This window comes from Meles meles, chromosome 3 (genome assembly GCF_922984935.1).
Source record: "Meles meles chromosome 3, mMelMel3.1 paternal haplotype, whole genome shotgun sequence".
NCBI classification, from domain to species: domain Eukaryota; kingdom Metazoa; phylum Chordata; class Mammalia; order Carnivora; family Mustelidae; genus Meles; species Meles meles.
In genome coordinates this window covers 25,343,745-25,476,360 of record NC_060068.1, presented here as the reverse complement: position 1 = coordinate 25,476,360, position 132,616 = coordinate 25,343,745, and the positions used below count along the sequence as shown (strand labels likewise).

At 37.8% G+C, this 132,616-nt stretch overlaps 2 protein-coding genes and 1 pseudogene across 2 annotated transcripts; 1 reads left to right on the top strand and 2 right to left on the bottom strand.

The window, feature by feature from the left end:
- Positions 1-24,180: 24,180 nt before the first annotated feature.
- LOC123939171 lies at positions 24,181-24,762 on the bottom strand (annotated as a pseudogene).
- Positions 24,763-38,509: 13,747 nt separating this feature from the next.
- GCSAML (germinal center associated signaling and motility like) lies at positions 38,510-94,037 on the bottom strand. Its single transcript, XM_046000665.1, has 5 exons — positions 93,918-94,037; positions 78,677-78,736; positions 68,737-68,786; positions 39,715-39,743; positions 38,510-38,791 (listed from the first exon to the last, which is right to left on the bottom strand). Exons 1-5 carry the CDS (start codon positions 93,944-93,946, stop codon positions 38,555-38,557), a joined length of 405 nt encoding a protein of 134 aa, XP_045856621.1. The 5' UTR covers positions 93,947-94,037; the 3' UTR covers positions 38,510-38,554.
- Positions 94,038-111,293: 17,256 nt separating this feature from the next.
- Positions 111,294-112,255, top strand: LOC123939170 (olfactory receptor 2C3-like). Its single transcript, XM_046001115.1, is given in 2 exon segments — positions 111,294-111,504; positions 111,507-112,255. Coding segments are annotated over 2 exon segments (960 nt in total).
- The last annotated feature ends 20,361 nt before the right edge of the window (positions 112,256-132,616 follow it).

Sequence of the window (132,616 nt, the reverse complement as noted above, 5' to 3'; positions counted from 1 at the left end):
AGTGGTGCAGGCCTGGAGTGTTTCAGGGTGCTTTGCATATTTGTCACCTTGGCAAAAGGGCTGGAGCTGTAGTAGGACCTGACCAAGTGTGTCCCTGTGTGCACTATGCTAAGGATGGCTGGGGCTGGTGTGGGGTAGTAGTCTGAGGCTTACTGAGGTTGTAGGTGAAATATAGCATCTGGACCCTGCTCCCATCCATGCTATCGAAATCATAGAAGAATGTAAATCCTACCACTCACTGGTTCCTCTGACCCAGAGTGAGTTCCAGCTGCTCCCCGGCCATTTGTCAGAGTTTGGGGCTAGTTCCTTCATAGTGTAGTTTTTCTTTTAATCCATGGCTTTTTCTTTCTGTCTTCCAAAGCATCTGAGGCTGCTATTGTCTAGAAGCCTAGAGTTTGCTTACATGACATGCTGCCCATAGCATCCAGATCCTGCTCCTGCCTGCACTGTCAGTATGGAAGGGGAACATAAACGATCATGCTCACCAGCTTCTCTGACCCAGAGAGAGTTTAAGGAGCTCCTCTACCATTTGGCAGAATTCTGGAGCTGGGTCTTTTTGTTGTTGTTGTTCAATTGTTCTTTTAAACCATGGCTCTTTTCTGTGTCTCAGGGGAGATGAATCTGCTCCTATTCTATCAGTACTATCATTCCCCACTGTAGTTTGCAGCAGGAGTGAGCATTCCCTTTGTTCCTGTGTCTCCATCTCTCCTCCTATTCCTTATGCAGTCTTTCTTTCTTTTGTTGAGCAGAAGAAGTTCAGTTGATTGGTTCTTCTTCAGGAGAAATTGTTCTATAACTAGGTGTATATTTGATGTTTCCACAGAGGATGTAAATTCCTACATCCCCACCTTGGACCAGGATATTTGGTTGTTTTGTTTTTTGTTTTTGTTTCTTTCAATCAAAGTAAAGAGTTTAGGGGCACCTGCATGGCTCAATGGGTTAAGCCCTCTGCCTTCAGCTCGGGTCATGATATCAGGATGCTGGGATCGAGTCCCACATCAGGATCTCTGCTCAGCAGGGAGCCTGCTTCCCCCTCTCTCTGCCTTCCTCTCTGCCTACTTGTGATCTCTGTCTGTCAAATAAATAAATAAATATTTTTTTTAAAAAAGTGCATAGTTTATAATATCATTTACTCTTGGTGTTGAATTTTGACAAATATATAATAACATTCATCACCACTATAATATTCTGCATAATAGTTTGCAATCCCCCAAAATCCCATGTTTCACTTACACATCCACCTGTCTCCTTACCCCTGGAAACTACTGATATTTCATTGCCTTAATATTTTTCCATAATATCATGAAATTAGAATCACAGTAGTGTAGCCATTACAGACTGGCTTCTTTATGTTGTAATACATATTTAAAATTCATCCATGTTTTTCATGATTTGATAGTCATCTAATTTTAGCACTGAATAATATGCTACTGTCTAGATAAACCACAGTTTAAATATCTTTTCACTTACTTGAGGACATGTTGGTTATTTCCATATTTGCACTACTAAGAACAAAGTGGTTATAAACATTTCTGTGAAGGTTATTCTGAGGACATGTTTTCAACTCCTTGGGTAAATATTAAGCAGCTGGGCTGTATGGTAAGAGTGTGTTTACTCTTGTAAGAAACTGCCAAACTGTCTCTCAAAGTGGGTATGTCATTTTGAACTATCATCAGCAACAAATCAGAGTTCCTGTTATTCTACATATTCTCACAAGCATATTGTATCATCCATATTTTGGATTTTGCCATTCTAATAAGTTTGTAGTGGTACTCATTGGTGTTTTAATTTGCAGTTATCTAATAATACATATAATGATGTTGAGCATCTATCCCTGTATTTTCTATCGACATGCATGTATTTTTTTAAAGATTTTATTTATTTATTCCAGATAGAGAGTAAGAGAAATAGAGAACACGAGTGGTAGGGGAAAGGGCAGAAAGAGCAGCAGACTCCTTGCTAAGTAGAGTCTCGATCCCAGGAATCTGGGATCATGACCTTGATTGGGAAAAACTGTACTCTAAGATGGCTAACCAAATGAGCAAGGGAATTCCAGTCCCTGTCTCAAAGCCCTTCCAGGTTCTTCTTTCCTACCCCATTTCCCTGCATGTGCCAAAAGTACCAAGTATGCAGAAGTAGAAGGGTATAAATCCCCTTCTCTGCTTATGCTCAGGGTTCAGACCTTTGAAGAACAACCTAGTCTGAGACTACTGGTGTCAAATAAACCACCGATCCTCCAATCCTCCAAAGTCTCCAATTACCACTTGGTTCTTCTGCCAGGATCCAGTCCAGGTTCTGTGACAACCTGAGCCAAAGACAGACACTTAACTGACTAACCCACCCAGGCACCCCTATCTACATGCATGTCTTCTCTAGTGAAATGTTTGTTCAGATCTTTTACTCACTTTTTTTATTTGTCCAAGTTTTTATTTTAATTCCAGTTAGTTAACATACAGTGTAATATTAATTTCAGTTGTAGAATCCAGTAATTTAACACTTTCATACAACACCTGGTGCTCATCACAAGTGCACTCCTTAATCCCCATCTCCTATTTAACCTATTCTGTCATCCCCCTCACCTCTGGCAACCTTTAGTTTGTTCTCTATACTTGAGACTGTTTCTTAATTTATCTCTTTTTTCCATGTTCATTTGCTGTTTCTTAAATTCCACATATGAATGAAATCCTATGGTATTTGTCTTTGTCTGTTTGACTTATTTCACTTAGTATAATATTCTCTCACTCATTCACATCATTGCAAATGGCAAGATTTCATTTTTTATGACTAATATTCCATTGTATATGCCACATCTTTATCCATTCATCAGTCAATGAACGCTTGGGTTCTTTCCATAATTTGCTATTGTTTAGATTGCTGCTATAAACACTAGGGTACTGCTTATTATTATTTTTTATTAGGTTGTTTGTTGTTTTATTTTGAAAGTTAATGGGATGCCTTGGTGGATCAGTTAGTTAAGCATCTGCTTTGCTCAAGTAATGAACCCAGGATTCTGGGATCAAGCCCTGCATCAAGCTCTCTGCTCAGTATGGGGCCTGCTTCTCTCCCTATTTCTGCCTGTCACTCTCCTGATTGTGCTCTCTCACACAATCTCTCTCTCTCAAATAAATAAATCTTTTAAAAAAAGAATGGAAGTTAAGAATTGTGTGTGTGTGTGTGTGTGTGTGTGTGTGTGTGCTCACGCATGTGTGTTTTAGAAAGCAGTGCTTTCTTTACCAGATTTGTATTTTGGAATACTTAGAATATTGGTCTCTGGCTTATGCCCCCATACTCTTGAAATTATCTTTTACAGAAGACAAGTTTTTAGCTGAAAAGCTAATCATTTCCTTTTTTCTTTCATAAATCATGACTTGTTATTTTACCTAAAATGTCATGGATAACCCAAAGTCATCTAAATTTTTTGCCATGTTAACCTCAAGGAGTTTTATACTTCTGCATTTAATATTTAGATCTATGATCTGTTTTGAGTTAATTTTTATAACAAGTATGTCAGTCTACAATATTTTTTTTATGTATAGATGACCAGTTTTTCCAGCACTATTTGTGGAAAAGACTATCAGTTTCCATTGATTTAGCTATATTTGTAGGGGTCTATTTCTGAACTATTTTCTGCTCAATTTATCTATTTTACCTATTCTTTAATCAACACCCAACACTACACCATAACTCTTTATTACTATAACTCTATATATGTCTTAAAGTTTTATATATTGAGTCTGCCAGCTTTGTCTTTTTCCTTCAAAATTTGTGACCTTCCTGGGTCTTTTGCTTCTCAATATCAACTTTAATCAGTTTGTTGATATCCATAAAACAATGTAGTGAGATTTTTATTTAGGTTGCACTTAATATATATACCAATTTGGTAAGAACTGACATCTTGATGGGCTGGTTCAGCCTTTTAAAAATCAACTAATACAATGCATCATATCAAGAAAAAGAGTAAAAAAATCATATAAATTGATGCAGGAAATAAAAACACACTTGACAAAGCCAAATACACATTCCTAATAAAAACTCCCAGTATACAAGGGATACAGGAAAAGTTTCAAGACTTTATAAATAATATCTATGGATTAAGAGTCTCTTAATCTCAGGAAACATATTGAAGGTTGCTGGAGGGGACGGAGATGGGAGGCATAGGGAGGCTGGGACATTGGGGAGGGTATGTGCTATGGTGAGGGCTGTGAATTGTGTAAGACTGATGATTCACAGACCTGTACCACTGAAACAAATAATACAGTATATGTTAATTAAAAATAAAAAGAACATATATGGAAAATCTACAGCTAACAGTCTACTTAATAGGTAGAAACAAGAAACTTTTCTACTAAGATCGGGAACAAAACTCTGTTTTAACATTGTACTGGCAATCCTAGGTGATGCAATAAGAAAAGAAAGGGAAATAAGAGATGTAAGCTTGGAAAGGAAGAAATAAAACTGTCTTTGTTTGTAAATGACTTAACATCTACATAAAAAAATCCAAACAGGGGCGCCTGGGTGGCTCAGTGGTTTAAGCCGCTGCCTTCGGCTCAGGTCATGATCTCAGGGTCCTGGGATCGAGTCCCGCATTGGGCTCTCTGCTTGGCAGGGAGCCTGCTTCCCTCTCACTCTCTCTGCCTGCCTCTCTGTCTACTTGTGATCTCTCTCTGTCAAATAAATAAATAAAATCTTAAAAAAAAAATCCAAACAAATTAACAATAAGAAAAAAATTCAAAAAGAAAAAAAGATCCCCCTGAACAAATAAGTGAGTACAGCAATGTTATAATATGCAGGCTAATATACAAGTCAAACACTTTCCCCTAAACTAGCAGTGAACAAATATAATTTAAAATTCAAAAGACAATCTCATTTATATTAATACCCCAAATATGAAATACTTCAGTATAAATATAAGAAAATATATACAAGATTTATATTTGGAAAAGTTCATTAATACAATTTGTTTTAAGTATATTAAAAATGTAAATGGGGGTGCCTGGTTGGTGCAGTTGGTTAAATGTCTGACTGTTGGTTTCTGCTCAAGTCATGATCTCAGGGTCATTAGATTGAGCCCTGCATAGGACTCCATTTAGCACAGTCTAAGTTTCTCTCCCTCTCCCTCTGACCCTATCCCCACTCTCTTTCTCTCTAAGATAAAAATAAATAAACCTTTTAAAATGTAAATATAAGATCTAAAACCATAAAACTACTCAAAGAAAACATGGGGAGGAATTTCCTTGATATCAATCTTAACAATTATTTTTTGGATATGGCTCCAAAAGCACAAGCAAGAAAAACAAATTCAACAAGTGAGACAATGCCAAACTTCTACAGCTTCTACACAGCAAAAGAAACAATTAACAAAATTAAAAGGCAGCCTACAGAATTGGGGAAAAATTTGCAAACCATGTATCTTATAAGTGGTTAATATCAAAATGTATAAGGAAATCATAGAACTACATAATGAAATAAAGAACTCATTTAAATAATGGTCAAAGGATCTGAATAGACAGTTTTTTTTAAGATTTTATTTATTTATTTGACAGACAGAGATTACAGGTAGGCAGAGAGGCAGGCAGAGAGAGAGGAGGAAGCAGGCTCCCCGCAGAGCAGAGAGCCCAATTTGGGGCTCGATCCCAGGACCCTGGTATCATGAACTGAGCTGAAGGCAGAGGCTTTAATCCACTGAGCCACTCAGGCGCCCCAGAATAGACAGTTTTGTTTTTTTTTTTTTAATTTACAAAGAAGTCATCCAAATGGCCTATAGGTATATGAAAATTTGCTCAACATAATTAATCATCAGGGAAATCGTATCAAAATCATGAGATATGACCTGACACCTGTTAGTATTTCCTATAATCATAAAGAATAGAGATAAATGTTGACAAGAATGTGGAGAAAAAGGAAACTTGATGTCCTCTCAGTGGAAATGTAAACTTGTGCAGTCACTATGGAAAGCAGTATGGATATTGTTTAAAAAAAAATTAGAACTACCTATGATCCAGCAATCCTATGTCTAGGTATTTATCCAGAAGAAATCAAATCATTATCTCAAAGAGTTCTTTACACTCCTACCAAATAGAACAAAGAGTTCTGTACACTCCTAACAAATGATCTTTTACACACACACACACACACACACACACACACACACACACACCATGCATTGGATATATACAATGGAATAGTATTTCACCATGAGGAAAAAGGACATCATGCCATTTGTGACAATATGGATGAACCTTTAGGGCATTATGCCAAATAAGTCAGAGAAAGAGGAATACTACATGATCTCACTTTGTGGAATTTGAAAAATCTGATTTCAGAGTCTCAGTTTAGATATTTCACTAAATCAATACAGAGAGGAACTTGGGAACTTGAGTAGGAGGACCCTGAGCTCAACCTGTCCCACATTTATAAGTAGATAGCCATATCCAAGTCAAGGAACCAGAAAGTAATCTGAAGACTGGAAGTACAAACTCCACAACTAAATATAAAGAAGAAGCTGCATTTAAAAGGTAAGGAAAATCAGGGAGCCTAGGTGGCTCAGTCAGTTAAGTGTCTGCCTTCTGCTCAGGTCATGACCCTAGAGTCCTGAGATCAAGTCCTGCATTGGGATCCCTGCAGAGGGAGCCTACTTCTCCCTCTGCTCTCTCTCTCTTTCTGTCTCTCAGAAATAAATAAATAACATCTTAAAAAAAGGTTAGGAAGGTCAGAAAGACAAAGGGAGAATGCCTGAAGGAGGGAGAGAGCTGCATGCATGGAAAGGGCAGAGACATGGGCCCTCACACCAGGGAGCTCACTTGGAGAGGACTAATTCCAAAACATATGACTTTGAAAACCAGAGGGGCTGACTTCCATGATTTTGTATATCCAGGGGGACATGGAGCCTGGAGCTTTCAGTGTCAGCTGACTCAGCAGTGGGCAAGCAGAGAGGGTGAATGAGAGCTAAGTTATCATTCTTAAAAAGATAGCAGCCCACACAAGGAGGTAATGTGCAAACAGCAATTTACGCACTATTGGGAGCAAATGAGAGACAAATCTGTCTTACTGATTTTAGAGCTTGTTGAGGTCTGCTCCAAAAATGAGGGAGAAATAAGGCATCATTTTGCTTCCCTGCCCCCAACCTAAACACAGGACCATAAGTAGTAAATGGTACTGGACAGAATCTTGCTACCTATCCTGCTAGCACTGTGTCACCTCCACAAGTGTTCCTAGGAACTCAAATACTCCAAACTTGATAGCCTTGGCCCTGGGCTGAGAACAAATTTGGTTAAAGATATGCATACAGCCCAGCTGCCAGGTACACAGCTGTCACAACATGCCACAAGACTCCTGTGCCAGGCCACTTAGTGTTTAGCTCCCAGTCACTGCAGCACCTCAGGGGATCCAGCATAGGACTGATGCCCTAACACAAATTTTGTTAACATTGAAGACCTTCTTCAAAGTTCCCCAGGGAGCACACCCCCCAAGAGCAGACATAATTGGGTCGTATTAACATCACAAAGGGCAAACAGAGACTGAAACAAGCAAAGAATCAGTGCAGATTACTGCTCTGAAAGAAAAAAAAATTACTCAGACACAGCAGCAGGGTGTAAACAACACACATAGCATACTTTTCTGAAGAGCTAGTTTCTGATAAACAGGAGACACTGCACTATAAAACACTTAATGACTTCTTCTGCATAAAATCTGATCTTTCAAGAGCAGAATACACAGTTGAATTTCTTAACACAATGACACAGAGAGGCAGATAAAATAAGGAGACAAATTTATCTTAAATGAAAGAATAAGACAAGGCCATGAGAGATCTAAGCAAAACAGATATATGTAATAAGACTGATAGAGAATTTAAACCAATGGTCATCAGGATACTCAAAGGACTTGAGAAAAGTGGAGGACATGAGTGAGACCCTTACCACAAAGATAAGGAATAATGTAACAGAGATAAAGGACTCAGTAAACAAACTGAGAAATAAGCTTGATGGAATGAATAGGAGGCTGGAAGAAGCAGAGGAATGAATTTGTGGTCTAGAATACAGAGCAATGGATAGTAATCAAGCTGAAAACAAGAAAGAAAGAGGAAAATATTATGTAAAACAAAAATAGAGAACTCAGTGACTCCACCAAGTATAATAACATCCATACTATAGGAGTCCCAGAAGAAGAGAGAGAAAGGGATGCAGAACATTTATTTAAATAAATGTTTCATGAAAACTTCCATAATCTGGAGAAGAAACTGATATCTAGATCCAGGAGCCACAGAGAACTCCTACCAAAATCAACAAAAGCATATTCACACAAAGATATATTACAATGGCAAAATGTAGCAATAAAGAAAAAGTTTTAAAGCAGCAAGACAAAAGAAGATAGTAACTTACAAGGGAAAACCCATAAGGTTAGCTGGAGGTTTCTCAACACAAGCTTTGAATGCCAGAAGGGAGTGGCATGATGCATTCAAAATGCTGAATGGGAAAAATTTCCATCCAAGAATATTCTATCCAATGAGCACATAATTCAAAACAGAAGGCAAGATAAAGAGTTTCTCAGCAAATAGAAACCAAAGGAGTTCATGATCACTAGACAAGTCCAGCAAGAAATATTAAAGTGGAGTCTTTGAATAGAAAGGAGAGTCCAAAAATGACAGAATAAAATTAGGAAACACAAAAGAAGTAAAAATAAATACTCTGTAAAAAAATCAGTCAAGGAACTTATGAAATAAAAGGACATAAAAATAAATGTAAATTAAAATCTTTTAAAAATTATAAAATATAACAACACATAAAATGTGAGAGGAAGAGTAAAGAATGGGTTCCAACTTAAATGGCTATCAACTTAGTATAGACTAATAAAGGCAGAAAAGTTTATGTACAAACCTAATGGTTACCATATATTAAAAACTACTCATAAAATACAAAGAATAAAGAGAAAAAAAATCAAAATATATCACTGAAGGAAATAGCCCAATATGAAAGATAGAAAGACAAGAAAAAAATCAGATAAAATCTTCAAAGGAACCACAAAACAAATAAGAAAATGACAATAAATACATATCTATAATAATAAATACATATCTATCAATAATTACTTTTAATGTAAATTGATAAATACTCCAATCAAAAGAAATAAGGTGGCAGAATAGATGAAGAAGAAGAAGAAGAAGAAGAAGAAGAAGAAGAAGAAGAAGAAGAAGAAGAAGAAGAAGAAACAAACAATGCCCATCTCTATGTTGCTTACAAGAGACTCATTTTAGACCTAAAGACATCTGGATATTGAAAAGGAGGAGATGGAGATATATTTATCACAAAAATGTACTTAAAAAGAAAGCCAGAATAGAAATACTTCTTTGAACAAAATAGACTTTAAAACAAAGACTTTAACAAGAGAAAAGAAGGGGGGGAGTCAAGATGGCGGAGAAGTAGCAGGCTGAGACTACATCGGGTAGCAAGAGGGGGGAGTGGCCGGCTCCCGGCAAGCAGCGGAGCAACGGAGCACAAAATCAGGACTTTTAAAAGTCTGTTCCACTGAGGGACATTGCTCCATAGGCTAAACTGGGGTGAAGCCCACACGGGATCAGCGTGGCCCCAGGTCCCGCAGGGTCACAGGAGGATAGGGGGTGTGGGAGTGTCACAGAGCTTGCAGGTATTAGAACAGGGAAGCTGGCTACAGAGACAGAGCCAAGGACTGAGCTCTCAGCTCGGGGTAACCTTGAGCTGGTGGCAGGCTGGGTGAACTCAGAGCGTGGCTGGAAACCGGGGATACGGGAGTGATTGGGCACTGTTTTCTGGGGGCGCACTGAGGAGAGGGGCCCCAGGCTCTCGGCTCCTCCGGGCCAAAGATTGGGAGACTGCCATTTCCATTCCCGTCCTCCGGAACTCTATGGAAAGCATTCAGGGAACAAAAGCTCCCGAAAGCGAACCCGAGCAGATTACTTAGTCCAGCCCCCAGTAAGGGCGGTGCAATTCTGCCTTGGGCAAAGACACTTGAGAGTCACTACAACAGGCCCCTCCTCCAGAAGATCAACAAAAAATCCAGCCAGGACGAAGTTCATCTACCAAGGAAAGCAGGTTCAATACCAATGAAAGCAGCGGAATTCCAGAGGAGGAGAAAGGAAAGCACGAAACTCATGGCTTTCTCCCCGTGATTCTTTAGTCTTGAGGCTATTTTTTATTTAATTGTTTTTTCTTTAAATATTTTAAACTTTTACCCTTTTTTAACGTTTTTAAACTAGTTTATCTAATATATATATATTTTCTTTCTTTTTTATATTTATTCTTTAATTGTTTTATTTTTTAAATTTTTTTCTTTTTTTTTCTGAACCTCTTTTTATCCCCTTCCCCCCCCCCCACAATTTGGGGTCTCTTCTGATTTGGTTACAGTGCATTTTTCTGGGGTCTTTGCCACACTTTTAGTATTTTATTTGATCCTTCATATCCTCTTAGCTGGACAAAATGACAAGGCGGAAAAAATCACCACAAACAAAAGAACAAGAGACAGTACCAAAGGCTAGGGACCTAATCAACACAGACATTGGTAATATGTCAGATCAAGAGTTCAGAAAGACAATTCTGAACGTTCTAGCCGGGCTCGAAAAAGGCATGGAAGATATTAGAGAAACCCTCTCTGGAGATATAAAAGCCCTTTCTGGAGAAATTAAAGAACTAAAATCTAACCAAGTAGAAATCAAAAAAGCTATTAATGAGGTGCAATCAAAAATGGAGGCTATCACTGCTAGGATAAAAGAGACAGAAGAAAGAATTAGTGATATAGAAGACCAAATGACAGAGAATAAAGAAGCCTAGCAAAAGAGGGACAAACAGCTATTGGACCACGAGGGGAAAATTCGAGACATAAGTGACACCATAAGACGAAACAACATTAGAATAATTGGGATTCCAGAAAAAGAAGAAACAGAAAGGATAGCAGAAGGTCTATTGGAGAGAATTATTGGAGACAATTTCCCTAGTATGACAAAGGGAACAAGCATCAAAATCCAGGAGGTGCAGAGAACCCCCCTCAAAGTCAACAAGAATAGGTCCACACCCCGTCACCTAATAGTAAAATTTACAAGTCTTAGTGACAAAGAGAAAATCCTGAAAGCAGCCCGAGAAAAGAAGTCTATAACATACAATGGTAAAAATATTAGATTGGCAGCAGACTTATTCACAGAGATCTGGCAGGCCAGAAAGAGCTGGCATGATATATTCAGAACACTAAATGAGAAAAACATGCAGCCAAGAATACTATATCCAACCAGGCTATCATTCAAAATAGAAGGAGAGATTAAAAACTTCCAGGACAAACAAAAACTGAAAGAATTTGCAAACACCAAACCAGCTCTACAGGAAATCTTGAAAGGGGTCCTCTAAGCAAAGAGAGAGCCTAAAAGTAGTAGATCAGAAAGGAACAGAGACAATAAACAGTAAAAGTCACCTTACAGGCAATACAGTGGCACTAAACTCATATCTCTCAAAAGTTACCCTGAATGTTAATGGGCTAAATGTCCCAATCAAAAGACACAGGGTATCAGAATGGATAAGAAAAGAAAACCCATCTATATGTTGCCTACAAGGAACTCATCTTAGACGCGAAGACACCTCCAGATTTAAAGGGAGGGGGTGGAAAACAATTTACTATGCTAATGGGCATCAGAAGAAAGCTGGGGTGGCAATCCTTATATCAGATCAATTCGATTTTAAGCCAAAGACTATAATAAGAGATGAGGAAGGACACTATATCCTACTCAAAGGGTCTGTCCAACAAGATCTAACAATTTTAAATATCTATGCCCCTAACGTGGGAGAAGCCAACTATGTCAACCAATTAATAACAAAATCAAAGAAACACATCAATAATAATACAATAATAGTAGGGGACTTGAACACTCCCCTCACTGAAATGGACAGATCATCCAAGCAAAAGTTCAACAAGGAAATAAAGGCCTTAAATGACACGCTGGACCAGATGGAAATCACAGATCTATTCAGAACATTTCATCCCAAAGCAACAGAATACACATTCTTCTCTAGTGCACATGGAACCTTCTCCAGCATAGATCACATCCTGGGTCCTAAATCAGGTCTCAACTGGTATCAAATGATTGGGATCAATCCCTGCATATTTTCAGACCACAACGCTCTGAAGCTAGAACTCAATCACAAGAGGAAAGCTGGAAAGAACCCAAATACATGGAGACTAAACAGCATCCTTCTAAAGAATGAATGGGTCAACCAGGAAATTAAAGAAGAATTGAAAAAATTCATGGAAACAAATGATAATGAAAATACAACAGTTCAAAATCTGTGGGACACAGCAAAGGCAGTCCTGAGAGGAAAATATATAGTGGTACAAGCCTTTCTCAAGAAAGAGGAAAGGTCTCAAATACACAACCTAACCCTACACCTAAAGGAGCTGGAGAAAGAACAAGAAAGAAACCCTAAACCCAGCAGGAGAAGAGAAATTATAAAGATCAGAGCAGAAATCAATGAAATAGAAACCAAAAAAACAATCAAACAAATCAATGAAACTAGGAGCTGGGTCTTTGAAAGAATCAATAAGATTGATAAACCCCTTGCCAGACTTATCCAAAAGAAAAGAGAAAGGACCCAAATAAATAAAATCATGAATGAAAGAGGAGAGATCACAACTAACACCAAAGAAATACAGACAATTATAAGAACATACTATGAGCAACTCTACGCCAACAAATTGGACAATCTGGAAGAAATGGATGCATTCCTACAGACATAGAAACTACCACAACTAAACCAGGAAGAAATAGAAAACCTGAACAGGCCCATAACCAGTAAGGAGATTGAAACAGTCATCCAAAATCTCCAAACAAACAAAAGCCCAGGGCCAGACGGCTTCCCAGGGGAGTTCTACCAAACATTTAAAGAAGAACTAATTCCTATTCTCCTGAAACTGTTCCAAAAAATAGAAATGGAAGGAAAACTTCCAAACTCATTTGATGAGGCCAGCATCACCTTGATCCCAAAACCAGACAAGTATCCTACCAAAAAAGAGAACTACAGACCAATATTTTTGATGAACACAGATGCAAAAATTCTCATAAAAATACTAGCCAATTGGATTCAACAGTACATTACAAGGATTATTCACCATGACCAAGTGGGATTTATTCCAGGGCTGCAGGGTTGGTTCAACATCCGCAAATCAATCAATGTGATACAACACATTAATAAAAGAAAGAACAAGAACCATATGATACTCTCAATAGATGCTGAAAAAGCATTTGACAAAGTACAGCATCCCTTCCTGATTAAAACTCTTCAAAGTGTAGGGATAGAGGGCACATACCTCAATATTATCAAAGCCATCTATGATAAACCCACCGCAAATATCATTCTCAATGGAGAAAAACTGAAAGCTTTTCCGCTAAGGTCAGGAACACGGCAGGGATGTCCATTATCACCACTGCTACTCAACATAGTACTCGAAGTTCTAGCCTCAGCAATCAGACAACAAAAGGGAATTAAAGGCATCCAAATTGGCAACAAAGAAGTCAAACTATCACTCTTCACAGATGATATGATACTCTAGTTGGAAAACCCAAAAGACTGCACTCCAAAACTGCTAGAACTTGTACAGGAATTCGGTAAAGTATCAGGATGTAAAATCAATGCACAGAAATCAGTTGCATTTCTCTACACCAACAACAAGACAGAAGAAAGAGAAATTAAGGAGTCAATCCCATTTACATTTGCACCCAAAACCAGAAGAAACCTAGGAATAAACCTAACCAAAGAGGCTAAGAATCTGTATGCAGAAAACTATAAAGTACTCATGAAAGAAATTGAGAAAGACACAAAGAAATGGAAAAATATTCTATGCTCCTGGATTGGAAGAATAAATATTGTGAAAATGTCTATGCTACCTAAAGCAATCTACACATTTAATGCAATCCCTATCAAAATAATATCCATTTTTTTTTCAAAGAAATTGAACAAATAATTCTAAAATTTATATGGAACCAGAAAAGACCTCGAATAGCCAAAGGAATATTGAAAAAGAAAGCCAAAGTGGGTGTCATCACAATTGCGTACTTCAAGCTCTATTACAAAGCTGTCATCCTCAAGACAGCATGGTACTGGCACAAAAACAGACACATAGATCAATGGAACAGAATAGAGAGCCCAGAAATCGACCCTCAACTCTATGGTCAACTAATCTTCAACAAAGCAGGAAAGAATGTGCAATGGAAAAAAGATAGCCTCTTCCATAAATGGTGCTTGGGAAATTGGACAGCCACATGCAGAAAAATGAAATTGGACCACTTCCTAACACCACACACGAAAATAGACTCCAAATGGATGAAGGACCTCAATGTGAGAAAGGAATCCATCAAAATCCTTGAGGAGAATGCAGGCAGCAACCTCTTCGACCTCAGTCACAAGCAACATCTTCCTAGGAACATCACCAAAGGCAAGGGAAGCAAGGGGGAAAATGAACTGTGGGGATTTCATCAAGATCAAAAGCTTTTGCACAGCAAAGGAAACAGTTAACAAAACCAAAAGACAACTGACAGAATGGGAGAACATATTTGCAAACAATGTTCAGATAAAGGGCTAGTGTCCAAAATCTATAAGGATTTTATCAAACTCAACACCCAAAGAACAAACAATCCAATCAAGAAATGGGCAGAGGACATGAACAGACATTTCTGCAAAGAAGACATACAGATGGCCAACAGACACATGAAAAAGTCCTCCATGTCACTCGGCATCAGGGAAATACAAATCAAAACCACAATGAGATATCACCTCACGCCAGTCAGAATGGCTAAAATTAACAAGTCAGGAAATGACAGATGCTGGCGAGGATGCGGAGAAAGGGGAACCCTCCTCCACTGTTGGCGGAAATGCAAGCTGGTGCAACCACTCTGGAAAACAGCATGGAGGTTCCTCAAAATGTTGAAAATAGAACTACCCTATGACCCAACAATTGCACTACTGGGTATTTACCCTAAAGATACAAACATAGTGATCTGAAGGAGCACGTGCACCCGAATGTTTATAGCAGCAATGTCTACAATAGCCAAACTATGGAAAGAACCTAGATGTCCATCAACAGATGAATGGATAAAGAGGAGGTTGTGTATATACACAAGGGAATACTATGCAGCCATCAAAAGAAATGAAATCTTGCCATTTTCGACAACGTGGATTGACCTAGAGGGTATCATTCTTAGTGAAATAAATCAATCGGAGAAAGACAGCTATCATATAATCTCCCTGATATGAGGACATGGAGATGCAACGTGTGGAGTTAGGGGGATAGGAGAAGAATAAATGAAAGAAGATGGGATTGGGAGGGAGAGGGAGACAAACCATAAGTGACTCTTAATCTCACAAAATAAACTGAGGGTTGCTGGGGGGACAGGGGTTTGGAAGAGGGGAAGTTGGGTTATGGACATTGGGGAGAGTGTCTGCTATGGTGAGTGCTGTGAAGTGTGTAAACCTGGCGATTCACAGACCTGTACCCCTGCGGATAAAAATACATTATATTTTTATAAAAAAAATAAGAAATATATAAAAATTTTTAAAGAAGTGAAAAGAATGACACTATAAAATAATAAAGGGGACAATCAAACACGAAGATATAGCAATTGTTAATATTCACACACCCAACATAAGAGCACCCAAATATGTAAAACTTTTAATAACAAACATAAAGGAACTAACCAACAGAGTGTTAGGGATTTCAACATCTCACTTACACTGATATACAGATCATCTAAATATAAAATCAACAATGAAACATTGGCTTTGCATAACCAACTAGACAAAATGGACTTAACATATGTATTTGGAACATTCCATCCTAAAGCAGCAGAATACACATTATTTTCAAGTGCACACAGAACATTCTCCAGAATAGATCACAAATTAGCCTGAAAAACCAGCCTCAACAAATTCAAAATCAAAGTCATCTCATGAATCTTTTCTGCTCATAACACATTGAAACTAGAAGAAAAACCACAAGAAAAATTCTGGAAGAACAATAAATAAATGGAGGTTAAGTATCATACTACTAAACAATGAATGAGTCAACCAGGTTATAAAAGAAAACGTTAAAAAGCACAATGGTCCCCAAACTTTGGATGCAACAAAAGTGGCTCTAAGAGGGAAGTACATAGCAATATCAGTCTACCTTGAGACGGAAGAAAAATCACGTGTAACAATCTAATCTTGTACCTAAAGCAGCTAGAAAAATATTAACAAACAAAACCCAAAACCAGAATAAGGAAGGAAATAATAAAGAGTAGAGCAGAAATAAATGATACAGAACCTTTTTTTAAAAATCAACAAAACCAGGAAGTGGTCCTTTTGAAAAATTAATAAAATTGATAAGCCTGTAGCAAGATGTATCAAGAAAATAATGAGAAAGAATTTGATTACACATGACAATATGCCAACAAATTGGACAACTTAAAAGAAATGGATAAACTCCTAGGAATGTATAAACTACAAAAACTGAAAAAGGAAGAAATAGAAAACTTGAACAGATCAATAACTAGCAAAGAAAATGAATGAGTACTCAAAAATCTCCCCAACAAAAACAAAAATCCAGAACCAGATATCTTCACAGGAGAATTCTATCAAACATTTAAAGAAGAGTTAATACCTATTGTTCTCAAACTTTTCCAAAGAATAGAAAAGGAAGGAAAACCTCCAAATTTATTCTATGGGCCAGCATTACCCTGATACCAAAACTGACAAAGACTCCACAAAACAAACAGCAAACAAACAAAAACTACAGGCTGATAATCCTGATGAACATGGATACAAAATTTCTCAACAAAAAACTGGCAAATCAAGCCCAACAATACACTAAAATATCATTCACAAGGATCAAGTGGCATTTATTCCTGGATTGCAGAGGTGGTTCAATATTTACAAATCAATCAATGTAATATATCACATCAGTAAGAGAAAGGTAAGAACCATCTGATCATTTCTATAGAGTAGAAAAAGCACTTGACAAAGTATATCATCCATTTATGATTAAAAAAACTCAACAAAGTAGATTTAGAGGAAACATACATCATCATAATAAAGGCCATATGTGAAAACCCACAGCTAATATCCTCAATGTGAAAGGAATGAGAACTTTTCCTCTAAGATCAGGAAAAATATGAAGACGTCCATTCTCACACTTTTATTCAACATAATAGTGGGAAGTTCTAGCTCCAAGAATCAGATAAATACATAAATAAAAGGCATCTAAAACGGTAAGGAAGAAGTAAAACTCTCACTTTTTGCAGATGACATATGATATATGACACTATATAGAAAACCTGAAATTTTCTACCAAAAAATTGCTAGAACTGATTCAAAAATTCAGTAAAGTTGCAGGATATAAAATCAATGTACAGAAATCTGCTGTGTTTCTATACACCAATAATGAAGCAGCAAAAGGAAAAAAGAAGAAAACAATGCTATTTGCCATTCCACCCAAAATAATAAGATACCTAAGAATAAACCTAACCAAAGAGATGAAAGACCTGTACTCTGAAAGGTAAAAAAAACATTGATGAAAGAAATTAAAGATGACACAATGGAAAGACTTTCCACGCTTATAGATTGGAAGAAAAAAAATTTAAAAATTATATATTAACCATAGAAATCTATACATTTAATGCAATCTCTAACAAAATATCATCAGCATTTTTTTCCACAGAACTGGAATAAACAATTCTCTAAGTTGTATGGAACCACAAAAGACTCCAAATAGCCAGAGCAACCTCAAAAAAGAAAAGCAAAGCTGGAGACATCACAATTCTAGACTTAAAGGTATTTACAAACCTGTAGTAATCAAGATAGTATGGTACTGGCACAAAAATAGACACATAGATCAATAGAACAGAATTAAAAAAAATAGAAATAAGCACACAAGTATAAGGTCAATTAATCTTCAACAAAGCAGGAAAGAATAACAAAAAGAAAACAGTCTCTTCAACAAATGGCATTGGGAAAACTGGAAAGCAACCTGCAAAAGGATGAAACTGGACCACTTTCTAATATCATACACAAAAATAAATTCAAAATGAATGAAAGACATAAAACGATTGAAATCCCTGAAGAGAATACCCAGTAACTTCTTTGACATTGGCTGTAGCAACTTCTTTCTAGATATGTCTCCCGACACAAGGGAAGAAAAGAAAATAAAACTATTGAGGCTTCATCAAAATAAAAAGCTTCTGCATAGTGAAGGAAACAACAAAACCTAAAGTCAGCCTATGGAATGGGAGAAGACATTTGCAAATGACTTATCTGAGAAAGGGTCAGTATCCAAAATATAGAAAGAACTTATACAGCTCAATACCCAAAAGCCAAATCACCCAATTTAAAAATGAGCAGCAATATGAACAAACATTTTTCCAAAAACATACAAACACCTGAGAAGATGTTCACCATCACTTTCCATCTGGGAAATGCAAATCAAAACCACAATGAGATAACACTTTATACCTGTCAGAATTATGAGAATCAAAAAGACAAGAAAAAACAAGTGTTGGGGAAGATGGGAAGAAAAAGGAATCCTCATACACTGTTGGTGGAAATGCCAGATTGGTGGGCCACTGTGGAAAATTGTTTTTCCACTTGGCCTTCTGTCAATTATCTACCCTTCTTTAATCTCTCCTCTCTGCTAGGGAAATGCCGCTTCCAGTTGGGGAACGGGAGAAGAATGAGGCACAAAGAAGTCAGCTGCAAGAGAAAGGGAGCTGGGGACAACAGTCGAAAAGACTGTTGCCCCAAGCAACTCCTCAGTCTCGCTTTTATTAGATAGAAACAGTAACCAACAGAAGAGCTGATGAAGGCCAAACATGTCATACGCCTTGTAGACAAACAAGAAGGAGGGCAAAATATGTCTGTACAAGCAGTATAAAGTTTATAGTTGAACAAGCACATTCTAAGGACTTATCTAAGTAGCCACAGGTGCTTTGGGGAGGAGAAAGGGGAGATAACGGAAAAGTGAAGCAGGAGGCATTCCACCCTGAGCAGGCCGGGCATCCCCAGCTGCTCAGCTTCAGGGCCATATATCGTGCTCTCCCCCAAAGGCCTGTTGCCAGTATGTGTTTTTCTTAAGGCTATATTTAAATGTGCTTGGTAACTAGTAAAATTTATCAGGGGTTATATTTTAATTAATACATTGTTCTGAGGGGCAGTTGCAGGAAAGCTGATCCCTATGGACTGCATCTCAGATTTACCTTCTTACTGACTTCTATTTGGAGCTCCTGAATCTAAGCAATTCAAAGCACCAGGAAGACATGAACAAATTTAGAAGGAAAGCCATCAGGATAATTTCTTCCGACTCTGTCTCTGTTTAAATGCATCTCTGAGAGTGGCAACATCCCTACAGCATGCTCAAAGCAGCTCCATACACAATTATCAGTAGCCCTCTACATGGATGACTCTCCTTCCATTTGTATTTTAGACATTATGGACCATGCTTCCTCCTGAGGCTAATTTCTTCATCCCTTACCATCCCTTCTCTATTCCCAGATTCCCTCTCAAAATTGCAGGTATACCTTCATTAGACATTAGATTCATTTTATCTAAACCATCCAGGTTGATTTATCTTATATGTAAACTTCCTCTCCCCTCCATACTTAAATGATTTCTAATGATATCATTGAGCCACCAACCTACCAGACTACTTTTTTTGCCTAAGAAACATAGCCCATCTGACATTTAAGCCGTAATTGCACAGATTTCCTCTTCCTTGCACCAAAACTCACTCCACTGTTCTATACGGGTTTTATATTAAATGCAATTTCCTCTGGGAATAAGTTCCTCTCAATACTGTCAGTTTTGCATTGCCTGTAAACCCCCATTGTAATCTCTATCTCTCTCATTTGAATTGTCTTCAGAAGTAGATTGTTTGATGATATTCTTCACTGATCATCAGAATTGTATTTCAGAATAATAACAAGCACTTATTAACATTGAAAATTTATGAGAACATAAAATATTTATGAATCAAAGTAAACATTTTTAAATTATTATATTATTATCAAATATACAAGCTTTCCAAAGATGAGTCAATCATATTAAATATAAGAATATAAAGCAGGGAAAAGAATCTGGTGGTGTTCAACAGCAATATATGATTTTGTAAAATCTCAGATAACCAAAAATGAAAAGGAAATTCTTGTATCTATTAAGAATTCTATGCCCTTGCTGGATCATAGGGTAGTTCTATTTTCAACATTTTGAGGAACCTCCATGCTGTTTTCCAGAGTGGTTGGACCAGCTTGCATTCCCACCAACAGTGGAGGAGGGTTCCCCTTTCTCCACATCCTCTCCAGCATCTGTCATTTCCTGACTTGTTCATTTTAGCCATTCTGACTGGTGTGAGGTGATATCTCATTGTGGTTTTGATTTGTATTTCCCTGACGCCGAGTGACGTGGAGCACTTTTTCATGTGTCTGTTGGCCATCTGGATGTCTTCTTTGCAGAAATGTCTGTTCATGTCCTCTGCCCATTTCTTGATTGGATTGTTTGTTCTTTGGGTGTTGAGTTTGCTAAGTTCCTTATAGATTTTGGATACTAGCCCTTTATCTGATATGTCGTTTGCAAATATCTTCTCCCATTCTGTCAGTTGTCTTTTGGTTTTGTTAACTGTTTCCTTTGCTGTGCAAAAGCTTTTGATCTTGATGAAATCCCAATAGTTCATTTTTGCCCTTGCTTCCCTTGCCTTTGCCGTTGTTCCTAGGAAGATGTTGCTGCGGCTGAGGTATTTACCCTAAAGATACAAACATAGTGATCCGAAGGGGCACGTGTACCCGAATGTTTATAGCAGCAATGTCTACAATAGCCAGACTATGGAAAGAACCTAGATGTCCATCAACAGATGAATGGATAAAGAAGATGTGGTATATATACACAATGGAATACTATGCAGCCATCAAAAGAAATGAAATCTTGCCATTTGCAACGACGTGGATGGAACTAGAGCGTATCATGCTTAGTGAAATAAGTCAATCGGAGAAAGACAACTATCATATGATCTCCCTGATATGAGGACATGGAGAAGCAACATGGGGGGGTAGGGGGATAGGAGAAGAATAAATGAAACAAGATGGGATTGGGAGGGAGACAAACCATAAATGACTCTTAATCTCACAAAACAAACTGGGGGTTGCTGGGGGGAGGTGGGATTGGGAGAGGGGGAGCGGGCTATGGACATTGGGGAGGGGAGGCGAACCATAAGAGACTATGGACTCTGAAAAACAACCTGAGGGTTTTGAAGGGTCAGGGGTGGGAGGTTGGGGGAACAGGTGGTGGGTAATGGGGAGGGCACGTTTTGCATGGAGCACTGGGTGTTGTGCAAAAAGAATGAATACTGTTACGCTGAAAAAATAAATAAAATGGAAAAAAAAAAGAATTCTATGCCCAAACCAACTTTTTTTTTTCTTTTTTTTAAAATTCCTTTATTTGTTCATTTACAGCATAACAGTGTTCATTGTTTTGGCATCACACCCAGTGCTCCATGCAGTAGGTGCCCTCCCTATTACCCACCACCTGGTTCCTCAACCTCCCACCCCCCCCCACCGCCCCTTCAAAACCCTCTGGTTGTTTTTCAGAGTCCATGGTCTCTCATGGTTCATCTCCCCTTCCAGTTTCCCTCAACTCCCTCTCCTCTCCATCTCCCCATGTCCTCCATGTTATTTCAAACCAACTTTTAATAATATATTTATTGGAAAAAACTTGAATGCATTAGAGACTTAAAAAAAAAATTACCTGCTATTACTGCTCCCTACAAAGGCCCAGGTCAATATAAGATAAGGAAAAACATGGTTAATACACAATTCAAAATTATGAAATAGTTGAGTTTTACCCTTAACTTTTTATTGCTGACATATAAGGAGGAGTATGTTTAACATAGCACTGTTACATACATGATTATTTATGTTTAATATAGCATTGTTACCTAAGCAATTTATTGAAGCTAAACATTATTTATTTGAATCATTCAATTATTCAGCAAGTATTTATACAGCCTATTGTAAGCAAATGACACTCTTTTAAGTTAGACTGGATATGATGGTAAACTAATTTGAGGAGCAATAAGGAGACATATCCATGGATATAATGGTTGATTGGATATGGAAAGTGGGAAAAGAGAGGACTCACAGATAGATGTCTTGTATGTTTCTGGTTGAGGCAGCCAAGCAGAAGAAAACTTTAAGTGTTTTTTCTTGCTTTATTGTATATTTTACAGGGACGTAATATAATGGTTTCTATACTGAGAAAGAATACTTGGTGGGAAAGTGACAAAAGGACTTCAGTAATATGTGTAGTCTTCAGAGTTATGAACAGTTCTGAAAGCACTATTTCTATGGAGTAGGGGTATAATTTATAATGGCCACTGCTTATTCTTAGTGGATGTGTCAGATTACTGTCTGTCAATGATATTACAGCCATTTTATTTTCTACAAAAACAGAGAGGAATGCCTATATGGATTAAGTAGAAAGTAACATAACAGTTTTTAAATCAGGTTGGCTTTTAGTAAAATATATTCATGGGATGTAAAATACAAATTCAGCCTGCCCTACTATGTCCATATAAATCAACTGATCAAAAAGTTGATTTGTTGAAGCAGATTTTTCAAAAATTTTAAATAAATTTAAATATAAATAGCAGGATTGTGAGAAGAGTTAGCATCATGATACCAAAGAAATAGTTTAAATGATTATGCTTTCATTGAAAGAAGTTTTATACCAAGTACAGACAATCCCTGACTTACAATGATTTGACTTATAAATTCTTGAATTTACAATGGTGCAAGAGTGATTCATAGAAAACATATTTCAAAATATTTCATATTTCAAAACCCATGGCCAAGGACACATACAGCTGACCAACATAGCCACCAAAGCTTATTGCTATTTATCAGGATAACAACATGTGGTACATTAGTCTCATGATGCTGGGCAGAACAAGAAGCCAAGGCATAGCCCCCAGTCAGCCTTGTGATCATGAGGGTAAAGAACACTCACAACTCACAACTCTGAGTTACTCACAGAGTGAGTTACTCACAACTGTTCTGTACACTCACAACTGTTGTTCTGAGTGTGCTTAAGGAATGTTAGGCTAAGTTATGATGTCCTATAATATCCAATAGGTTAAATACATAAAGTGCATTTTTTACTTAAAATATTTTCAGTTTATAATGGATTTATTGGGGTGTAATCCCATCATAAATTGAGGAAGATTTATGATGGGATTACACCCCAATAAATCCATTATAAACTGAAAATATTTATTTATTTCATATTTCATATATATTTATTTCATATGTTGAAAATGTTTAGGTAAAGGGAAGATTATACTTTCAAGAGATATTTTTTTCTGGCTTTGCAAGCCAAAGGCCAAATCAATAAGATTGAATTCGTAAAAAGGCAAATATCCAGCTTAATCTAATTTTTAAAAAAAGTTAATGAGCATATATTTCAAACTGAGGGGTATATACTTTGGGATAAAGCAGCTTTTGTGGGAATATTGAAACAAACTTGAATGACTACTACTCAAATGCATTTGACAGGGACTTTTATTCGAGATAAAACCAGATATACTCTAAGGCCCTACCGACTTGAAGATTGTATACTTTTAAATAAACTATCTAAAACTAACAGTAATCCCTCCAAATTTTATGTAAGATAACTTATGTTCTATATTTTCAGGTTATAAAACATTACTTTGTCTAACTCCATCTTCAAAATAGAATCTCAACTCAATAGGATGGGTATTTTCATACCCATTAAAATAATAATGACAATAAAAGAAATTTCAAGTTGAGCATTGTTATGTAGCTAGTAGACATAGAGTGAAGGTAGATGTAGCTAAACTCATTTACCTATTCCTTGTAAATAAGCTGTAAAAATATAACATAAAATGCATTCTGATACCAGAGTTTGGTTACTCAGAAATAAAATAAACTTGATCATTTCTTCAGAATTAAAAACATCTCATGAATCATTTGCATTAAGCAATTCTCCAGCTTCCATCATCTCTTCACACTCTTTTTTAAAAATCTTTCCCTATCATCTTCTTTAGTGCCCCTTTCACATCTTTGTTACGTAATGTGTAGATGAAGGGATTTAGAGTTGGAGTGACAATTCCATAGAGTAAGACCATGAACTCTTCCCGGTTCTAGAAGGTACAAGTGAGTTTGAGGAGAACTGGTACTTCACAGAAGACATGGTCTATGATGTTCCTTCCACAAAGGGGAACCTGTGTGGTGAGCACAGTCTGTACCAGTGAACTAACCAAGGCAGTCAGCCAGGTGGTGGCTGCCAGTTGCCAACAGAGGTGTGGATGCATGAGGACAGTGTAGTGCAAAGGCCGACATACTGCCAATAGTGGTCCACAGCCATGACTGCGAGGAGGATGCATTCTGTGGAACCCTTCGCCAAGGAAACATACAGCTGACCAACACAGCCACCATAGCTTATTGTCTTTTCTGGGCCCTGCAGGTTAAACAGCAGCTGGGGGACTGTGCTGGTGGTATAGCAGAGGTCCATTAAAGACAAGTGGGTGAGGAAAAAATACATTGGGGTGTGGAGCTGGGGATCCAGATGAGCCAGTATAATGATGACCAAGCAGAATCAGAAAGTAGAAAACCACAATGATAGCAAAAAGGGTCATCTCTAGCAGAGGCTGCTCAGAGAAGCCCAACAGGAAAAATCCACCAAAGGAGCTGGCATTAGGAATAACCATTACTTTTCATTGCATCTATGAGACTGAGTAGAAATCTATACCATCATCATCTTTCCCGGGTGCCAACCTAAACATGGAAGGAGAGCACATTCCTTTCTGAACCATAAATAATCACTTAAAATTTAAACCCTCACCCTTCTCTTATGCCTACATTAATATTTTCTTCCAGCCTTCTTTAGAATTTTCACCATTTGCTTATTTAATATATTTCCATTGTCTGGAACTTTGACTACTCCCATTTTTGTTACTTCTACCTTCAAACATGCATATATCTCCCTTATTTTGAAAACTGAGAACAGAAATTTTCATTCTGAACCAAGATGACTTCATACATGTTGTAGCATGCTTGGAGCTTTGTCGGAAGGTTCCATCTGTCAAATCCTTATTGCCAAAGAAATTCCTTAAGCATGATCATAATATAGAATAGGCAGGAGAATGAAAGTGCATTTGGCCACTTTAAAATGGATTGTGTTGGCATACTCACAATGAACATCATCCATATTTTAATTTCCTAAATTTTTTAACTGGCTTATACTTTCTGAAAATTTAATTGAACTATGTGTTGTATGACACATTTTGTCTACATAATAATATTCATATATTGGAAAAGGACAGAATTATTGAAAATATTTACATGAAATTCAAGTAACATTGTTTTCAAGTTAGCACTTCCTCCATGACAGAGAGTGAACAAATTGGTAGTTTTGGATATATGTGCAAATAATTCATTCAATTAACTGACATAAGAAAAACATATATCTGTCTAGTAAGATAATGAAAAATAATCATATTAGCTTCTCTTAAATCTAATTAATAAGAGAAAACTTTGGGCAGACAGGAGTCAAGATGGCGGGGAAGTAGGAGGAGGCACCATTTCAACCTGTACCCTAAAGTGAGCTGATTACCTACCAAAGAACTCTGACCACCCATGAAATCAGCCTGAGATCAGAATTATACACGTCTGGATCTCTACAGGAGCAGAAGATGCCAGTGGCAGGTAAAGCAGAGTGGGAACATCAGACTGATATCCGAAGATAAACAAAAGGGGGAGGGAGCCACCAGAGTTGATACAAGAGTGCCCTGCATCTGGGAACCAACATTAACTTGGAGTCTGGTAGAAAGCACTCAAAAAAAAAAAAAAAAGAGCAAAGGATCACGGGGGAAATAGTGGGAATCGGGGCCCTTAGGACAGGGACCTAAGTCCCCGGACCCAGGACAGCCTCCCCTGGTGCTGAGCCAGAGAGAGTGCAGTGGAGAAATCAGGTCTCGGTCCCTGAGCCATCAGCACTCCTGAGCAGCCAGCACGCCCGAGAACAAGTGGGATCCGGCTCCGTGAGGGGCTGGGAGCCGGGCCAGACGGCAATCCTGAAAAGTGCACCTCCCACACCCTCCCCTGGGAGAGGTGCTCATAGGCGCTAGCCTGGATCTCTGGCATCCAGAAAAACCAGACATTCCCAGCGAGGGACAGCAGGTAAAATCTCAGTGTGCGATCTCTGCTTGGAACCTCTCTGGCGGCCTGGAGCTGCCCAGACAGCCGCCACTGCCCTGGTTATGGGTACAACGAGGAGCTCCTACACCCCCAGGGACCATGACTCAGAACCTACTCTGCTAACACCTCTGCAGAGCATTCTGACGCTTCTCTCTGAGAGGGAAGACGGGGTGCAGTTTGCTCTCCTCTAAACCTCCAAAAACCATCAAAAGTTTTCAAGGCAAGAGAAAACAGATGAAAGAACATAAAAATCCCCAAAGAACAAAAGCCTGAAAAAAACAGTTTCCTCAGAGCCCAACCCCTTGAGGGGAGCAGGAGGAACTACTCAGGGAACATCATTGTCTGAAAACCCACGTGGCAGGCTCCTGCCCCAGAAAACCAACCAGGAAGGAAGAAAAAAAAAAAAAAAAGACTACAAGAGAACAACCACCACTACTTCATAAATACAACTTTTATTTTTAACTCTTTACCAATATTCTGGTTCTTTTTTTTTATACATACAGATAATTTTTTAACCTATTTACCATCACACTGAGATGTCCAGTACATCAAATTCCTTAATAACCTTCTAACCTGAACTTTTTGATACATACACCCGTGTTTTCCTTTTGCTTTTCTATTTTTTTTTAAATTTTAACTTAGTTTAGTCTATTTTATTCTTTTTTCTTTTTTATTTTCTACTATACATATAGAGTTAAACTTCAAGGTAATCCCCTTTCTCCAATCAATGCTACCCCTATAGGCAAACCAGTTTCTAATCCCCCTGTAACTTAGGAAAGTTGAGTCCCTGAACAAAAACATCAAGATACATTCAGGAAGAATCAAAATAATCTTCTGTGCCCACACTGAGAATTTATAACCACTCTCCGAATTTTTCCTTCTGTCAGTGTTTCTGTGAATTTGTGCTTGTCCTGAGAGTATATAAATCTTATACTTGGGGCTCTTTCAGATGAGGTCCTTCCTTTTTTTTTTTGCTTATTTATATATATATATTTATTTCTCTTGTCATATACTTTCATCAGTATTACTGTTTGTTTGTTTTTATTTCTATAATCCATAAATCTTACCTTGGGGAACATTTGGGCTGAGCTTTCTCTTTTATCTTCCATTTTTTTCCCTGTCTCTCTCTCTCTCTCTTTTTCTTTTTTTCCTTTTCCTTTTTTTTTCTTTCTTCTTCTCTATTTCTTTTTCTTTTCTTTTTTTGCTCATTTGGTGGGGGAACCCTGATTGCACAGAAGCATTCCAGGGTGCACCTTGACTGCACCACAATTGATAAGTCCAACTGCATCTGTTCAGTTATCTCTTACCAAAATGACTAGGAGGAGGAATACCCAACAAAAGAAAAATACAGAGGATGGACCTTCTGCAAAAGAGCTAATGGCTATCAACATAGACAATATGTCAGAAAAGGAATTCAGACTAACAATTATCCAGGCAATAGCTAGGTTGGGAAAGCGATGGATGACCAAACAGAATTGATTAGGGCAGAACTGAAAGCCACCAGGGATGATGTTCACAATGTTAAGTGAGAACTGAAAGCCACCTGGCATGATGTTCAAAATGCTCTCAATAAGTTCCAATCTAATCTAAATTCTCTAAAAGCTAGGGTAGCTGAGACAGAAGATAGAATTAGTGATCTGGAAGATAAACTGATAGAGAGAAAGGATCAGGAGAAGCCTGGAACAAACAGCTCAGAAGCCACAAAAACAGAATCAGGGAAATAAATGATGCCATGAAACGTTCCAATGTCAGAATTATTGGAATCTCTGAAGGGGAGGAAAAAGACACTACATAATTCTTAAAGGGACTATCCACCAAGATGATCTAACAATTGTAAATATCTATGCACCCAATATGGGAGCACCCAATTACATAAAAAAACTATTAATCAAGATAAAGAGTCATATTGATATGAATACAATAGTAGTAGCAGATCTTAATATGCCTCTCTCAGAAATAGACAGATCATTGAAGCAGAAAATTAATAAAGAAATAGAGCATTGAATCAAACATTGGACCAGATGGACCTCATAGACATATACAGAACATTCCACCCTAGAAAAACAAAATACTCATTCTTCTCAAGTGCACATGGAACCTTCACCAGAAGAGACCACATATTGGGTCACAAAGCAGGACTCAACCGATACCAAAAGACTGACATTATTCCCTGCATATTCTCAGATCACAATGCTTTGAAACTGGAACTCAATCACAAGGAAAAGATCAGAAGGAACTCAAACACCTGGAAGCTAAAGACCACCTTGCTTAAGAATGCTTGGATCAACCAGGAGATCAAAGATGTATTAAATAACTTAAACAATTCATGGGCACCAATGAGAATGAAGACACTTCGGTCCAAAACCTATGGGATACAGCAAAGGCGGATCTAAGCGGGAAATACATAGCCATGCAAGCCTCCCTCAAAAAAATGGAAAAATCCAGAATACACCAGCTGTCTCTACACCTTAAAGAACTGGAGAATCAACAATTCAAACCAACTCCACAAGCAGGAAGGGAAATAATTAAGATTAGAGCTGAGATCAATGAGGTAGACACCAGAGATACAGTAAAACATATCAATGAAACTAGAAGCTGGTTTTTTGAAGGAATCAATAAGATTGATAAACCTTTGGCCACACTAATCCAAAAGAAAATAGAGAAATCCCAAATTAATAAAATTATGAATGAAAAGTGAGAGATCACAACTAACAACAAGGAAATAGAAACAATCATCAGAAATTATTACCAACAGTTATATGCCAAGAAGCTAAGCAACCTAGATGAAATGGAAGCATTCCTGGAAAACTACAAACTCCCAAAATTGAACCAGGAAGAAATTGACAACCTGAATAGACCGATATCTAGTAATGAGATTGAAGCAGTGATCAAAAACCTCCCAAAAAACAAGAGCCCCGGACCTGTCGGATTCCCTGGGGAATTCTACCAAACTTTAAAAGAAGAAATAACACCCATTCTCCTGAAGCTGTTCCAAAAAATTGAAGCAGAAGGAAAACTTCCAGACTCTTTTTATGAAGCCAGCATTACCCTGATCCCCAAACCAGGCAAAGACCCAACAAAAAGGAGAATTTCAGACCAATATCACTGATGAATATGGATGCAAAGATTCTCAACAAGATCCTAGCAAACAGGATCCAGCAGCACACTAAAAAGATTATCCACCATGACCAGGTGGGATTCATCCCTGGGTTACAAGGATGGTTCAACATTCGCAAATCAATCAATGTGATAGAACAAATTAATCAGAGAAGAGAGAAGAACCACATGGTCCTCTCAATTGATGCAGAAAAAGCATTTGACAAAATCCAGAATCCGTTCCTGATGAAAACGCTTCAAAGTATCGGGATAGAGGGAACATTGCTGAACTTCATAATATCTATCTATGAAAGACCCACAGCAAATATCATCCTCAATGGGAAAAAGCTGGCAGCCTTCCTGTTGAGATCAGGAACACGACAAGGATGCCCACTCTCACCACTCTTGTTCAACATAGTATTAGAAGTTCTAGCAACGGCAATCAGACAACAAAGAGAAATAAGAGGTATCCAAATTGGCAATGAAGAAGTCAAACTCTCTCTCTTCACAGATGACATGATTCTTTATATGGAAAACCCCAAAGACTCCACCCCCAAAGTACTAGAACTCATACAGCAATTCAGTAACGTGGCAGGACACAAAGTCAATGCACAGAAATCAGTGGCTTTCTTATACACTAACAATGAAAATACAGAAAGGGAAATTAGAGAATCGATTCCATTTACTATAGCACCAAGAACCATAAGATACCTGGGAATAAACCAAACCAAAGAGGTAAAGGACCTGTACTCGAGGAACTACAGAACACTCATGAAAGAAATTGAAGAAGACACAAAAAGATGGAAGACTCTTCCATGCTCTTGGATTGCAAGAATAAACATTGTTAAAATGTCTATACTGCCTAGAGCAATCTATACTTTTAATGCCATTCTGATCAAAATTCCACCGATATTTTTCAATGAGCTGGAGCAAATAATCCTAAAATTTGTATGGAATCAGAAGAGACCCCGAATTGCTAAGGAAATGTTGAAAAACAAAAACAAAACTGGGGGCATCACGTTACCCGATTTCAAGCTTTACTACAAAGCTGTGATCACCAAGACAGCATGGTACTGGCATAAAAACAGACACATAGACCAGTGGAACAGAGTAGAGAGCCCAGATATGGACCCTCAACTCTATGGTCAAATAATCTTCGACAAAACAGGAAAAAATATTCAATGGAAAAAAGACAGTCTCTTCAATAAATGGTGCTGGGAAAACTGGACAGCGATATGTAGAAGAACGAAACTCGACCATTCTCTTACACCGTTCACAAAGATAAACTCGAAATGGATAAAAGACCTCAACGTGAGACAGGAATCTATCAGAATCCTAGAGGAGAACATAGGCAGTAACCTCTTTGATATCAGGCACAGAAACTTCTTTCAAGATATGTCTCCAAAGGCCAAGGAAACAAAAGCAAAAATGAACTTTTGGGACTTCATCAAGATCAAAAGCTTCTGCACAGCAAAGGAAACAGTCAACAAAACAAAGAGGCAACCCACGGAATGGGAGAAGATATTTGTAAATGACAGTACAGACAAAAGGTTGATATCCAGGATCTACAAAGAACTTCTCAAACTCAACACACACAAAACAGATAATCCTATCAAAAAATGGGCAGAAGATATGAACAGACACTTCTCCAATGAAGACATACAAATGGCTATCAGACACATGAAAAAATGTTCATCATCACTAGCCATCAGGGAGGTTCAAATTAAAACAACATTGAGATACCACCTAACACCAGTTAGAATGGCCAAAATTAGCAAGACAGGAAACAACGTGTGCTGGAGAGGATGTGAAGAAAGGGGAACCCTCTTACACTGTTGGTGGGAATGCAAGTTAGTGCAGCCACTTTGGAGAACAGTGTGGAGATTCCTGAAGAAATTAAGAATAGAGCTTCCCTATGACCCTGCAATTGCACTGCTGGGTATTTACCCCAAAGATACAGATATAGTGAAAAGAAGGGCCATTTGTACCTCAGTGTTTATTGCAGCAATGGCTACGGTCGCCAAACTGTGGAAAGAACCAAGATGCCCTTCAACGGATGAATGGATAAGGAAGATGTGGTCCATATACACAATGGAGTATTATGCCTCCATCAGAAAGGACGAATACCCAACTTTTGTAGCAACATGGACAGGACTGGAAGAAATTATGCTGAGCGAAATAAGTCAAGCAGAGAGAGTCAAGTATCATATGGTCTCACTTATTTGTGGAGCATAACAAATAACATGGAGGACATGGGGAGATGGAGAGGAGAGGGAGTTGAGGGAAACTGGAAGGGGAGATGAACCATAAGAGACTATGGACTCTGAAAAACAACCAGAGGGTTATGAAGGGGTGGCAGGAGGGGGGGGTGGGAGGTTGAGGAACCAGGTGGTGGGTAATAGGGAGGGCACGTACTGCATGGAGCACTGGGTGTGATGCCAAAACAATGAACACTGTTATGCTGTAAATAAGCAAATAAAAATAAATAAATAAATTTTAAAAAAAAGAATGAAAAAAAAAAGAAGAGACCCTGAATTCCTAATAAATGTTGAAATACAAAAATGAAACTGGCGGCATCACATTACCCGATTTCAAGCTTTACTACAAAGCTGTGATCACCAAGACAGCGTGGTACTGGCATAAAAACAGACACATAGACCAGTGGAACAGAGTAGAGAGCCCAGATATGGACCCTCAACTCTATGGTCATATAACCTTTGACAAAACAGGAAAAAATATACAATGGAAAAAAGACAGTCTCTTCAATATATGGTGCTGGGAAAACTGGACAGCTATATGTAGAAGAATGAAACTTGACCATTCTCTTACACCATACACAAAGATAAACTTGAAATGGATAAATGACCTCAATGTGAGACAGGAATCCATCAGAATCCTAGAGCAGAACATAGGCAGTAACCTCTTCAATATCAGCCACAGCGACTTCTTTCAAGATATGTCTCCAAAGGCAAAGGAACCAAAAGTGAGCATGAACTTTTGGGACTTCATCAAGATCAAAATATTCTTCACAGCAAAGGAAACAGTCAGAAGATACGAACAGACACTTCTCCAATGAAGACATACAAATGGCTATCAGACACATGAAAAAATGTTCATCATCACTAGCCATCAGGGAGATTCAAATTAAAACAACATTGAGATACCACCTCACAATTAGAGTGGCCAAAATTAGCAAGACAGGAAATGTGTGTTGGAGAGGGTGTGGAGAAAGGGAATCCTCTTACACTGTTTGTGGGAATGCAAGTTAGTACAGCACTTTGAAGAACAGTGTGGAGATTCCTCAAGAAATTAAGAAGAGAGCTTCCCTATGACCCTGCAATTGCACTGCTGGGTATTTACCCCAAAGATTCAGATGTAGTAAAAAGAAGGGCCATCTGTACCCCAATGTTTATAGGAGCAATGGCCACGGTCACCAAACTATGGAAAGAACCAAAATGCCCTTCAATGGATGAATGGATAAGGAAGATATGGTACATATACACAATGGAGTATTATGCCTCCATCAGAAAGGATGAATACCCAAGTTCTGTAGCAACATGGATGGGACTGGAAGAGATTATGCTGAGCGAAATAAGTCAAGCAGAGAGAGTCAAGTATCATATGGTCTCACTTATTTGTGTAGCATAACAAAGAACATGCAGGTCATGGGGAGTTGGAGAGGAGAGGGAGTTGAGGTCAACTGGAAGGGGAGATGAACCATGAGAGACTATGAACTCTGAAAAACAACCAGAGGGTTTGGAAGAGGCGGGGGAGTGGGAGGTTGAGGAACCAGGTTGTGGGTAATAGGGAGGGCACGTACTGCATGGAGCACTCATTGGTTGTGGTGCAAAAACAATGAACACTGTTATGCTGAAAATAAACAAATAAAAATAGGAAAAAATAAGAGAAAACTTTATTCAATTATGTATTTATTACAAAAGAGCCATAAAAAATATTGCTTTATATTCCATAGATCCTCTTGTTGCAAGATCAATTGACACATACATATGAAGAGAAATAAGGGCATTGTTACTGACACTGTTACCTGAGGTCAAAAAGCAGACACCAACAAAGAGAAAATGAGTCTACTCCTAGAGTAGGCTCTCCTTTGTCTCTGAAATGAGAATATAAGGAAGTAAGGAAGAGGGATATATAGTATTAATTACTTGGCTCACGTCACAGGGGCAAAAAACCCCAAAGAAGTAATTAAGATATGTGCTCAGTAGTGTATAGTTCATCAGGAAGCACTTGGGGAAAATGATGCCTGTAGGACAGAAATTTTTGCCAGTGTAATCTTACTACTTAGCTATAGATTATTTGCAGTTTTCGGCATCCAAATAAATGACCAACTTATTTCACCAAGCATTATAAATTCTAGAGCTATCCATGTTGTTGCAAATTGCAAGATTTCATTATTTTTATGGATGATTATATATATATATATATATGATATTTATCTATTCATTTATTGATGGATGGATGCTTGGGCTGCTTATATAATTTGGCTATTGAAAGAAATGTGTAATAAACATACGGGTGCATATATCTTTTCAAATTAGTGTTTTTCCACTGGGTAAATACCCAGTAGTGGAATTACTGGATCATTTGGTATTATATTTTTTAGTATTTGAGGAAACTCTATACTGTCTTTCAAACTCGCTGTACCAATTTACATTCCCACTGACAATACATGAGATTTCCTTTTTCTTCACATCCTAGCCAACACTTGATTCCTTTGTGTGTGTATATCTGTGTGTGTGTTTTAGCCATTCTGATAGGTGTGTAGTTTTAATTTACATTTCCCTGATGATGACTGATGTTGATCAGGTTTTCACGATGCCTGTTGACCATCTTCTTTGGAGAAATGTTTTTCATGTCTCTGTCTAACACCCTGTCTGTTAATTGGAGCATTTAGTTCACTTAGATTCAAAGTAATTATCAGTAGATATGTACTTATTGTAATTTATTTCTGGTTTTGTAATTCTTCCCTTTCCTTTATGTTTGCCTTGCTATTGTGTCTTGTAGTTTAATGGCTTTCTTTAGTGATGTGCTTGGAATCCTTTAAATTTTTTATGTATCTGTTATAGGTTTTTTATTTTTGTTTACATTTATGTTCACACATAACATCTTCTGGTGATAGCAGTCTATGTTATATTGATGGTCACTTAAGTTTGGACTCATTTTAAAAGCATTACATTTTTACTCCCTTCCCCATATTTTATGAATATATTCTCATAGTTTATGTTCTTTATTTTGTGCATCCTTGACTGATTTTGTATTTATAATTGATTTTACTGTCTTTGTGTTTTAACCACCTACTGATTTTATAATCATTGGTCTACTACTGTTTTTTATATGTCTGCATTACCTTTTAAATATTTTCCTTTTATAATACTCTTACTCCTGGTTATGGTCTTTTCTTTCTACTTAAATAATCCACATTAATATTTTTTTGTAATTTTGGTTTAGTGGTGATAAACCCCTTTAACTTTTGTTTGTCTGGGGAACTTTATGTCCCCTTCTACTCTCAATAATGACCTTGCTGGGACTTCTTGGATGCAAGTTTTTTCTTTTATTCTTTTCTTTGGGGGGGGCGGCACCTTGAACCTATATGCTACATTCTTTTTGCTATAATTTTTTTGTAAAAATATCAGTTAATAACCTTATGGGCTTTCCCTTGTTTGTAGCTTTTCTCTGTTGCTTTTATAGTTCTCTATCACTACTTTTTAAAAAAAGGTTTTATTTATGTATTTGTTTGTCAGAGACAGAGAGCACAAGCAAGGGGAGTGGCAGGCAGAGGGAGAATCCCAGAGCCCAATGTGGGGCTCAATCCCAGGACTCTAGGATCATGACCTGACCTGAAGGCAGATACTTAACCAACTAGACACCCAGGTGTCCTCTATCACTACTCTTTACTAGTTTAATTGTTACATGTCTTGGTGTGGGCCTCCTTAGGTTGATTTTGTTGGGGACTCTCTGTGCCTCCTGGATGTGGGTATCTGTTTCCTTCTCCAGGTTAGGGAAACTTTCAGCTATTATTTATTTAAATAATTTTTTTTTTGCCCTCATATCTCTGTCTTCTCTTTCTGGGTTGCTAATGTTATTAGGTTTGATGAAGTCACCTAGCTCTCTTAATTTTTATTTTTTTAGTATTTTTTTTCTATTTGCTATTCAGCTTTATTACTTTCCATTACACTGCTTTCCAGATCACTGATTTGCTCTTTTCATTCCTCTAATGTTTTGTTGATTCCCTTTAATGTATTTTTTATTTCAGTTATCATATTCTTCATTTCTAGTTCATTTTCATATATTCTTATTGAATATTTCACTAAGATTCTCCACTCTTAAGTGAGTGAGTGCATTTCTAACCATTACTTTGAATTATTTATCAGGTATATCCTATTTCATTTTGCTCTTTTGCTGAGGCTTTGCCCTGTTCTTTTATTTGAGACATATTCTTGTTTCTTCATTTTGTCTAACTCTCTGTTTGTTTCTATGTATTAGGAAAGTCAGCTATGTTCCAGATCTTGAAAATGGTGGCCTTATAAAGAAGAGATCCTATGGTGCCCTGTCATACAACATCCCCTATTCACCAGACTAACCACTTGAGGTGTGTCTCCTGTGTAGGTTGTATGTGCCTAACTCTTGTGGCTGAGCCATGTTTATTTTCAGTCCAGTTGGCTGCAATGGCCTGACACACTAAACAGTGTATGGTTCCTGTTCTGTTAATGGGCCTGTCTGGAGCCACCATGGGCTTGTAGTTGCCATGTCACTTGTCAGAGCAGATGCCTGCCTCAGCCACTTTGCTGGGACTGCAGTCACACTGAACCGCAGGGCACTCTCACTATGCTGCCCCCAAGAGACTTTTGTTGCTGGGCTAATCTGGCCATTAGACCAGATGCCTACTCCCAGTCCATCTATTGGGACTGCTGTCACACCATGTTGCAGATTGCCTTTCCTGATATTGTGCCCTGAAAGTCTTTCATTGCTGGGTGGGACCAGTCAGACCAGATACCTGCCCTCCGTTCATCCACCAGGGGTACAACTGCACTGATTAGCAGTATGCTCTCTCTGTGCTGCCACCTATAAGATTCAGCTGCTTGGACTGCTGGTGCACTGGTCTGATTATCTTTCCCTCTCCCCAGGGCAGGAGTCCCTTCCAAATTGTGCTGGTGTCTGTTGGGTTGTTCCAGGTTATGTTGTGGCAGTAGTCACTTTGGAGGGAGGCCTACAGAGTGGGGTGGGTTGAACGGAGTGCATCTACAGGGGAAAATGTGGGTAAGGTGCATGGTGTTAACATGGTAGGTGGAGAGCATTCCCATTGATCCTTATAAATGTCTGGTTATCTAGAATATGATGCCTTCTTGTTCTTGGAGAAGTATTTATTTACTGGAGATTAGTAAATAAATCTTCTCTTGTGTATTCCAGGCACTTTTCAAACTGCTGCTTCCATGCTGTATCTCAGCAGGGTTATTTAAGGGTAGAGACTCAGTTTTCTATTGTCCTCTAGCTCTCCTGGAGCTAAGTCTGCTGTTTTTTTTTAAAGTTCCTGGAGTTAAGGACCACTGATTGCAGAAACTCACAAATTTAAGCCCCACTTATAATTAAGGCCCAATATCATGGGGGCTGGTATTAGTGTAGGTCCCCCATACCTGGAATGCCTGGTGTGGAAGTCTTATCTGCTTGTTTTGTTAGGTCTGTAATCAAAAGAGTGAGACTGATATAAAGCAAAGGTCAAGCAAAGCTTTATTTTGCGCCAAGCATTGTGAATCAAATCAACCCGATGGGGCGTCTCTTACAAAGAGGCAACCACTCCCAGCCTCACAGACTAAACTTTTATAGAGCAAAGGCCATGTGGTTGAGCCTGGCCACACACAGGTGGCCAATGAGATTGCAACACACAGAGAAAACTACAGTCATGCTAGGTCACACACGGATGGCCAGTTGAATTTCAATTTACCCTAGTAGATATTTGAACTAGCCTATCACCTTGGTCATAATTGGCACACAAAAGGCAGGGCCCACTCTCCTTGGTAGCTAGGGAGACAGTATGTGTGCCCCACTGATTGGATGTCTCCACCTGGCCTGACCTGCCCTTTTATCTGGGCTTTGCTACTTGGGACTCATTTCCCAGACTTGCTTTTAAGTAAGTTCCTCTGGGAGGGGCAGGGTCAATCTAAGTTTACTGCATAAACAACAAAATGGCTCCCTCTGTCTAAGTAGGCCCTTACAGTTTCACAATACTTTTGGTGTCCCCTTTGTTTGTGGTTAGTCTTGCCAGGTACTTATTTCCTCCTATCCAAGTACTAACCAGGCCCGACCCTGCTTAGAAGCCAGGTACTTATTTCCTAATGTATCTGACCTTCCTACCATTTCTGATATGATCTTTTCTTCATAATTAGCTATGGAAAATCTATTCTTCCAGTTTCCAGGTCCTTTTCAGAATTAGTTACACTAATGTGTCTATTACCTCAGTGTATTTGTGGAGTGAGGGGATCTCAGGATCTTCCTACACTGCCATCTTCCCAATATGCCTGAATTTTAAGACCAAACACTCTTGACAATCCTTCAGCAGAGTTAACTAGTAATAGATTAAATTAACTAGTATATTGTAAACAAAGTTGTATGCACAAAGTTTACTTATTTATTTGTTTGTTTTTTACTAATTTTTAACAGAATACTCTGATTCACCATTGGAGAAAAAGACAGTGGGTAACTAAATTTGGTGCAGTTTTTCGTTTTTTATGACTTTCAACTTCCCCTCTCAGAAAGGTCAGTATCAAAACCTTTTGATTCTTGGAACTCTTACCACAATTTACAAACAAGAATTACTAATATGTGAAAAAAAAAATCAAAATTTAAGTAAAAATCAGGTTAACAAGTGTCTTATATTTTAAAAGTTTATTGAGTATATTACACCTCAAAAGTGAAATGGAAAATTATGAGTGGAAATATTTGGCATTTGAAATTTGGGGAACCATGTTGGAATTGGATATTAGGTCATATATCTATGGATGTACATTGCCCTAGGAAGGTTCCACCATCTCCATGTCTTTAAACCTTATAAACAAAAAGATATAAAATACTCTATGTATTTTTGTCAATTTATATGGCTTAACCCAAACCGCAGAGTTGTCATGTTCCAAAGATGCAGAAGCAATACCCTGGAGGTCACTATTTTGTATCATCTTTATTAGTGTAAAATGATGAAGGATGAGATTTCTAGTGGGGAAGCACAAGTTCATAATCATTCTCGGGGGTACAGGAAGAAGGACTAGTAACACAAGTCATCTTAACAAGGGCATATTCTGTCTCTGACCCATTTCTAAATGGCTTCACTCTTTTTCTGGTAGAGTCAATGTTCTCATAACCATCATCATTGGAGCTCAGGGAGGGCCTCCCACAAGGTCTGTGACTAATGATGGAGTAGCACAGTTCCTCAGAACCATTCTCATTTTCCTGCCAAGCACAAAAATAATATTAATAATAATAAATCAAAGATCCAGGACCATCCATCAAATTTGAATTAAGTGACTGCTCCTCCTTTCTTCTTGTCAGACAGTGGTTTTACACATCGAGTGTCCAAACCCTTTCTCCAAATCCTGATATCTAACAGACTTCATTTTAGCAAATATGTACTGTGCTCCAAGCTACTATTCATTATGTTTTCATTTCACTTCAAATAATAAAAGAGAAAAGAAGGATATTATTATCCTTCTGAATATCTAAAAAAAAGTACTTGTTTACATTAAGCCACACATATTCAGACATAATATATGCAATAATCATACCTCAAATAAGTAATTAATCAAACTATATAAAAATAAAGTTTTATAAGACAAATTAAAATTAAAATTTTGAGCTTAAATACATTCTCAGCTGCACTGACCATAAAAGAAAAATGAAAACATTAAGATACGCTACTGTAATTATATCAATAAAATGCTCGTGATGTACTATTAAAAGGAATAAACATTTTTATGTCTGTTAATTTCCACCATATTTGTAAATATAAATGCTAATTCCTGGGCTTAAATATTAGAAGGCAACATGGAAAACTGAAAAGAATTAATATTCTATGGTCATCAAATTATAAGTGTAAATTTATTTAATTTTATTTTTGTTATGATAGTTTTGAAAATTAAAATAATAAACTTCAGTAGAATTGGGTCAACGATAAGAATTTACTCGTCACTAAAATCAACAGTTAAAATACTGTTTTTTTAATTTTCTCTATTTCCTCATTAAAATTATAAAGAAAATTATTTAAAACATGAAATACTTTGATAAGCTCATTTAGAAATTAAAAGAAATCCTGTAGCTATCCTTAAATTAAATCATCTATATTTTGACATTTTTCCCACAAATTAGTTTTTTATTACCTGATTAGAAGTAGATGAAATATCCTTACCTGAAGGATTAAAAAAAAAAAACTAAGATTTTTATTTTATTTTTATTTTATTTTTTTACTATCACAAGTTGAGGAAAAAGGGGAAAAGGATAAAATACAGTGATAAAACTACAAGGAAGTCCACCATTTAAGCATGTGACATCTCATGTTATTATTGAGGTTTTCAAGCTCAATGGCAAAATCAGGAAAGAAGATATGTGAATACATGTGAATATATGTCCAGGAAGCATTAATGTCATGTGTCTGTGTAATTTGCTAAAATAAAGTAAATTTGCCAAATAAAAGCAGATTTCAGAATTGAGTAATGAAATTTTCTTCACAAACATGCCATGACAATAAAGTATGGCAAGTTCAAAGAAAGAACAATTATATATGTAATTTAAGATAAATTCTAGGGGTTCCTGGGTGGCTCAGTGGGTTAAAGCCTCTGCCTTCGGTTCAGGTCATGATCCCAGGGTCCTGGAATCAAGCCCCACATCCAGCTCTCTGTTCAGCAGGGAGCCTGCTTCCCTTTCTCTCTCTCTGCCTGCCTCTCTGCCTACTTGTGATCTCTGTCTGTCAAATAAATAAATAAAATCTTTAAAAAAAGATATAAATTCTATAAAGCTATCATAGGAAAATCTTAGTTCTTAAAGACAATCATTTTAGAGGTAGATACTGAAGTAACAAGATTAACTATTTCAAATTAAATACAAATAATAAAGATTCAGGTTAATAGCATCTATAAGTGCTAAAGTAATTTATATTTTTGTTGTTAATCTGAAATACACAACTAGTAATTTTTAGAGAATTATTTATTTGTTCATATCCATTGTTTAAAGTTTATTTTGTTTTCATTTCCCTTGCCTCAGGAGACATACCTAGAAAGAAGCTGCTATGGACAATGTCAAAGAGGTTAGAAAACTTAGAAGGCATATATGGAATCATAGAAGATATTTGCAAATGACATATTTGATAAAGGGTTAATATTTAAAATATATGAAGAACTTATAAGACTCAAAAACAAAATAAAAATAATAATTGAATTACAAATGGGCAGAAGATATGAACAGAAATTTTTCCAAAGAAGATATGTAGACGGTCAACAGACACATGAAAAGATGCTCGACATTACTCATCTTTAGCAGAAAGCAAATAAATACTACAGTGAAATATCACCTCACACTAGTCAGAATGGCTAAAATCAACAACACAAGAAACAAAAGGTGTTAGTGAGGATGTCAAGACAAGGGAACCTTCTCTCACTGTTGGTGGGAATACAATCTGGTGCTGCCATTATGGAAAACAGTCTGGAGTTTCCTCTAAAAGTTAGTCTTCATCTTAAAGTATAGTTTGTCCGGTGTAAATACTGCTACTCTGGCTTTCTTCTGACATGCGTTTGCATGATAAATGTTTCTCCAACCCCTCACTTTCAATTTCCAGGTATCTTTAGGTCTAAGGTGAGCATCTTACAGGCAGCATATAAATAGGTCTTTTGTTTTGGTTTGTTTTCTCACTTTTAATAGAAACTATTTTCTGTCAACCGTATTTCAATTTTGGCTTTGTGGAGGAGCAGCTTAAGACCACAAAGTATTCATACCCATTCAGTGGCCTGCGCAGTGGGATGTGCACACCAGTCTTCAGTAGGGAACTGCTGAACAGGAACAGTGGGCACCTGCATGCCTTCAGACCAGTTTGGGATCTCAGGATGAGTAGTGATGAACTCAGGAACTGGAGCAGTGTGTTTAACCCTGAAATTCCTCCTTGGTCACAGCCTTTTCAGCAGTGGCCTGATCTTTCTTTTCAACCTCTTCAGAATCTCTGTAGAGGTAGAGATCAGGCACAAGCTTCCATGGTGTTCATGGGAAATGGTGCCACACATGTGCAGAACTTCCCCAGGGCCAACATCCCCCACATCAATCCACCAAGTGAGCGCCACTGTTGTTGTAAGGGATGGCGATGTCCACATAGCACAGGGGAGAATCTGTGTTACACAGGGCAGCTAACATAAGGTATCTCTGTGAGGGGCTTGGTGGTCAGCCCTGGGATCTGTAACCACCAGAAGTCTCAACTCCCAGAAGGCTGCCTGGATCTTGTTAGTGAAAGTTCCAGGAGTGAAGCCACCAGAAAAAGAAGTGGCTCTGGTAACATCAGCAAACTTCAGCATAGCTCACTGGCCAGTATTCCTGGATGTTAAGACACTGACATCAGCTGGGTTTTCAATGGAAAAAATAGGCATGAGCTGCCAGCAAAGCCTCTTCCATGTTCTCCTCAGATTCATGATGTACATGTCATCACTTTTCCTTTTGTAGATGTACTGTTGCATTTGGAAATCAAGGTTGGTACCACATAAAAGGGTTCCTGTTACAAGGAATTTGAGGACATCTTCATTTATTTTCAGACATCAAGGGCTCTGGACTTTGTGAAATTTTCCCTGTAAGTAATGGTGGGAACACAAACAATGCCATAAGGGCCCCTCCCTGGGTACTGTGGAAAGGGATGGGGCTTGTTTTTGTTTTTGTTGTTTTCATTTTGTTCTTTTTAAATATTCCAACACCTATGTCTTTTGATCGGAGCATTTAGCCCATTTGCATTCAAAGTAATTAGTGATAGATACATATTTAATCCCTTTTATTACTTGTTTTGTGGTTGTTTCTGGAAACTTTCTCTGATCATTTCTTATCTTTCTATTTTTTTAGGCTTTGCTGGTGTTCTTTAGTGATATATTTGAATTTCTTTCTCTTCATCCATTAGTTGGTCTTTGATATATGGTTGGTATTACATTTGTATACAATCTTTTCTGCAAATAGCAGTCTATATTTAGCTGATTGTCATTCAAGTTTGAACCCATTCTTTTCTTATTTTCCCCACACATTTGAAGTATATATTATTATATTTTATATCTGGGTTTGTTTTTTTTTTTTTTTTTGGTGTAAGTTCCTTGGCTGATTTTTACCGAAACATTTATTTTTACTGCTTCTGTTTCCTGTCTTTATATTGTCACTTCTGATCTTTCCTTTCCACTCAAAGCATCCTCTTTAATATTTTTTGCAGGACTGGTTTAGTGATTATGAACTCCTTTCATATTTGTTTGGGAAACAATCTCCTCTTCCATTCTGAATAATAATTTTGTTTTACAGAATATTCTTGGCTGCGTATTTTTCCCATTTAGCACATTGAATATATCATGGTACTCCTTTATGTCTTGCCAAGTTTCTGTTGGGAAATATAAAGCTAGACTTATGGGTCTTCCCTTGCAAACTAAGGACTTCTTCTATCCCGTTGCTTTTAAGATTTTTTTTCTTTATTGTTATATTTTGCAAATTTAATTACAATATGTCCTAGTATTGTTCTGCTGCTTTTCTGATTTTGAAGGGAGTTCTCTGTTCCTCCTGGATCTGGACATCTGTTTCCTTCCTCAGATTAGGGAAGTTTTCAACTATTATTTCCACAAATAAAGTTTCTTTGTCCTCTTCTCTCTCTCTCTTTTTCGTTTGTAGGACTTTATTTATTTGAAAGAGAGTGAGAGAAAGAGCATGAGCTGGGGGAGGGGCAAAGGGAGAAGTAGTCTCCCCGCTGAGCAAGGAGCCTGATGCGGGGCTCTATTCCAGGACTCTGGGATCATGACCTGAGCTGAAAGCAGTTGCTTAACCAACTGAACCACCCAGGTAGTCATCATTTTTCTCTATTTTCTTCTGGGACTCCTATAAGACAAATAATTTGTTTGATAGAGTCACTGAGTTCCTTAAGTCTATTCTCCTTGTGCATAATTCGTCCTCCTCCCTTTTGTTCAGTTTCATTGCTTTCCACTACCTCTGTCTTAGAGACCATTAATTAATTCCTCTGCTTCCTCTAAACTGCTGAACATTGAATCAGGTTTGTATTTAATCTAATTTATTGTGCTCATCTTCTCTCACTGATTCATTTTTATGCCTTTTGTCTCTGTGGTAATGGTCCCACTGGTGTCTACTATTGTTTTCTCAACCCAATATGTATCTGTATGATCATTGCCTTGAATCCTCTATCAGGCATGTTGCTTATATCTATTTTACTTAGATCTCTGGATAAGTCCTCACATTATTCTTTCCTTTGGGATAAGTTCTTCTGTCTTTGCATTTTGTCTAAATTTCTGTTTTCTTTTGTTTGTTAGAAAAGCCAGTTATGTCCCCTGCTCCTGAAAATAATGGCCTTGAGAAAAAGAGGTCATGTAGCATCTGGCACTTCAGGAAATGTCTCTGGTGTGCGCTGTGTATCCTCTGCTATTCTGTTCTTGGCTGCTCTGTCCTATAGGCCAGTTGCCTGCAGAGGCTCTCCTTGCCTGTTGTGGGCAATGTTTGGTCCCTGACTTAAATATGGTGAGTTTTAACTAGGTGTGCTCTAGTCTGCTTGTGTAATGAGACTTGACACCACCTCCACTGGAAGCGAGGCCCTGCAAAACTCTCTAATTAGGAGACATGGTGTAGGGAGGGGTTTTGCTGGTCATCTGGGGAAGGGTCCACTGCACTGAGACTGAGGCAAGTGTGACTGAAAAGTGCAGTTCCATCAGAGTACAGGTGTATGGGTCTTGGGGTAAGCAAGTTAAGAAGCCTGCATTGGGACTGTTCTGCTTCCCACAGATAGATCTGTATTTATGTTGAGGTGCAGAGGACAGAAATGGCACTGGCATGCTCCATTTTCCCCAGAAAGCTATGTCCATTAATGTTGCTTCTCAGGGAAGTGTTAGGAAAGGGGCAAATAATCTCCCACTTGTGTACCCTCGGTGTTCTCCAGATTGCTGCTTCCATGCTGTCTGCTCCCCAGTTATTTGCTTGCCTTCTCTTTAGGAGCAGCACAGTGTCTGCCAGGCTCTGTTCCATCCTAGACTTGGCCTTTAAAACTCCAAGCTTTAAGCCTTACTGGTTGCAAGAACCTATGATATTCAGGTACTTCCATTTTCCAAGCCAATGGCTTTGGGGAAACATTCTTCTTGTGGGTTCTCTATTTGAACCTCTCTCTCTCTTGCCCTTGTCTATGACCATGGCTCCCTTCCCTCCACAGCACCCATGATCTCTTTCTCCCCTAAACTACATCTTTGCACTTCCTATCTTCTTAAAGGTGGCTTCTTCCTTCCCTTTAGTTGTTGAATGTGTCCCATCAGTGTTCAAGTCTATTTCTGGGGTATTTAGGATGATTTGCTTGTTATCTAACAATTGAGAATGAGGGTTGTCACAGAACACTAAATACAGCAAAAATACCAATTTATAAGAATATTGAGTAATTCTGACATTTACCATTAATAACCTTGATAGGGACCCTCAGTATATACTAGATAAATTTTACAGATTCTTTAAAACAACAATATGTTAATAATTTCCCATAGTTCACTATTTTTTAAAAATAAAATGTCATGTTCAATGAGCCCATTTCATAATTGGTACTGACTGATTTATTTATTCATTTACTTATTTATAAATGTATTCATATAAAATGATTTAATTAAATATGATGTCAATATTAATATTGTTTTATAACCATAAATTGAAGGATGTTCAACCTCACCTCTTATTCAACATTGTATTGGAAGTCTTAGCTGCAATAATCACACAAAAATAAATAAAGGGCATGCAAATCAGTAAGGAAGAAGTAAAACGTTCACTGCTTGCAGGTAATATGATGCTCTACATAGAAATCCTGAAAGAGGGGGAGGAGTCAAGATGGCAGAGAAGTAGCAGGCTGACACTACATCAGGTAGCAGGAGATCAGCTCGATAGCTTATCTAAACATTGCAAACACCTACAAATCCATCAGGATAGCGAAGAGAAGAAGAACAGCAACTCTAGAAACAGAAAATCAACCACTTTCTGAAAGGTAGGACTGGCGGAGAAGTGAACCTAAAATGACGGGAAGATAGACCGCGGGGGGAGGGGCCGGCTCCCGGCAAGCGGCAGAGGAACGGAGCACAAAATCAGGACTTTTAAAAGTCTGTTCCACTAAGGGACATTGCTCCAGAGGCTAAACGAGGGTGAGGCCCACGCGGGGTCAGCGTGGCCCCAGGTCCCTCAGGGTCACAGAGGGATCAGGAGTGTCGGAGTGTCACAGAGCTCGCAGGTATTAGAATGGAGAAGCCGGCTGCAGAGACAAAGCTGAAGACTGAACTCTTAGCTCGGGGTTACCTTGAACTGGACGCAGGCTGGGTGAGCTTGGAGCGCGGCTAGAGGCTGGGGATACGGGAGTGATTGGGTGCTGTCCTCTGGGGGCGCACTGAGGAGTGGGGCCCCAGGCTCTCGGCTCCTCTGGGCCAGAGACTAGGAGGCCGCCATTTTCATTCCCATCCTCTGGAACTCTACGGAAAGCATTCAGGGAACAGAAGTTCCCAAAAGGGAACCCGAGCCGATTACTTAGTCCAGCCGCCGGTAAGGGCGGTGCAATCCCGCCTCGGGCAAAGACACTTGAGAGTCACTACAACAGACCCCTCCCCCAGAAGATCAACAAAATATCCAGCCAGGACGAAGTTCATCTATCAAGGAAAGTAGGTTCAATTCCTAAGACAGCAGCGCAATTCCAGACGAGGAGAAAGCAAAGCACGGAACTCATGGCTTTCTCCCCATGATTCTTTAGTCTTGCAGCTACTTCATTTTTTTTCTTTTTTCAATTTTTTTCTTTTTCCTTTTTTCTTCTTCTGCTAAATTTTTTAAAACTTTTACCCTTGTCTTTTTTAACGTTTTTTGACTAGTTTATCTAAATATATATATTTATCTTTCTTTTTTATATTTTTTCTTTATTTGTTTTATTTTTTAAACTTTTTTCTTTTTTTTTCTGAACCTCTTTTTATCCCCTTTCTCCCCACCCACAATTTGGGGTCTCTTCTCATTTGGTTACAGCGCATTTTTCTGGGGTCTTTGCCACTCTTTCAGTATTTTATTTGCTCCATCATATCCTCTTATCTGGACAAAATGACAAGGCAGAAAAAATCACCACAAAAAAAAAGAACAAGTGACAGTACCGAAGGCTATGGACCTAATCAACACAGACATTGGTAATATGTCAGATCAAGAGTTCAGAATGACGATTCTGAACATTCTAGCTGGGCTCGAAAAAGGCAAGGAAGATATTAGAGAAACCCTCTCTGGAGATATAAAAGCCCTTTCTGGAGAAATTAAAGAACTAAAATCTAACCAAGTAGAAATCAAAAAAGCTATTAATGAGGTACAATAAAAAATGGAGGCTCTCACTGCTAGGATAAATGAGGCAGAAGAAAGAATTAGTGATATAGAAGACCAAATGACAGAGAATAAAGAAGCCAAACAAAAGAGGGACAAACAGCTACTGGACCAGGAGGGGAGAATTCGAGAGATAAGTGACACCATAAGACGAAACAATATTAGAATAACTGGGATTCCAGAAGAAGAAGAAACAGAGAGGGGAGCAGAAGGTCTATTGGAGAGAATTATTGGAGAGAATTTCCCTAATATGGCAAAGGGAACAAGCATCAAAATCCAGGAGATGCAGAGAACCCCCCTCAATGTCAACAAGAATAGGTCCACACCCCGTCACCTAATAGTAAAATTTACAAGTCTTAGTGACAAAGAGAAAATCCTGAAAGCAGCCAGGAAAAAGAGGTTTGTAACATACAATGGTAAAAATATTAGATTGGCAGCAGACTTATCCACAGAGACCTGGCAGGCCAGGAAGAGATGGCATGATATATTCCGAGCACTAAACGAGAAAAACATGCAGCCAAGAATACTCTATCCAGCTAGGCTATCATTGAAAATAGAAGGAGAGATAAAAAGCTTCCAGGACAAACAAAAACTGAAAGAATTTGCAAACACCAAACCAGCTCTACAGGAAATATTGAAAGGGGTCCTCTAAGCAAAGAGAGAGCCTAAAAGTAGTAGATCAGAAAGGTACAGAGACAATATACAGTAACAGTCACCTTACAGACTAATAACGGCACTAAATTCATATCTCTCAATAGTTACCCTGAATGTTAACAGGCTAAATGCCCCAATCAAAAGACACAGGGTATCAGAATGGATAAAAAAAAACAACCCATCAGTATGTTGCCTACAAGAAACTCATTTTAGATGCGAAGACACTTCCAGATTTAAAGTGAGGGGGTGGAAAATAATTTACCATGCTAATGGGCATCAGAAGAAAGCTGGGGTGGCAATCCTTATATCAGATCAATTCAATTTTAAGCGAAAGACTATAATAAGAGATGAGGAAGGACACTATATCCTACTCAAAGGGTCTGTCCAACAAGAAGATCTAACAATTTTAAATATCTATGCCCCTAACGTGGGAGCAGCCAACTATAGCAACCAATTAATAACAAAATCAAAGAAACACATCAATAATAATAATACAATAATAGTAGGGGACATTAACACTCCCCTCACTGAAATGGACAGATCATCCAAGCAAAAGATCAACAAGGAAATAAAGGCCTTAAATGACACACTAGACCAGATGGACATCACAGATATATTCAGAACATTTCATCCCAAAGCAACAGAATACACATTCTTCTCTAGTGCACATGGAACCTTCTCCAGAATAGATCACACACTAGGTCACAAATCAGGTCTCAACCGGTATCAAAAGATTAGGATCATTCCTGCATATTTTCAGACCACAATGCTCTGAAGCTAGAACTCAATCACAAGAGGAAAGCTTGAAAGAACCCAAATACATGGAGACTAAACAGCATCCTTCTAAAGAATGAATGGGTCAACCAGGAAATTAAAGAAGAATTGAAAAAATTCATGGAAACAAATGATAATGAAAACACAACAGTTCAAAATCTGTGGGACACAGCAAAGGCAGTCCTGAGAGGAAAATATACAGCAGTACAAGCCTTTCTCAAGAAACAAGAAAGGTCTCAAGTACACAACCTAACCCTACACGTAAAGGAGCTGGAGAAAGAACAAGAAAGAAACCCTAAACCCAGCAGGAGAAGAGAAATCATAAAGATCAGAGCAGAAATCAATGAAATAAAAACAACAACAAAAAAAAAACAATAGAAAAAATCAATGAAACTAGGAGCTGGTTCTTTGAAAGAATCAATAAGAGTGATAAACCCCTGGCCAGACTCATCAAAAAGAAAAGAGAAAGGACCCAAATAAATAAAATCATGAATGAAAGAGGAGAGATCACAACTAACACCAAAGAAATACAGACAATTATAAGAACATACTATGATCAACCCTACGCCAACAAATTTGACAATCTGGAAGAAATGGATGCATTCCTAGAGACATATAAACTACCACAACTGACCCAGGAAGAAATAGAAAACCTGAACAGGCCCAGAACCAGTAAGGAGATTGAAACAGTCATCCAAAATTTCCAAACAAACAAAAGCCCAGGGCCAGACGGCTTCCCAGGGGAATTCTACCAAACATTTAAAGAAGAATTAATTCCTATTCTCCTGAAACTGTTCCAAAAAATAGAAATGGAAGGAAACTTTCAAACTCATTTTATGAGGCCAGCATCACTTTGATCCCAAAACCAGACAAGGATCCCACCAAAAAAGAGAACTACAGACCAATATCCTTGATGAACACAGACGTAAAAATTCTCGCCAAAATACTAGCCAATAGGATTCAACAGTACATTAAAAGGATTATTCACCACGATCAAGTGGGATTTATTCCAGGGCTGCAGGGTTGGTTCAACATCCGCAAATCAATCAATGTGATAGAACACATTAATAAAAGAAAGAACAAGAACCATATACTCTCCATAGATGCTGAAAAAGCATTTGACAAAGTACAGCATCCCTTCCTGGTCAAAACTCTTCAAAGTGTAGGGATAGAGGGCACATACCTCAATATTATCAAAGCCATCTATGAAAAACCCACCGCAAATATCATTCTCAATGGAGAAAAACTGAAAGCTTTTCCGCTAAGGTCAGGAACACGGCAGGGATGTCCATTATCACCACTGCTATTCAACATAGTACTAGAAGTCCTAGCCTCAGCAATCAGACAACAAAAAGAAATTAAAGGCATGCAAATTGGTAAAGAAGAAGTCAAACAATCACTCTTCGCAGATGATATGATACTATATGTGGAAAACCCAAAAGACTCCACTCCAAAACTGCTAGAACTTGTATAGGAATTCTGTAAAATGTCAGGATATAAAATCAATGCACAGAAATCAGTTGCATTTCTGTACACCAACAACAAGACAGAAGAAAGAGAAATTAAGGAGTCAATCCCATTTACAATTGTACCCAAAACTATAAGATACCTAGGAATAAACCTAACCAAAGAGGCTAAGAATCTATACACAGAAAATTATAAAGTACTCATGAAAGAAATTGAGGAAGACACAAAGAAATGGAAAAATGTTCCATGGTCCTGGATTGGAAGAATAAATATTGTGAAAATGTCCATGCTACCTAAAGCAATCTACACATTTAATGCAATCCCTATCAAAATACCATCCATTTGTTTCAAAGAAATGGAACAAATAATCCTCAAATTTATATGGAACCAGAAAAGACCTCGAATAGCCAAAGGAATATTGAAAAAGAAAGCCAAAGTTGTTGGCATGACAATTCTGGACTTCAAGCTCTATTACAAAGCCGTCATCATCAAGACAGCATGGTACTGGCACAAAAACAGACACATATATCAGTGGAACAGAATAGAGAGCCCAGAAATCGACCCTCAACTCTATGGTCAACTAATCTTCGACAAAACAGGAAAGAATGTCCAATGGAAAAAAGACAGCCTCTTCAATAAATGGTGCTGGGAAAATTGGACAGCTACATGCAGAAAAATGAAATTGGACCACTTCCTTATACCACACACGAAAATAGGCTCCAAATGGATGAAAGACCTCAATGTGAGAAAGGAATCCATCAAAATCCTTGAGGAGAGCGCAGGCAGCAACCTCTTCGACCTCAGCCATAGCAACATCTTCCTAGGAACAATGGCAAAGGCAAGGGAAGCAAGGGCAAAAATGAACTATTGGGATTTCATCAAGATCAAAAGCTTTTGCACAGCAAAGGAAACAGTTAACAAAACCAAAAGACAACTGACCGAATTGGAGAAGATATTTGCAAACAACATATCAGATAAAGGGCTAGTATCCAAAATCTATAAGGAACTTAGCAAACTCAACACCCAAAGAACAAACAATCCAATCAAGAAATGGGCAGAGGACATGAACAGACATTTCTGCAAAGAAGATATACAGATGGCCAACAGACACATGAAAAAGTGCTCCACGTCACTCGGCATCAGGGAAATACAAATCAAAACCACAATGAGATATCACCTCACACCAGTCGAAATGGCTAAAATTAACAAGTCAGGAAATGACAGATGCTGGCGAGGATGTGGAGAAAGGGGAACTCTCCTCCACTGTTGGTGGGAATGCAAGCTGGTGCAACCACTCTGGAAAACAGCATGGAGGTTCCTCAAAATGTTGAAAATAGAACTACCCTATGACCCAGCAATTGCACTATTGGGTATTTACCCTAAAGATACAAACATAGTGATCGGAAGGGGCACATGTACCCAAATATTTATAGCAGCAATGTCTACAATTGCCAAACTATGGAAAGAACCTAGATGTCCATCAACAGATGAATGGATAAAGAAGAGGTGGTATATATACACAATGGAATACTATGCAGCCATCAAAAGAAATGAAATCTTGCCATTTGCGATGATGTGGATGGACTAGAGGGTATCATGCTTAGTGAAATAAGTCAATCGGAGAAAGACAACTAGCATATGATCTCCCTGATATGAGGACATGGAGAAGCAACATGGGGGGTTAGGGGGATAGGAGAAGAATAAGTGAAACAAGATGGGATTGGGAGGGAGACAAACCATAAATGACTCTTAATCTCACAAAACTAACTGGGGGTTGCTGGGGGGAGGTGGGATTGGGAGAGGGGGAGGGGGCTATGGACATAAGGGAGGGTATGTGCTATTGTGAGTGCTGTGAAGTGTGTAAACCTGGCGATTCACAGATCTGTACCCCTGGGGATAAAAATAAATTATATGTTTATTAAAAAAAAAATTTGGAAGGGGAGGCGAACCATAAGAGACTATGGACTCTGAAAAACAACCTGAGGGTTTTGAAGGGGTGGGGGTGGTAGGTTGGGGGAACAGGTGGTGGGTAATAGGGATGGCATGTATTGCATGGAGCACTGGGTGTTGTGCAAAAACAATGAATACTGTTATGCTGAAAAAATAAATAAAATGAAAAAAAAAAGAAAAAGAAAGAAATCCTGAAAGACTCATCCAAAAATCTGGTAGAACTAATGAACAGTCATTAAAGTTACAGGATACAAAATCAATGTACAGAAATTGGTTGCATTTCTATACATTGATAATGAAGCAGCAAATCATTCTCATTTACAATTTCACTGAAATAAAATTGCACTGAAAATAAGATACCTAGGAATAAACCTGACCGGAGAGGTAAAAGATCTATACTCTGAAAAATATAAAGTGCTGATGAAATAAATTAAAGAAGACACAAATAAATGAAAAGACATCCCATCCTCATGGATTACAAGAACAAATATTGTTAAAGTGTCTATACTTCACAAAGCAATCTACAGAATTAATGAAATCCCTATCAATATAGCAACAACATTTTTCACAGAACTAGAACAATTTTAAAATTTGAATGGAATTTCAAAAGACCCTGAGTTACCAAAGCAATCTTGAAACAGCAAAGCAAAGCTGGAGGTATCACAATTCTGGACTTTGTTGTATCATAGAGCTGCAGTAATTCAAGCAAAATGGTTTTGGCACAAAAATAGACACATAGATCAATGGAACAGAACAGAGAACCCAGAAATAAGTCTGCAATTATATGGTCAATTATTCTCACAAAATCAGGAAAGAATATCCAATGAGAAAAAAAAAAAACAGCCTCAACAAGTGGTTTTGGGAAATTGGACAGCAACATCCAAAAGAGTAAACTTACCAATTTCTTATATCATACAGAAAAAATAAATTGCAAAATGGATTAAAGACCTAAATGTGAGTCCTGAAACCTAAAAACTCTAGAAGAGAACACAGGTAGTAACTTCTCTGACAGTTGTCAGAGCAAATTTTTTCTAGGTATGTCTCCTAGGAAAGGGAAACATAAGCAAAAATAAACTATTGTAACTACATCAAAATAAAAATCTTTTACACAATGAGGGAAACAATCAACAGAAGTAAAAGCAGATCTACAGAATAAAAGAAGATATTTGAAAATGACACATCTGATAAAGGATTAGTACTGAAAATATATAAGTAACTTATAAAACTCAACACCTAAAAAACAAAAAATTCAATTGAAAAATGAGTAGAAGACATGAACAGACATTTCTACAAAGAAGACATCCAGATGGCCAACAGACACATGAAAAAATGCTACACATCACTTAGCATTAGGGAAATACAAATCAAAACCACAATGAGATACCCCCTCATAGCAGTCAGAATGGCTAAAATTAACAAGTCAGGAAATGAAAGATGTTGGTGAGGATGCAGAGAAAGGGGAACCCTCCTATGCTGTTGGTGGGAATGCAAGCTGGTGCAGCCACTCTGGAAAACAATAAGATACCTGGGATTAAACCTAACCAAAGAGGTAAAGGACCTGTACTCAAGGAACTACAGAACACTCATGAAAGAAATTGAAGAAGACACAAAAAGATGGAAGACTGTTCCAGGCTCTTGGATTGGAAGAATAAACATTGTTAAAATGTCTATACTGCCTAGAGCAATCTATACTTTTAATGCCATTCCGATCAAAATTCCACCGATATTTTTCAAAGAGCTGGAGCAAATAATCCTAAAATTTGTATGGAGCCAGAAGAGACCCCGAATTGCTAAGGAAATGTTGAAAAACAAAAACAAAACTGGCGGCATCACGTTACCTGATTTCAAGCTTTACTACAAAGCTGTGATCACCAAGACAGCGTGGTACTGGCATAAAAACAGACACATAGACCAGTGGAATAGAGTGGAGAGCCCAGATATGGACCCTCAACTCTACGGTCATATAATCTTCGACAAAACAGGAAAAAATATTCAATGGAAAAAAGACAGTCTCTTCAATAAATGGTTCTGGGAAAACTAGACAGCGATATGTAGAAGAATGAAACTCAACCATTCTCTTACACCGTACACAAAGATAAACTCGAAATGGATAAAAGACCTCTACGTGAGACAGGAATCTATCAGAATCCTAGAGGAGAACATAGGCAGTAACCTCTTCGATATCAGCCACAGCAACATCTTTCAAGATATGTCTCCAAAGGCCAAGGAAACAAAAGCAAAAATGAACTTTTGGGACTTCATCAAGATCAAAAGCCTCTGCACAGCAAAGGAAACAGTCAACAAAACAAAAAGGCAACCCACGGAATGGGAGAAGATATTTGCAAATGACAGTACAGACAAAAGGTTGATATCCAGGATCTATAAAGAACTTCTCAACCTCAACACACACAAAGCAGATAATCATATCAAAAAATGGGCAGAAGATATGAACAGACACTTCTCTAACAAAGACATACAAATGGCTATCAGACACATGAAAAAATGTTCATCATCACTAGCCATCAGGGAGATTCAAATTAAAACCACATTGAGATACCACCTGACACCAGTTAGAATGGCCAAAATTAGCAAGACAGGAAACAACGTGTGTTGGAGAGGATGTGGAGAAAGGGGAACCCTCTTACACTGTTGGTGGGAATGCAAGTTAGTGCAGCCACTTTGGAGAACAGTGTGGAGATTCCTGAAGAAATTAAGAATAGAGCTTCCCTGTGACCCTGCAATTGCACTGCTGGGTATTTACCCCAAAGATACAGATGTAGTGAAAAGAAGGGCCATCTGTACCCCAATGTTTATTGCAGCAATGGCTACGGTCACCAAACTGTGGAAAGAACCAAGATGCCCTTCAACGGATGAATGGATAAGGAAGATGTGGTACATATACACAATCGAGTATTATGCCTCCATCAGAAAGGATGAATACCCAACTTTTGTAGCAACATGGACGGTACTGGAAGAAATTATGCTAAGTGAAATAAGTCAAGCAGAGAGAGCCAAGTATCATATGGTCTCACTTATTTGTGGAGCATAACAAATAATATGGAGGACATCGGGAGACGGAGAGCAGAAGGCAGTTGAGGGAAATTGGAAGGGGAGATGAAGCATGAGAGACAATGGACTCTGAAAAACACCCTGAGGGCTTTGAAGGGGCGGGGCGTGGGAGATTGAGGGATTGAGGTGGTGGGTAATAGGGAGGACATGTATTGCATGGAGCACTGGGTGTACAAAAACAATGAATACTGTTATGCTGAAAATAAATTAAAAAAAAAAGAATACTTGCATCAACCAGGAGATCAAAGAAGAACATAAACAATTCATGGAAACCAATGAGAATGAAGACACTTTTGTCCAAAACCTATGGGATACAGCAAAGGCGTTTCTAAGGGGGAAATACAAAGCCATCCAAGCCTCCCTCCAAAAAACTGAATAATCCAGAATACACCAGCTGTCTCAACACCTTAACAAATGGCATAATCAACAATAAATTAAACCACCTCCACAAACAAGGATGGAAATAATCAAGATTAGAGTAGAGATCAATGAGATAGAAACTACAGACCTAGTAGAACGTATCAATGAAACTAGAAGCTGGTTTTTTGAAAGAATCAATAAGATCGGTAAACAATTGGGAACACTAATCCAAAAGAAAAAAGAGGAAGCCCATATTAATAAAATTATGAATGGAAAGGGAGAGATCACAACTAACACAAAGTAAGTAGAAACAATCATCAGAAGTTACTATCAACAGTTATATGCCAATAAGCTAAGCAACCTAGATGAAATGGATGCATCCCTGGAAACCTATGAACTCCCAAAATTGAACCAGGATGAAATTGACAAACTGAGTAGACTGATATCTAGTAATGAGATTGAAGCAGTGATCAAAAACCTCCCAAAAAACAAGAGCCCAGGACCTGATGGATTCCCTAGGGAATTCTATGAAACTTTCAAAGAAGAAATACACTGATTCTCCTGAGGCTGTTTCAAAAATTTAAAGCAGATGGAATACTTCCAGACTCTTTTTATGAAGCCAGCATTACCCTGATCCCCAAACCAGGCAAAGACCCTACCAAAAAGGAGAATTTCAGACCAATATCACTGATGAATATGGATGCAAAGATTCTCAACAAGATCCTAGCAAACAGGATCCAGCAGCACATTAAAATATTATCCACCATGACCAGGTGGGATTCAACCTTGTGTTACAAGGATGGTTCAACATTCACAAATCAATCAGTGTGATAGAACAAATCAATCAGAGAAGAGAGAAGGACCACATAGCCCTCTCAATTGATGCAGAAAAAGCATTTGACAAGATACAGCATTTGTTCTTCGTTAAAACCCCTTCAAAATATAGGGATATAAGGAACCTTCCTCAACTTCATTAAATCTATCAATGAAAGACCCACAGCAAATATCATCCTCAATGGGAATAAGCTCACGGCCTTCCCATTGAGATCATGAACATGACAAGGATGCCCACTCTAACCACTCTAGTCCAATGTAGTATTAGAAGTCCTAGAAACAGCAATCAAACAACAAAGAGAAATAAATTGTATCCAAATTGGCAATGAATAAGTCAATCTCTCTCTCTTTGCAGATAACATGATACTTTATATGGAAAATACAGAAGACTCCACCCCCAAACTAGTAGAACTCCCACAGCAATTCAGCAATGTGGCAGGATACAAAGTCAAACTACAGAAATCGCGTTCTTTGTTATATACTAACAATGAAAATACAGAAAGGGAAATTAGAGAATCAATTCCATTTTATATAGCACCAAGAACCATAGATACCTGGGAATAAACCTAATCAAATAGGTAAAGGATCTGTACTCAAGGAACTACAAAACACTCATGAAAAAAATTGAGGAAGACACAAAAAATGGAAGACCATTCCATGCTCATGGATTGGAAGAATAAACATTGTTAAAATGTCTGTACTGCCTAGAGCAATTTAGTATATGTGCTGCTGAAGTGAGCACTGCCTAGAGCAATTTAAAATTTCAATGCCATTCCAGTCAAAATTCCAACAGTATTTTTCTTTTTTTTTTAAGATTTTTATTTATTTATTTGACAGAGAGAGATCACAAGTAGACAGAGAGGCAGGCAGAGAGAGAGGGAAGCAGGCTCGCCACTGAGCAGAGATCCCGATGTGGGACTCGATCCCAGGACCCTGAGATCATGACCTGAGCCGAAGGCAGCGGCTTAACCCACTGAGCCACCCAGGCGCCCCACCCACCGGTATTTTTCAATGAGCTGGAGCAAACAATCCTAAAATTCATATGGAATCAGAAGAGACCCTGAATTGCTAAGGAAATGTTGAAAAAGAAAAACTGGGGCATCACGTTGCCTGATATAAAGTTTTACTACAAAGTTGTGATCACCAAGACAGCATAGTACTGGAATAAAAACAGACCCACACCAGTGGAACAGACTAGAACCCAGATATGGACCCTCAACTCTATGGTCAAATAATCCTCGACAAAACAGCAAAAAATATCCAGTGGAAAAAAGACAGTCTCTTCAATAAATGGTATTGGGAAAATATGACAGCTATGTATTGGAGAATGAAGCTTGACCATTCTGTTATACCATACACAAAGATAAACTTGAAATGTAGAGAAGACCTCTACATGAGGCAGGAATCTGTCCGAATCATAGAGAAGAACATAGGCAGTAACCTCTTCAACATCGGCAACAACAATTTCTTTCAGGACATGTCTTCAACGGCAAAGGAAACAAAAGCAAAAATGAACTTTCAGGACTTCATTAAGTCTCAGTGGATTAAAGCCTCTGCCTTCACCTCAGGTCATGATTCCGGGATCCTGGGATTGAGCCCATATCAGGCTCTCTGCTCAGTGGGGGGCGTGCTTCCCCCTCTCTCTCTCTGCCTTCCTCTCTGCCTACTTGTGATCTCTCTCTCTGTCAAATAAATAAATAAATAAAATCTTTTTAAACATCCAAAACTTCTGCACAGTAAAGGAAACAGTCAACAAAACAAAGAGGCAACTCACAGAATGGGAGAAGATATTCGGAAATGACACTACAGACAAAGGGCCCATATCCAAGATCTGTAAAGATCACCTCAAACTCAACACCCAAAAAGACATGATCATGTCAGAAAATGGGCAGAAGGAATGAACAGACACTTCCTCAAAGAAGACATTCAAATGGCTATCAGACACATGAAAAAAATGTTCATCATCATTAGTCATCAGGGAGATTCAAATAAAAACCACATTGCGATACCATCTTACACAAGTTAGAATGGCCAAAATTAACAAGACTGTAAACAACTTGTGTTGGAGAGGATGTGGAAAAAGGAGAAACTTGTTACACTGTTGGTGGGAATGCAAGTTGGTGCAGCCACTTTGGAAAACAGTGTGGAGATTCCTTAAGAAACTAAGACCCTGGGGGAGTCAAGATGGCGGGGAAGTAGGAGGAGGCACCATTTCAACCTGTACCCTAAAGTGAGCTGATTACCTACCAAAGAACTCCGACCACCCATGAAATCAGCCTGAGATCAGAATTATACACGTCTGGATCTCTACAGGAGCAGAAGACGCCAGTGACAGGTAAAGCAGAGTGGGAACATCGGGCTGATATCCGAAGATAAACAAAAGGGGGAGGGAGCCACCAGAGGTGACCGATTGGAAAGTAATACCCCAATACGAGAGTGCCCTGCATCTGGGGACCAGCATTAACTTGGAGTCTGGTTGAAAGCACTCAAAAAACAAAAAGAGCAAAGGATCATGGGGGCAAATAGTGGGAATCGGGGTGGTTAGGGACAGGGACCTAAGTCCCTGGACCCAGGACAGCCTCCTCTGGCGCTGAGCCAGAGAGGGTGCAGCGGAGAAATCAGGTCTAGGTCCCTGAGCCACCAGCGCGCCTGAGCCACCAGTGCGCCCAGGAAGAAGTGGGGTCTGGCTCCCGTGAGGGGCTGGGAGCCTGGCCAGACGGCAATCCTGAGACACCCGCGTCCCACACACTCCCCTGGGAGAGGTGTGCACAGGTGCTCGCCTGGAGCTCCGGCATCCAGAAAAACCAGACATTCCCAGCTCAGGACAGCAGGAAAATCTCAGTGTGCGATCTCTGCTTGGAACCTCTCTGGCAGTCTGGAGCTGCCCAGACAGCCGCCACTGGCCTGATATTAAGTACAATGAGGAGCTCCTGCATCCCCAGGGACAGTGACTCAGAACCGACTTTGCCAGCAGCTCTGCAGACCATTCTGAGGCTTCTCTCTGAGAGGGAGGTCGGGGTGCAGTTTGCTCTCCTCTAAAACTCCAAAAACCATCAAAAGCTGTCAAGGCAAAAGAAAACAGATGAAAGAACATAAAAACCCCCAGAGAACAAAAGCCTTAAAAAAAAACAATTTCCTCAGAGCCCACCCCCTTGAGGGGAGCGGGAGGACCTAATTCAGGGAACATCATTGTCTGAAAACCCACGTGGCAGGCCCCTCCCCCAGAAAACCAACCAGGAAGGAATAAAAAAAAAAAAAAGAAGACTGCAAGAGAACCACCATCACTACTTCATAAATACAACTTTTATTTTTAACTCTTTACCAATATTCTGGTTCTTTTTTTTTAATACATACAGATAATTTTTTAACCTATTTACCATCAGACTGAGATGTCCAGTACATCAATTTCCTTAACTTTTTGATACATACACCCGTGTTTTTCTTTTGCTTTTCTATTTTTTTAAATTTTTTTAATTTTAACTTAGTTTAGTCTAGTTTATTCTTTTTTAATTTTTATTTTCTACTATACATATAGAGTTAAACTTTAAGGTAATCCCCTTTCCCCAATCCATGCTAACCCTATAGGTAAACCAAATTTTAAACTACCTTTATCTTAGGAAGGTTGAGTCCTTTAACAAAGATATCAAGATACATCCAGGAAGAATCAAAATAAACTTCTTCGCCCACACTGAGAATTTATAATCACTCTCCCAATTTTTCCTTCTGCCACTGTTTCTGTGAATTTGTGTTGTCCTGATAGAAAATAAATCTTATACTTGGGGTTCTTTCTGATGAGGTTCTTCCCTTTTTTTGCTTATATATATATATTTCTCTTGTCATATACTTTTATCAGTCTTTTTATCCGTCTGTTTTTGTTTCTATACTTCATAAATCTTACCTTGGGGCCCATTTGGGCTGAGCCTTCTCTTTTATCTTCCATTTATTCCCTGTCTCTCTCTCTCTCTCTCTTTTTTTTTTTCCCCCTCCTTTTTTTTTTCTTTCTTCTTCTCTATTTCTTTTCCTTTTATTTTTTCTCTCATTGGGTGGGGAACTCTGATTGCACAGTAGCGTTCCAGGGTGCACCTTGACTGCACCACAATCGATAAATCCAACTGCATCTGTTCAGTTACCTCTCACCAAAAAGACTAGGAGGAGGAATGCCCAACAGAAGAAAAATACAGATGATCGGGCTTCTACAACAGAGCTAATGGCTATCGATGTAGACAATATGTAGGAAAGGGAATTCCAGCTAACAATTATTCAGGCAATAGCTAGGTTGGAGAAAGCCATGTATGACCAAATGGAATTGATTAGGGGCAAACTGAAAGCCACCAGGGATGATGTTCACAATGTTAGGGCAGAACTCAAAGCCACCAGGGATGATGTTCAAAATGCTCTCAATGAGTTCCAATCTAATCTAAATTCTCTAAAGGCTAGAGTAGCTAAGACAGAAGATAGAATTAGTGATCTGCAGGACAAACAGATAGAGAGAAAGGATCAGGAGGAAGCCTGGAACAAACAGCTCAGAAGCCACGAAAACAGAATCAGGGAAATAAATGATTCCATGAAATGTTCCAACGTCAGAATTATTGGAATCACTGAAGAGGAGGAAAAAGAAAGAAGTCTAGAAGATATACTGGAAGAAGTTGTCTATGAAAATTTTCCCAATCTCACGAATGAAAACAACGTTCATGTACTAGAGGCAGAGAGATTTCCTCCCAAGATTTTAGATTCTCGAAAGTCCTCATGACACCTTATAGTTAAAATGAGGAATTATGTTTCACGACAGACCCTCTTAAAAGCAACTAGGACAAAGAAGCTCCTTACATACAGAGGAAAGCCCATTAGAATAACGTCAGACCTTTCCACAGAGACCTGGCAAGTCGGCTGGCAAAATATATTCAGAGTACTAAATGAGAAGAACGTGCAACCAAGAGTACTCTATCCAGCAAGACTAACATTTAAAATGGATGGAGAGATAAAGAGTTTCCAAGACCAGCAAGGCTTAAAAGACTATGCAACCACCAAGACGACACTGCAGGAAATATTAAGGGGGGGTCCTATAAAAGAGAAAAAATCCTAAGAATATCATTGAACAGAAATATAGAAACAATCTACAGACAGAAAGAGTTCAAAGGTAACATGATATCAATAAAAACCTATCTCTCAATAATCACTCTCAATGTGAATGGCCTAAATGTGCCCATAAAATGACACAGGGTTGCAGATTGGATAAAACGATAGGACCCATCCATATGTTGTCTACAAGAGACCCATTTTGACCTAAGGATACACCCAGACTGAAAGTGAAGGGATGGAGAAGCATCTTTCATGCCAATTGACCTTAAAAGAAGGCCGGGGTAGTGATTCTCATACCAGATAAATTAGATTTTTTTTTTAATTTTATTTATTTATTTGACAGATAGAGATCACAAGTAGGGAGAGAAGCAGGCAGAGAGAGAGAGGAGGAAGCAGGCTCCCCGCCAAGCAGAGAGCCCGACGCAGGACTCGATCCCAGGACCCCGAGATCATGACCTGAGCTGAAGGCAGCAGCCTAAACCACTGAGCCACCCAGGCGCCCCAGATAAATTAGATTTTAAACTACAGACTCTTGTCAGAGAAAAAGAAGGACACTACATAATTCTTTAAGGGATTATCCACCAAGATGATCTAACAATTATAAATATCTATGCCCCCAATATGGGAGCACCCAATTACATAATAAAACTATTAATCAAGATAAAGAGTCATATTAATATGAATACAATAATAGTAGGAGATCTTAATACGCCTCTCTCAGAAATAGAGAGATCATCGAAACAGAAAATCAATAAAGAAATAAGAGCATTGAATGAAACATTGGACCAGATGGACCTCATAGACATATACAGAACTTTCCACCCTAAAACAACAGAATACTAATTCTTCTCAAGTGCACACGGAACCTTCTCCAGAATAGACCACATGCTGGGTCACAAAGCAGGACTCAACAGATACCAAAAGACTGACATGATTCCCTGCATATTCTCAGATCACAATGCTTTGAAACTGGAACTCAATCACAAGGAAAAGTTCAGAAGGAACTCAAACACCTGGAAGCTAAAGACCACCTTGCTTAAGAATGCTTGGATCAACCAGGAGATCAAAGATGAACTTAAATAATTCATGGAAACCAATGAGAATGTAGACACTTCGGTCCAAAACCTATGGGATAGAGCAAAGGAAGTTCTAAGGGGGAAATATATAGCCATCCAAGCCTCCCTCAAAAACATTGAAAAATCCAGAATACATCAACTCTCTCTACACCATAAAGAGCTGGAGAATCAACAACAAATCAAACCAACTCCACAGGCAAGAAGGGAAATAATCAAGATTAGAGCAGAGATCAATGAGGTAGACACCAGAGATACAGTAGAATGTATCAATGAAATTAGAAGCTGTGTTATTGAAAGAATCAATAAAATTGATAAACCATTGGCCACACTAATCCAAAGATTAGAAAAGAGAGAAAGCCCAAATTAATAAAATTATGAATGAAAAGGGAGTGATCACAACTAACGCCAAGGAAATAGAAACAATCATCACAAATTATTACCAACAGTTATATGCCAATAAGCTAAGCAACCTAGATGAAATGCATGCATTCCTGGAAAACTATAAAATCCCAACATTGAACTAGGAAGAAATTGACAACCTGAATAGACCGATATCTAGTAATGAGATTGAAGCAGTGATCAAAAACCTCCCAAAAAATAAGAGCCCAGGACCTGACGGATTCCCTGGGGAATTCTACCAAACTTTCAAAGAAGAAATAACACCAATTCTCCTGAAGTTGTTCCAAAAAATAGAAGTAGAAGGAAAACATCCAGACTCTTTTAATGAAGCCAGCATTACCCTGATCCCCAAACCAGGCAAAGACCCTACCAAAAAGGAGAATTTCATACCAATATCACTGATGAATATGGATGCTAATATTCTCAACAAGATCCTAGCAAACAAGATCCAGCAGCACATTAAAAAGATTATCCACCATGACCAGGTGGGATTCATTGCTGAACTTCATACAGTCTATCTATGAAAGACCCACAGCATATATCATCCTCAATGGGAAAAAGCTGGCAGTCTTCCTCTTGAGATCAGGAACACGACAAGGATGCCCACTCTCACCACTCTTGTTCAACATAGTATTAGAAGTCCTAGCAATGGCAATCAGACAACAAAGAGAAATAAAAGGTATCCAAATTGGCAAGGAAGAAGGCAAAGTCTCTCTCTTCGCAGATGACATGGTTCTTTATATAGAAAACCCCAAAAACTCTACCCCCAAACTACTAGAACTCATACAGCAATTCAGAAGTGTGGCAGGATACAAAGTCAATGTACAGAAATCAATGGCTTTCTTATACACTAACAAGGAAAATACAGAAAGGGAAAATAGAGAATCGATTCCATTTACTCTAGCACCAAGAACCATAAGATACTTGGGAATAAACCTAACCAAAGAGGTAAAGGACCTGTACTTGAGGAACTACAGAAAACTCATGAAAGAAATTGAAGAAGACACAAAAAGATGGAAGACCATTCCATGCTCTTGGATTGGAAGAATAAACTTGTTAAAATGTCTATACTGCCTAGAGCTATCTATACTTTTTACACCATTCTAATCAAAATTTCACCGGTATTTTTCAAAGAACTGGAGCAAATAATCCTAAAATTTGTATGGAATCAGAAGAGACCCCGAATTGCTAAGGAAATGTTGAAAAACAAAAACAAAACTGGCGGCATCACGTTACCCGATTTCAAGCTTTACTACAAAGCTGTGATCACCAAGACAGCATGGTACTGGCATAAAAACAGACACATTGACCAGTGGAACAGAGTGGAGAGCCCAGATATGGACCCTCAACTCTATGATCAAATAATCTTTGACAAAACAGGAAAAAATATACAATGGAAAAAAGACAGTCTCTTCAATAAATGGTGCTGGGGAAACTGGACAGCGATATGTAGAAGAGCGAAACTCGACCATTCTCTTACACCACACACAAAGACTCCACCCCCAATCTACTAGTACTCATACAGCAATTCAGTAACGTGGCAGGATACAAAGGCAATGTACAGAAGTCAGTGGCTTTCTTATACATTAACAAGGAAAATACAGAAAGGGAAATTAGAGAATCGATTCCATTTACTCTAGCACCAAGAACCATAAGATACCTGGGAATAAACCTAACCAAAGAGGTAAAGGACCTGTACTCAAGGAACTACAGAACACTCATGAAAGAAATTGAAGAAGACACAAAGAGATGGAAGACCATTCCATGCTCTTGGATTGGAAGAATAAACTTGTTAAAATGTCTATACTGCCTAGAGCTATCTATACTTTTTACACCATTCTAATCAAAATTTCACCGGTATTTTTCAAAGAACTGGAGCAAATAATCCTAAAATTTGTATGGAATCAGAAGAGACCCCGAATTGCTAAGGAAATGTTGAAAAACAAAAACAAAACTGGGGGCATCACGTTACCTGATTTCAAGCTTTACTACAAAGCTGTGATCACCGAGACAGCGTGGTACTGTCATAAAAACAGACACATTGACCAGTGGAACAGAGTGGAGAGCCCAGATATGGACCCTCAACTCTATGGTCATATAACCTTTGACAAAACAGGAAAAAATATACAATGGAAAAAAGACAGTCTCTTCAATAAATGGTGCTGGGAAAACTGGACAGCTATACGTAGAAGAATGATTCGCAACCATTCTCTTACACCATACACAAAGATAAACTCGAAATGGATAAAAGACCTCAACGTGAGACAGGAATCCATCAGAATCCTAGAGGAGAACATAGGCAGTAACCTCTTCGATATCAGCCACATCAACTTTTTTCAAGATATGTCTCCAAAGGCAAAGGAAACAAAAGCGAAAATGAACTTTTGGGACTTCATCAAGATCAAAAGCTTCTGCACAGCAAAGGAAACAGTCAGCAAAACAAAGAGGCAACCCACAGAATGGGAGAAAATATTTGCAAACGACAGTACAGAGAAAAGGTTGATATCCAGGATCTATACAGAACTTCTCAAACTCAACACACACAAAACAGATAATCATATCAAAAAATGGGCAGAAGATATGAACAGACACTTCTCTAACAAAGACATCCAAATGGCTATCAGACACATGAAAAAATGTTCATCATCACTAGCCATCAAGGAGATTCAAATTAAAACTACATTGAGACACCACCTCACACCAGTTAGAATGGCCAAAATTAGCAAGACAGGAAACGTGTGTTGGAGAGGATGTGGAGAAAGGGGAACCCTCTTATACTGTTGGTGGGAATGCAAGTTTGTGTAGCCACTTTGGAGAACAGTGTGGAGATTCCTCAAGAAATTAAGAATAGAGGTTCCCTATGACCCTGCAATTGCTCTGCTGCGTATTTACCCCAAAGATACAGATGTAGTGAAAAGAAGAGCCATCTGTACCCCAATTATTTATAGGAGCAATGGCCACGATCGCCAAACTGTGTAAAGAACCAAGATGCCCTTCAACGGGTGAATGGATAAGGCAGATGTGGTACATATACACAATGGAATATTATGCCTCCATAAGAACAGATGAACACCCAACATTTGTGTCAACATGGACGGAACTGAAGGAGATTATGCTGAGTGAAATAAGTCAAGCAGAGAGAGTCAATTATCATTTGGTTTCACTTACTTGTGGAGCATAAGGAATAACACGGATGTCATTGGGAGAAGGAGAGGAGAATGATATTGGGGTAAATTGGAGGGAGTAATGAACCAAGAGAGATTGTGGACTCTGAGAAACCAACTGAGGGTTTTTTGGCGGGGGTGTTGGTTGGGGGTAGTGAGCCTGGTGGAGGGTATTAAAGAGGACTTTTATTGCATGGAGCACTGGGTGTGATGCATAAACAATGAATCTTGGAATACTGAAAAAACAAAGTTAAAAAAAAAAGAAATAAAATTCACCATATGTTAACAAGCTTTAATTTAAATAAAGCAAAAGAATAATTAATTTAATTAATTAATTACAAATAGTTAACATGCTAATGTGTTCTATTGGTTTCATGTATATGATACAGTGATTCAACACTTGCCTTCAATACCTGGTGCTCCTCACAAGTACACTCCTTACTCCCCAACTTCTCCATTTAATTTCCCCTTTTGGACAGTTTCACAAATTTAAATGGCAAATTCAATCACATTTACTATTGTGAATGGGTGTGCTTACTCGACTAAAGTAATATAATGACAGACATCTAAGATGTCTTTATTTTACAGGAAGAAACACAAGCACAGCTACAGTAGTGTTTTGGGGGGCATTGTTCATTTCTCTCTCTCTGTCAAAATCTGCTTTGTGGAATATTGATTATTTCATGTATCCACAGGACATAGTAATGGTGTACTACACAGAGATCATAAACTAAGTCCAGGTGAACAGCAAGGAGCAGGATCCCTAGCCTACTTTAAATACACAGCATGTCTAAGGAAAATTAAAGTGTCAGCACATCAGTGAAGTTTCAGGTGATTTAGTAGTCTAAGGTATTGCAGGGTAAATCCATCCAAATCAGTTTGCATCTCCTTTTCTTATAAAACAGCACAGTGTCTTTAGGGTAAATACCCAGTAGTGCAATTGCTGGGTCATAGGGTAGTTCCATTTTCAACATTTTGAGGAACCTCCATGCTGTTTTCCAGAGTGGTTGCACCAGCTTGCATTCCCACCAACAGTGGAGGAGGGTTCCCCTTTCTCCACATCCTCGCCAGCATCTGTCATTTCCTGACTTGTTAATTTTAGCCATTCTGACTGGTGTGAGGTGATATCTCATTGTGGTTTTGATTTGTATTTCCCTGATGCCGAGTGACGTGGAGCACTTTTTCATGTGTCTGTTGGCCATCTGGATGTCTTCTTTGCAGAAATGTCTGTTCATGTCCTCTGCCCATTTCTTGATTGGATTGTTTGTTCTTTGGGTGTTGAGTTTGCTAAGTTCCTTATAGATTTTGGATACTAGCCCTTTATCTGATATGTCGTTTGCAAATATCTTCTCCCATTCTGTCAGTTGTCTTTTGGTTTTGTTAACTGTTTCCTTTGCTGTGCAAAAGCTTTTGATCTTGATGAAATCCCAATAGTTCATTTTTGCCCTTGCTTCCCTTGCCTTTGCCGTTTTTCCTAGGAAGATGTTGCTATGGCTGAGGTTGAAGAGGTTGCTGCCTGCATTCTCCTCAAGGATTTGGATGGATTCCTTTCTCACATTGAGGTCCTTCATCCATTTGGAGTCTATTTTCGTGTGTGGTGTAAGGAAGTGGCATGGTACTGGCACAAAAACAGACACATAGATCAGTGGAACAGAATAGAGAGCTCAATTCTTTTTTTTTAAAGATTTTATTTATTTATTTGACAGAGAGAGAGATCACAAGTAGGCAGAAAGGCAGGCAGAGAGAGAGGAGGAAGCAGGCTCCCTGCAGAACAGAGAGCCCAATGTGGGCCCCAATCCCAGGACCCTGAGATCATGACTCGAGCTGAAGGCAGTGGCTCAATCCACTGAGCCACCCAGGTGCCCCCATTTATCAGTTCTAATAGGTTTTTGGTGGAGTCTATAGGGTTTTCCATATATAGTATTATGTCACTTGCAAATGAAAGTTTTTCTCCTTCCTTACCACTTTGATGCCTTTTATTTCTTTTTCTTCTTTGATTGTTGTGGCTAGGAATTCCAGTACAATGTTGCATAAAAGTGGTTAAGGGTAACTATTGGGACTACACCAAAATAAAAAGTTTTTGCAGAGCAAAGGTAACCATCAGCCAAACAAAAATGAAGTCTATTGAATAGGAGAAGATATTTGCAAATGATACATTTGCTAAGGAGTTAATATTCAAAATGTGTTAAGAACTTACACAGCTCAGAACATTATTCAGCAATAAAAAAAGAATGAATCTTTCATTTGCAATAAAATGAATGGAACCACATAGTATAGTGCTAAGCAAATAAGACAGAGGAAGATAAGTACCATATGATTTCACTCATATGTGGAATTTAAGAAACAAAACACACCAACAAACTGATGGTTCTGAGAGGGGAGTTGGAGGGGGTTGGGTGAAATAGGTGATGGGGATTAAGAAGTGAATTTGTGATGAGCACTGAGTAAAGTGTTGAATTGTTGAATCACCATATTATACATCTGAAGCTAATATAACATTTTATGTTAACTATATTAGAATTAAAATAAAAACTTAATAAATAAAAAAGTATAATTCACAAGAAAAAAAGAAGAAATTCAGGCAATTTCAGAAATTCCAGGAAAGAATGAAATATTTCTAATAGGACAAATAGCTAAGAATCTAGGTTCTTTCTTTTTCTGTATTTTACATGTCATCTGGTTAACAATCTATTGAGTTATTAGATTTTTAACAAGATAAATAGATTATTAGCTCTAACAAAAAGTGAATAATAAACTTGTAAAAACTTAAAAATTTGAGGAAACTGAAATAAATCACACACAGATATTACTTTCATGCAAAAGTAATGAGATCAATTTTGTTAGACAAAAAAATAAAATGAATGGCTAAGACATCCCTATAAGGGCTTAAAGCTGTGTTTCCTTCAAACCTAACATAGTTTCAGAACGAATTTAGATGTTAAATTTACAAATTCCCTTGTATGAAAAATATTATGAAGCAATGACTTACTTTTCTTATCCTGTACTTGATTTTGTCTCTCAAATGTAGTCGTTTCCTGACTGCAAAGGAAAGAGATAATAACATGACACAGCCCAGTCATCTGAAGCTGAGAACACACTTGAAAGAAAGATTTTTTTTTCCCATTTTATTTATTTTTTTCAGCATAACAGTATTCATTGTTTTTGCACAACACCCAGTGCTCCATGCAAACCGTGCCCTCCCTATTACCCACCACCTGTTTCCCCAACCTCCCACCCCTGACCCTTCAAGACCCTCAGGTTGTTTTTCAGAGTCCATAGTCTCTTATGGTTCGCCTCCCCTCCCCAATGTCCATAGCCCCCTCCCCCTCTCCCAATCCCACCTCCCCCCAGCAACCCCCAGTTTGTTTTGTGAGATTAAGAGTCATTTATGGTTTGTCTCCCTCCTAATCCCATCTTGTTTCATTTATTCTTCTCCTATCCCCCTAACCCCCCATGTTGCTTCTCCATGTCCTCATATCAGGGAGATCATATGATAGTTGTCTTTCTCAGATCTTGCCATTTGCGACGACGTGGATGGAACTAGAGGGTATCATGCTTAGTGAAATAAGTCAATCGGTGAAAGAAAGATTTTATTGCTATTAACCTAATGTCATTGGTAGACTTGCAATTCAAATGTTAATTAAAATTAAAAGCCTACTTACTCAAGTTGTTTCCGAAAAACCATGAAATATAGTTGATAACACTGTGGAAGTCAACCTGATGAGGGGGATTCTACTCACAAAATATACATATATCACCATATGCACCTTAAATATTTTATAATTTTATCTGTCAATTATAACTAAATAAAGATGAAAAAAACCAAAAATCTAGAAAAAGAGGGGCGCTTGGGTGGCTCCACTGGTTAAGTGTCCAACTCAATTTAACTGAGGTCATGATCTCGGGGTCATGAGAGGGAGCCCTGCAGTGGGTTGGGTGTGAGACCTGCTTGAAATTCTCTCTCCTTCTCCCTCTGTCCTCCCTTTCTCTCACATGTGTGCACTCTCTTTAAAAAAATCTAAGAAAAGAATAAGAAACAGAGAATAAAATTTCATATTTTATGAAGCTGAAGGAATTACTAGATTATCATACTATGTACAATACCATGGTATGAAGAACAGATGTGCAATATAGTAAAATTTGGAACAGTTTACTTTTTTAAAGATTTTAATTATTTATTTGACTGGAAGAGAGAGAGTGCACTCACAACCAGGGGGAGCTGCAGAGGGAGAGGGAGAAGCAGGCTCCCCACGGACCTGGGAGCCCTACATGGGGCTTGATCCCAGGACTCTGGGATCATGACCTGAGCCAAAGGCAGACACTTAACTGACTAAGGCAACCCTAAAATTTGGAACAACTTAGTGGAGAATAATGAAAGTCAATTTATTTTTCTGCTGTTCTTGATGAGGGTCTCTATATTTTTAAAGGTAAATGAGAAAATTCCAAAAATTTTGAACACAAATTTACAGTGACCAATATTATTAAGTTTAGGCTGGTGATGAGAGAAATAGAGATTATCTCTACACCACAGCAGTGAGTGAGTTGTTAAGAGAGGATGGAGTAGCCAACATGTCAGCTTTTATTTCTGCATCCCAGACTCCCAAACTTGAGGGGAAAGATAGACAAAGAATCTTCTAAAGGCCTGCCCACATCAAAGAGGGCAATATACATGGAAAAGAAATGTTCTCACTGCAGAAAGAAGACAGTATTCGGTGAGGAGGCAGTCTGAGACAACACACCAAAAGCAAAACCTGAATCTTAACTCATAGTCTTCTCTGTATCTTCCCCAAACAAATACACAAAGGTATGAACACACCACTTTATCTCATCTACTTCCAGTCAAAGTACTAAGCACAAAGTTGTAAACAAGAACTAGATTAAAAAATAATAATATACAAAACAGAAAAATGTATTAAAGGCATATAGATGCAATCATCTGTTAATAGTTATTACTAAAAATAATAATAAATGGAGAAAGAAAGTGGCTATCATAGGGCAGGAAAACAATGGAAAGGAATGATATAATCTTCAGAGATTAAAACCACATTAAAAGCATCCAATCAATTCTTTCTTTCTTCTTCTTCTTCTTTTTTTTTTTTTTTGGTTAGTTTAAAAGTAGAATTTAGTGATTCATCAGTTTCATAAAACATCCAGTGCTCATTAATTCAAGTGGCCTCCTTAATGCCCATCACTCAATCACCCCATCTCCCCACCACCTCCCCTCCAGCAACCCTCAATTTGTGCCCTATAGTTAAGAGTCTTATTGGTTTGTTTCTCTATTTTTATTTTGTTTTATTTTTACTTCCCTTCATGTATATTCTTCTATTTTGTTTCTTAAGTTCCACATATGAGTGAAATCAAGTAGTATTTGTCTTTCTCTAACAGACTTATTTCACTTAGCATAATACCCTCTAGTTCCCTCCATGTCATTGCAAAGGGCATTTCTAAAAAGCTGGCAGCATGTAATGCATGCTGGAAGTGAACACTAAATGATAGAAAATGAGAATGTAGTATGGTTAGAGAAAGACTAATAAAATGGAAAGAAATCATCATACACACAGTTGTTAATCTTGGAGATGAGAACTACATAAATGAAACAAAAATATTGAAAGGTGTAATAAGATATCTGAAATAAAGACTTCAATCTGAAAATGTATTTTATGGGGGAAAAAACCCTACAAATCACATGGAACCTTGAGATATGTAATAGCTTCTGAACTTCAAGAATAAATAATAAATTCTAAAACATCCATGAAGAAAAAACTTACTGTGAAACTAATTCATCAATGAGCTGAACTTAAGGTAGCCTAGACTTCCCATCTGAAGCTAAGTCCACAAAGTGGTGAGGAAAATAGGATGACAACAAGAATTCTATGACTCACCAAGAAGTGAAAATGTACTGTCAAGGACAGTAGTACCAGGGATTATAAAACCTATGAGTTCTTTATGGAAAAGAACAAATCAGAAGATGACTATAAACTTCATTTGAATGTTAGAATGCAAAGTCATGTTACAAAGAAGTTGGTGAATGAAGAATCTAACTTGCTCAGCCAACTCTGTCATTGGGGATCTGGTCATAAAATCCAAATCTGTCTAAATCCATGCTGTGGATTATCACTATCTACTACTGACTGCCTGTCTTAAACACAGTGAGATAGTTTTGGGAACTGTGGCTAGCTGTAACTTGCAGACTGGAAATATCCCTGGATTGATTTATTCTTTCTCTCTTCCTTTCTTTCCTCCTTTTCTTTATTTTTCTTGCTTGCTTCCTTGTTTTCTTTTCCTGTTGTTGTTGTTATTTACAGAACTATGTTATGGATTTAAGGGTGTATTCCCCCCAGATTAGTGCCTAGTATCTTGGAATGTGACTGTTTTTGGAGACAGGGCCTTTACAGAGGGAATTAAATTAAAATGAGGTTGTTGAGGTGAGCCCTCATCTAATTTGAGTGTTGCCCTTATAAGATGAAATTTGGACACACCAGGCATAGAGTAATATGCAGAGAGAAGACAGGCATATAAGTTTAGGTGAGAGGCCTCATAAGAGATCCACTCTGCCAGCACTTTGATCTTGGACTTAGATCCTCCAGAATTGAAAGAAAATAAATTTCTGTTAAATCCTAGTCTGTGGTACTTTGTTATGGCAATCCAAGGAAACCAATGCAGCCTTATATGTAAAAACTAATTCAGACAATATTATGTTAGTATGTTAATCATCCTTATTCTCTTTGCTTCCTGAAGGGGAGTTGTCTGCCATTCCCCCACCTATCTTGACCCTTCCACCACATTGGTCTTCATACACATTAGAAGATAAAGACTTACAAATTTCCCTCCTTTCATTTCAGAACAAAGATGGACAGGAGATGACATGATAAAGACAAAACCACAAATGCCTGCACTCTTATGAAATGTTATTTAATGAAATATTTAGAATCAATATGAAGCAAAGAAAAGAAAACGAACATTAACTCAAATGAAATAGTAGATTAATTTCTCTCAGACAGTAACAAAAAGTAAGAAAAATAAGGACATAGAATATCTAAAATACATAATCAGTTTTCCCTAATAGATAAATTTCAAATTATGATCCTTAAAAACTTATCATTGGAATTTCCAAAGTCTATGGAACATAATAGACAAATTGCTAGCTTACACCTATTAAATTCTAGTTGCATCCAAGGATGTGCTAATGTCTGAATGTTAACTTTTTAAAATGTTTCCATTACATAAAGTTGCAGTATTTTTAATTGTAAAACTATTCTCCATATGAAGAAACAACAATTTAAAGACTATAAGTAACTTATTTCGAAGTTGATGCACAATATATAAAAAAAACTTCAATAAAATTTACAAGCAGAAATAACATAGATACTGATACTGATAGTAATGCAATAAAATCAGAATTTATTATAAAAAATATTTTTTAAATGTTTGGAATTAAAAACAGTTCAAGTCCAAGAAAACATAAAAAGCAAAGTAACAAAATATTGGACAATAATACTATTTCCTGGGGTGCCTGGGTGGCTCAGTGGGTTAAAGCCTCTGCATTCAACTCAGGTCATGATCCTGGGATCCTGGGATCAAGCCCCGAATCGGCTCTCTGCTTAGCGGGGAGCCTGCTTCCTCCTCCTCTCTCTCTCTCTGCCTGCCTCTCTGCCTGCTTGTGATCTCTATCTGTCAAATAAATAAATAAAATCTTTTTTAAAAAATAATACTATTTCCTTTAACAACACATGGGATGGAGACAGATTGGATTACTACTCACCCAGCAAAAAGAATGAAATATTGCCATTTGCAGCAATGTTTCCAACTACCACCCAGGAGGAAACTGTGCCATTTGGAGTTGTGCAGAATCATCAGAGCAGAAAAAACCTTCAAACTCCCATGAGGTCACCCCAAGTGTAGGCACCCCCTAGGACCACCAACCAGGGACCTGACTATCCTCCAGACACTCACCCTCCACTCAGCCATTGGGGAAGCCTGCCTCAGTGCTGGCAGATCAGAGCTGTCATGTCCCTAGGCCTTAACCCTAACCCTAGGTTGGGTTTTTAAGCTTCCATCCCCAGAGGCCTAGCCTCCAAGCCCTCCAGATTGGGGATCCCTGATTCACAACCCAGGATTCTGGCTGCCACCTAGGAGGAAAACGTGCCATTTGACACTGTGCAGAACCCTCAGAGTGGGAGAAACCTTCATGCCCCCTGACTAGAACTAGAGGATATTAAGGTAAGCAAAATAAGTCAGTCAGAGAAAGACAAATGCCATATGACTTCACTCATATGTGGAATTCAAGAAACAAAATAGAGGAACATAGGGGAAGGGAGGGAAAAAGAATAAGATAAAAACAGAGAGGAAGACAAACTATAAGAAGCTCTTAACTATAGGGAACAAACTGAGGGTTGCTGGAGGGGAGGTGGGTGGGGAAGGATTAATTGGGTGACAGAAATTATGGAGGGCACTTGAACTAATGAGCACTGGGTGTTGTATGAAATTGATGAATCATTAAGTTCTACCTTTGAAACTAACAAAAAGAAAATAAAGTCTTGGTTGTACTTATTGATGCTTTCAATGTTGTTTTTTGTTTGTTTGTTTGTTTTGTTTTTTTTTCCATTTTATTTATTTTTTCAGCGTAACAGTATTCACTGTTTTTGCACAACACCCAGTGCTCCATGCAAAACGTGCCCTCCCCATTACCCACCACCTGTTCCCCCAACCTCCCACCCCTGACCCTTCAAAACCCTCAGGTTGTTTTTCAGAGTCCATAGTCTCTTATGGTTCGCCTCCCCTTCCAATTTTTTTTTTTAATAAACATATAATGTATTAATCTCTGAAGATTCTATCATTCTTTTCCATTGTTTTCATTCTTTATGCTAGCCACTTCCTTTCTTTTTTTATTAAGTATTTTCAACAATAATTATTAAGAGATGATTACATTTATCTGACTTTAATAGATTTTTTCTGCTTTTTTGTATCTTTTTTTTTTAATCCAGTTCATGTTTACAACTTTGTGCTTGGTACTTGAATGGAAGTAGGTGAGATAAAATTTTTAATGTTATAGAGTTACCCTATAACCCAACAATTGCACTCCTAGGTATTTACCCCAAGGATTAAAACGTAGTAATTTGAAGGGGCACATGCACTCCAATGTTTATAGCAGCAAGGTCCACAATAGCCAAAATATGGAAAAAGTCCAGATGTCCATTGACAGATAAATAGATGAAGAAGTAATATATAGTGGAACATTACTTAGCCATAAAAAGAATAAAATCTTATCATTTGCAACAATGTGTATGGAACAAGAATGTAGTATGCTAAGCAAAATAAATCAATTAGAGAAAGACAAATATGTATTAATTTCACTTATATGCAGAATTTAAGAAACAAAACATATGAACATAGGGGAAGGGAAAACAAAATAAGACAAAATCAGACAGAGAGAGAAACCATAAGAGACTCTTAACTATAAGAAACAGACTGAGGGTTGCTGGAGGCGAGGTGAGTGGGAGTATGGGACATTAAATGAGTGGCAGTAATGGACATTAAGGAGGGCACTAGATGTAATGAGCACTGGGTGTTATATGCAACTGACAAATCACTAAACTTTACCTTTGAAACCAATAATACACAATATGTCAATTAAATTGAATTTAAATTAAAAAAATAAAAGAGAAACACTATTGGAGAAAAAGTTATATTATTACATGTCCCCATTTTTAAACAAGAAAAAACTGAAAACACAAAAATTAAGTTTTAATTTAAAGTAATTAGAATAGCAACAATGAAAAAAATCTAAGGACAGCATAAATAAGAACATAATAAATGTAAAAGCAATGATACTGTGACATCCTGGAAAAAAAAGCAAAACAGAAATCAGATCAGTGGTTGCCGGGGGTTGTCAGTGAGGGAAGGGTGAAAAAATATTCCGTATCTTGATGGAGATGGTGGTCACATGACTGTATTTTTTCTAAACCTATGAAATAATTTACCTAAAATGGATGAATTTTACTGTGCTATATGTCTATAAACCTAAATTTTAAAAAGCTAAATAACTTGAAAGAGTTACACAATACACTCACACAATACACTCACACAATAACTTTGGTGAATATGTTTAAAATCATGAATTAATTGATAATATTCTAGTGAAAACGAAATAACCAAAATTGACTCAGGAAGATGAAGCAAAAGTAACTTTATTCAAAGAACATGATCTGATCAAACTAGCCAAAATGAAACTAAATTTAATTCTAGCCCATGTATGTCTTACATAATATTATTGATTGCAATTGACTCAGGTAGTCAGAAGAGTTGAGTTCTTCCTCATCAAATTAACTGGTTAAAGATCTGTGAGTCCCTTTCATAAAATTAGCAGCCACTGGGGGAAAGCAGCATGGAGATTCTTCAAAAAGTTAAAAATAGATTTTTCCTATGATCCAGCAATTTCACTGCTAGGTAGCTAGCCACAGGATACAAAAACATTAATGCAAATGGATAAATGGATCCTGGTTTATAGCAGCGTTATCAACAATAGTCAAACTATGGATGCCCACCAGTTGATGAATGGATAAGGAACTGGTGTATATATATATATATATAGTGGAATATTACTCAGCCACCAAATAGAATGAAATCTTGCCATTTGCAATGTTGTGAATGGAACTGCAGTCAGAGAAAAATGCATATCATTATGATTTCACTCATATGTGGAATTTAAGGAAGAAAACAGTTTTGCCTGGGTAGCTCAGTCAGTTACGTCTCCAACTCTTGATTTTAGCTCAGGTCATGATCTCTGTGTTGTGAGATTGAGTCCTGGGTCAGGCTTTGTGCCGGGAGCCTGCTTCAAATTCTCTCTCTCTCTTTCCCCCTCTACCCCTCCCCCACTGCTCATGCTTTCTCTGTCTAAAACAAATTAAATAAAATAAAAATTGTTTAAAAAGAAGTAAAGGGGCACCTGGGTGGCTCAGTGGGTTAAAGCCTCTGCCTTCAGCTCAGATCATGATCCTGGGGTCCTGGGATCAAGCCCCGCATTGGACTCTTTGCTCAACGGGAAGCCTGCTTCCTCCTCTCTCTCTCTCTCTCTCTCTCTCTCTCTTTCTCTCTCTCTCTCTCTCTCTCTCTCTGCCTACTTGCACTCTCTCTCTCTGTCAAATAAATAAATAAAATCTTTTAAAAAAGTAAAGAAAAAAATAAGTAAAAAAAAAAAAACAAGCAAAGGAGAAAAAGTGAGAGGAACCAATATATAGACTCTTACAGTAGAGAACACACTGATGATCAGCAGAGGAAAAGTGTGAAGGGACATGGGGGAAGTAGTTGATGCGGATTAAGGAGTGCACTTACCATGATGAGTACTGGGTGTACTGAGTGTTTTATGTAAGTGTTGAATCACTAAGTTGTATACCTGAAACTAATATAACATTGTATGTTAACTACACTGAAATTAAAATAAAACTTTAAAAAAATTGTTTAGATGGGGACACCCTGGAGACATTTAATTTCTCATTTAGTTACTGTTTTTAATAAAGACTTAGTTGTATTTGGCAACGTCAACACTTCAGCTCCTTTTAAAGGGAAGAATTGAAGAACATCACTTAGCACAGATCTGATTTTAGACACAAGAAAGCAAAAGCCAAGTTTAAATGACTTTATATTGTACAAAACTGGTTTGTGGCAGCCTGAGAAAAGGACTTTGGTTCAATAACATCACCTCTTCAGCCACACATTGTAAAGAGGAGTTAGTTACAATGATGGCATAGCCACCCCACTGTCTACCTTTTCCTTTCTGCTGAGAAAATGTAAGCAAAATACTTAGGTAATGGCTGATCCCTCCAAACATCATTTCATATCAGCGATAAATATGGACCTTCCCTTCAATCCCTCACCCTTTCACACTTAGAGAGGAAGGACCATCTCAGATAAAAAAAAACAGCTCTTGAGATGCAATGATTAGGAAAGAGGTTGAGTGCAAAGATATGGAAATCCCACAGTCAGCAAGCCCGGCAGAGTTTATCTAAGCTGGGGTAAGATATCAGTGTCCAGATAGCTGTTGTTTTTCCACTCTTTTTTTCTTTTTTTCCCATTGAGTATCTTTTAAGGGTTGGGCAACAGATAGGCAAGTGAAGCTGTGGTCAGAGCCTCAAAGACCACACAGTCTATAAAGGAAGATGAATTATAAAATGCTAAACTAATATAAAGTTTCTAGATCATAGAAAGAAATAGTGGGCAGTGCAGGAAATCCATGGAGTGTGAAAGCAATGTTTTCATATTGTGTACTCAGGTATATTTGCTGGAGGAGACTGTGAGAGTCAGGATTTCTGGGAAGAGATGCTATGAAGCACAAGCATGGAGAATAAATATCATGAGTGCTAAAGGAGCAGTGTGCACTAGGACACGGGGTTCAGGCTGAGCTTAGTGGCTTCAAGAACATGAAACGACAGCAGAATTCCTGGAAAATGGTGGGTGAGGGTGGAGGGTGTGGAATAAAATCAGAGAAATATGCAAGGGTCAACACTTTCAGGATTGTAGTCCCCAGGGAAGTTTGGATTTTTTTCTGGGTGCATTGGAGAACAATTGAAGGGTCTCAAGTGAAAGACATGATGAGATTTATATTTTCCAAGGATTATGCTGTGAGGAATAAATTGGATGCTTGGCCATTGTAAACAGCCAACCTAAGGTAAGCATCCTTTATTTCACTTATAGGTTTGTACATGTTTTTATATAAACATGAAGCAATGAAACATGTGCACTAATAGCCTATTTCTTCTGTTTAGAACTTCCAACTAACCTTCTCCCAAGTCTTAGAGGTAATCTCCAAAGAATTCTGTGATTTTACTTTTATGAAGTCTAAAGTAAGATGTTAGCTCTTATGAAAGATTCTCAGTCCCTTGTGAGACAGAGGTAATCTCAGAGAAAAACGCTATGATACACTGTATGCTTACCGTTTTCTTTCTACATCTTGGTTTACTTTCTTGTGCTTCTTTTGGTTGTTTCTCAGGCAACTGGATGGAAAAAGAAAAGAGAGTCTTATTTCCTTCACATGTTTTTACCCCCTTTTCTTGCTTTCCTTACCATTAAAGCAAAGCCTGCTTTTACTTTTTGCCAAACTTCTCTGTCCTTTAGAGCTGGCAGGCAGTCACAAATATAGAAGCAGTTCAGAAATTAACCATAGAGACCAGGCTCACAATGGTTTGGAATGCCTATACTCTGACCTCTCCAGAAGAGGTGGGAGGGGTCAAAAATAGAGAAAGATCTTAACAACAAGAAGGTATGGCTTCTCCAGTGAGCCCAGAGGAGACCAGGAGCTCCCATGCATCCATTCCCATGGAATACTTGTCCCATCATCTTTGGACCTCTGTGCCAGAGCAAGATTGTCCAAACCCTGCTGTTTGACCATCCATGCACATATTGAACACTATAACCCACACCTACATTCAGAGAAGTTTGTTGTGCATATTACTCTTGGTATTGTCCCCACAATTATTATCTTCCTTATAAGAATCAAGCAAGCACTGAGTGATGGAATTGAGTCTAGAGAAATCAGGGGCTTTCAAGATTATACAATAGTGAGCTGCAGACCCAAGTGCATGATTGCATTAATCAAATTTGTCACTACACTTGTTATTCAAACAGTAATTTTTTGAGTGCTATTTTTCTTCTATTATTGTATTCCCAACACTTGTCTATTCTCCTGCTTCTATGTAGGACTGCATGCAAAATATCCTGACTATGAGCCTCACTTTTTCTCACCATCAATATTTGGAGAAGACATTTCCTCAGTGTTGGTGTTTAAAAGTTCAAGAACACAGTTAGATATTGACATATTGGGCCAGGAAGGAAAGAAAATAATTTGCTAAATACAAAGTAAATCAAATTTGAGGAGGAGGGACCCTTTTTGGAGATGAGTTCAGATGCAGAGATTTCTGCATATTCACAATCAAGCAAAATTTAATTTCAGTGACCCATGTGTTCTCTTCTGGTTCCCTAGTGTCCAGTTTTCTCAGTATTCCATTTTTCTAAATTGGTCAATGAAAACAGAATATGCTAAAATAATTCGCCTTGAAGTTATTGATTCACTAACTTCCCCTTCAAAGGGATGTTTGTATTTTAAAGTTAAAAGCAGGAACATATGGGGCACCTGGGTGGCTCAGTGGGTTAAGCCTCTGCCTTCAGCTCAGGTCATGATCTCAGAGTCCTGGAATTGAGCCCCACATCTGGCTCTCTGCTCAGCGGGGAGCCTGCTCCCCACCCCCAGCTGCCTCTCTGCCTACTTGTGATCTCTCTCTGTCAAATAAATAAATAAAATCTTTAAAAAAAAGGAGGAACATAAAATCCTTATCATTAGCAGGAACCTAGCAGGAATTAGCAGGAATTCCCTGTCATTATTACTGAACATAAATGGACACTAAATTCTGCTGTACACAGAGTACTTTTTTTATCAGGAAGAACTCAAATAATATCAGGTCATAGGTGATGTACAAATATTTGTTGGCTGAGTAAATGTATCATCTTATATTCTATCATTAAGACAATAGACATTAAATGAATCTTAAAAATGTGTTTTGGTCAAGGTGTTAAGATCATGGGTGATTTTTCCAAATTTCCTCTTTTTTTAAAAAAATTTTTTTTTAATTTTAATTTAAAAAAAATTCTTTTTTTTAACTTCCCAAGTATTTGGAATTAACTTAAGACATTAAAAATTCATAAAGGAAATCTAAATACCAAAAAATCAACAGTTTACATTCTATCTCGTAATCAAGTAATAAAACTGAAAATTAACAATGAAATACCTAAAAATGCACATATGTCTAGACATTAAGTAATATAATAAGTAAACCTTATTTTAAAGAAAGGAACATAAATCAAATATCCTAAAACACTAATAAAATGATAGTGAAAGCCACAGAAGATAATTTCCAAGATATACATAAAGGGAAATGTGAAGAAAATGAGTTGTTTTCATAAGAAAACACAAATGATTGACAATGACAAAGTAAGCAGTTATCTCTACTTGGGGGAGAAAAAGGAAACAAAGAAAGTTATGGGCAGAAATGAATGTGAGAACCAAATATTAGAAAAGAGTGATATTGGCAAGATGGGCAAAATTGGCAGGAACATTCAAGTAAAAAGAAAAAGGGAACAAATCTAGCATCAAAACAAATTTCAGAGTAAGTATTACAGAGATTAAAAATAAAACGCCAAGTACTATGAAGAGTTATATAATAAACCTGATGACTTAAAATCTGATAAAAACAAAATGCAAAAGTTGTCACTTGAATATTATCCATACCTCAAAATATTCTAGCCAACATGTTTCCATATAAAGTCTTACCAAACTTCATTGACAAATATATCCTCTTATGAAAGGTGTTTCAGAAATAGAAAAACAGAAATGATGTCAAATCCACTTAATGAAATTAGAAGACTCTTCGGTCCAAAATTAAATAAGTGGGAGAAAAGAATTACAAGTTCAATTTACTCATGAAAATAGACACAGTAATCCTCAATATGAATTAACTAATTCCAGAAGTTCAGTTAAAAATAACACGCACACGCAACTGAGTGAGTTTTATCCCTGAAATTAAAAGATAGGTCATCAACAACAACAACAACAAAAAACCCATTGCCATGATTTGCCACCTTAGAGGTCTAAGAGAAAAATTACAAGGTTATATTAATAGTTTCCCAAAAAAATGTATTTGATGGTATCTAGTCCCATTAACAATAAAAATTAAACAATAAAACTTATTATAAGATGAAATTTCCTTATTGTGATAAGATCAATATACCAAAAACATACAGAAAACTTAATTGAAAAATTCAGAAAAAAAAATCTAAGATTATTTACAAGGAGACCCAAAAAATATTGATAGCTTAAACATAATAATGACATAAAACAAGAAAAAAAGTATTAGTTGTAAGACCAATAAGGAGAGAAAAAATTTTATAGAAAATATATTAACTATGTAGAAAGTCCAATAAATTAACAAAGTATTAAAAGAAATGAGGTCAACAAGGGTGGTAGATACACAATAATCTTACAAAATTTAGTAACATTTCAACAATAGCAGTCTAGAAAATAAAACACTTCATAGAGGGGCGCCTGGGTGGTTCAGTGGGTTAAGCCTCTGCCTTTAGCTCAGGTCATGATGGGGTTGAGCCCCGCATGGGGCTCTCTGCTCAGCAGAGAGCCTACTTCCTCCTGTCTCTCTACCTGCCTCTGCCTACTTGTGATCTCTCTCTCTGTGTGTCAAATGAATGAATAAAAAAAAAATCTTAAAAAAAAAAAACACTTCATAGACTGACTGTTGTAAGTGACTTCTAGGAATCAACCTAATAATGCAAGACAAAAATTATCACCCTACTAAAATACATGGGGGGAGACTTGAATAAATGCCATTAAATAAGGAAAACCCCTACTTCATGCTATATTTAATGGGGGAATAAAAATCTAAATAAGAAAGTCAGTCAGAAAAAATTTGGAGAAATATCTTTGTCACATAACATTAGAAGAAAATATAGGACCCTTCACAAGAGGATGGAGACCCAAAAAAGTGACCAGAGCAGAAAACTTTCATACCTTTTAGACAAAGAAACAATAAATTTGTGAAGAATGGACAAGGCAGAGGGGTTTGCACTAGTGGTGGTAAATGGTGAATTAACAAGTTTTGTTTATACAGCCCTCTCAACCCTAAATTCCCTATCTCTGGTAATGAGGATGTCTCCTCTCCTCCTGGTACAGGAAGAATCCCCTTTATGTGGGAGATTTATCATATGTTTTCAGGGTGAGTGATGAGGGGCTAGGGAGATAGAGTGACCTTTCTGCTTCCGCCATTTTCTCAAACTCCTTTGGTGTAAGACATTCAGTGCAACAAGGCACCATATTTTGGGGTAGTGGATCCTGAAATCCATCAATGGATATATGGAGAGAAGAATTTATGCATTCTACATGCAATGTGTATACAAGCTATAGGTTTCTAGAAGAAGGAACACTCCCCATTATTCATTTAGTGTTGAATCCCACAGATGAGCAGGAGTTAGAATGCTGCATTGCATCCCCTCAATCCCCTTTGAGAACAACTAGAAGGTCCTGGACACAGCATGGGCTCACTTTTAACATGGAAAGGAGTCCTATAGAAGACCTCCTTAAGTTAACAGAGAAGGCCAGTGATTTTTGGAGTCTTGCTTGGTTCATGTCTAGTGATTTAAATTACTTTTTCTTACTGTGAAACTACAATCTTTTAACCTAAATTTCAAAACTTGTAAATATTGGAATAACAGTGTCTCCTTTATAGTATCATTAGGAGGATTAAGGCCAACTACAAAACATGCTTGGCACCCTTCAATAGATTCATACATGTCATTTCCCTTCCCCATTAATTCTACTGGACTGGAATGACTAAGAATGAAATCTGGAGAATCTTTGGTACAAGTCTTGTGACTCTTTTATTGCTTGGCTGACCTCACAGGGGTACTAGGTTAATGGTTAGGTCTGGAGACAGTGAAATATTTTATCATAGTAAAGGAAAGTGACTTGTGATGTAGAGTGAGTGTCTATTTCTTATCAGTTCTGTTTCTTCCATCTGGTATACTTGTTGAGGAGATATCTGATGGCCGAGGAGGAAACTGGGAATTTCCCAACTCAGTATCACCTCACATAAAACCCATTCCTGCTTTCCCTGCTTCTGTGTCTCATCTATCTCCATATAAGTACAATATATTCCAAGATTCTCTAATGATGGAAAGCTCTCTGGGAGATACCAGGGGTAACATTAAATTTCATTTGGGGAAATAATCTTAGCCTTCTCTTATAGCACATTTGTGATCCAAATGACAAACATCAAGATGAATCATTGGAAATGTGTTTACTTTTACCGAACCTTTTTTTAAAATTAATATATAATGTATTATTTGTTTCAGGGTACAGATCTGTGAATCATCAGCCTTACACAATTCACAGCACTCACCACAGCACATACCCTCCTCAGGGTCCATCACCCAGCCACCCTATTCCTGTGCCCACCCATCCCCCAGCAGCCCTCAGTTTGTTTCCTGAGGTTAAGAGTCTCTTATGGCTGTCTCCATCCCCAGTCCCATCTTGTTTCATTTTCCCCTCCCTTCCCCCCATGACCCCCCACATTCCCTCTCAAATTCCTCATATCAGAGAGATCATATGGTAATTGTCATTCTCTAATTGACTTATTTTGCTTAGCATGATACCCTCTATTTCCACCCATGTCATTGCAAATGGCAAGATTTCATTTCTTTTGATGGCTGCATAGTATTCCATTATAGATATGTGTGTATATGAAAATATGGTATACACACACATATGTATGTATGTGTGTGTGTGTGTGTGTGTGTGTGTGTATATATATACCACATCTTCGTTATCCATTCATCTGTTGATCGACATCTAGGTTCTTTCCCTAGTTTGGCTATTGTTGAGCTTTTTTTTTTTCCCATTTTGGTTGTTCCTGCCACATCTCAGCTCTTTACAATCTATTGCTTGTTATTTTTTAAGTTTGTTAATTTGTCCATTTTTGTCTGCCATCCCATCTAATGCACAGAGGACAGACATTTCTCTCTAAAATATGAGCCACATTACATATTTCTCCAATTCACAAATACCCACTGAATCACAATCTTTTGGGCCTTTGAAGACTGCATCATCAACCTCATTTCCATCTCCTTTTTTCCTATTGGCTATATTCTTTCTTTTTTTTTTTAAGATTTTATTTATTTATTTGAAAGACAGAAATCACAAGTAGGCAGAGAGGCAGGCAGAGATAGAGGAGGAAGCAGGCTCCCTGCTGAGCAGAGAGCCTGATGCGGGGCTCAATCCCAGGACACTGGGATAATGACCTGAGCCGAAGGCAGAGGCTTTAACCCACTGAGCCACCCAGGCGAGCAGGCTCCCTGCTGAGCAGAGAGCCTGATGCGGGGCTCGATCCCAGGACACTGGGATCATGACCTGAGCCGAAGGCAGAGGCTTTAACCCACTGAGCCACCCAGGCGCCCCCTATTGGCTATATTCTTGAACAATATGCTTGGAGCAAGCAGATATTTCAAACTCTCTTACATTTTCACAATTGTACCTTCAGTTTGGAAAGTCTTTTCTGAATTTCATTGGTTTGTTAAACATTTGCAGCACAATCCATACAGCAATTCCTCAAACATGACCTTCCTTTAAGCCATTCTGGATCAGAATTGCACTCATTTATTTCCTCTTGTTTATACCATATTCTTTACACTTCTACCTAAAATACATTAACTTCCTTATTTTTTTTCCCTTCAAAGATTTTATTTGTTTATTTATTTGAGAGAAGAGAAATAGAGAAAGCATGGCAAAGGGCAGAAGGAGAGGGAGAGGAAGAGGGAAAGAATCCCAAGTAGACTCTGTTCTGAGCATGGAGCCCAACCCTGGACTCAATCTTGGGACCCTAAGATCAGGACCTGAGCCAAAGAAACCAAGAGTTGGACACTTACCTGACTGAGCCAACCAGGCATCCTATGCCTTGCTCTTTAATCTTACTACATCTTTCAAAGAAGAGAAGTTTCAAATTTTGCTCATCTCAATTATCTATTTTTTATGGGTGATGGGTATTAACATATTAACTTCTGCCCTATTTGAAAAAGAGGCTATTGTGGTACAGTGGAAATGAAACATGACATCAGAAATTTTTACCCCATACTCGGTTTATAGTATATTACATATTATGTTAAGTCATCATGCCATAAACTCTGATAAAAAAGGGAAGACAGAAATTACACTGTAACTTCATCAGTTAATAGAAAAAAGACTTTGATAAGTTTTTATCTTCTCTTAACTATGTAATTTTTCTTAAGCTACAGCACAGTGATTAAGGGCAGTGTTTCTTGAAGGGTTTATTATTATTATTATTATTTTATTTTTATTTTATTATTTTTTATTTATTTATTTATTTTTATTTGCTTATTTTTTAAATCAACATTCACTGAAGTCTCTTCTCAGTTTAATTTTTCCTTAATGCCAAGAGTGATAATATAGGCTTTCCAAAATTATTGATTAACCATAATAAGAGGAAAACATTGTCCATAAAAATGCATGCTTGAATTCCACTCTTTTTTTTTTCAAAGATTTTTATTTATTTATTTGACAGACAGAGATCACAAGTAGGCAGAAAGTCAGGCAGAGAGAGAGGAAGGGAGGCAGTCTCCCCCCTGTGCAGAGAGCCTGATGCGCGTCTCGATCTCTACCCAGAGATCCCTGGACCCTGGGATCATGATCTGAGCCGAAGGCAGAGGCTTTAATCCACTGAGCCATGCAGGCGCCCCTGAATTCAACTCTTTACGCAAAATTATGTTGTTTTCCCTCCATCTCCAAGGAACACATACAAATAGATGGTCAACAGGTACATTAAAACATACTCAACAATTGAGGGAAATGCACATTGAAACCACAATGAGTTATTATTTCACACCTTTTAGGAGGGCTGCCATGCAAAAATTTAAAAAATAAAAAAATAATTAAAACAATTTAAAAATAACATAATAAATAATATAATAATAAATAATAAATAATTTTAAAATGGATGTTGGCAATGGAAGAAGGAATTAAAATTCTTGTGCACTGTTGGTAGAAATGCAAATGGTACAGGTACTATGGAAAACGTCATGAAACCTCCTCAAAAATTAAAAATAGAATAACCATATGAACTAGCAATCCTGCTCCTAAGTAGATATCCAAAGGATCAAGATCAAGATCTTAAAGACCTATCCACATGCCCATGTTCACTATAGCATGATTTACTAATAGCCAAGATGTGGAAACAACCCAAATGTCTTTCCAGAGTTAAATGGATAAAGAAAATATTGCATAGACATATGGTGGAATGTCAGTCAACCATAAAAAAAGGAAATACTATCATTTGCAACTATGTGAGTGAACCTTATGGATATTATGCTTAAATGAGATAATCCAATAACTGGGGAAACACTGAATTACCTCACTTATATGTGAAATTGAATATAATCAAACTCTTAGAAGCAGAAAATGGAGTGGTAGCTACCAGGGACTAGGGAGCTGTTGTGCAATGTATACAAAGGTTTTTATGTTGCATGAATAGATTCCAAAGATCTGCTATATATCATAGTGGCTATAATTTAGAATACTGTGCACTTCAAAATATTTTAAAAGGATAGATTTCATGTTGAGTGTTCTTAACACACACACACACACACAAGGAAATTGAAAGTAATGGATATATTTAGTAACTTTATTGTTGTGATTATATCACAGGAGTTCACATATGTCTAAACTTAACAAATGTATACTTTAACTATGAGTAACTTTTTGTCTGTCAATTATATCTTAATAAAACTTAGAGGGAAAACAACAACAACAACAAAACAAGATAACCAGCTGTGGGTTGTGGAGTGGCCAAGTAGTGAACCAACTCATTTCATTAACCTCATGTACTCTTGTCCTTTTTGTCCCACTACACTCCATGCTCAGACACTTCTCAGGGTCTTTACATATAATCTTTTGTCTGGAAGTAATTCCACAGATATTTGCCTAACCTGCTCACTCTTAATTGTACAGGTCTTTCCTCAGAAGTCAGGTCTCCATAATATCACACCCTTCCTTCTGCTTTATTTTGTAGTACTTATGATCAACTGAATTACATGATTTACATAACTTTTTGCAACTCCTTCATCCTGCTAGAATAAGTTCCATGAGGTGGAATTTTTCCATCTTGTTCTCAATCATATCTACAGTGCATTGAATGAGGTTCCTTGAGAACCACATAATTCCTATGAGTGGTTCATTGAAACAAAATATATAGTTCAAGGGCTCTCTGCTGGGCAGGGAGCCTGCTTCCTCCTCTCTCTCTCTGCCTGCCTCTCTGCCTACTTGTGCTCTCTCTCTGTCAAATAAATAAATAAAATTATATATATATGTATATATATATATATATATTTCAAGAACCTGAAAACAAGCTCAACTTCAGAGCACTATAAGTAGTTAAATAACAGCTAATACTGATTAATCACCTACCATGTTTTGCTAACATAAATACATTGTTTCATTTTAGCTTCACAAAACCAAGGATCTGGAAATATTCATATCCTTACTTAGGGCATGGGAATATGGAATCAGAGAAACCAAGAAATGTATCCAATACTACAGGAAAAGCAGGCTGAGACTTCCCAGGTGAGCTTTTAATGGAAACTATCCATTTCCCTTTTATCTAATTGTATGATCTCCAAGCAATGCTGCTATCCTGCCTTCCAAAGTTCACCAATAGTTTACTCAAAGAATAAAAGCGCACTAATTCAAAGGGATACATATCCCCCTATGCTTATTGCAGCACTATTTACAATAATCAAACTATGAAAGCAGCCCAGTACTCATCAACTAATGAATGGATAAAGAAGATGTGGTATATATGTACAATGGAATGTTACTCAGCCATAAAAAAGAGTGAATTCTTGCCATTTACAACAACATGAATGGAGCTAAAGAATATAATGCTAAGCAAAATAAGTCAGAGAAAAAAAATAACATATGATTTCACTCATATGTGGAATTTAAGAAACAAAACAAACGAGTAAAGGTAAAAAAAAAAAAAGAGAGAGAGAGACAAATCAAGAAACAGATTCTTAGTTGATGTTCTTAATAAGAGAACAAACTGATGGTTACCAGAGGGTAAGTGGGTGAGGGGATGGGTTAAACAGGTGATGAGGATTACGGAAAGAACTTGTCATGAGCAAAGGGTGATGTATGGGAATGTTGAATTACAATATTTTACACATGAAACTAATATAACACTGTATGTTAACTAACTGAAACTAACATAAAAACTTTAAAAAAAAGAATCCAAATAATATCAGTATATTCCAGTTAACTAATAGCTGCCTAAAGTCCTTTTAAACTCTAGGATTCTTTTCCCCTCTTGTTTATTTTCTTGGAATTTTTCTGTTGAAGAAATGTTCTGGCTTTCACTGGTTGCATTTATATGCTATTGTTTCAAATATGGTTCAAATAAAAATTTCAAACTGTTTCAAATATTCTTGTAAGTTGTGATTGATTCTATCTAGATACTTGATCAAGTTCAGTGTTGATATTGGGGGAGAAGAATATTCCATAGGTGTTTGTGGACTTACCTCAAAAGACACATTAATTTTCCCCTACTTTATCAAGATATAACTGACAAATAAAATAGTTTTGTAATATAAAAAAATTACTGGGGACCAATCAAATAATGATAATAAGAATAAGGTTCACCAAAGAAAAGAGTGCTTTGTAAGAAATTATTCATATTTTACTTACTGGGAATAAAATATCTCTATCACCCATCAATAAATATATCCAACTATGCAACTCACATTTATTTATTTACTTACTTACTTATTGATTGATTCTACAATCATAGTACATGAGAGTAATAACAACAACCATGTCATATAATAGTTGTGGAAAAATAATGAGATAATCTTATGAAATTCTTAACATTATGTGTTCAGAGAGAAAGCCTGAAATAATCATCACTTGTTATTATCAATGCAAGTTGAATATTGTGTTCAAGCCTATGAATTATTTGAGTGCCACTGAATTTGATTGCTGTAAAGTGTGTGGAAAGTGCTGGACACTGGAGGTCTCATTCACAGATACCCACAGTGAGATCTCCTGAGTCAATGTCCTCCTTTTTCCTCTTTGTGTCTGTATAGTTTTTTTTTTTTTAATTATTTGACAGTGATCACAGGTAGGCAGAGAGGCAGGCAGAGAGAGAGAGGGTGAGGCAGGTCCCCTGCTGAGCAGAGAGCTTGATGTGGGGCTCGACCCCAGGACCCTGAGATCATGACCTGAGCTGAAGGCAGAGGCTTAACCCACTGAGCCACCCAGGCGCCCCCGTGTCTGTATAGTTTTTAAAATAGAACTGAAACTGATATCATACTGTATGTTAACTAATAAAATTTAATTTAAACAAATTAAATTTAAATAAATAAAATATTTTATTTATTTTAAATGTATTTAAATAATATTTAAATTTAAAACTTAAATAAAAACTTAAAAAACAAACAAAACTAAAACCCACCAAATGGACTTCTCCAGAAAGTCAGGCCTAGAATTCTAAGCAGAGAGCAATGGCTAAAGAGCAGAATGAGAAGGGGGTCTTTGCAAGTGAAATGTGACCAAACCAAAACATTTCCATCTCTCTGAGTCTAAATGGCTTCACTACAACATGGTTGAATTGAAGCAACATCTTCTTACTGCTTTAATATTTATAAAGTAAAAGTCTATGACTGTTTCCAAAGACTGTCATCTCTATCAGAATATGATCCGAAGGGGCACGTGTACCTGAATGTTTATAGCAGCAATGTCTACAATACCCAAACTATGGAAAGAACCTAGATGTCCATCAACAGATGAATGGATAAAGAAGATCTGGTATATATACACAATGGAATACTATGCAGCCATCAAAAGAAATGAAATCTTGCCATTTGCAATGACGTGGATAGAACTAGAGGGTATCATGCTTAGTGAAATAAGTCAATCAGAGAAAGACAACTATCATATGATCTCCTTGATATGAGGACATGGAGATGCAACATGGGGGGTTAGGGGGATAGGAGAAGAATAAATGAAACAAGATGGGATTGGGAGGGAGACAAACCATAAATGACTCTTAATCTCACAAAACAAACTGGGGGTTGCTGGGGGGAGGTGGGGTTGGGAGAGGGGGAGGGGGTTATGGACATTGGGGAGGGTATGTGCTATCATGAGTACTGTGAAGTGTGTAAACCTGGCGATTCACAGACCTGTACCCCTTGGGATAAAAATACATTATATGTTTATAAAAAAAAAAATTGGAAGGGGAGGCGAACCATAAGAGACTATGGACTCTGAAAAACAACCTGAGGGTTTTGAAGGGGTGGGGGTGGGAGGTTGGGGGAACCAGGTGGTGGGTAATTGGGAGGGCACATATTGCATGGAGCACTGGGTGTGGTGCAAAAACAATGAATACTGTTATGCTGAAAAAAATAAATTAATTAAAAAAAAGAATATGGTAGCAGATGTATGTCAGAAAACTTGACTTAATCAATTCAAAAAGGGATGTAATTAAAAATGGAAAGTTCCTTTAAGTCTCAGTACTACAAAACAGATCATTTAGACCTCTACTTCCCTCAAATAAGAACTACATATGCTTTTTTGTAATAGCAAAAAAAAAATTTATAGAGAATTCTTTCCATAGAGCATAAGCACAAGTTTCAGGGATGCTCAAGTTTTAAAGGTACTGTCATTGTAATCAAAGGATCCATAATCTAAAAGACTTTTATATAAGTAATCATGACACTAGGTAGAATATGGCTAGTGTCATAAATGCATATAAACCATTTATAACTCATAAAAATGTGAAAGAATAATTTCTGGCAAAGATTGGAAAGATGTCACATTAGGCCAGAGCATTGCAGAATGAATATTTTGACAAGTAAAAATGGTTGGAAAAGTACTCAGGAGTAAGAGCTTTGATAGTCAGTGCACACAGGCTTGGAATCAAAAGATGAACCAGTGGTCAAATTGATAAGGGTATAAAGTCCATGCAACATATTTACCATAGAAAGGGCAAAAAATATATATTTAACCAAATTAATTTTACTTTATTTAAATCCCTGCTTCATGTTAAGTTCTAGGGAGACATAGGGACTGCAAAAATATATTCAAGACAACAGTTATCCTTGGGAGATTCTCTACTAAACTGAAATAGTTGATCAGAGGCTCATTGCTAAGGTAATGCCCCAAGTGAAAAGAGAACAAGAAGGAGGGAGTTATTGTTATCACTATTATTATTTTATTTTATTTCATTTGTCAGGGAGTTATTAAAACAGAATGTATAAGACCTTAAATTCCAAAATAACTAGTCTACACTTTACATGTTAAGAAGTGGGAAATGGATGTACCCTGAAACACAAGAGTAATGTGAATAGAGCTCTGTCATGAGCAGAGGAATCTAGTTGTGTTAAAGAACATAAATGAATAGCGAAAATGTATACTGAAAGGTGTTCAACATCACTAATCATCAGGGAAATGCACATCAAAACCACAATGAAGTATCACCTGGTGCCTGTCAGATGGCTATCATCAAGAAGAGAAGTGGTATGAAGTGTTGGCAATGATGTAAAGAAAAGGGAAACATTTTACTATTGGCAGAAATATAAATTGATTTAGCCACCATGGAAAACAATTTTTAAATTAAAAATGGAACTACCATATGATCCAACAATCCCACTTCTGGATATACAGCCAAAGGAAATGAATACAAGATATCAAAGAGATATCTGCACTACCATGTTTATTGCAAAATTATTCACAATAGCCAAGATATGGAAACAATCTAAGGGTCTGTCAATGGATGAATGAATAAAGAAGATGTTGCCAATAGATGATAGATAGATAGAGCAGATAGATGATAGATTGATAGATAGATAATAGAAAGATAGATATAGATGATGGATAGAATATGTCCATATATACTATTCAGCCACAAGAAAAAAGAAACTCTGCCATTTATGACAACATGGCATGGCATGAACTTGAGAGCATTATGCTAAGTGAAATAAGTCAGACAGAGAAAGACAACTATCACTTCTATGTGGAATTTTAAAAAGGTTAACTCTTAGGAACTGAGAGTAGAATGGTGGTTATCAGGGCAGGAGGTGGAGAAATTACGGAGATATTGTTTAAGGGTACAAACTTGCAACTACTAGATAGATAAGTCTTGGAGATCTAATGCAAAAAATAGTGATTATAATCAACAACACTGTATTGTAAATTTCAAATTTGCTGAGGAACTAGATCTTAATTATTCCAATCACAAAAAAGAAGTGATAATTTATGTGATGTGATAGATGTGTTTGGCTAATACTATGTTAGTAATCATATTGCAATATATAAATATATCAAATCAATAAGCTGTGCACTTTAAACATATACTGTTATATGTCAATTACATCTTGCTTTTAAAAATTCTTAATCTCACAAAACAAACTGAGGGTTGATGGGGGAAGGGGGGGTTGGGTGAGGGGGAGGGGGGTTATGGACATTGGGGAGGGTATGTGCTGTGGTGAGTGCTGTGGAGTGTGTAAACCTTGCGATTCACAGACCTGTACCCCTGGGGATAAAAATACATTATATGTTTATAAAAAAAAGAAATAAATAAAATTTTTAAAAAAATATTGTCTTATTATATAACAATATAATAAGATTGGAAGGAGTTAAGGTAAGTAGGTGGAAGAGTGGGGTGCTATAAAAACAGTCCTTTAAGATTAAGCAAGCTGTAAGAAGAATAATGTCTGTTATCCATATCTATTCTACAACTTCAAAAGCATTCAAGGTGCACCTGAGTGGCTCAGTCAGTTAAGTGTCTTCCTTTGGCTCAGGTCATGATCTTCCTGGGATCAAGCCCTAAATTGGACTTCCTGCTCAGGAGGGAGCCGGCTTCTCCCTCTCTCTCTGCCTGCCACTTCTCCTGCTTGTGCACCCTCTCTCTCTCTCTCTGTGTCAAATACATAAATAGATAAATAAATACATAAGATATTTTTTAAAAAGTATTAGAAGGTGAAGAAGGCTAAAAATCACCAAGAGAAGGCACTAGTTAATTCAAAAGCATTTGAGTATATTATTTTGCATCCATAATTTTCAAGAACCTGATTGTTTGTTCTCACCCAGACCCCATGAAGTTGAAGAATGGGAAGATAAACTGTATACCCAGATGAGGATAAAAAGGTATAGAAAAATTCAAGTGACTACAGACTAGGGTTTCTAAAAAATGCAAAATGCACAGTTAAATTTGAATTTCATTTAAACAGCAATTTTTTTAGCATAAGTATGACAGCGCAATAATGTTCCAATATTGCATAAGGCATATTTACACTTAAAAAATTGTTTATCTGAAATTAAAATCTAACTTGAAAACCTGTGTTTTTATTTTCTAAAACTGGCAACCTACCCTGGTTCCAAAGAAGGTAAAAGGGCTGAGTAAACTGAGATGCTGATGGTACACTGTGTGTTCTTAAAAATGCTGTCATCAGGTTCAAACCTCCTAAAGCATCACTGTGTCACTGTTCCAAATGCATACACCCAGTCTATCTCTCCTTGTTTTTCCAAAAAGGACCCCTGCCCAGCTTCAGACTCACCTGAATTCTCTCAGGAGATAATTCCCCATTCTCTCACTGTGACTCTGCTTTTCAGCTCCTGAGTTTCACTCCACTTTTGGCAATGATGGGCACAATATGAGACAGGATGTTGCATCTGACCACTGGCTTGTGCTCCTACCAACATGAGCTACCAATGGATGGGCATGGTAGAGAAGGTAGGAAACATTCTGAAGGGGAGGGGAAAAGAAAGGCACATGGGGAAAAAAAAAAGAGAGAGAGAGAGAGAGAGAATAAATCTAGCACTCTGGGTTCACTTCACTTTCAAGGAAACTCCAGGATTGGAGAATCAGAAGAGACAGGGACTTTCTGATTCTTCATAAATCTTTGATCTCCAGAATACCAATATTTTGTCTTTTCCCAAACACACAAAAAGAAATCCTCTTGTAGAGAAACTTTAAAAAAAAGTTAGAAATAAAATATGTTTTTCCCCAGGTTATAAACATTAAATCAAGTGTAAATGTCTCTCCTAAAACGTCTGATATTTCAAAAAATAATAATATAATGGGAAAGAAAGAGAAAAAGAGTATGAAAATAGAAGAGTATTGATGTTATACAAGCTAGGTAAAGAACTAATTGTTCTTCCTGTTGTTGTTCCAAGGCTACCATTGCAATGGGGAAGGAGATAGGGCCTGACAGACCCATCTCCACCATCTGGTCCTCCACTTCCTCCTTTACACTACCCACCAGACCCACAGAAGGCAAGGTGGCCTCAGTGATAATTTCATGCAGGCGATTAGCTGACTGCTGACCCTGAGTTGTTGCTGTTAGGAGAATGAAAGAGTTTATTCATATTGTCTCTCACCCAATGGAGTGCAGAACAGATTAAAACTTCTTCACTTTTCATCCAACATGAAATTGATTTGATGAAGTCAGAAATTATATGCTTATCTATCCCATTGTTTTGTTTTGTTCTGTTTTTAAACCAAATGGAGATACCAAGCCTGAGGAAGTTTGTTAGTGCTCAGGGGTTTCAAATGCTTTGCAGTCATTTCTGAAATTTGTATTACTATTTTATGTTTAATCATAGTATGGGAAAAATATTTGAAGCAGGAGTGTCACAAAACCATGCGGGGTTTATGATTAATCTAATTCATATTTGAGAACCTACATACTAAAACCCTGTGTCCCAAACTTTCACACCTTACGAATCCTCAGAGGACTCTGTTAAATGCTAATTCTCAACATTCTGCCTTCCTAACAAGCTCCCAGGATATACCACTCCTGCTTTTCCTTTGAGTAGCTAGACACTAGGCCAGCCATCCTTAAAGCACGGCCCCAGACTGTCAATATCAGCTTCACCTGAACTTATTAGAAATACAAATCCTCGGGTCCTAATTCACCCACACCTACTGAATCAGAATCTCTGGGAGCAGATTCCTCCTGTTGCCTGTTAAAATTTGAGAAGCACTGCAATCAGCTTTTGCTTGTTCTGATTACTCATGAATAAAGTCATTAATCCACAAAGGCTCAGTTAAGTAGTTTCCTGTTGGGTCTAAGACACTAAATGACAGAAATATGTTACTCAGAACATTTCTAGTTTCTGCATCCTCTTTAACTCCCCTTTCTGCTCACACTAGCATGAATCTATCTGGGAAAGGACAAAACATTAATTCTACTACCAATGTCTAACCAGTGGACATCCTGGAACTCATATTCTTCTGTAAGATAGATAGGATATAAGGAAGTGGGTTTTAGCAAACTGAAAGTAATCACAGGGATGGTGGCAGTGACTATTCATTAGCCACAATAGACAGGCACAGGTCCAACTTCATATTAACTCTCAGTGCCATGTAGGAGAAAAAGTAGTCCTTTCAATACCAGTGTCTCATCCTACCCACTGGATGCAAGAGTTTTATATCTCTACAGGGGCTCTCTGCTAATACCCTCTACTTGTTTGCTATCTATTTGGTCAGGTTTTACACAAAATACTATCTGGTGACTCTGATACTCAAAGAACTATCATCTCAGTTTGGGCTTTTAAAGTCAGAAATTTTCAATGGGAAAAATCTGTAGCCAAGAATACACTATCCAGCAAAGTTGTCATTCAGAATAGAAAGAGACGTGAAGAGTTTCCCAGGCAAACAAAAACTAAAGGAGTTTATGACTGCCAAACCAGCCCTCCAAGAAATACTAAGCAGACTCTGAATCGGAAAGATAAAAAAAAAAAAAAAAGACTACAAAGGAACAGAGAAAGCCTGCAGAAACAATGACAAAATAAGTAATAAAATGAAACTAAATATGCATCAGTAATTACTCTGAATATAAATGGACTAAATGCCCCAATCAAAAGACACAGGCTGTCAGAATGAATAACAAAACAAGGCCCATCCATATGCTGCCTACAAGGGACTCAAGTTAGACCTAAAAATCTTAAATAAGCAACTAAACTGCGTACCTAAAGGAGCTGAAAACAGCAACAACAAACACCTATGGAGAGCAGCAAAAGAAAAATAACAAAGATTAGAGCAGAAATAAATGATATAGAAATAAACAAAACTAACAAAAAACCTACTGTAGAAGAGATTAATGAAACCAGGAGCTGGTTCTTTGAATAAATAAATAAATAAATAAATAAATAAATAAATAATAAAATAGATAAACCCTAAGCCAGACTTTTCAAAAAGAAAAGAGAAAGCACCTAAGTAAACAAATCACAAAGGTGAAAAGAGAAATAGCCAATACCACAGAAATACAAACAGAATATTATGAAAAATTATATGCAAAAAATTTGACAATTTGGAAGAAACGGATAAATTCCCAGAAACATATGAACTTCCAAAACTGATACAGGAAGAAATAGAAAATATGAACAGACCAATAACCAGCAAAGAAATTGAATCAGTAGCCAAAAATCTCCCAACAAATGAAAGTACAGGACCAGATGGCTTAACAGGAGGAATTATACCAAATATTTAAAGAGTTAATACCTATTCTTCTCAAATTGTTCCAAAAAACAGAAAAAGAAGAAAAATTTCCAAATTCATTCCATGAGGCCAGCATTACCTTGACACCAAAAAACAAAGACTCCACTAAAAAAGAGAACTATATCCTAATGAACATGGATGCAAAAATTCTCAATAAAATACTAAAGAATCAAATCAAACAGTACATTGAAAGACTTATTTACCATGATCAGGTGGATTTATTCCTGGGTTGCATGGGTGGTTCAATATTCACAAGTCAATATGATATACCATATTAATAAAAGAAAGGATTAAAAAACATATTATCCTCTCAACACATGCAGAAAAAGCATCTGACAAAGTACAACATCCATTCATGATAAAAATCCTCAACAAAGTAGGGATACAGGGAACATACTTCAATATAAAAAAAGGTCATATACAAAAACCCAGAGCTATAATCATCCTCAATGGGGAAAAACTGAAAGCTTTTCCTCTATAGTTAGGAACAAGACAGAGATGTCCACTCTCACATCTGTTAGTTAATATAGTATTGGATGACCTGATCTTAGCAATCAGACAACAAACAGAAATAAAACGTGTCCTAAATGCAAGGAAGAAGTCAAATATCTTGCAGATAACATGATACTCTGTATAGAAAACTCAAAAGACTTCACAAAAAAATTGCTAGAACTGATACACAAGTTTGGTAAAGTCACAGAATACAAAATCAATGTATAGAAATCTGTTGCATTTCTATATATCAGTAATGAAGCAGGAGAAAGAGAAATCAAGGAATTAATCCTGTTTACAAAAGTACCAAAGCCATAAGATAACTAGGGGAAAAAAATACCTAACCAAAGGAGTAAAAGATATGTACTCTGAAAACTATAAAACACTGATGAAAGAAATTGAGGTTGACACAACAAAATGGGAAGATATTCCATACTGATGCACTGGAATAACAAATATTGTTACCATGCCTACACTACCCAAAGCAATCTATACATTTAATGAAATCCCTAACAAAATATCACCAGTATTTTTCACAGAGCTAGAACCAACAATCCTAAAATTTGTATGGAACCACAAAAGACCACAAATAGCCAAAACAATCTTGGGGAAAAAAAAAAAAAGCAAAGCTGGAGGCATCACAATTCCTGACTCAAGCTATATTACAAAGCTGTAATCATCAAGACAGCAGGGTATTGGCACAAAAACAGACACATAGATTAATGGAACAGAATAGAAAACCCAGAAACCACAACTAGATGGACAACAAATCTTGGACAAGGCAAGAAAGAATATCTAATGGGAAACTGTCTCTTCAACAAATGGTGCTAGGAAAACTGGACAGCAACATGCATAGTGAAACTAGACCACTTTCTTATATCATACACAAAAATAATTTCAAAATGGATTAAAGACCTAAATTTGAGACAGGAAAGCATTAAAATTCCCATTTCAGAGAAGATATTTGCAAACGACATATCAGATAAAGGGCTAGTATCCAAAATCTATAAGGAACTTTGCAAACTCAACACCCAAAGAACAAACAATCCAATCAAGAAATGGGCAGAGAAGAATAAATGAAACAAGATGGGATTGGGAGGGAGACAAACCATAAATGACTCTTAATCTCACAAAACAAACTGGGGGTTGCTGGGGGGAGGTGGGATTGGGAGAGGGGGAGCGGGCTATGGACATTGGGGAGGGGAGGCGAACCATAAGAGACTATGGACTCTGAAAAACAACCTGAGGGTTTTGAAGGGTCAGGGGTGGGAGGTTGGGGCAACCTGAGGGTTTTGAAGGGTCAGGGGTGGAAGGTTGGGGGAACAGGTGGTGGGTAATGGGGAGGGCACGTTTTTCATGGAGCACTGGGTGTTGTGCAAAAAGAATGAATACTGTTACGCTGAAAAAATAAATAAAATGGAAAAAAAAAAAGAAATAGGCAGAGGACATGAACAGACATTTCTGCAAAGAAGACATCCAGATGGCCAACAGACACATGAAAAAGTGCTCCATGTCACTCCGCATCAGGGAAATACAAATCAAAACCACAATGAGATATCACCTCACACCAGTCAGAGTGGCTAAAATTAACAAGTCGGGAAATGAGAGATGCTGGCGAGGATGCAGAGAAAGGGGAACCCTCCTACACTCTTGGTGGGAATGCAAGCTGGTGCAACCACTCTGGAAAACAGCATGGAGGTTCCTCAAAATGTTGAAAATAGAACTACCCTATGACCCAGCAATTGAACTACTGGGTATTTACCCTAAAGATACAAACGTAGTGATCCAAAGGGGCACGTGCACCCGAATGTTTATAGCAGCAATGTCTACAATAGCCAAACTATGGAAAGAACCTAGATGTCCATCAACAGATGAATGGATAAAGAAGATCTGGTATATATACACAATGGAATACTATGCAGCCATCAAAAGAAATGAAATCTTGTCATTTGTGACGACGTGGATGGAACTAGAGGGTATCATGCTTAGTGAAATAAGTCAGACGGAGAAAGACAACTATCATATGATCTCCCTGATATGAGGATGTGGAGATGCAACATGGGGGGATAGGAGAAGAATAAATGAAGCAAGATGGGATTGGGAGGGAGACAAACCATAAGTGAATCTTAATCTCACAAAACAAACTGGGGGTTGCTGGGGGGAGGTGGGGTTGGGAGAGGGGGAGGGGGGTTATGGACATTGGGGAGGGTATGTACTAGGGTGAGTGCTGTGAAGTGTGTAAACTTGGCGATTCACAGACCTGTACCCCTTGGGATAAAAATACATTATATGTTTATAAAAAAAAAAAAGAAAGAAAGAAAAAATTAAAAAAATAAAAATAAATAAATAAAATTCCCATTTCTGTTCTCTCTCATCTCAAATAAATATTTTTTTTAAATCAGAAGACTTTAATAGACATTTTTTCAAAGAAAACATATAGATGGCCAACAGACACATGAAAAGATGCTCAACATCACTCAACATCAGGGAAATACAAATAAAAAGCACAATGAGATACCACCTCACACAGGTGAGGAAGCAACTCAGGAAACAACAAATGTTGGTGAGGATACAGAGAAAAAGGGAAACTCTTACACTGTTTGTGGTAATGAAAACTGATGCAGCCACTCTGGAAATAGTATGGAGGTTTCTCAAAAAGTTAAAAAATAATGGGCAAAAGACATGAACAGACACTTCTCCAAAGTAGACATACAAATGAATAGCAGACACATGAAAAAAATGTTCATCATCATTAGCCAATAGGGAGATTCAAATCAAAACTACACAGAGATACCACTTTACACAAGTTAGAATGGCCAAAATTAACAAGACAGTAAGCAACATGTGTTGGAGAGGATGTGGAGAAAGGGGAACCCTCTTACACTGCTGGTGGGAATGTAAGTTGGTACAGCTTACCAACTTACAAATAGCACTACTGGGTATTTACCCCAATGATACAGATGTAGTGAAAAGAAGGGCTATATGCACCCCAATGTTCATAGTAGCAATGTCCACAACAGCCAAACTGTGGAAAGAGACAAGATGCCTTCAACAGATGAATGGATAAAGAAAATATGGTCCATATATACAATGGAGTATTATGCCTCCATCAGAAAGAATGAATACCCTACTTTTGTATCAACATGGATGGGATTGGAGGAGATTATGCTGAGTGAAATAAGTTAGTCATGGGGTGCCTGGGTGGCTCAGTGGGTTAAAGCCTCTGCCTTTGGCTCAGGTCATGATTCCAAGGTCCTGGGATAGAGCCCTACATTGGGCTCTCTGCTCAGCAGGGAACCTGCTTCCCTTCCTCTCTCTCTGCCTGCCTCTCTGCCTACTTGTGATCTCTGTCTGTCAAATAAATAATTAAAATCTTTTAAAAAAAAAGAAGTCAATCAGAGAGAGTCAATTATCCTATGGTTTCCTTTATTTGTGGAACATGAGGAATAGCATGAAGGACATTAGGAGAAGAAAGGGAAAAATGAAGGGGGTGGAAATCAGAGTAGGAGATTGACATTGGGGAGGGTATGTGCTTTGGTGAGTGCTATGAAGTGTGTAAACCTGGTGATTTGTAGACCTGTACCCCTGGGGATAAAAATACACTATATGTTTATAAAAAAATAAAAAATAAATTAAAATAAAAGCTATTGATGTACTATATGGTGACTAACTTAACATAATTTTTTTTTAAAGTTAAAAATAGAGCTACCCTCTCATCCAGCAATTGCACTAATGGGTATATACCCAAAGGATACAAAAATACTGATTCAAAGGTATATATACACCCTGATGTTTATAGCAGCACTATAAACAGTAGTCAAATTATGGGAAGAGCCCCAATGTCCTTCAACTGATGAACAAACTGATTGTTACCAGAGGGGTGGGGATGGATTAAACATGGGATGGGGATTGAGGAGGGCACTTGTTATGAGCACTGAGAGTTATATGTAAGTGATGAATCACTAAATTCTACTCCAGGAGCTAATATTACATTGTATGCTAACTAACTGGAATTTAAATTAAAATTTAAAACAAAAAAAAGGGGGGGGAATTTAAATAAAAACTTGAAACAAAAAAAAGGAAGAAGAGGAAGAAAATAAAAATATAAGACCAGTTCGCAAGATAGCCTGCCATTTGTACTCCTAAAAATGCTTTCTAGCTTTAGGAATTTTCTGAATTTTTTCTTTCACATTTTAAATTATTATAAAAGCTGGGGCACCCGGGTGGCTCAGTCAGTTAAGCATCCGACTCTTGGTTTCAGCTCAGGTTATGATCTCAGTGTTGTGAGATCAAGCATCACATTTGGTTCCACTATGACGGGTATTGGGGTGGGAAAAATAGGTGAAGGGAGTTTTGAACATTTTGAGGAACCTCCACAGTTTTCCAAAGTGGCTGCACCAACTTGCATTCCCACCAACAGCGTGAGAATGTTCCCCTTTCTCCACATCCTCTCCAATACTTGCTTACTGTCTTGTTGATTTTGGCCATTCTAACTGGTGTAAGCTGGTATCTGAATATGGTTTTGATTTAAATCTTCCTGATGGCTAATGATGATGAACACTTTTTCATGTGTCTGTTAGTCATTTGTATGTCTTCATTGAAGAAATGTCTGTTTATGTCTTCTTCCCACTTTTTTGGCATGATTGTTGGTTTTTTGGGTGTTGAGTTTAAGAAGTTCTTTATAGATCTTGGATATCAGCCCTTTGTCTGTAGTGTCATTCTCAAATATCTTCTCCCATTCCATGGGTTGTCTCTTTGTTTTATTTAAAGTCACTACTTTAAGGAGCAGAAGATGTAGCTGACTTTCTTAACACAATGAAACAGACACACAGAGGCAGACAAAATGAAGAGACACACAAATGTATCCTGAATGAAAGAATAGGACAAGGCCATACACAGAGATCTATGAAAAAAAAAAAAAAAAACAGATATAAATAATATGGATGATAGAGAATTTAAAGTAATGATCATAAGAATAGTCACTGGACTTGAAAAAAGAGTGGAAGACATGAATGGGGCCTTTATCACACAGATAAGGAATACTATGAGATGAAGAACACAATAAATGAAATGACAGACAAACTTGATGTAATGAATAGCAGGCTAGAAGAAGCAGAGGAACAAAATAGTGACCTAGAAGACAGAGTAATGGAAAGTAATCAAGCTAAACACAAAAGAGAGAAAAGAACTACATTAACTGAGAATAGGCTTAGAGAACTAACTGACTCCATCAAACATAATAATATCCATATTATAGAAGACCCAGAAGAAGGGAGAGCAAAGGGGCAGAAAATTTATTTGAAAAAATAATAGCTGAGAACTTCCTTAGTCTGGGAAAGGAAACAGACATATGGATCCAGGAGGCAGAGAACTCTCACCAAAATCAAAGAAAGCAGATCCACATCGAGATATATTATAATTAAGCTGGCAAAAATATAATGATAAAGAAAAAAAGTTTCTTTAAAAAAATCTTAAAAGCAATAAAACAAAGGAGGGCAGCAACTTACAAAGGAAGACCCATAAGGCTAGCTGAAGTTTTCTCAACAGAAACTTTGCTAGCTAGAAGGAGTGCCATGATATATTCAACATGTTGAAAAGGAAAAATCTGCAGCTAAGAATATTGCATCTGCAAGGCTATCATTCAGAACAGGAGAGAGAGAGTTTTGCAGACAAACAAAAACCAAAGAAATTCATGACCAGTAACCCAGAAATGCAAGAAATATTAAAGAGAACTCTTTGAATGGAAAGGAGAGATCAAAATTGATAGTATAAAGGTAGGAAACATGAAAGCAATAAGAATGAATATTTCTGTAAAAAATCAGCCAAGGAACTCAAAAGGATACAAAATATAACAACATACCTAAAATTTGGGAGAGAAGTAAAGAATGGGTTCACATAAGAGACTGAGGACTCTGAGAAACAAACTGAGGGTTTTGGAGGGGAGGGCCTGGTGGTGGTTATTAAGGAGAGCATGTATTGCATGAAGCACTGAGTGTGGTTTATGAACAATAAATCTTGGAACACTGAAAAAATAAAATAAAATTAAATTTTTTTAAAAAGGTAAAGTTTGGAGGGGCTTGGAAAATACCTTTGGCATTGAATAGATCTGTCCTAAATAAGTGTAAAACCAAGCTTAGACAAAAAATAAATAAACAAATAAATAAATATCATTATTTAAAAAAAAAGAATGGGTTCAAACTTAAATGACCATCAACTTAACATAGACTGCTATATGCAGAAGAGGTTACATACAAGCTAATGGTAAATATATCAAAAACCATTAATAAACATGCAAAAAAAAAGAGAAATATTTTCTAATTTATAACTAAAGAAAATAAGCCAAATGTGAATGAGAAAGACAAGAAATGAGAGAAAATCTTTAAAAAAACCTAAAAAACAAGAAATAAGGTGGCAAAAAAATGCACATCAATTAATAATTACTCTGAATGTAAATGGAGTAAATGCTCCAATTAAACAACATAGGTCAAAAATATATAAGACCCATCCACATGCTGCCTACATGAGATTCATTTTATACCAAAGACTTCTGCAGATTGAATGTGAGAGGATGAAGAAAAAAACTATCATACAAAAAGATGTCAAAAGAAAGCTAGAGTATCCATACTTATATCAGACCATAGACTTTAAAACAAAAACTCTAACAATAGATAAAGAGGATCACTATATAATAATAATAAAAGGGACAATCCAACATCTGTGCCCCAAACATAGGAGTACCCAAATATATACAACAATTAATAACAAACATAAGGGAACTCATTGATGATAATACAATAGTAGTAGAGGACTTTAACATCCCACTCACAGCAATGGACAGAACCTCTAAGTAGAAGATCAATAAGGGAACAAAGGCTTTGAATGACATACTGGACCAGATAAACTTCAGAGATATGTTCAGAACATTTCATCCTAAAGCAGCAGAATACACATTTTTTTCTTTTTTTTTTAAAGATTTTATTTTATTTATTTGTCAGAGAGAGAGAGAGAGCACAGGCAGGCAGAGGCAGAGAGAGAAGCAGGCTCCCCGCCGAGCAAGGAGCCCGATGTGGGACTCGATCCCAGGACACTGGGATCATGACCTGAGCTGAAGGCAGCTGCCCAACCAACTGAGCCACCCAGGCGTCCCACATTTTTTTCAAGTTCACATGAAACATTCTCCAGAATAGATTCCATACTGGGTCACAAATCAAGCCTCAACAGATACAAAAAGACAGATCATACCATGCATATGGTATCACACTAGAAGTCAACCACAAGAAAAAATCTGGAAAGACCACAAATATACAGAGGTTAAACAACATGCCTCTAAAGAATGAATGGGTCACCCAGGAAATCAAAAAAGAAACAAAAACATACATGGAAACAAATGAAAGTGAAAACACTACCATCCAAAATCTTTGGGCTGCAGAAAAGGCAGTCATAAGAAGGGAGTATATTGCAACACAACCTTACAGCAAGAAACAAGAAAAGCCTCAAATATGTAACTTAATGTTACACCCAAGGAGCTAGAAAAAGAAAAACAAAACCTAAAGACAGCAGAAGGGAAATAATAAAGATTAAAGCAGAAATAAATGATATAGAAACTAAAATAAAAGGTGCAACTGCCTTCAGATCAGGTCATGATCCTGGAGGCTCTGGGATTGAGTCCCACATCAGGCTCCCAGCTCCACAGGGAGTCTGCTTCTGCCTCTGACCTTCTCCTCTCTCATGCTCTCGCTCGCTGTCTCTCTCTCAAATAAATAAATAAAATCTTTAAAAAAGAAACTAAAATTTAAAAAAACCCACACACAATAGAACATTATCAATTAAGATATATTAGTGCTTTGAAAAAATTAAAATTGATAACCACCAGATAGACTTACCAAGAAAACAGAAAGGACCCAAATAAATAAAGTCACACATTATAAATAACAACCAACACTACAGAAATACAATTATAAGAAAATGTTATAAAAATTGATATGCCAACAAATTGGACAACCTGAAAGAAATGGATAAATTCCTAGAAACATTTAAACTACCAAAACTAAAACAGGAAGAAATAAAAAACTGGAGCAGACTGATATCCAGAAAAAAAAAATTGAATCAGAATTTTAAAATCTCCCAACAAACAAGAAAGAATGCATGGCCAGATGGTTTCGCAAGGAAATTCTACCAAACATTTAAAGAAGAGTTAATATTGTGGTGCCTGGGTGGCTCAGCTGATTAAGCATCCAACTCTTGATTTCAGCTCAGGTCAGGTTCTCAGAATCATGAGATCAAGCCCCAGGTGGGGTGGAACCTGTTTAAGATTTTCTCTCTCCCTCTCCCTCTTCCCCTTCCCACACTGGTGCTTTCTCAAAAAAATAATAAAAAAGGAAGAGTTAATATTTATTCTTCCCAAACTATTCCAGAAAATACAAACAGAAGGGAAAATTCCAAAGTCATTCCACGAGGCCAGCAATACCCTGCTACCAAAACCAGATAAAAAATCCACTAAAAAGAGAACTATCGGCCAATATCTTTGATAAACATAAATGAAAATATTCTCAATAAAATTCTAACAAACTGAATTCAACAATATATTAAAAACAATTATTCACCACAGTGAAGAGAGATTCATTCCCAGCTTGCAAGGGTGATTCAGTATTTGCAAATCAGTCAATGCGATACATCACATTAATAAAAGAAAGGATAAGGATTATATGATCCTCTCAACAGATACAGAAAAAAATTTGACAAAGATAATACACAGTCATGATTAAAAAAAAAAACAACTCAACAAATGCAAGATAATAGGCATATGCCCTTAAATTGTTCCCTAACCTTAACCTTAACCATTATTGTAGCCCTAAACCTAACCTTAATCCTAGTTCTGAGGGGGAGGGGAACACTTGAGATATATATATACATATATTGCAATATTCCTCAGCCATAAGAAAGAATGAAATCTTGCCATTTGCAAACAAGGACACAGCTAGAGAGCTATTATTCTAAGTGAAGTAATTCTGTCAGAGAAAGGCAATTTTCATATGATTTCATTCATATGTGGAATTTAAGAAAACAAAGGAGCAAAGCAGGGAAACAAGAGAGAGCAAACAAACCAAGAAACAGACTGTTAACCATAGAGAACACACTGGTGGTGACCCGAGGGGAGAGGGGAGGGGGAGGGGAAAACAGGTGATGGGGATTAAGAAGGGCACTTATGATGAGCTGATGAGCCCTAGTACTGTATGGAAGTGTTGACTCACTATAGTGCATACTTGAAACTAATATTACACTGTATGTTAACTGATTGGAGTTAAAATAAAAATTTTAAAAATAAAACAAAATGTTCTACCCCAAATTCCCCCACCAAAAAAAAATAAAATAAAATAAAGTATACAACTTGATGATTTTACATAAAATACAGTTGTATTTTTGTACATTAGCAATAAACATCCCAAAAGGAAATTAACAGAGTAATTCTATTTATAATAGCATGGAAGAAAGAAAATACTTAGGAATAAATTTAAGAAAGTTTAAAACTTATACATTGAAAACAATAAAATATTAATGAAAATATTGAAGACCTTAATAAGTAGAAAGATATCAATGTCTCTGATTGGGAAGACTTAATATGGCTTAGATGGCAGCATTCCCCAAAGTGATCCATGGATTTAATACAATGCCTATCAAAACCCCAATGTTTTTGTTTTCATTGTAAAAACAGAAAGGCCAATTCTCAAATTCATTTTTAGTGACAAGGGACCCAGAATTCCAAAACAATAATGGAGGAAAAAAACAAATAACAGACCTCATATTTTCCAATTTCAAAACTTACTACAAATCTACAGTAATCAAAATTGGTCCTAACATAACAATAGATCAGTTCTACAGAATTGGAAGTACAGAAATAAACTCATACATCTGTGGCAAAACTGAGAAATATATATCTTCATCAGCAAATGAATAGGTAAATGTAATATAGTGAAGGTACACCATGGAATAGTATGAAGCTACAAGAGTGAGTATAATACTGACATGTGCTACAAGGTGGATGAAGAAGAAGAAGAAGAAGAAGATTATGCTAAGTGAAAGAAACCGAATACAAAAAGCCACAAAATGCATGATTTCATATACGTGGAATATTCACAATAGGTAGATCCTTAGAGAGAGAAAGCAGATTAGTTGTTGCCAAGGCCTGGAGAAAGAAAGCAAATGAAGACTGACTATGGAAGGGGTGCATCTGGAGCAATGAGAAAGTTCTGTAACTAGATGGTGATGGTTGCAATATTTTGTGAATACACTTAATTTCACTCATTTGTATATGTAAAAATTGTTATGCTAAATTCATTATGTGTATTTTAATACAACAAATATAAGTGCATTTTAGAGAAGAGATGTTAGTTCATTGCTGTGTTGGACACAAATAATTATATGATTGAATTTTGAAGAAAATCTGTGAGCACTGGGTGATATACTCAACTAATGAATCATTGAACATTATATCAAAAGCTAATGATGTTTTATATCTTGACTAACTGAATTTAAAGAACAAAAATAAAAAATAAAATTCTTAATGTCTTCTTCTCTCTTGGAAAAAAAAAAGAAGAAAATCTATAGCAACACGTACCAAAAATTACTGTAATTAGCAAATATTTCAGACTCTCTTCCACTGTATGATAAATCTTTGAGTAGAGACTTGATTTCTATGTTCTGTAAGCTGTGTTTAGCAGTATAAAAACTTAAAATGGTGTTTTATTCATAAAAATAACCATTTATTTGATTACAATGAAATTATAATTATTCAATAGAAGAAAAAAATCTCCAAAGCTTCCTTCCCACCAATTTCACTCCCCTGATACATACATCACCTTCTGTCTCCCTCCTGAATGCTCCAGAGGGTAAAATGAGTGTCTTGTGATTACACAGGTTTTATGATGCACTAGGTCCTTTGAGAGTGGGTATATATTTTTCATTCTGGAAACACTATGAGCCATCCTCATTCTTTTTGCGAACAGTTTTCATAGGAAAAAATAGTGTTTCTCTCTAACTTAAACCTACTCTGATTTTAAAATTTAAGAAACTATTCTTTAGACATACATTTGAACAGAATCTAACACATCTGTCACCAATGACTTGGAGATTCCCAATATTTTCAGGGCTTCTCAAATCCCATGGCTAACTTCCTACTTTATAATGTCACAACCATTGAATTCATGGGTTTTAACAATATTTGAAATAAAATACTCCGCATTATTTGATATTTCCACCCTCCATACAGGGAGATGCTACTGCTAGCTCACCATCAGTAAGTGACATTCTTAGGTTTGCTTATTTGTTTGTTCATTTGTTTGTTTTTTATGGTCTTTAAGATGAACTGGGATCACAAAATTTCTGGTAATTCCAGCTAAGTTTGGTGAACACGGATGCATTTCAATAATCTGACTTGTTCTTCTTGAGGTCTTTGGTATTTTGGCAGGTTACCTACAGCCAGGAGTAGAGTTTGTGACTGCATATTGATTTAAAATTTGAACTCAAAAAGTTTTCACAACTGTCTCCATGCTATCTTTCTTTGTCATGATGTCACAGGACTTGGGATGAGATCACATTTTCAAGAATGGTTATTTACTGTGACAGTTTTGGTGAATCTCTGAGAATGAGAAAACCTCCCCCTTTACTTAAAGGGAATGTTATTTTTGTACTAAGAATCTGAATGCCTGGGGTGTAGCTCCAGTGCCAGCACTGAGCAGCTCTGGGACTTTGGGTAAACCACTGAACATTTTTAGAAATAGATCAGATCACCACAAAGTTTTCTACTTCCTCAAAAATTCTACTGAATGATTACCGCATGACTGACCTTATGGCTGCCATCTCTTGGTGACATTCCTACATTTTCTTCATATGTGAGCCCACAAAATGTACATATCTCCACAGAGGGGATGTTTATATCCACAGGAGACAATATGGTTTTGGGTTTTGACTTTCACTTTTCTATGTCCTCATCAGCTCATCTGAGATGACTCTGTATGGGGTAATCACCTCATTGTGTCATGATTCAGTTGCTCATATCTTCCTCATTCACTTCTCCTCTGTCACATCCACATTTTGAAGCCACCCATATCCTTGCAGCTCTCCATGTTTCCCCAGGTTACAGGAGGTCAGAATTCATTTCCCAGATGCTTTTTCAGAGCATCAGTGTTGCACTGCTCTGCTACATGCAAAGCAGACAATTGTCTCAGCATTGTGGCTCAGTGAGGTCCACACTGGTACAGCTTCTGTGTATAAATTTTGGCAAATGTCTGAAGCCCTCTGAGTCCCATTTTTACATATGCATGATGGGAACTCTACACATATTTTGAAAATCTGTGAATAAACATGTGTGTTCAAGTCTATTTTCCTTGGTCAACTTCCCATTTTAGAGATGAATGAATTATACTCCCTGGGATTTAGAAAGGCAGACCTTTGAGTTTGTAGCTGCTCTGTTCTTCACACCTGGATGGGTTCTAATTATGATGAGTTTACTCTTCCTTTTAAAAGACAAGGGAGAAAAAAAATCAATATATTTGTAAGAAGGACCCCAGAACTTTTCAAGGATATCTGAAGGACACTAAGATTGTACATATTTTTTTCTATGGGGATTTCTGGTTTCTCACATTGTCCTACAGTTTGGTTTTTTTCCACTTGCATAAGAGGATGGAATCATCTGGGTCACAAGTGCATGACTTTGACAGTTCCAAGAGTTCTTTCCTGATACCACTGCTGTGAGATTACATTGAACATTCCTTAACTATGCCTTTATATTGCTCTGCTCCATGTACCCATTATAATGACCTTTTTCACAATTTGCTCATTCAGTGACTGTTGATTAAAGGATTTTTTGTGTACCAGACATGAGCTAGGCACTGGGGACCCAGAAGCAAACAAAGTAAACAGAAAGCTAGGAGTCCATGGAATTTAAACTCTAGCAGAGTGAGACAGTGACAAATATAGTAACTTAGTATAGCATATTTGTTCCTTAGTGATAAGTACTGTTGATAAGAACAAAGCTGGAAAGGAAGAGAAGGGAGTTGGTAGGAGTTTCGATATTAAATAGCACTTTGCTTCAGTGTATGGAGGTGTTCAATCGTTACACTGTAGGTTAACTAACTGGAATTTAAATAAGCACTTTAAAAAATACCATTTTTTGTTCAATGAAAGATGACTTCTGAACAATAATTTGAAGGAGGTAAGAATTGAGTTTGTGGATGGATGTCTTGGGGGAAAGTCACTGAAAGCCTTGCTATAAGACAACAGGGCTATTAAGAGCAATATGATCATATTGTATCCTAAGATAATCTTTAGCTTCTGTGTTGGGAACACTCTGAAGGGAACGAATGGGGAAAGCAGGAAGGCAAGTTAAGATATTAGATCAATAATCCAGGTGATAAATGATGGTGACATAAGCCAGGATTGTAGCAAGATGCTGCAAGAAGTGAGGAGAATATGAATTTAATGTTAAAGCAAAAATTTGTTGATTGTGGGATTTAAAAGAGAAGTATTATGATGGACTCCACATGGCCATTAACTGAAAAAAAGGAGTAACGCCGGCATGATTTTATTGCCTCTGCAGTATTTCATCCATGAAATCTTTTACCCAAGAAAACCTCACCACTAAACATTCAGGCTGACTCCAGATGTTGCTACTATAAGTAATATTTCAACAAAATAATCAGTACCAAGAACATTGCATGAATGTCCGTTTTCCCCAGGCTATGCATATTCTCATGCTTCTCCAAACTGGCATTCAGGAAGATGATGCAACATCATCCATGGAGCAGTTGAGTAGATGTTTTCAAGAAAATGGGTATAAAATTATGCCTAAAGTCTGCTAACTGACATAGTCACTTGAGGTCCCATATTCTGTTCCCCCCACTCACCACAGGTGGTCTTTTTGTCCCACTCCTGGCTGCACATGATGATGGTAATAGACAACGTAAGTTCTCCAGAAGTCTTTGTACTCCTGGGCTTCTCCACATGACCCTCACTAGAACCTATCCTCTTCATCTTTGTCTCAGGGTTTTATGTGGTGTCAATCTTGGGCAATGGCATCATCATTCTGGTTTCCTGCATGGATGTGCACCTCCATACCCCTATGTACTTCTTTCTTGCCAACCTTTCCTTCCTGGAATTAGCTTTACCACAAGCATTGTCCCACAACTTCTGGTCAACCTCTGGGGACCACAGAAAACCATAAGCTATGGAGGGTGTGTGGTCCAATTCTATATCTCCCACTGGCTGGGGGCGACTGAATGTGTCCTCCTGGCAGTCATGTCCTATGACCACTATGTTGCCATCTGTAGGCCACTACACTACACTGTCATCATGCATCCACAGCTTTGCCTCAGCTTGGCCCTTGCCTCGTGGCTTGGGGGTCTGACCACCAGCATGGTGGGCTCCACACTTACTATGCTCCTGCCACTCTGTGGGAACAATCACATTGACCAATTCTTCTGTGAGATGCCCCTCATTATGCAACTGGCTTGTGTGGACACCAGCCTCAATGAGGTGGAGATGTATGTGGCCAGCTTTATCTTTGTTGTCTTGCCTCTGGGTCTCATCCTGGTCTCATACAGCCACATTTCCAGAGCTGTGGTGAAGATCAGCTCAGCAGAAGGACGGAGAAAGGCCTTCAACACCTGCTCTTCCCATCTGGCGGTTGTGACTCTGTTCTATGGGAGCATCATCTTTATGTATCTCCAGCCAGCCAAGAGTAACTCTCATGAACAGGGCAAGTTCATAGCCCTCTTCTACACTGTTGTCACTCCAATGCTGAACCCCCTGATTTACACACTCCAGAACAAGGATGTGAAGAAGGCTCTCAGGGGCATTGTGTTAGAGAATTGTTGTGACTTTAAAGGGTCAAGGGGGAATATTTAGAGACTTTAGTAATTTGTGAGGAGAAAGAAAAGATTGAAAGATATCAAAATTGATTTGAGGGGCAGGATACTTGGGAGGTAGTTTCTCTTCCAATATCACTTGAGTTCAAGGTAGGTGACAATCTGACATGCATGCATCTTTTTCAGGCCAAGGTAAAAAGAAAGTATTTTCTGTTTTATTTTTTGCTAATAATCTTATTGTTTGGTTAGTTGTTCATATTGATATATACATGTAATATATATGCTGTCTTATTGTTAATTGGTTGTATAGTCAAATATGTTAGTTATTATTTTGTTCATTGTTTAGAGTAATTGCCTTTGGAAATGATCTGTGTGAAGTCTTTTACATTTTTCCCTATTATGTATAACTCCACAAGGCAGATATTATTAATCTCATAAAGGTTAACCAATTACAAAACTATTAATATTTTATGCTGAGATTTAACTCTAGATCTATCTATCCATACATGGATTCCCCATTTGCCTATGACTCCTAGTAATATAATAAGGAATATATATAAATTCACTCTTTGTGTCTGATGGCACAGAGTTTCTAGGACTCTTGGGATTTCCTGAGTGACATGGATGAGAGGTACATCCTTTGTTATTCATAATGAGGCCATTTCTACCATATCTGATTTATATCAATGAGCCCTCAAACTTTGGGGGGTTCTGTGATAATTCTGAGTATTAGTGTCAGAATTTCATTTAATATAGGTGTCCAGAGAGTTGGAAAGTTCATTTTTGGTGGGAAAAATCTCACACATTTAGTGTCGGAGGTGTTGGGAGTAAAACAGTTCATACCATTTTCAGAGGAGGAATTGGAAAATACAAGCATCTCAAGAGTAGAACTGCAATCAGATTTCAAGCAAATCAGTGGTTTCATCAATAACATGCTACGCTGATTTATCTATGACTATTGGAATATTGATTTTCCTGTCCAACCCTAGGCCTTCCTTTTAGGATATGTAAAGAGGTTTTCATTCACTCACTGGTACATTTGCTTACTTTTCTCTTAGTCCAAGCATGCATGCATTCATTCTTTTTTCTTTTTTTTAAAGATCTATGTATTCATTTGAAAGAGAGCAGGCACGTGTATGAGTGGGAGGGGGTGCAAAGGGTGAAGGAGAGAAAGAATCTCAAGCAGACTCCCTACTGAGCTTGGAGCCTGATGTGTGGTTTGATCCCAGGACCCTGGGACAACATAGCTGCTTAGTATTGCCAAGCACATTTCTAAAAATATTATCTGGCTTCACTCACTTAATTTTCACAATGAAGTTATTGATTAGGCATCATCATTGTCCCCATTTTATAAATGAGGGAACTGAGGCCAAAATCAACAGAGCTTGGATACGGGAAGCTCATATTTTAATCCAAACATCAGTTTCAGAGTGCCCTGCTGTTTCTTAAGTACTTTCTACATTAAATGACATAAAAATATTCACACTGACAGAGTCTCATGATGTTTTTTGAGAATAATGTGCAACAATCTAATCAGTAGGTATTTTTTAATTTCCAGCTCTTTCTACTTATAGACATTCGGGCTATTTTTATTTTATGATTTGTTGTTATGGAATGTATGCAGGTTTCTTTTTTATATTGAATCATTTTCTTCAAATACTCTACAGAATGTATATGTGGGGGAAAATATTATAAGAATTGAATTGTTTTTACAAACATTGCCCACACACTAGCAGTTGGGGAGGGAAACAGATTGTTGATACAATTCAATTTATTTTACAAATCTGCCTGAAAAAATGAAATCCACCTGCATATCAAATATTACATCATACTCATTTGTTTTCATTGATTCTTTATTTCATATTGTACTACCTTACACTTCTCGATAAAGCACTTCAGGTACCAGACTCAGGAGTGGTAGTCAGGTACTACTTCTCCCTCTGAAATGAAGAAGAGGGCGTGTACTCCTCTTCCTTAAGTTAATAAGGTAATGGAAGCCAAAATGGTCTCCCAGCTAACCTGGCAACTGCCACCCCACCACAGCTATGAGGAAAAATGGAAATGAGTCTGGATTTGAACCAGAAGAACTGGGCTTATAATTAAACTTGTCAACCAATTACAAGGAAATTATATTAATCAGGGTCTCATCAAGGAACAGATATAAAAGTGGGGCAATTTGAATAATTTTAATAAAGAGAAAATCACCTACATTGTGGACAGACTAAGGAACTTTCCAGGGGTAGTCCCAGTGGGTATGATTGCTACCTGTGGAAAAAGGCAAGAGGAGAGGAGCAGTTACAGGAATCTGAAGACAGAAGGGCTGTGTGGGGACAGATGTTCAACAGTAGTTATTTTTTTTTAGGGGAGAGAAACATCCAGATGCACTCGTAGGAAGAAAAAACAGGGGTCAAGATGTTGACCTAACTCTACTCCATCCTTGCTACCTCCTGGAATGCTCCCCCCCCCCATTGGCTGAATGCAACCACAGAATAAAAGCTGAATGAACCACAGAATAAAGGCAAACCTACAGTTGCAGCACAGAGGAATTTGGAGAAAGTAGAGAGAAAATCTTTTGGGGCAGAGAATAAAACCACAGAATAAAAGCTGAATGAACCACAGAATAAAGGCAAACCTACAGTTGCAACACCGAGGAATTTGGAGAAAGTAGAGAGAAAATCTATTGGGGCAGAGTCCATATTCATTGCTCTTTATCTCTATCCTGGTCTTTTGGTAAAAGCTCACATCTCCAACTTCAGGGACATAGAAACTCCTATTGGCTACCGTTATCACAAGAAGTGATATCAATTTAGGAATAAGTTCTTTGAGATCTAAAATGTTAGCCACCACCATTGTTTTTTTACATAAAGTAGTAAAATAGAAGGGGGCAATAACTTAAGATAAAACATAGCTGCTAACAATTCCCATTACTCTTGATAAGTATGAGATAAGAGCTTTTAATCACAACTATTTTCTTCCACCACCCTAACCATGTCCCCCTAACCACTTTCTAGAATCTGAACTGGAAAGGGATTCTTTATCTGGTGAGGTGAACCATACCTTCATCCTTTTTTAACTGCTTTGAGATTTGAGTATATGAAGTCATTGGCCATTGGTAATTGATTCAACCTCCAGGCACTATACACACCCCAAATATCAGGGCTGGGGTGGAGACTGAATGTTCCAATTTTCTGATCATGTGAGTGAGTCACCTGACAATGACCCTGATCTGGTGTTTGTCAAGATTTTTATTTTTTAAAGTCATTTCATTATCATAAGCTCAAGTGTGGTTGAGAGGGATTTTTTTAATATAAATAACAAATGACAGCCATCAAACATTTAACACTGTACATATTTCAAGAACCAAGTGTAAAAAACAATTTCATAATGAAAGAGTATTTCTCTAATCACTGAGGAAATTACAAGGGTTTGAAGAGTTATATTCCAGGAATTGTGGACTATAGACAAAGACCAATATATATGCTTCTTATTACATCATAATAACACAATTTCATTCATCTCTCTGACACCCTTGGGCCATAGCTCTTAGCTATGGTCAAATCCATCTTTGCCCTTGACCTGCATCCCTGCTCTTAGGAATCACAGACCAACTACCCTAGTCACAGGTGCTGCCTTGAGGACACCCACACTAAGGTGTTTTTCTCAATCTCAGTACACAGCAATTTATCTTCCAGCTTGGGACAGAACAGTGGTTAAAGTGTCAGGAGGCAGATGGTATCAAAAATTTGAAGGTTAGGGGCGCCTGGGTGGCTCAGCAGGTTAAAGCCTCTGCCTTCAGCTCAGGTCATGATCCCAGGGTGCTGGGATTGAGCCCCACATCAGGTTCTCTGCTTAGCTGGGAGCCTGCTTCCTCCTCTCTCTCTCTCTCTGCCTGCCTCTCTGCCTACTTGTAATAATCTCTATCTGTCAAATAAATAAATCTTTAAAAAAAATTTGAAGGTTAAAAATTATAAGCACACTCAGCATAGCAAGTTTGTAATTCCAAGAGGGGAATGCAAGAATTGAGAAACCAAACCAGAGAAGAGCAGGTTGAGGACCTTCTGGCAATTTTGGTTCTGACAAGATCATAGATGTATTTTCATATCAATATATGCTGTGCACATGTATCCTGAAAACCTAATTACCAAGGGCATTTTCCTATTTTCACAATTACAAATGAAGCTGCACATGTTATAATCCTTGCAAACATAACTACTAGTTCTAGAAGATGGATCTTAGAATACTAAAGCAAAAAATGTTCATATATTTTGTAGACATCTTTAAATTTTCATTCAGAAACCATAAGTTTATGCTTTTACCAACCACATTTAGAAAGGCGTATAGTCACAATTTCACTAACATCAGATTGTAGATCATTTCAGTCTTTGCTTGTCAGTCTTACATATTATCAATTTACTTGATCAAGGGTGAGTTTTAACACCTTCTGAAATGTTCTGTGGTTATTTGGACTTGATTAATTTCTTTTCTTTTTTTCTTTTTTTTAAATTTTTGCTGTATGAATCTATTCCACTACGTCATTATATAAGCAACGAATAATCTTTCCAGTGGGATGTTTATCCTTTGGTTATTTTTTATTTACTTTGTGGTACAAAAGTTTTAATTTTTATGCATTAAACTTTGTCAATCATGCATGTGTGACTTTCTATGTTCTTTATTTCATTCAATCAGTGAATTATTATTTGAACATATTTTATGTATGTGGCTTGTCTGGAGATGCAAGAGCAAAGAAATGATGTCACTGCTTTTAAGAGATGTACAAGTTTCACCAAGTAAGCAAGCCGATGGAGAATAGAGGTGAAGAAGACCAACAGTCTAAAGGGTGAGACTAGAGGAAGTAACAAGAGATCTGGGAGCTGCCATGTAAGCGCCCTGATGAAATGAGGGAGAGAGACACACAACTTGGGTGTAGAGGAAATCACAAGAGGATGGAGTGCAAAGGGTTTAGAGGAAAAAGAGATTCATATGTGGAAAGGTCTGGTATAGCTGGGGAGGTAGTGAAAAGAAGAGTGGTGGGAAGTGAGTTCTGAGGGATCCCAGAGGTCTTAGGTAATAAAGGGTCTTAGAGACCCCAGATGAATACTGTTTTGTGTTTTCAGACTATTTGGGAAAGGACATGATTTTATAGATGGATGTCTGAAGATATGCTTAGAGATTATGTTTATCTTGTTCCTTTATAGTTTTCTGTTTTATGCTTAACTTTTTAATCCATTCCATCTGCAATGACTGAGAGAAAGAAGAGATAATATTTAATATTTCTGAATTTTACTGGAGTTCCCAATTAACTTTATTAACTATATTTTCCCCATTGTTCTGAAATTATACCTTTGCCACATACTAAATTTCCAATGTATATACATTTATTTGGGAGAATATAAATTCTGACCATGTAATATTTGTTAGTTTCTATATGAATAACATGCTTTTACTAACTGTGGATTTATAGAATATTTTAGATTTATAGGATATTTTATCATTTAGTAGATCAAAGAATGGATCATTGTTCTTTCTTCTTTTTTTCTTTTTTCAATTTAGACTTTTTATGGTAGTTACAATGTTTTGTTTTACCAGATTAAATGTCATAACAGGATGCCTTACCACTAACCTCAAAAATATTTCACTGGGGCTTTGATTTATTGTACTAAATTTGTAAATTAATTTAAAGAGAATTCACAGTTTTATATGACCAAGACCACTGTGTGCATAATGAAAAAAGGCCATGGAGCATAGGGCAGGGAGTATGGCATCAGGTCAGGTCATACTTGCTGTGGAATCTGGCTCCTTAGTGACTATGTGTTCTCAGTTAATAAATCCACCTTGTTGAACCCTGTTCTCTTCATCTTCAAAGTGGGACAATAACACCAGCCTCATAGGATTGCTACAAAGAATTAAGTAATGAGAAGTGGGAAAACAACTCAATATAATGCATGACAAAATTAAAAAAAAAGTGATTATGATTTTCTGTAAATGAATGTAGTCCTTTATTTCTTCAGAAAATGTTTCTTCATCTAGGTTTTTATTAGTATTTAAGCTATAAGTTGCACTGTCAATACGAACAGTAAGTGGTTCAAAGTTGATAAAGTTTGAGTTCATACACGTGGAAGGAGTGTCTCTGATACACAAGATTGAGAGCCACCAAGTGCAGAGCAAGAACTACTGACAAGTAGTAGATGACAATTACCTGGCATTAACTTAACTAGCAATTAACACTATTTCCAAACTATTTCTAAACACTATTCTATTCTAAACACTATTTATAAAATACAAACTTAGATGTGACCACTGTCAGATTACTCTCTAGGAAAGATCACTTGATCCTTATTTAGATCATATACTTGACATTTCACTCACACCACATTTCATGTTCCCACTTTCCATGGGTTTTCCTTAATGCCAGGCCCAAATATTATGTGGTTTGGGTGACTAAGAAAGAAAAGAAGGGAAAAGAAAAGGAAATGAAAGAAAAGGAAAGGAAAAGAAAAGAGGAAGAACAGAAAAGAAAAAAAAAAAAGGAAATGAGGGGAAAGTGGAGGGGATGGAAGAAAGGAAAGAAAAGAACAGAAATAAAGATGTAGTCATAAGCAAGCCTTGTCCCATGAAAACACCTAGATATTAACCACATTGATGCAACTAACCCAGAAAACAACCCAAAGACAGAGAATAGACCCTCCACAGTTAATCACAGAGAGGAGGCCACACTGGAAAGGGTATAAGGGGAAGCAGAGACCCCGTCAGGAGCCAAACTAACCTGTAAGACTAACCACAAATGGGAGGGACACCACAAGCATGGAGAAGAGAAATTGTCCCCACACCAGATGCACCAGCCTCAGAACCCCTGCACTGGAAAGACAGGTCCCTATAACATTTGGCTTTGAAAACCAATGAGGCTTAACATCATGAGTTTTTTATAACCACCTGAGCTTAAATCCAAGTACTTTAAAAAAATACTTTAAAAAATCCAAAGTAGCAGTTTGGAAAACACCTGGGGTGTATAAAAAGATTTATTACTAATCTTCTACATGCTGGAGGGACAGAGATTTTTAGGAGATGTTTTTAAGAATAAAAAACCTGGTACTCTCATTTCTCCTCCTACCTTAGCCTGGATACCTGGACCTGTAGGAACCAGCACAAATACTCTCCATCTAACTTGCTAATACCTCTTGCTAAGTCCCTGCTTTGTCCCATGGGTCTACCCCATCCAACCCACTCACTTTGAAGGAATCCTTCCAAAGCACCTCCTGACACACCTCATTCTGCAAGCAGCCTTGACAGTGAGAAGCAGCACTCCAAAGTGACAGCTGCTCTGTGGGGAGGGAGAGATAACCACACACACCAGTTTGACTGCAGTCCCAGCAGTGGGCTGGAAGCAGACATCTGATCTGACTGCTGGATATACCTACCAACAAAAACCTCACAGTGGGAGGGAGACAAGATGGTGGGGAAGTAGGAGGAGGCGCCATTTCAACCTGTACCCTAAAGTGAGCAGATTATCTACCAATGAACTCTGATCACCCATGAAATCAGCCTGAGATTAGAATTATACACATCTGGATCTCTATGGGGGCAGAAGATGCCAGTGGGCAGGTAAAATGGAGTGGGAACATCAGACTGATATCAGAAGATAAACAAAAGGGGAGCCACCAGAAGTGACCCATTGGAAAGTAACACCCTAATACGAGAGTGCCCTGTGACTGGGGACAAGCATTATCTTGGAGTCTGGTTGAAAGTACTCAAAAAGGGGCGCCTGGGTGGCTCAGTGGGTTAAAGCCTCTGCCTTTCGCTCAGGTCATGATCCCAGGGTCCTGGGATCGAGGGTCCTGGGATCGAGCCCCGCATCGGGCTCTCTGCTTGGCAGGGAGCCAGCTTCCTCCTCTCTCTCTCTCTGCCTGCCTCTCTCCCTACTTGTGATCTCTATCTGTCAAATAAATAAATAAAATCTTTAAAAAAAAAAAAAAAAAAAAAAAAAAGAAAGTACTCAAAAAGAGCAAAGGATCGCGGCGGGGGGGGGGGGAGGATTGTGGGAATAGGGGCGGTTAGGGACAGGGGCTTACGTTCACTGACCCAGGACAGCCACCACTGGCGCTGAGCCAGAGAGAGTGCAGCGAAGAAACCAGGTCTTGGTCCCTGAATGCCAGAGAGCATCTGGGTGGTGGCTCCTGTGAGAGTGAGGGAGACTCTCCAGCAGGCAGAACCACAGTCTTTTGCACTCTCCATGCATGCACCACACTACCAGTGTCTGAGTTGCAACCCACACCCTCCCCTGAGAGAGGTGCTTACAGGTGCCAGCTGGCACTCTCTCAGACCCCAGAGAGTCTGAGCACTCCCAGCCCAGGCCAGTGGGAAAATCTCAGTGCTCTGTCGCTGCTTGGGACCTCTCTGGAGGTCTGGAGCTGCCGAGACAGGCTCAGCTATCACAAGTGGGAGTTCCTGTGACCCCAGAGACCATGCCTGAGAGCTCTGCCAGCAGCAGAGAGGGAATTTATGTGTTCTGGAGCACCCAGAGGGAACAGACTGAGGCTTCTCTCTTAGAGGGAGGTCAGGGTGCAGTTTGCTTTTTTCTAAACCTCCAAAAACCATCAAAAGAGATCAAGGCGACAGAAAACAAATGAACAAACAAACAAAAAAACTCCAGAGAACAAAAGCCTGAAAAAAATTATTTCCACAGAGACCATCCCCTTGATGGGGGCAGGAGGACTTAGCTCTAGCAAGACTGCCTGAAAACCAACACAGCAGGCCTCTCCTCCAGAAAGCCAACTTAAAAAAAAAAAAAAAAAAAGACAAGAGGACAGCCACCACTGCTTCATAGATACAACTTTTATTTTTAATTTGTTCCCAATATTCTGGTTCATTTTTTAATATATAACTTTTTAACCTATTTACCATCACAGTGAGATATCCACTACAACAAATTCCATAATAAAAATTTAACCTGAACTTTTTGACACATATCCCTGTGTTTTTCTTTTGCTTTCCTAGCTTTTAAATTTTTTAAATTTTAGTTTAGTTTAGTTTATTCTTTTTTTTTAATATTCATACAGAGATAAGCTTCAAGGTAATCCCCTTTCCCCAATCAATGCTACCCCTATAGGTAAACCATTTTTTTTTTCTTTTCCGAGTAACAGTATTCATTGTTTTTGCACCACACCCAGAGCTCCATGCAACGCATGCCCTCCCTAATACCCACCACCTTGTTCCCCCAACCTCCCATCCCCCACCCCTTCAAGACCCTCAGGTTGTTTTTCAGAGTCCATAGTCTCTCATGGTTCACCTCCCCTTCCAATTTCCCTCAACTCCCTTCTCCTCTCCATCTCCCCTTGTCCTTCATGTTCTTTGTTATGCTCCACAAATAAGTGAAACCGTATGATAACTGACTCTCTCTGCTTGACTTATTTCACTCAACATAATCTCTTCCAGTCCCGTCCATGTTGGTACAAAAGTTGGGTATTCATCTTTTCTGGTAGAGGCATAATACTCCATAGTGTATATGGACCACCTCTTCCTTATTCATTCCTCTGTTTTGAAGGGCATCTTGGTTCTTTCTACAGTTGCGACCATGGCCATTGCTGCTATAAACATTGGGGTACAGATGGCCCTTCTTTTCACTACATCTTGTAAACCAGATTTTAATCTCCCTTTATCTTAGGAAAGTTGAGACCTTTAACAAAGATATCAAGATACATCCAGGAAGAATCAAAATAACCTTCCTTGCCCACACTGAGAGTTTATAACCACTCTCCCATCTTTTTCTTCTGCTATTGTTTCTGTGCATTTGTTTTTGTCCTGGTAGTATATAAATTTTAAACTTGGGGTTCTGTTTGATGAGGTTCTTTTATTTTTCCCTGTCATCTACTTTTGTTGGTCTTTTTGTTTGTCTGTTTTTGCTTGTATACTGTATAAATCCTCCCTTGGGGCCCATTTGGGCTGGGCCTTCTCTTTTATTTCTTCTTTCATTTTTTTCCCCCTGTATCTCTCTCTCTCTCTTTTTTTTTCTTTTTTCCTTCTTTTGGGTGGGGACTCTCAATTGCTCAGAAGCGTTCCAGAGTGCATCTTGACTGCACCATGGTAATTACATTCAGCTACACATCCGTTCAGTAATCTCTCACCAAAATGACTAGGAGGAGGAATGCCCAACAGAAGAAAATTCAGAGACTGGAACTTCTGCATCAGAGCTATTGGATATGGGGAATTCACATTAACAATTATCTAGGCAATAGTTAGGTTGGAGAAGCCTTTGATGACAAAATGGAATAGATTAGTGCAGAAGTGAAAGTGACTAGCGATGATCTTCACAATGTGCTCAGTGAGTTCCAATCTAATCTAAGTTCTCTAAAAGCTAGGGTAACTGAGACAGAAGATAGAAATAGTGATCTGGAGGACAAACAGATAGAGAAAAAGGATCAGGAGGAAGCCTGGAACAAACAGCTTAGAAGCCACAAAAACAGAATTAGGGAAATAAATAACGCCTAAACATTCCAATGTCAGAATTATTGGAATCCCTGAGGGGGAGGAGAAAGAAAGAAGACTAGAAGATGTAGTTGAACAAATTCTCCATGAAAATTTTCCCAATTTGATGAACAGAACCAGCATTCATGTCCAGAAGCAGAAAGGTCGTTCCCAAGATCATAGAATCTAGAAAGACCTCGAGACACCTGATAGTGAAAATGATGAATCGAAACTGTTGACAGGAGCTCGTGAAAGCAGCTAGGGCAAAAAACTCACTATGTACAGAGGAAAATCAGAATAACATCAGACCTGTCCACAGAAACCTGGCAAGCCAGAAACAGCTGGCAAGATGTATTCAGGGCACGATATGAAAAGAACATGCAGACAAGAGTACTTTATCCAACAAGACTGACATTCAAAATGGATGGAAAGATAAAGAGCTTCCAAGACCAGCAAGGTTTAAAAGAGTATGAAACCACCATGCTGACACTGCAGGAAATATTAAGGGGCTTTCTATAAAAGAGAAAAAATTCTAAGAATATCATTGAACAGAAATATATGGAGACAATCTATAGAAACAAAGACTTCACAGATAACACGATGTCAATAAAAACGTATCTATCAATAATCATTCTCAACATGAATGGCCTAAATGGGCCCATAAAACAACACAGGGTTGCAGATGGGATAAAACAACAGGACCCATCCATATATTGTCTACAAGAGACCAATTTTGAACCTAAGGATACACCCAGACTGAAAGTGAAAGGATGGGGAAGCATTTTTCATGCCAATAGGCCGCAAAAGAAGGCCAGGCTAGCGATTCTCATAACAGACAATTAGATTTTAAAATAAAGACTGTAGTCAGAGATACAGAAGGACACTACATAATTCTTAAAGGAACTATCCACCAAGAAGATCTAACAATTGTACATATTATGCCCCCGATATGGGAGCAGGCAATTACATAAGAAAACTATTAATCAAGATAAAGAGTCATATTGATATTAATACTAGGAGATCTTAACACACCACTCTCAGTAATAGAAAGATCATCCAAGCAGAAAATCAACAAAGAAACAAGGTCATTGAATGACACATTGGACCAGATGGACCTCATAGATATATACAGAACATTCCACCCTAAAACAACAGAATACTTGTGCTTCTCGAGAGCACATGGAACATTCTCCAGAATACACCACATACTGGGTCACAAATCAGGGCTCAAACAAGACCAAAAGACTGAGATTACTCCCTGCGTATTCTCAGATCACAATGCTTTCAAACTGGAGCTCAATCACAAGGAAACGTTTGGAAGGAACTCAAACACCTGCAAGCTAAAGACCACCTTGCTTAAGAATGCTTGACTCAACCAGGAAATCAAATAAATACTTAAACAATTCATGGACACCAATGAGAATGAAGACACTTTGGGCCAAAACCTATGGGATACAGCAAAGGCTGTCCTAAGGGGGAAATACATAGCCATCCAAGCGTCCCTCAAAAAAATTGAAAAATCCAGAATACATCAGCTGTCTCTACACCATAAAGAGCTGGAGACCCAACAACAAATTAAGTGAACTCCACACACAAGAAGGGAAATAATCAAGACTAGACCAGAGATCAATGAGATAGAAACTAGAGATACAGTAGAACACATGAATGAAACTAGAAGCTGGTTTTTTGAATCAATAAGATTGATAAACTATTGACCCCACTAATCCAAAGGTAAAGAGAGAAGGTCCACATAAAATTATGAATGAAAAGGGAGAGATCACAACAAACACCAAGGAAATAGAAACAATCATCAGAAATTACTATCAACAGTTATATGTCAATAAGTTAAGCAGTCTAGATGAAATGGATACATTCCTGGAAAACTATAAACTCCCAAAATTGAACCAGGAAGAAATTGACAACCTGAATAGATCGAAATCTAGTAACGAGATTGAAGCAGTGATCAAAAACATCCCCAAAAAGAAGAACGCAGGATGTGACAGATTACCAGGGAATTCTCCCAAAGGTTCAAAGACAAAATAACACTTATTCTCCCGAAGCTGTTTAAAAAAATGAAGCGGAAGGAACACTTCCATACACTTTTTATGAAGCCAGCATTACCCTGATCCTCAAACCAGGCAAAGACCCCACCAAAAGGGAGAATTTCAGACCAATAACACTAATGAATATGGATGCCATGAATCTCAACAAGATCCAAGCTAATAGGACCCAACAGCACATTCAAAAGATTATCCACTATGACCAGGTGGGATTCATCCCTGGGTTACAAGGATGGTTCGACATTTGCAAATCAATCACTGTGATACAACAAATCAATAAGAGAAGAGAGAAAAACGACATGCTCCTCTCAATTGAGGCAGAAAAAGCATTTGAAAAATCCAGTATCCATTCCTGATTAAAACGCTTAATAGATAGAGGGAACATCCTGAACTTATAAAATCTATCTATGAAAGACTGACAGCAAATATCATCCTCAATGGGAAAAAGCTTGCAGCATTCCCATTGAGATCAGGAACACAACAAGAATGCCCACTCTCACCACTCCTGTTGAACATAGTATTAGAAGTCCTAACAACAACAATCAGACAACAAAGAGAAATAAAAGGTATCCAAATTGGCAATGAGGAAGTCAAACTCATTCTCTTCATAGATGTCATGATACTTTATATGGAAAACTCAAAAGACTCCACCCTCAAACTACTAGAACTTATACAGCAGTTCAGGAATGTGACAGGACACAATGTCAATGGACAGAAATCAGTGGCTTTCTTATACACTAACAAGGAAAATACAGAAAGGGAAATTAGAGAATCAATTCCATTTACTATAGCACAAGAACCATAAGATACCTGGGAATAAACCTAACCAAAGTGGTAAAGGATCTGTACTCGAGGAACTACAGAACTACAGAACACTCATGAAAGAAATTGAAGAAGACACAAAAAGATGGAAAACCATTCCATGCTCTTGGATCAGAAGAATAAACATTGTTAAATGTCTATATTGCCTAGAACAATCTGTACTTTTAATGTCATTCTGATCAAAATTCCACCAGTATTTTTCAAAGAGCAGGAGCAAATAATCCTAAATTTTGTATGGAAACAGAAGAGACCCGAAATTGCTAAGGAAATGCTGAAAAGAAAAAAACAAAATTGGGGTCATCAAGTTACCTGACTTCAAGCTCTATTATGGCTGTGATCACCAAGACAGCATGGTACTGGCATAAAACAGACACATAGACCAGTGGAGAAGAGTAGAGAGCCCAGATACGGACCCTCAATGCTATGGCCAAATAATCTTCGACAAAGCAGGAAAATATATCTAATGGATAAAAGACAGTCTCTTAAATGAATGGTGCTGGGAAAATTGGACAGCTAGATATAGAAGAATGAAACTTGACCATTTTCTTACACTGTACACAAAGAAAAACTCAAAATGGAAAAAGACATCAATGTGAGACAGGAATCCATCAGAATCATCAAGGAGATCATAGGCAGTAACCTCTTTGATATCAGCCACAGCAACTTCTTTCAAGATATGTCTCCAAAGGCAAAGGAAACAAAAGCAAAAATGAACTTTTGGGACTTCCTCAAGATCAAAAGTTCTGCACAGCAAAGAAAACAGCCAACAAGACAAAGAAGCCATCCATGGAAGGGGAGAAGAAATTTGCAAGTGACAATACAGGCAAAAGGATGATATCCAGGATCAATAAAGAACTTCTCAAACTCAACACACACAAAACAGATAATCATGTCAAAAAATGGGCAGAAGACATGAACAAACACTTCTCCAATGAAGACGTACAAATGGCTATCAGACACATGAAAAAATGTTCATCATCACTGGCCATCAGGGAGATTCAAATTAAAACCTCATTGAAAGAGGAGTCAAGATGGTGGAGAAGTAGCAGGCTGAGACTACATCAGGTAGCAGGAGATCAGCTCGATAGCTTATCTGAACATTGCAAACACCTACAAATCCAATGGGAGATCAAAGAGAAGAAGAACAGCAGTTCTAGAAACAGAAAATCAACCACTTTCTAAAAGGTAGGACTGGCAGAGAAGTGAATCTAAAACGACGGGAAGATAGTCCGCAGGGGGAGGGGCCGGCTCCCGGCAGCGGCGGAGCAACGGAGCACAAAATCAGGACTTTTAAAAGTCTGTTCCACTGAGGGATATTGCTCCAGAGGCTAAACCGGGGTGAAGCCCACGCGGGGTCAGTGTGGCCCCAGGTCCCCCAGAGTCCAGAAGGATCGGGGGTGGTGGAGTGTCGCAGAGCTCGCAGGTGTTAGAATGGAGAAGCTGGCTACAGAGGTGGAGCCACAGACTGAACTCTCAGCTCGGGGTTACCTTGATCTGGTCATGGGCTGGGTGAGTTCAGAGCGCGGCTGGAGGCTGGGGATACAGGAGTGATTGGGTGCTGTCCTCTGTGGGCGCACTGAGGAGTGGGGCCCCGGGCTCTTGGCTCCTCCAGGCCAGAGACTGGGAGGCCGCCATTTTCGTTCCATTCCTCCGGAACTCTACGGAAAGCGTTTAGGGAACAGAAGCTCCCAAAAGTGAACCTGAGCGGATTACTTAGTCCGGCCCCTGGTAAGGGCATGAAATTCCACCTCAGGCAAAGACACTTGAGAGTCACTACAACAGGCCCCTCCCCCAGAAGATCAACAAAATATCCAGCCAGGACGAAGTTCATCTATCAAGGAAAGCAGGTTCAATACCTAAGACAGCAGCGGAATTCCAGAGGAGGAGAAAGCAAAGCACGGAACTCATGGCTTTCTCCCCATGATTCTTTAGTCTTGCAGTTAATTCAATTTTTTTTTCAATTTTTTTTCTTTCTTTTTTCTTCTTATGCTAATTTTGTATAACTTTTACCCTTTTTCATAAGAGACTATGGACTCTGAAAAACAACCTGAGGGTTTTGAAGGGTCAGGGGTGGGAGGTTGGGGGAACAGGTGGTGGGTAATACGGAGGGCACATATTGCATGGAGCACTGGGTGTTGTGCAAAAACAATGAATACTGTTACGCTGAAAAAATAAATAAAATGGAAAAAAAAACTTTTACCCTTTTCTTTTTAACATTTTTTGACTAGTTTATCTAAAATATATATTTTTCTTTATTTTTTATATTTTTTTCTTTATTTGTATTATTTTTTAATTTTTTTTCTTTTTTTTCCCTGAACCTCTTTTTATCCCCTTTCTCCCCTCCCCCACAATTTGGGGTCTCTTCTAATTTAGTTACAGTGCATTTTTCTGGGGTCTTTGCCACCCTTTTAGTATTTTATTTGATCCTTCATATCCTCTTATCTGGACAAAATGACAAGGCGGAAAAAATCACCACAAACAAAAGAACAAGAGGCAGAACCGAAGGCTAGGGACCTAATCAACACAGACATTGGTAATATGTCAGATCAAGAGTTCAGAATGACGATTCTGAACATTCTAGCTGGGCTCAAAAAGGCATGGAAGATATTAGAGAAACCCTCTCTGGAGGGATAAAAGCCCTTTCTGGAGAAATTAAAGAACTAAAATCTAACCAAGTAGAAATCAAAAAAGCTATTAATGAGGTGCAATCAAAAATGGAGGCACTCACTGCTAGGATAAATGAGGCAGAAGAAAGAATTAGTGATATAGAAGACCAAATGACAGAGAATAAAGAAGCCGAGGAAAAGAGGGACAAACAGCTACTGGACCATGAGGGGAGAATTCGAGAGATAAGTGACACCATAAGATGAAACAACATAAGAATAATTGGGATTCCAGAAGAAGAAGAAAGAGAGAGGGGAGCAGAAGGTCTATTGGAGATAATTCTTGGAGAGAATTTCCCTAATATGGCAAAGGGAACAAGCATCAAAATCCAGGAGGTGCAGAGAACCCCCCTCAAAGTCAACAAGAATAGGTCCACACCCTGTCACCTAACAGTAAAATTTACAAGTCTTATTGACAAAGAGAAAACCCTGAAAGCAGCCCGGGAATAGAAGTCTGTAACATGCAATGGTAAAAATATTAGATTGACAGCAGACTTATCCACAGAGATCTGGCAGGCCAGAAAGAACTGGCATGATATATTCAGAGCACTAAATGAGAAAAACATGCAGCCAAGAATACTGAATCCAGCTAGACTATCATTGAAAATAGAAGGAGAGATCAAAAGCTTCCAGGACAAACAAAAACTGAAAGAATTTGCAAACACCAAACCAGCTCTACAGGAAATCTTGAAAGGGGTCCTCTAAGCAAAGAGAGAGCCTAAAAGTAGTAGATCAGAAAGGTACAGAGACAATACACAGTAACAGTCACCTTACAGGCTAATAATGGCACTAAATTCATATCTCTCAATAGTTACCCTGAGTGTTAGTGGGCTAAATGCCCCAATGACATATCAGAATGTATAAAAAAACAAAACCCATCAATATGTTGCCTACAAGAAACTCATTTTAGACGCGAAGACTCCTCCAGATTTAAAGTGAGAGGTTGGAAAACAATTTACCATGCTAATGGGCATCAGAAGAAAGCTGGGGTGGCAATCCTTATATCAGATCAATTAGATTTTAAGCGAAAGACTATAATAAGAGATGAGGAAGGACACTGTATCATATTCAAAAGGTCTGTCCAACAAGAAGATCTAAAAATTTTAAATATCTATGCCCCTAACATGGGAGCAGCCAACTATATCAACCAATTAATAACAAAATCAAAGAAATACATCAATAATAATACAATAATAGTAGGGGACATTAACACTCCCCTCACTGAAATGGACAGATCATCCATGCAAAAGATCAACAAGGAAATAAAGGCCTTAAATGACACACTGGACCAGATAGACATCACAGATCTATTCAGAACATTTCATCCCAAAGCAACAGAATACACATTGTTCTCTAGTGCACATGGAACATTCTCCAGAATAGAGCACACCCTGGGTCACAAATCGGGTCTCAACCAGTATCAAAAGATTAGGATCATTCCCTGCATATTTTCAGACCACAATGCTCTGAAGCTAGAACTCAATCACAAGAGGAATTTTGGAAAGAACCCAAATACCTGGAGACTAAACAGCATCCTTCTAAAGAATGAATGGGTCAACCAGGAAATTAAAGAAGAATTGATAAAATTCATGGAAACAAATGATAATGAAAACACAATGGTTCAAAATCTGGGGACACAGCAAAGGCAGTCCTGAGAGGAAAATATATAGCAGTACAAGCCTTTCTCAAGAAACAAGAAAGGTCTCAAATACACAACCTAACACTACAACTAAAGGAGCTGGAGAAAGAATAAGAAAGAAACCCTGAACCCAGCAGGAGAAGAGAAATCATAAAGATCAGAGCAGAAATCAATGAAATAGAAACCAAAAAAAAAAAAAAAAATAGAAAAAATCAATGAAACTAGGAGCTGATTCTTTGAAAGAATCAATAAGATTGATAAACCCCTGGCCAGAATCATCAAAAAGAAAAGAGAAAGGACCCAAATAAATAAAATCATGAATGAAAGAGGAGAGATCACAACTAACACCAAAGAAATACAGACAATTATAAGAACATACTGTGAGCAACTCTACGCCAACAAATTTAACAATCTGGAAGAAATGGCTGCATTCCTAGAGACATAGAAACTACCCCAACTGAACCAGGAAGAAATAGAAAACCTGAACAGACCCAAAACCAGTAAGGAGATTGAAACAGTCATCAAAAATGTCCAAACAAACAAAAGCCCAGGGCCAGATGGCTTCCCAGGGGAATTCTAACAAACATTTAAAGAAGAACTAATTCCTATTCTCCTAAAACTGTTCCAAAAAATAGAAATGGATGGAAAACTTCCAAACTCATTTTATGAGGCCAGCATCACCTTGATCCCAAAACCAGACAAGGATCCCACCAAAAAAGAGAACTACAGATTAATATCCTTGATGAACACAGATGCAAAAATTCTCGCCAAAATACTAGCCAATAGGATTCAACCATACATTAAAAGGATTATTCACCATGATCAAGTGGGAGTTATTCCAGGGCTCCAGGTTTGCTTCAACATCTGCAAATCAATCAATGTGATACAACATATTAATAAAAGAAAGAACAAGAACCCAATGAACACTGTTATGCAGTAAATAAGCAAATAAAAATAAATAAATTAAAAAAAAAAGAAAGAACAAGAACCATATGATACTCTCAATAGATGCTGAAAAAGCACTTTACAAAGTACAACATCCCTTCCTGATCAAAACTCTTCAAAGTGTAGGGATAGAGGGTACATACCTCAATATTATGAAAGCCATCTATGAAAAACCCACCACAAATATCATTCCCAATGGAGAAAAACTGTATGATTTTCCGTTAAGGTCAGGACCTCAGGGAGGTCCATTATCACCACTGCTATTCAAAATAGTACTACAAGTCCTAGCCTCAGCAATCAGACAACAAAGGGAAATTAAAGGCATCCAAACTGGCAAAGAAGAAGTCAAACTATCACTCTTCGCAGATGATGTGATACTATATGTGGAAAACCCAAAAGACACCACTCCAAAACTGCTCGAACTTGTACAGGAATTCAGTAAAGTGTCAGGATATAAAATCAATGCACAGTAATCAGTTGCATTTCTCTACACCAACAACAAGACAGAAGAAAGAGAAATTAAGGAGTCAACCCCATTTACAATTGCACCCAAAACTATAAGATACCTAGGAATAAACCTAACCAAAGAGGCTAAGAATCTATATGCAGAAAACCATAAAGTACTCATGAAAGAAATTGAGGTAGACACAAAGAAATGGAAAAATGTTCCATGCTCCTGGATTGGAAGAATAAATATTGTGAAAATGCCCATGCTACCTAAAGCAATCTACACATTTAATGCAATCCCTATCAAAATATCATCCATTTTTTTCAAAGAAATGGAAGAAATAATCCTAAAATTTATATGGAACCAGAAAAGACCTCGAATAGCCAAAGGAATATTGAAAAAGAAAGCCAAAGTTGGTGGCATCACAATTCTGGACTTCAAGCTCTATTACAAAGCTGTCATCCTCAAGACAGCATGGTACTGGCACAAAAACAGACACATAGATCAATGGAACAGAATAGAGATCCCAGAAATAGACCCTCAACTCTATGGTCAAGTTATCTTCAACAAAGCAGGGACGAATGTCCAATGGAAAAAAGACAGCCTCTTCAATAAATGGTGCTGGGAAAATTGGACAGCCACATGCAGAAAAATGAAATTGGATCACTTCCTTACACCACACAAGAAAATAGACTCCAAATGGATGAAGGACCTCAATGTGAGAAAGGAATCCATCCAAATCCTTGAGGAGAACACAGGCAGCAACCTCTTCGACCTCAGCCGTAGCAACATCTTCCTAGGAACAACGGCAAAGGCAAGGGAAGCAAGGGCAAAAATGAACTATTGGGATTTCGTTAAGATCAAAAGCTTTTGCCCAGCAAAGGAAACAGTTAACAAAACCAAAAGACAACTGACAGAATTGGAGAAGATATTTGCAAACGACATATCAGATAAAGGGCTAGTGTCCAATATATATATATATATTGGAACTATATATATATATATATTGGATATATAAGGAACTTAGCAAACTCAACACCCAAAGAACAAACAATCCAATCAAGAAATAGGCAGAGGACATGAACAGACATTTCTGCAAAGAAGACATCCAGATGGCCAACAGACACATGAAAAAGTGTTCCTCATCACTCGGCATCAGGGAAGTACAAATCAAAACCACAATGAGATATCACCTCACACCAGTCAGAATGGCTAAAATTAACAAGTGAGGAAATGACAGATGCTGGCGAGGATGAGGAGAAAGGGGAACCCTCCTCCACTGTTGATGGGAATGCAAGCTGGTGCAACCACTCTGGAAAACAGCATGGAGGTTCCTCAAAATGTTGAAAATAGAACTACCCTATGA

Excerpts from the sequence above, each read along its gene's own strand:
- GCSAML (XM_046000665.1), bottom strand. The coding sequence starts at position 93,946 with ATGGGGAATTATCTCCTGAGAGAATTCAG. Across the intron at positions 68,787-78,676 it reads CAAGATGTAGAAAGAAAACG|TCAGGAAACGACTACATTTG; the intron begins GTAAGCATACAG and ends TTTCCTTTGCAG. Across the intron at positions 39,744-68,736 it reads TCAAGTACAGGATAAGAAAA|GTAAGGATATTTCATCTACT; the intron begins GTAAGTCATTGC and ends TTAATCCTTCAG.